The 144179-nt window shown below is 39.8% G+C and overlaps 4 protein-coding genes and 2 long non-coding RNA genes across 10 annotated transcripts in view; 3 read left to right on the forward strand and 3 right to left on the reverse strand.

Annotated features, from left to right (window-relative positions):
- The first annotated feature begins 40927 nt into the window (after window positions 1-40927).
- LOC143880318 (uncharacterized) lies at window positions 40928-46744 on the forward strand. Of its 4 annotated transcripts, none has more exons than XM_077383200.1 (3): window positions 40928-41233; window positions 42151-42321; window positions 42405-46744. In XM_077383200.1, the coding sequence occupies exons 2-3, from the start codon at window positions 42204-42206 to the stop codon at window positions 46043-46045; spliced, it is 3759 nt and encodes a 1252-aa protein (XP_077239315.1). In that variant the 5' UTR covers window positions 40928-41233; window positions 42151-42203; the 3' UTR covers window positions 46046-46744. The 4 variants fall into 4 exon arrangements, with proteins under 4 accessions (XP_077239315.1, XP_077239314.1, XP_077239312.1 ...); XM_077383199.1 differs by having other exon boundaries at window positions 42181-42321; XM_077383197.1 differs by having other exon boundaries at window positions 40928-41141.
- Window positions 46745-49290: 2546 nt separating this feature from the next.
- On the reverse strand, window positions 49291-92753 carry LOC143880319 (Protein kinase superfamily protein). Its single transcript, XM_077383201.1, has 11 exons — window positions 92647-92753; window positions 90204-90315; window positions 87928-88070; window positions 83743-83856; window positions 82367-82555; window positions 82132-82287; window positions 64640-64905; window positions 64338-64435; window positions 51616-51794; window positions 50889-50999; window positions 49291-49742 (listed from the first exon to the last, which is right to left on the reverse strand). Exons 1-11 carry the CDS (start codon window positions 92713-92715, stop codon window positions 49566-49568), a joined length of 1614 nt encoding a protein of 537 aa, XP_077239316.1. The 5' UTR covers window positions 92716-92753; the 3' UTR covers window positions 49291-49565.
- LOC143878091 (uncharacterized) lies at window positions 67634-68578 on the forward strand. Its single transcript, XM_077380419.1, has 2 exons — window positions 67634-68270; window positions 68361-68578. The coding sequence occupies exons 1-2, from the start codon at window positions 67634-67636 to the stop codon at window positions 68576-68578; spliced, it is 855 nt and encodes a 284-aa protein (XP_077236534.1).
- A 17159-nt stretch (window positions 92754-109912) lies between the features above and the next one.
- LOC143880320 (uncharacterized) lies at window positions 109913-112091 on the reverse strand. The gene is made up of 3 exons (XR_013251633.1): window positions 111629-112091; window positions 110863-110917; window positions 109913-110138 (listed from the first exon to the last, which is right to left on the reverse strand). It is a non-coding gene; the product is annotated as an uncharacterized LOC143880320 (long non-coding RNA).
- A 6685-nt stretch (window positions 112092-118776) lies between these two features.
- Window positions 118777-120168, forward strand: LOC143878617 (uncharacterized). The gene is made up of 3 exons (XR_013251042.1): window positions 118777-118844; window positions 118979-119028; window positions 120087-120168. It is a non-coding gene; the product is annotated as an uncharacterized LOC143878617 (long non-coding RNA).
- Window positions 120169-129511: 9343 nt separating this feature from the next.
- Window positions 129512-144179, reverse strand: part of LOC143880321 (dnaJ protein homolog) — a 14721-nt gene continuing 53 nt past the window's right edge. Inside the window, exons 2-9 of one of the 2 annotated variants that reach the window (XM_077383203.1) lie at window positions 142714-142945; window positions 142203-142359; window positions 141953-142091; window positions 134029-134162; window positions 133806-133948; window positions 133132-133330; window positions 132358-132653; window positions 129512-130584 (exon numbers count right to left, since the gene is read on the reverse strand). In XM_077383203.1, the coding sequence (XP_077239318.1) occupies window positions 132403-132653; window positions 133132-133330; window positions 133806-133948; window positions 134029-134162; window positions 141953-142091; window positions 142203-142359; window positions 142714-142860 (1170 nt within the window). In that variant the 5' untranslated portion in view covers window positions 142861-142945 and the 3' untranslated portion in view covers window positions 129512-130584; window positions 132358-132402. Of the gene's footprint in view, window positions 130585-131914; window positions 132654-133131; window positions 133331-133805; window positions 133949-134028; window positions 134163-141952; window positions 142092-142202; window positions 142360-142713; window positions 142946-144179 lie in introns of those variants that run through there. The other variant, XM_077383202.1, reaches the window with a different exon arrangement.

A 144179-nucleotide genomic window follows, 5' to 3' on the forward strand; every position in this document is an offset into this window, starting at 1 on the left:
CAACAATTCTTCCATGGCTTCCTCCTCCTCCTCAGTAGGTACATATCCAAGATCGAAAATTCCATGGTTTGCTTTGATTGGGCGCTGTAGGCACCCCATTTTGACCGAACCCAAGTTCGCTATGCTTGGGCGAAACCCCATCCAATCATTTCCGCCATGTTTCGCATTTTTCCGTTAAGTGTTGAGAGAGATTATTCATAAGAATCCGAGCAAGGGAGAATTTGGACCCGTTTGGTGGGCCCGCATTAAACATTTGTCTAAATTCGAATCAACCGGGGGGCCCACATTATTTTGATAAAAAAAAATGAGTTTCGAGCCTATGTCGATCCAGTGCATAAAAATGCCCATCAAGGGAACAATCAGGATTTCAGGGAGGTTACCTTAACAACCTGTAGACACCCTCATTGTGCTACACTTTAACCAACAATAACCTAATATATTGATCCGTAGAATTTCATTGGTAAAGTATGCATCCTCAAATTTTCTGAAAAACCAAAATGATAAAGAGATGTACCTGGTGAGATGATTAGATCCGAAAAATTGAAAAATACCCTGATTGGTGAATTTAGTGTGTTAAATCCATGTGAGAACCCCCTCTATCATGGATTTATATGTTTTAGGTCATTAATGTCTTGATCTGACTTTACGGATCATCAATCGGGACAAAATAAGCTAGGGTCACTTCATAGCCCGGACCCTGATTCCATTCCGAGACCCGATTTCCGTAAATCGTTAGATCAAGGGTAGATCTTGACCTGGGTGTCTTTCCTTACCAAGAATTTGTGATCATAGGATCGATCAAGGTTAATCTCAAATTCAGATTAAACACTGTGCCACTTAATTGTGCAAAAACCCAGTGAAAAATCACGGATCAAGACATGATGAAGGAGAACCGTCGAAATTATTCCATTAAATCATCAATAACAAAAAATAAAAAAAAATCTTAATTGGTGTAGATGTCATGGTTTAATAATTTTGGTCGTTGATCCGAAATTGATCGAATCGGTTGGTTCATTTGGATCACCGATTTGCTAAATCTTTGGAAAAACGATTTGCCGAGGAGGATCGACGGCTCTCATTCATCGAAATTTTGAAATCAATATTTCTATGGCAATATTGGGCTTCAACGAAAGAGTAAAAATCAAGGATTCCAAAGATGAAAAAATTATCGAAATTGGATGCCGAAATTTCCGGAAAACGATATTTTCCGCGAGTGTTCTCTCTCCTCACATTCTCTCTCCTCTCATCCTAACCATCCAAAACCACCTAACCTCTCCTCTCATCCTAACCATCCAAAACCACCTAACCTCACCTAACCTCACCTAACCACCTAACCTCACCTAACCTTACCTAACCTCACCTAACCTCACCTAACCTCACCAAACTTTTTTGTAAATAAACGTTTTAAACCTTCTTCAAAAACCTTTAAAATCTTGTTTTCAAAAGATCTTCCTCTAGAGTTAGGAGTTTCTCCTAGATAGAGAGTTTTAGAGTTAGGTTTTTCTTTTGATAGGTTGTTTGATTGTTTGTTTGCTGTGTGCTTGTTTTAGAGTTAGGGGTCTGTCCTAGAGTTATAGGAGCGCCTCCGTCCGGTCAGTCGGCAATCCACATCGCCGAGTGATGACTAGAGTAAGATACGCTAGTCCACCTTTGGTTTTCTTTAGGAAATACAGCCTAGTTACACATAGGTTATAGGAATCACCTGCATTAGCTTAGGGCTAATCTGCATTTAGTTAGGGCATATAGGGTGTCATAAAATCCACAATTCACTGAAATTTAAATAATCGTACAAGAAACTTTAATAACCGGTTCGATCTTTTAGATCGAGTCTAGGATTGAAGTCTAGGTGTCTTAGGCATCCTAGCTTAGAATAGGCGCGAAGAACTACGTTGCCTTGATTCTCGTGGAGGCGGGGATACGTAGGCTTCTTTGGATGAATACCAGACCATCTGAGGACTCGGGCTAATCACTTTTAAAACCGTTGAAACAATCAAATCACTTAGGATTTTCCATGAAATTAGAATTTTAGGAGAACTTTCACTTAGATTGAATCCAAACCAATTAAGAAATCAAGATACACATTTAGGATTCACATTGAAATTAGATCATAGGATGCATGTCACATAGATAGCACATTAACAAGGAGTTGAATGAGCCATTTAAAATGAATTTATAAGAGTTAACTTTTGGAATTGAAGACCGATTATCGGGCAGGAATGGTGCATGTGGTGGATAAATCCCCATACCTTCCATTCTTGTAACCAGGTAGCGAGTCTAGATTTCTGGTTAATTATGGGTCCTAGATCCCACATCTAGGTGGCGACTCTGTCAGTCTTTTTTGTCTGGAATTCGGATTGCCTTAGTGATCCCAAGTTCACATAAAAGACGAATTAAAATCAATAATAAAAGGCACACGCCAATCGCGTGGGTACGAGAGACCAAGAGATAGTGCGTGGCGGCTCGCGCCACCACCCCTCTCGCGGGATCGGGTCTCATAGACTGGCGACTCTGCTGGGGATTGCCTAACTTCATTACAATTCCAAAGGATAACTCATTTGAATCTATTTCAACTGGCTCATGAAAACTCTATCTCTTTTATGCTTGTTAGATTAGTTTGTATGCTTTATTTTCTCATCACATTTACTCAAACTTAATCTAACAAAACCTGAAGGCATCATAGATTGCGCGAACTTATTGCACACACTTACATCACTTTCATCTAAACCCCTGCATCTCACATGCACACACGTCCTATTTTAGGAACCCGGAGTGTTATCTAGCATGGTTGACTGGGATTTCATCACATGGTGCCTCTGTGCTAGAGAAGCATTCCACCCTTAGCCTAGTACCTTTATGGTACGTAAGCGGATCTCTTGTTTACGTACTGATACGCCGGACACTGGTATAGTATATCGAACATGGATTCGCGCTAAGGGAACTCTTGGCCTTACCCCTAGATTAACCCACACATGCATGTAGTATACGAACACATGTGCATCACGTGTGTGAGCCTAGTTTAGGATATCCTACCCATTTGTGTCTAGATTAGGCCGTAGTTCATCTTCCAATGGCTACGATCGGTCATAGGTACACAAACAAAGTCATGAGTCGAGATCCTCTCTCCACTCCGCTAGATTAGGGTTATGATTGATGCCTTCAGGTAACACTGATAAAATGTGCGAAGATTAAAAAAACTTTGGGGTTAGGATGTAAATCCCATTCATTTCCAAAGATCTCATAGGATTAGTCATTCATGATCCATCCGTTGAAAGCAATCTTATGCTATCTCATCTCATCTTGATCTAATCATATTGATCTACAGTTGTTGATATCCATCATTCAGATTTTAGATCTGGCCCTTGACTCTACTTTTGTCATTCTTATGGCCATGGTCTATTATCTGAGCCATTGATTTTTCACTGATCAATGTTTACCTATCATATATCTTTTACCCTTGGATCATATCGAAATCATTGATGGAAAAGTTTGATCTTACCTGTATTCTTTGAGTGCATGATCGTTGCTGAGATCGAAACTTATTTTGATTAGGGATGTTTATCGTTCCTGACTCTTTCATTCCCAAAAGAAGAACGGTTATACCCAAAGAACATCTTAAGGAATAGATTGAGGATTCTTTCCAAATTAACATACCCGTTGATGTATTTCAAGATTACTCTTTTCTCTATTTGTTTAGAATTTTTATCCCATGACTATTGAGATAGTGTGATTGCTTCTAAGTCAAAAGTCTGTGTTCAACAAAGAGCCCTTCTTCCAAAAGACTGACCATTTCTGAATTCATTCGATACATCAGTCTATTGCTTTACCCACATTGTCAGCATAAGCCTTTTGTTGCCCCATTTAACCTAGACCTTGTGGAGTTGCCTTTTCTGGGATTCCTACTTCGGGATCGAACTTTGTAATTATCATTATCATGAAGAAAGGTGTATCACCTATAAACTTTCAGTGCCGGTTCACTACATTTGAAGAAGTGTCCTGTGTCTTTAGATTTGTCTTTCATTGAGTGTACATCAACTTTCTTCTCTCTAAGTTGAAAAAGTTCAGTTATGTAGATGTTAAAAAAAAGAAGAAGAGAGAAGTGTCATATCAGTCAGTCTTTCTTATATAGAGTCAGTGTTCTGTTTTCTATCAGAACTGATGAAGAGCCCATTGAGGTGTGTCAAAAATCATCAATGTACTTATAGTCTTCAATTCAATAAAATGGTTGATTTCGTATCTTTGATACTCTATGATTCACTCTTAGATCTAATGTTTAAACAACTAAAGACCCCCTTCTCGGATGAGAATGCAGACGAAATTCACCTCGAGATCTGAAAGATGGTCGAACGAGAGGAAGAGCGTCGAGCATAGCCACTTAAAGAAGAAATCGAAGCCATTGATAGTGGTATCGAAATCCGAAACTCGGGAGAAATGGATTGGAAAAACTTTATCTCCTAAGGAGCGCAAAGAATTGATAAATCTGTTTAGAGGGGTTTGAGGTAGTCTTGCTTGATCCTATAAGGATAAACCAGGGGAATGCCCTGTCGTTGAGCAAAGCAAGACTTCATCTGCTTTAGACATCCAGTTGAAGAGTAAAATTTTAAAGAGTTGAGCATCAGATATCCTGTGGAGCTGATGAAGAAGTGAGAGAAGACTTTCTCGAAATGAAGTCATAAATTTGAGCCCTAAAAGAAAAATTGGGCTGTGTATTTTCATTATGATTTCAAGGCAAGATGGGAGTGGAGCATAGTGGTTGAAGTTTTGCCTGACATGCCATCAGACTCCTCGAAAATTTTCAAAGTCATTGAACCTCAGCATTCAAGAGCTTGTACATCAAATACATCAGGAGGCCATCCTTGGGCGTTTGAACTTTTATAGCCAAAATCCTAACGTTTTAAAATCCTTTTGAGAACCCTTTGGGCCAACAATTTAAAGCCAATGTTTCTTTTCAAACACATTATAAATTCGGGGCATTATGCACCCGAACTACGTCGGACCTGATCCCCATCTCTTCAGGGGTACGTAGGCAACTTGATTAATTCAAGTTCGGTCAAACCTTGGGATAAAATCCCTTTCAAAATTTTGAAGCTAAATGCTAAACCATTCTTTGAAAAATCCCAAAGCGAACTACGCGGATCTGATCCTCCATTTTTGGGATACGTAGGTAGTCTGGCTAGACCAGATTCGGTCAAAATCCTTAGAACCTTAGGTATTCAACCCTTTTGAACCCAACCCCACCTAGAAAGTCTTTCTGGTGAAACAAGCAAAGTTTCGAGACGAATGAAAAGAAAAACAGAAAGAAAAGAATGAGAGTCTGAAGACCCGCTAGGTTGAAAACCCGAAAGGGCGGCCTAGAGATATGCACTTGCTAAGTCAACAAACAAAGGGATTGACTTACCAGATAGTAAGGGTAGTGGTATGCTAGATTGAAAACTTGAAGAAACAATCTAGTCAGAAGCAAATACTTCCCATGAAAAGTTAAGTTGAATATAAGCAGAAGGAGTTCCTCAATTACGTAGAATTCCCAAGTTTGAGTGCAAGCAAAAGTTGAGACAAGTAGTCTTTTAGACTGAAAATTTGGACAGAAAAAGTTGAGATAAGTAGTCTTCTAGACTGAAAGCTTGGAAAGCAAAAGTTGAGATAAGTGGTCTTTTAGACTGAAAACTTGGAAGACATTAATTTTGACTTCTTCCGAAAAGACAAATCAAGGAGACCGAGAAGCAACCTCTACGCAGGGCAGGATCCCGGAATCCGAATAATGTCAGCAAGGCTTACTTTGACACCTTTTTAAACTAGGGGCATTAAGACTGAGCAATCCGAAGGGGGTAATAACCATGACGGAAATCCCGATGAAGGAAACTAGAGCCTCTTAAACAATTTTTTCGAGAGTACTCTAAGAGTGGCTAGCCTTACCATAATAAAATTACACATTTTATCTAAGGGTGAATCAAAAGTGAGTCAAGTCCCTTGAGTAATTTGAGTCTTCTTTGATTGAGTCATTGGAAGTCTTTTTCTTATTTTTATCATTTTTTCTTTCTCAATATCCGAAGTGTTTGGCACTGGAAGAGCGAGAGTACACCTTCTGAAATACGAAAATAATTCAGAGTAGATCCTGGTTTAGAAATCAAGGAAGGGGCAAGAGACATTTTGTTCAAACTTGCCAGATATATCAAAGCCTCAAATAGTGAGCAATGAAAGAAAAAAATTCTCAGACTCATCCATTGTGGATATCCTTTTACTCATATACCAGAGAAAGAACCCATGCAAACTTGAATTTTCTTACCTATCCTGGTTTGGCTCGCCAATGAATCCTGTCATGGAAGTAATCATACTAGGGGCATCTTTTATGACTTGCGTCATAAAAGATATCAAATACAAGATAATTGAGATAAATATTTTCAGCAAATAGAAACAAGAGAAGCTTGAACACTCTCTTGAATCAAATTCCTCAATTGAACTCATTCTCTCAAAGAGTCAATGTTTCAGAAAATCTAGCACCCAACGGAGTCTAGAATTCACTTTTGCAATCTTCAAATCTTAGCAGAATGCTTTTCCTCTCTTTAAAAGAGTCAATACCCAAAAATTCTTTCAAGTTACTTGAGTTTGGTTTTCAGTAATGATCATGCACTCCCATTTATTCTCGGCAGGAGATAGCTATGCTATCAATGAACTCGATATAAGATCGATAAATATTTTTGTGTTGATTTGAGACTCTTTGAGTAGTTAAGGCCCTTTGAGTGTTACAGACTCTTCGGGTAGTTGAGACTCTCTGAGTATAAATGTTTTGATTTGTTTTGAGACTCTTTGAGTAGTTGAGACCCTTTGAGTGTTACAGACTCTTCGGGTAGTTGAGACTCTTTGAGTATAAACGTTTTTGTGTTAATTTGAGACTCTTTGAGTAGTTGAGACCCTTTGAGTGTTAGAGACTCTTCGGGTAGTTGAGACTCTTTGAGTATAAATATTTTGTGTTAATTTGAGACTCTTTGAGTAGTTGAGACCCTTTGAGTGTTACAGACTCTTCGGGTAGTTGAGACTCTTTGAGTATAAATGTTTTTGTGTTGTATTTGAGACTCTTTGAGTAGTTGAGACCCTTTGAGTGTTACAGACTCTTCGGGTAGTTGAGACTCTTTGAGTATAAATGTTTTGTGTTGATTTGAGACTCTTTGAGTAGTTGAGACCCTTTGAATGTTACAGACTCTTCGGGTAGTTGAGACTCTTTGAGTATAAATGTTTGGTGTTAATTTGAGACTCTTTGAGTAGTTGAGACCCTTCGAGTGTTACAGACTCTTCGGGTAGTTGAGACTCTTTGAGTATAAATGTTTTGTGTTGATTTGAGACTCTTTGAGTAGTTGAGACCCTTCGAGTGTTACAGACTCTTCGGGTAGTTGAGACTCTTTGAGTATAAATGTTTTGTGTTGATTTGAGACTCTTTGAGTAGTTGAGACCCTTCGAGTGTTACAAACTCTTCGGGTAGTTGAGACTCTTTGAGTATAAATGTTTTTGTGTTGATTTGAGACTCTTTGAGTAGTTGAGACCCTTTGAGTGTTACAGACTCTTCGGGTAGTTGAGACTCCTTGAGTATAAATGTTTTGTGTTGGTTTGAGACTCTTTGAGTAGTTGAGACATTTTGAGTGTTACAGACTCTTCGGGTAGTTGAGACTCTTTGAGTATAAATAGTTTTGATGTATTTGAGACTCTTTGAGTAGTTGAGACCCCTTGAGTGTTACAGACTCTTCGGGTAGTTGAGGCTCTTTGAGTATAAAAGTTTCTTTGATGTGTTTGAGACTCTTTGAGTAGTTGAGACCCTTTGAGTGTTACAGACTCTTCGGGTAGTTGAGGCTCTTTGAGTATAAAGGTTTCTCTATATAGTTGAGACTCTTTCGAGTATAAAGGTTTTTGCATGTGTTTGAGACTCTTTGAGTAGTTGAGACCCTTTGAGTGTTACAGACTCTTCGGGTGGTTGAGGCTCTTTGAGTATAAAGGTTTTTCGTGTGTGTTTGAGACTCTTTGAGTAGTTGAGACCCTTTGAGTGTTACAGACTCTTCGGGTGGTTGATGCTCTTTGAGTATAAAGGTTTTTCGTGTGCGTTTGAGACTCTTTGAGTAGTTGAGACCCTTTGAGTGTTAGAGACTCTTCGGGTAGTTAGGGCTCTTTGAGTATAAAGATTTTTGTATTGTTTTGAGACTCTCAGAGTGTTACAGACTCTTTGAGTGATTTGTTTTAAACTCTCAGAGTGTTACAGACTCTTTGAGTGATTATTTTGAGACTCTCAGAGTGTTACAAACTCTTTGGGTGATTGTTTTGAAACTCCCAGAGTGTTACCGACTCTTTGAGTGATTGTTTCACATTTGTTCGGGTGATTGATTTATATTTGCATTGATAATGGTCTACATTCTCTAAAAGTAATTTCATTGTGTTAGTTTTCTTAAAGCTTTATTGTTAAAAAAGAGTGTGTTTGTGTTTGCTTTAATAGAGCCCTTGCGTATTTGTTTTAGATAGTTGAGTCATGAGTATTAGGGAGAGACTATCTCTTTGAGATGTCTTAGTTGCCGAGTTAAGAGTTAGTGAGAGGCTATCTCTCTATTATTGGTAGAGTTTTATCTTTGTGAATATCATTTTAAAACTGAAAAAAACCAAAAATTTGTTTTGCTTTTGGGTCAGTCAAAATGTGTCGTCTGTTCAGCTTTGCCATTCGCGTGTTACACACGCTCTGCCAAAGAGGGGCATCTGTAGACACCCCATTTTGACCGAACCCAAGTTCGCTATGCTTGGGCGAAACCCCATCCAATCATTTCCGCCATGTTTCGCATTTTTCCGTTAAGTGTTGAGAGAGATTATTCATAAGAATCCGAGCAAGGGAGAATTTGGACCCGTTTGGTGGGCCCGCATTAAACATTTGTCTAAATTCGAATCAACCGGGGGGCCCACATTGTTTTGATAAAAAAAAAAGAGTTTCGAGCCTATGTCGATCCAGTGCATAAAAATGCCCATCAAGGGAACAATCAGGATTTCAGGGAGGTTACCTTAACAACCTGTAGACACCCTCATTGTGCTACACTTTAACCAACAATAACCTAATATATTGATCCGTAGAATTTCATTGGTAAAGTATGCATCCTCAAATTTTCTGAAAAACCAAAATGATAAAGAGATGTACCTGGTGAGATGATTAGATCCGAAAAATTGAAAATACCCTGATTGGTGAATTTAGTGTGTTAAATCCATGTGAGAACCCCCTCTATCATGGATTTATATGTTTTAGGTCATTAATATCTTGATCTGACTTTACGGATCATCAATCGGGACAAAATAAGCTAGGGTCACTTCATAGCCCGGACCCTGATTCCATTCCGAGACCCGATTTCCGTAAATCGTTAGATCAAGGGTAGATCTTGACCTGGGTGTCTTTCCTTACCAAGAATTTGTGATCATAGGATCGATCAAGGTTAATCTCAAATTCAGATTAAACACTGTGCCACTTAATTGTGCAAAAACCCAGTGAAAAATCACGGATCAAGATATGATGAAGGAGAACTGTCGAAATTATTCCATTAAATCATCAATAACAAAAAAAAAAAAAAAATCTTAATTGGTGTAGATGTCATGGTTTAATAATTTTGGTCGTTGATCCGAAATTGATCGAATCGGTTGGTTCATTTGGATCACCGATTTGCTAAATCTTTGGAAAAACGATTTGCCGAGGAGGATCGACGGCTCTCATTCATCGAAATTTTGAAATCAATATTTCTATGGCAATATTGGGCTTCAACGAAAGAGTAAAAATCAAGGATTCCAAAGATGAAAAAATTATCGAAATTGGATGCCGAAATTTCCGAAAAACGATATTTTCCGCGAGTGTTCTCTCTCCTCACATTCTCTCTCCTCACATTCTCTCTCCTCTCATCCTAACCATCCAAAACCACCTAACCTCTCCTCTCATCCTAACCATCCAAAACCACCTAACCTCACCTAACCTCACCTAACCTTACCTAACCTCACCTAACCTTACCTAACCTCACCTAACCTCACCTAACCTCCTATCCCATTCTCCTATAAATACCCTCTCATCCCACCATCCAAAGGGGGAGAAGAAAGGGAAGAACCCCTCTCTTAGAAAATTCAAGCCCTCTCTCTCTCTCTCTCTCTCTCTCTCTCCATTCATAGTGAGGAGAGCAAAGAAAAAGATCAAGAGGAAGAAAGGCGGAGCGGATCGCACATAGGAGGGATTATTAGGATTTTTCGGCTCTCGGATTCAGCAGAGATCTCCACCACAGGTAGGTACACTGTTCTCGAAATATTTCCGAATTTTTCCGAATTTTTCCGAAAATCGTGAAAACTCTTCAAAAAACATCTTTTTTGACGAAGAAAAATAAATTATATACTAAACAGACTCCAAAATTAATGAAATTTCGTGGAAAACTAATATGGTACTGATACTTTCTACCATGAATTTTTAAAGATTTTTGGATTTTGTTTGGTATATTATTTTATTCTTTCTTTAAAAATTAACAGATGTTGGGAGAATTGTTACTGACACGAGATCACAGCTAAAATTCTCAAACTTTTTACAGTAGTCTTAAATTCTATACTTCTTGATTTTCTAAAATTTTCAAGTGATTTGGATCTGTTTTAATATGGGATGTAGTGTTAATTCATAATCTGGTCTGAAAATTGAAAAATCCGAAATTGGTAGTAATTAATCTTTAAATTTTATGAAATTCTCACAGCATGCTATTTTTATTCATATCTTATTTCTGTAGAAATTTTCATGAATTTAGATTTTTATTTCTAGTAGTTTCTGTGTTATTTTGCAATCTGGTCAATTAGTTGTTAAATCGAAATTAAATATGAGTTTAATGTAAAAATCTGTAAACATCTTCCAGGAAGCTACATTCTATCACATCTTGTTGCTACAGAAATCTCAAATCATTTCGAATTCGTTTGTAACAGTTTCACTTGTAAAATCACTCATATGGTTAAAAATTGGTAAAATCCATTAAAAAATTGAAATTAATTGAAAATCATCTTAAAATCTCTAAAGCACCTTCATCTTTGTGTGTGTTTGGGAGACCCGCCCGGTCTCATTCTCTCGTTAGTCCTCTTTGTGCGCCGTTTGGTTTTGGAAGAACGCCCTACTCGGCTTGGCTCCATACCCCTACCCTTATGGGTATTGGGTTGCACATTTGTTGCACCCTAGGGCTAGGTAGCTGTCCGGCCCGGCTGGGTGTTTTACCTCTGCCAAATGTGCAAATTCGTGTTTCCTTTTCTTTTAGAGAGTCTTTGACTCATCTATCCTTTAGTTTGTGTTATTGGAGTCTTTGACTCATGTTTCCATTTCTTTTAGAGAGTCTTTGACTCATTCGTTCTTTTGTTGTATTACTAGGAAGTCTTTGACTCATTGATTCTTCTGTTGGCGTTATTTGGGAGTCTTTGACTCATTCCTCCTCTAAGTTGTAGTATTAGAGAGTCTCTGACTCATTTGTTCCCCTCTTTAGTGTTGTTAGTTCGGAGTTTCTCCTTTAGAGTTGTTGATTACTTCGCTTTGATTAGAGGCTAACTCAGTCTTATTAAAGCTTTGCTTGTTTGGGATCTTGGATCGTTTTCTCTCTTCTTGGGACGCTATCTTTCTTGTTGTGGTTCGTCTCTTTGAGGCGTTAGTTGCTTGTTTGGGGTTTCCCCTTTTTGCTTTAGGGCTTTGCCCTAGTTTATGGTTATGCTTGTTTGTTCTCTGTAAGAGTGAATTCATCTAAAGATCCTGAGCATTGGAAAAGCTTTAAAATCCAAAAACATTGGAAATTTAAAACTCAAAAACATTTGAAAACTTTAAAAATATAAAAAACATTTGAAAATATAAAAAAACCTTAAAAAATCTAAAGTGTTGAGTGTTTCTTTTAGAAGCGTATTAGGCGAGTTCGATTTTCGAACTACGTTGGCTTGATCCTCTTCCACGAGGTACGTAGTGCAGCTTGGGATTTACATCCCAAGTCCAGCCAAACTTTTTTGTAAATAAACGTTTTAAACCTTCTTCAAAAACCTTTAAAATCTTGTTTTCAAAAGATATTCCTCTAGAGTTAGGAGTTTCTCCTAGATAGAGAGTTTTAGAGTTAGGTTTTTCTTTTGATAGGTTGTTTGATTGTTTGTTTGCTGTGTGCTTGTTTTAGAGTTAGGGGTCTGTCCTAGAGTTATAGGAGCGCCTCCGTCCGGTCAGTCGGCAATCCACATCGCCGAGTGATGACTAGAGTAAGATACGCTAGTCCACCTTTGGTTTTCTTTAGGAAATACAGCCTAGTTACACATAGGTTATAGGAATCACCTGCATTAGCTTAGGGCTAATCTGCATTTAGTTAGGGCATATAGGGTGTCATAAAATTCACAATTCACTGAAATTTAAATAATCGTACAAGAAACTTTAATAACCGGTTCGGTCTTTTAGATCGAGTCTAGGATAGAAGTCTAGGTGTCTTAGGCATCCTAGCTTAGAATAGGCGCGAAGAACTACGTTGCCTTGATTCTCGTGGAGGCGGGGATACGTAGGCTTCTTTGGATGAATACCAGACCATCTGAGGACTCGGGCTAATCACTTTTAAAACCGTTGAAACAATCAAATCACTTAGGATTTTCCATGAAATTAGAATTTTAGGAGAACTTTCACTTAGATTGAATCCAAACCAATTAAGAAATCAAGATACACATTTAGGATTCACATTGAAATTAGATCATAGGATGCATGTCACATAGATAGCACATTAACAAGGAGTTGAATGAGCCATTTAAAATGAATTTATAAGAGTTAACTTTTGGAATTGAAGACCGATTATCGGGCAGGAATGGTGCATGTGGTGGATAAATCCCCATACCTTCCATTCTTGTAACCAGGTAGCGAGTCTAGATTTCTGGTTAATTATGGGTCCTAGATCCCACATCTAGGTGGCGACTCTGTCAGTCTCTTTTGTGTGGAATTCGGATTGCCTTAGTGATCCCAAGTTCACATAAAAGACGAATTAAAATCAATAATAAAAGGCACACGCCAATCGCGTGGGTACGAGAGACCAAGAGATAGTGCGTGGCGGCTCGCGCCACCACCCCTCTCGCGGGATCGGGTCCCACAGGCGCCAGTGAGATGCCTTGCTTGGATCACGGCCCAAATTCATACCAGGGAAGTAGTTCATTTTTCTCATCATCTTGGCCACCACAGGACTGATGGCAAACGGCAAACACAACTCCTCCCGAGAGGCATCCTCATAAGAAGTAGCAGCAACGTCGAATGCGAAACCATTCAAGTTGTAGTCATCTGCTTTTGCAACTTGAAGGATCAAGGTTTCTCCTGTTATCTGCCTTATTTCTGGCTCTTCGTCACCTCTGACAGTAAACAACTTCCCATCTTTGATGAACTTCAGTTTTTGGTGAAGGGTTGAAGCAACAGCACCTTCCTTATGCAACCAGGGACGTCCTAGAAGCATATTGAACGAGGCTTTGATATCAATAACTTGAAACTCAACCTCAAATTCTTGACCGCCTATAACGATCTTGGTGGTGAGGACTCCGACCACATTTCTGCGGGTGTTGTCATATGTGAGGATACCAAGGGTTGATTCGGCAAAATCAGTGAGACCGAAACCCAAGGTAATGGCAGTTCTCAATGGACACACATTCAAGGCGGATCCGTTATCTACCAACACAGATGGTACTTTCTTGCCTCCACAGACAATAATGACATGAAGAGCTCTAGCATGATTCCGACCTTGAGGAGGCAACTCCTGATCTGAGAAACTAATGGCCCTGGTGGCCTGGGTTAGAGCAACAACTTCAGCCAGTTGCTCCGGAGATATCTCTGAGGATACCTGTGTGGTATTCAATTCTTTCAACACAGCCTCTCTGTGTTTCTTTGATGCAATCAATAATCCCCATACAGATATAACAGCCTGAGTTTTCTTCAACTGCTGCACAACTTCATCATCTGGATCTTTCGCATATTGCTACTCCTCTCCTCGAGCCAATGCCCCTGGATTTTCGACTCTCAATTCAACAGGTTTGAAAATTCTTCCACCCCTTGTAACATGTCTGACTTCGTCCAATTCTGGCTCATCATAAGTAATAACTTGAGGGACTTGTGGCTCATAGGTGATCACCAAGGGAGATACAGACTCTCTTAGGTATGATTCATCACAGAAGATTATTTGGGGTTCAGAAATGGGTTCTAAGGCACATATGAGGGTGAGAGGGTCAAACTCAGAATCTCCTGTGGTTATGGCATTAACGGCAGCGGGAGGATTGGCATGACCAGGTATCGGGTTTTGGGTAACATTGGGTCTTGGCTGGAATGCAATGACTTTCTCATCAATGAGTTTCTGGATTCTAAATTTCAAGGCAATGCAATTGTCAGTAAGATGACCAGGACCTCTGTGATACTCACAGTGTAGGTCAGCTCGCCAATTTGCAGGTAGAGGATTGGGGGGAGGCCGGATGGCAGGTAGGGTTATGCGACCTGAAGCAAGACACTGCTTAAGCACCTCTAAAGATTGAATGGGAAGTGGAGTAAATTCTACCCGGGTTTGTTGCCGAGGTGAGGTCGTAGGTTGGGCATAGTCCATCACTAGAGGTTCTTGGGACTTAGAAGATTGAGCATTGGAACGAGAGATACTACTGACTTGGGCTAGAGGGGATTTTTTGAAATCTCTGGGGTTTGGGTTGCTACGGTTGAATACACCTTGAGCCATAGCCTCCTCTATCTGGGTGCCTGCTACAATGAAGTGCTTGAAGTCTGGATAATATTGCAATGACATGTGATACTAGAGTTGGGGAGAAATATTTTTCATGATTATTTGGACCTGCTCTTCCTCAGAAGGGCGCTCCATCATCTGGGCTGCTAGTCTTCTCCATCTCTTCACAAAAATTAGAAAAGATTCTCTCGAATCTTGCTTGGTCCTTTCCAAATCCTTTCTAGTAATTTCTGTCCCATCATCATATTTGAACTGCTTGATGAATTGCTCACCGATGTCTTTCCATGTCCTATAACGAGTCTTGTCTAGGACCATGAACCACCTTCTAGCGACCTTGGTTAGGGAAACCGGGAACAATTGAGCCATTTGCTCAGGAGATAAGCCTTGAGGCTGACACATGATGGTAAACATCTGTAAATGGGTGATTGGACAACCCACACCATCATATTTGTCGAAATCTGGCATTTGAAAATTAGCAGGAAGGCGGATTTCGGGAAACAGTGTAAGGTCACTTGGATTGAAACCACCCTGGTCTTGAAACTGGATGTCTTGTACCTTCCTGGTAAGAGTTTCTAATTTCTCCATAACAATTTTATCAACCATGGACTGAGAAGGCCTACTGCGATCCTCGCTGTACTGCTCTTTTTCCAAATCTTCTTCAGCTTTATCAGGGATAGTGATGAACACTGGTTGGGCAGGCGCTGCTGAAGTAGCTGCTTGGTGCATGGGCCCTTTATCTTTGGACAACGACGGTCCCAACTTCTCAGAAAGCTGAGCCTTGATAATTCGGTTCTCTTCTTTGAGTTCTTGAAGCTGCTGGAGAATCAATGTAAGAGTATCGGTAATAGCAGCGGGTGGAAGGCCATCTTGGTTGTCTGCCATTGGTGAGGATGAGAAAGAAGGAGATGCTGGGGTTCTCAGAGAGGATGGTGGAGAGACAGAATTCCTCTCCAATCGTGAAGAGACCCGAACCCAAGGAGTAGTAGGGTTAGCTATGGTGTTTACTGCCCTGAAATATTTGAAATACATATTTTAAAATCAGAAAGAAGAACAGACGATGATACACACATAGAAAAAGATAATGAAAGAGAAAGATGGACTTTATTGATTAATCGTTAAAGCTTGAGTACATGGTTCACTCTTTCAAAGATAAACGGATAAGATTAAACATGGAACTAAGCATTCTTTCTAGACTTCTTCTTTGGACGACAATTTTCCTCAGCTGACTCTTTTAAAGGTTTGATGATTCTGACATCCCAAGCGGATGAAACGGCTTTGACAATCTTGGACTTGAGATCCTCAGGCGGATAGAAATGACGAAGGGGAGGCACAATGGATTGCTCCCTTCCATACTGACGCAGGATCCTGGCATGAACATAGAAGGAAGTATTTTTGAGACCAAGAAGACGAACGTAGTTAGCTTCTCCGGTGTTGAAGACCGCTTCTTGGATTCCAGGAATTTGCCAATAAATCTGATCTTGTTGGCGAGAATTTAACCATTCAACCCAATCGTTTTTGTGATCAAAGGAAACATCATGACGCCATTCACTGAAGGTGTATAATGTATGATCGAAATGCACAGGAGCTGCGATTTTTAGCTTGTGGCATAACCACACCTGAAGTAAAGCAGGACATCCTGAGAAAGAACCAACGAAGGAGCGAACATAAGAGCCTAGACCTGAGCTGGCACGAAGACGAGCCATATCATCCAATCCATTGAAGGTTTCTGCAAGCATAGTAGGAATTGGATTGGCGCCACGATCCATTTGATCAACGAGGTCCAGAAGAACAGCTGACGCAAAGCGAGAAGGCTGGACAGTGAGGAACCTAGCAAAGGAGCAGAATCTCAAAGCGCGCCGTCGGGCTTTTTGAATATCAACAGCACCAATGTGTCCAATAGGAGGGTAAATGTCAATCAGATGTTGCATGAACACTTCTTGGCCTTTCATGAAAGAGTTCATGGATTCATCTGGATTATTCATTAAGCGAAGGAACAAAGGACGATAATCTGGAACACAGGATGGCTTCACTAGAGGGCCATCCACAGGATATTCCAATAAGGCACACCATTCTTCAAAGGTGGGACACATTTCTTGGTTGCCAAAACGGAAGACATGATGATCGGGATCCCAACACTCTGATGCGGCATAGAGTAATCCCCAATCGAGCTTGATGGTTGCCACGTAGCCGAAGAGATTCTTCTCTTGCTCACTTATGGCATAGATGTGAGATTCTCTTAATGTACCACGGATCCAATCAAGAATTGTACGAGTAGACATGGTGCCTGTAAGCCAAGAGAAAGGATACAAGAATGATCAGGGTTATATGAACACGAGATTGGGATAAGTTCCTGCCAGTAAGAGAAAGTATGAATATATGATCGAATCACATAATAGAGGATTGAAAGACGTACGATCAAGAGATGAGATGAGATAGCATAAGATTGCTTTCAACGGATAGATAATGAATGACTAATCCTATAAGATCTTTGGAAATGATGGGATTTATATCCTAACCCCAAAGGGAAAGTTTTTTAATCTTCGCACATTTTAACAGTGTTACCTGAAGGCATCAACCCTAATCCTAATCTATCGGAGTGGAGAGAGAATCTCGACTCATGACTTTGTTTGTGTACCTAAGGACCGATCGTAGCCATTGGAAGATGGACTACGGCCTAATCTAGACACAAATGGGTAGGATATCCTAAACTAGGCTCACACACGTGATGCACATGTGTTCGTATACTACATGCATGTGTGGGTTAATCTAGGGGTAAGGCCAAGAGTTCCATTAGCGCGAATCCATGTTCGATATACTGTACCGGTAACCGGCATATCAGTACGTGAACAAGAGATCCGTTTACGCACCATAAGGTGCTAGGCTAAGGGTGGAATGCTTCTCTAGCATAGAGGCACCAAGTGATGAAATCCCAGTCAACCATGCTAGATAACACTCCGGGTTCCTAAAATAGGACGTGTGTGCATGTGAGATGCAAGGGTTTAGATGCAAGTGATGTAAGTGTGTGCAATAAGTTCGCGCAATCTATGATGCCTTCAGGTTTTGTTAGATTAAGTTCGAGTAAAATGTGATGAGAAAATAAAGCATACAAACTAATCTAACAAGTATACAAGAGATAGAGTTTTTATGACCCAGTTAAATTAAATTCAAATGAGTTATCCTTTGATGTTTTGGTGAAGTTAGGTGATCCCCAGCAGAGTCGCCAAACTGTGGGACCCGATCCCGCGAGAGGGGTGAGGCGCGAGCCTCCACGCTCTTTCTTGGTCTCTCGTACCTACGCGATTGGCGTGTGTATTCTTATTATTGATTTTAATTCATCTTTTATGTGAACTTGGGATCACTAGGCAATCCGAATTTCACACAAAAGAGACTGACAGAGTCGCCACCTAGATGTGGGATCTAGGACCCATAATTAACGAGAAATCTAGACTCGCTACCTGGTTACGAGAATGGAAGGTATGGGGAGTTATCTACCATATGCACCATTCCTGCCCGGTAATCGGTCTTCAATTCCAAAAGTTAACTCTTTTAAATTTATTTTAAATGGCTCATTCAACTCTTTGTTAGTGTGCTAACTATGTGATATGCATCCTATGATCTAATTTCAATGTAGATCCTAAATGTGTATCTTGATTTCTTAATTTGTTTGAATTCAATCCAAGTGAAAGTTCTCCTAAAATTCTAATTTCATGGAAAATCCTAAGTGATTTAATTAAGAATTTACAAGAAAATTAATGTACAAAACCCCACAATTTGTTGTGGAGCCGACTCGCGCTTGGTATGCCATCAGACATCCAAGCTGCCTACGTACCCAAGCCTCACTGGGATCAGAGTCGACGTAGTTCGGTGCACCTAAGCTAAGCTACTCATGCCTAACTCAACTAAGACACCGACCTAGACGGGATTGACTGTTTCAACAGTTTTAGGAGAAATTATTTAATTCAAGTTGAGGATTTTATTATCTTAGGATTTCATCTAAGATGCTATATGATTCTTATCTAAATGCAAGTTGTTCCTTAGACTAATGCAGGTTAGCCTACATCCTAGTTCACTAGGCTTGTCCTAGGGAAAGATTGGGTGACTAGTGTAACTAGACCTATGGCACGATTGCTATCTGTAGCAAACGTACGTGATGAGGGTGGACTTCTAAATCTAAGACTCCCTAAAACCTAAGACTCCCTAAAACCTAGGACACGACCTGACACCAGTGTTCCTAAATTGGGCTCTAATGGTTCTTACGACGGAAACCATAATCCAATGGTTCCGAAAGACACGAGACACATCGACTCAAGTTCTTGAGGGTAATTAATTTCAGATTTCAAGGATTTTCGGTTTCTGGACATTTAAGGAATACCAATGGTTCTAGGGTTCACCAATTTCGGCCTCGAATGGCATCCAAGGAAGGGAATTGTGCGCTCTTTCCTTGTGCAATTTAATACTCAGGTTATATCATCTTATTGCCTGGCATATCTCAGGATTTTCGTGGACAGTAACCTCGGAGCCAACAACATGCTATAGCTTAAATATTCAAATTGTCAAAGATCGAGGGCAAATAGGGATACGATTATGGATGCACTGGCCATTTTTCCAAGAAAATCTAAAGATCCTAAAATTTCTGTTTCAATGGATTGAGGAGTGAACGTGTGACAGAATTTTAAGGTTCTTTAGAAGCTTTATGATGATTTTTAATTAATTTCAGTTTTTTAATGAATTTTATCAATTTTAAACCACATGAGTGATTTTACAAGTGAAATTGTTACAAACGAATTCGAAATGAATTGAAACTTCAGCAGCAACAAGATATGATGGGATGTAGATTTTTGAAAGAGTTTTGCAGATTTTTACATTAAACTCATATTTAATTTTGATTTAACAATAATAAGACCAGATTGCAAAAATAAGACAGAAACTACTAGAAATAGAAATCTAAATTCATTGAAATTTATACAATAGAAAGATATAAGTAAACATAGCATGCTGTGAGATTGTTATGAATTTTAAAGACTATTTACTACTAGTTTCGGATTTTTCAATTTTAAGACCAGATTATGAACTTACACTACAACCAATAGGAAACAAGATCTAAATCAATTAAGAATTTTACAGAAGCAAGATATATGAAATATAAGACTACTGTAAAAATTTTGTAAATTTTAATGGTGATCGGATGTCAGTAACAATTCTCACAAAATCTGGTAATTTTCAAAGAAAGCATTAAATAATATATCAAACAGAATCTAAAAATCTTTAAAAAGTCATGGTAGAATGTATCAGTACCATATTATTTTCCCACAAAATTTTATTAATTTTGGAATCCATTTAGTATATATTTTATGTTTCTTTATCAAAAAGATATTTTTGAAGAGTTTTTTATTTTAAAACACGATTTTCGAGAAAATTACGACTCCGGAAAACGTCCTTTAATCTTGTTCTGATATTATGAACAAAAGAAAATTTTAAAATTCTAAAAAATAGATCATTCTGAGATGGCTATTTTTTCGAATTTCGTAATTTCTCAGCTATTATTTTAAATAAAATTCCACTCTTCTCAAATTTTCAAAAAAATTTGATCTAATGTCCGATCCGATCCGATGGTTACTTTACTCTATTTAGATAGATCAGTGCATTAAATTTCGGGACGAATCGGAATTGAAACACTCATGCAGATCATGATTTTGAGCACACACATTTAATATTGAATTAAATTCATTTAAATGCTTAAAAATCATGCAAAAATCTAAAAAAATACCAAATAATTCGAAAAAAATTCGAGAACAGTGTACCTACCTATGGTGGAGATTCCCACTGAATCCGAGAGCCGAAAAATCTGAAAATCTCACCGACGTGAAATTCGCTCCGCTTTCTTTCCTTTTTCTTTTTCTTTTTCCTTGTTTTTCTTTTCTTTGCTTTTCCAACTGTGAATGGGGAGAGAGAGGTAGGGAGAGAGAGTGATTGGGAATTGTGAGAGTGGTAGAGTGTTTGTGAGAGAGGGATAAAGAGAAAATGAGGTGGGAGTGATAAAAGAAAAAGAAGAGAGAGTAGAGTTTAAAACCGTGAGAGAAGAGTGTGGTTAAAAAAACACAGAGAGAGTAGAGTTTAAAGACCGTGTGAAAAGAGTGTGGTTAAAAACAGAGAGAGAGAGAGAGAGAGAAAGAGAGAGAGAGAAAGAGAGAGAGACAAATAGAAAGAGAGAGACCGATTGAGGGGGAGTAAAAACAGAGTGGTTTAAGGGAGAGGATGACGGGAAGCAGATGGGGAGAGTGAGATGGCACAGAGGGTTGTGGAGGTTGAGATGAACAGAACGAGAGAGAGTTGGATTGGCAGAGGGGGGGAGAATCAGAGCTTGAAATGGTGAGCGAGGGGAGGAGAGAAAACAGGGGATCGAAAAAGAGAGAAAACGTGAGAAATACACAGAGGTATCGGTGAAAACCGATACTCTGTTTTCCTTGTTTTTTGTTGTGCGGGTTAGGAGAAAGAGATAGGGAGGTGATGAACCATAAACAGAGGGAGAATGACGATTGGTAATGGTTAGAGATGGATGATGGGGAAGATGAAAACAGAGTCACGATTTTTTTTATTTTTTATTTTGTTCAGTTTTTCTTTCCCCTCCACAGAACTCTGCTTTTTTTCTTTTTTTTTGGTTTTTGGAAAACCCGAGCCACCTCTTTCACACAGAGAGATGAGAGCTTGAGGGAACCAATCGATCAGAGTGAGATCCCCATAGAGATTTAGAGAAGGTCCAAGAAAAACAGAGGGTGGGAGCACCAGCCGAGAGAGAAAGATAGATGGGCGGGAAAAAAGAGAGTAAAGTAGGGATGAGTGGAAAAACAGAGTAGAGACAGACGGTTGCCGGGGAGAATGAGAGGCCGAGAGTCGTGAGAAGAGGAGATGAAACACCGAAGTTATCAAGGGGAGAAGGAAAAACAGAAGCTTGCTAAGGGAGAAGAGAACACAGAAGCTCTCAAGGGGAGAAAAAAACACCGAACCTCCTTCTGCCGCTCACGTTTTTTATTTTTTATTTTTATATAGAGTTGCTATTTCTTTTCCACAGAAAAACCGAGCCACCTCCTTCCAAAATGGGTATCTTTCTTTTTTTTCTTCAAAGCTTCCTAACATTAGAGGGTGGATCACTTGCTGTCTTTCTTTCTTTATCAAACACCAAAGCTGCTATCTATAACTTTCTTCTTTTTTTTTAGAACCATACCTTTCTTGCATTGAAACAGATTCCTCTCCTCTCCTTTGTTTCCCTTTTTTTTTATTGCCTCCTCCCTAAAAACAATCTTCGAGAATCACTTAACATAAAATTTCTATTCGCGGTCTTTCTCAAAGAAGAAGATGGACGAAAATACCTAATAAAATGCACCTGCTTTCTTTTTATGCCCTCAAAGCTTAATAGGAATTTATTTCTTTGGATTCAGCATCAATCCCAAGCGGGTCCCCTGTTGTATGGCTGAATTCCATATCTTGCTTCGTTATCATTATTATTTTAAAAAAAGGATGGGGCCCACCCCATAGGATAATATGAACCGCTTAATTGGATGGGCTGGATTATACATAAGATGTGAACCCAAATATTTTCGTTAATCAGCTCCATAGGGCAATCCGATCTCATCCCAAAATCATTTTCATGGGATAATCCGAGCCACTCATTTAATGAACCTTAATATAAATTCGCTGTGCTCCTTGCATAGTTCTCAGGGGTTATCTGGATGGCTTAATTTGATGGTCGCAATAAAATTGGTTGTTAAAATGACTTCTCTGAGATCTTGACCGTTCCCATGATGGTCATCTTTAGGCATTAGAACGAAGTCGGTTCAAAACTCCTTTTTCACTAAAACAATATGCGGACCCCCTTGTTTGATCCAAATCTAAACAAATGCTCAATGCGGGCCTCGCAAACGGGTCCAAACTCTCTCGGCTTTAATTCTTGCGAACAACCCCTCTCAACAATTATCAGGACGACGCAAAATATGACAGAAATAACCGAAAAGATCGAGAAAACATACGAGGCGGACACGGGAATAGAAAACACTGAAAAATTGACAGCGAAACCCTAATTTCTTTGTTGATCAAAGCGGAGCAAAATGTTGATCAAGAAAGCTAGTGGAGGCTGGCGGGCCTGTATAGACTTCACAGACCTAAACCGGGCCTGCCCAAAGGACCTCTACCCCCTCCCGCGCATAGACCAACTCATCGACGCCACATTCGGGCACGAACTCCTCACCTTCTTGGATGATTTCTCGGGCTACAATCAGGTCAAAATGCACAAACCAGACGTCCCGAAAACAGCGTTCATTACTGACCAGGGCGTCTACTATTACACCGTCATGTCCTTCGGATTAAAAAACGGAGGCGCTACCTACCAGCGGCTCGTAAACAAGCTCTTCCGGGCACAAATCGGAAGAAACGTGGAGGTATATGTCGACGACATGCTGGTGAAAAGCTTGGAAGCGTCCAAGCACATTTCCGACCTTCAAGAAACCTTTGACACACTGCGGCGGGCCCGGATGAAACTGAACCCCGCGAAACACGCCTTCGGGGTGACTTCTGGGAAGTTATTAGGATTCATGGTTAGCCAGAGAGGCATCGAGGCCAACCCCGAAAAAATCCAGGCCATCCTGGACATGGAGCCCCCGCAAACAGCGTAGAGGTACAGAGGCTCGCAGGACGAATCACCGCCCTCAGTCGTTTCATGCCCAAATCGGCGGAGAAGTGTCAGCCGTTCTTCAAGTAGCTAAAAAACATACGGGAATTCGAATGGACCCCGGCCTGCCAAGAAGCCTTCGACGCCTTGAAGCAATACCTTCAGACACCACCCGTACTTGCCAAGCCCGAGCCGGGGGAAGAACTATTTTTGTATCTGGCCATCAGCCCCACGGCGGTGAGTGCGGTTTTGGCCAAGCAAAGCGACAAGAAGGAACACCCGGTGTACTACGTGAGCAAGACTCTCCACGGTGCGAAGGTCCGGTACCTAAACATAGATAAATTCGCCCTCGCAGTCGTCAGAGCCGCCCGGAAGCTCCACCCCTACTTCCAGGCCCACCCCATTGTGCTTCTGACTGACCAACCCCCGAGGAAAATTCTCCAAAAACCAGAGACCTCGGGCAGGATGGTAAGTTGGGCCGTCGAGTTGGGAGAGTTCGACATATAGGTCCGACCGAGGCCGGCTATTAAATCCCAAGCCCTCGCTGACTTTATAGTGGAATCTACGGCCCCGGCCGCGGAACCAACAACAATGGAAAATGGCGAGGGCCCCATCGAACAAACAGCTCGCGAAGACATGGCGCCAGACTCAGCGGAACAGAGTGACAAGATTCACTGGACCCTGCACGTTGACTGCTCAACAGGCAAAACAGGGCACGGGGTGGGAGTGGTCCTCCACGGCCCAGAAGGATTCACGCTGGAATACGCCCTCCGGCTAGATTTCAAAGCCTCCAACAACGAGGCTGAATACGAAGCCTTACTAGCAGGGCTAAGTCTAGCCACAGAGCTCGGCGCGGGAAAGTTAAAAGTCTATAGCGACTCCCAGCTCGTCGTCAACCAAGTAAACGGAATATACGAAGCCAAGGGCCCCAGGATGAAGCGATACCTCCAGAAGGTAAAAGAAAAGCTACAAAGAATGAGGGAAGTCGAGATCCTCCAGGTACCGCGAGACATGAACAACCAAGCAGATGCATTGTCAAAAATGGCCTCGGAAGAAACCCATGACTTCGACACCGTGCTCACAGAGATACTGCCCCACCCCAGCATCGACGAGGTGCAAGCTTTGGAGATTCCACCAGGACCGAACTGGATGGACCCCATCATGCGATACCTGAAAGACGGGATACTGCCCGAAGACAAGCTGGAAGCCTGACGCCTAACCGCAAGAGCCGCCCACTACGTGGTCCACGGGCCCAGGCTCTACAAACGGTCATACACATGGCCGTATCTCCGATGCCTGGTACCCTCCGAATCAAAGTACACGTTACGAGAAGTACATGAAGGAATCTGCAGAGACCACGGAGGCGGCAGGACTCTAGCTCAGAAAATCATGAGGCACGGCTACTTCTGGCCTACGATCCTCACGGACTCCAAGGAGTTCGTCAAGAAATGCAGCCCATGCCAAAGGTACGCAACCACCCCCTGTGGACCCCGATCCGAGAGAGAGGCGGGGGACGAGCCCCTAGCGGCCTCTAGGATCATCCACGTGTGAAGGAGGGCTCTACCAAGGAACTCTCGAAATGGATGCCACCCTCATAGCATAGCACGGGTGACGATATAAAAGAGATACCTCTCGATTCGGGAACAAGTCCAGATTCGAAACGTACCTAAACAAACTCAGAGTCGCCATCCATGGTATACGGCCATGGATCCTTAAACAAAATAGGCTCTGTATACCATGGATAATAAGAAATGAAAGGGTTCGTGCCAGATTACGAATGGAGAAGGTCTTAAGAGCACCCCTAATTTATTTGAGTGCAAGCACTTGGTCTCTTATGCCATTTATTATTAACCTCGAAGAGCTTCGGGCTAATATCATATGAAATAGGAACAATTCTCAGGAATCGTCTACCTAAACATGCATTTCCTGAGGATAAAGAAATAAGCATACACAAAATGAAATAAGAAATGTGTCACCTAAGCACAGCTAGGTTATGAGTGACATGTCTAATGGGTGTCTAAGTTCTGGTGGACATACACATGCAAGCTACAGCTAAAGGTATAGGATCTGTACATGAAAGTAAGAAAACACAGCAAAACATACAGCACAAATCGATTCTATACATGACTTGGACAAGACGAATCCTAAAACTCTAATGCAGGACTTGACTCGGACCAAAATGGCCGTCCATCCCAGCTGCTCTACGTATCCATGCCTCGGGAAGAATCGGAGTCACTAGACTTAAGCTAATGCAGGTGGGCCCTACAATGCCTAGGCTGTGCAATTATAAGTTCGATGACCTAATCTAAACTACGATGCCTAACCATCTAGAACCGCTATCCTAGACTCGATCCACTAGACTCGACTGATTTTTAAAGCTTTTTACACAATTGCTTAAGTTCATGTGAATTGTAAGTTTTAGGACTCTCTATATGCCCTAACTAATGCAAGTTGGTTAGCCTTAAGCTAATGCAGGTGGGCCCTACAACCTATGTGTATCTAGGCTGTGCAACCTAATAAAAATCATGGGCTGACTATATGCTTCCTAGTCTAGCCATCGGTTCGACTAAATGTCTAACCGATCGACTCGAGGCCTCCTAACTCTAGGGACACTCACACGACAGGACACACCATATCAATACAAATCAAGACAGCCCCCTAACTCTAAAACACCCCAAATATCTAGGACAGACTCCTAACTCTAGGAGAAGATCTTTTTAAAAGGTTTTGAAGAATTTTTATAATTTTGGAAGATTTGAAATGTTTATTTTTTAAAGGTTTGGCTGGACCTGGGATATGGATCCCAAGCTGCACTACGTACCTCGTGGAAGAGGATCAAGCCAACGTAGTTCGAAACAAACTCTCCTAATTACCACTAAAAAGCTTAACATTCCAAATGATTTAAAAGCTTTTGATATTTTTTAAAGTTTTCATATGTTTTTGAATTTTAAGATATTTTCAAATGTTTTTGTTTTGAATTTTAAAGTATTCAAGTGTTTTTTAGATTTTTAAAATGTTTTCACTCTTTTGGTCAAAGACCTAAAAAGAACACACAAAGCGACAAACTAGGGCAAAACCCTAAAGGTACGGGGAAACCCCGAACAAGCAAACTAGTGTCAAAGACACTTGAACTAAACCACAAACAAGTAACTGAAATCTAAAGTAAAAGAGAAATGATAAGGTTCCTAACAAGTCAAACCCGAACAAGACTAAGCTAGTCTCTAAGGATAAACCTCTAAACCAAATAATACTAAAGAGGGGTTACAAATTGAGGTACAAGTAGGGGAGGCTCTATAAATGAGACAATGTATGCCTCCTATGGGTATCTTTCTATTAAACCAAGGTACACTCCCTAAGGGTAAATTTTAAATGATGATTATCTCTAAAAGAGAACTACCTAATGAAACATAGTGTGTCTCCTAATGAGGGCTCTACTATCTAAGAGGTGTCTAAAAGACTGTGTTAGTCTACTAAATAAAGAGGGGAGCATTACTTGGACTGAGCAAGTCCCCTAAGGATGGGCTTGGGCTAGCGCCTTCATCGCCCTTGCGATGATAAAAATTAATGAATCTTGAAAACATATATATATCTAAAATTGAGGTTTATTTAAAAGAATATACTATCTTTCTTTCTGGGATAAGAATTCAATAGTCAAACCAGCGCGGAACCACAAAAAAGGGGGGGAAAGATAAAATCCAAAGGGCATCCGGGCATCACCGAGCCCCCTCAGAGGTCTCCGTGACTGCATGAACTTCCAAGGCAACTACCTGATCCCTGACCGGCTTCGGTGTTTCCACTGACGCCGACAAAAGATCCTCCAAAGCGCCTCCCTCGGCCTCGTGCATCAGCTTGTCGAGAGGGAAGGAAGGATCGACCTCTTGAACACGCCGCCGGCATTCAGCAAAAGCATCGATCTCAATGTCCACGCTGAACGCGGCCGTAGCCTTGAGAAACTCCTCGGAGTCGCGCCATTCCTCCCGCGCCTTCGCCAGTTCCCTGGCATGCGTTCGTCGAGCCACCGCCAATTTGTCCTCCGCACGGCTTCTCCCTTCTATGGTTGTTCGAAGGTCCGCCCGAAGTTGAGCAACAGTATCATCAAACGCCGCTTTCTCCGCCTGGGCCTTGTCCAAATCCTCACTCAGCTGCCGGACTCGCTCCTCAAAAGCACCTATCTCAGCCTCATCCTCGAGCAGGTACTGCACCATCTTCCTGGCATAGCTTTGAGACTACAAAAGCAAGCCATCAGAAAATTTCCAACCTACGATCTCAAAAACAACAAAAAGGGAAAAGCACAAGCAGAAAAACCGACCACCCAGTACTTACGCAAGATGTCGACTAAAAATAATGAGCCCCCAGGGCCCTACGATCGAAGCCCTCTAACTCAGCTTCGTTGCCAGGAAGGGCGGTTGTCACACCTAGCTCCACCCCAACCCGAGGATTCGCAAGGACGCCATCCTCGATGCCAATCTTCCAGTCAGGTTTAAACAACTCTCCCCTCGCCTGGAAGCACTGCGAAGGAAGCTCCACCCGCTCCAGAAGGAGCTTGGTCATAACCGCCCCCTCCATCCGACTTGGCACATCCTTCGTAAAGGCAGGAGGATGCGTCGCACGGCCGGCATCCCCCTGTCGAACGCCAAAAGGGACAACCCTCTTGGCGGAAGGCTCCGACTCCGGGGGAAAAGACCTAGCTGCCCCCTTTTCTCCGACCGTTCGACCAGAGGAGCTGGACGGTACGGATGCCAGAAGCCTCGTTTGCGACCGGCCCAGCCTGGCCGCGGCCATAAAATCAGAAGGAATCTTCTTGCGGCTCACCAGACCTTTCGTCGCCGTCGCGATCCCCTTCCCCTTACCAACATCACCGGAAGAAGACATACCTCCTGCCAAAAATAGGAGAACAACAACCAGTCAGAGCGAAGGAAGACAACAACTCAAAAAAATATATATATGCCTAAGGCGCATATGGACAAACACAGGAAAAAAGGCCACCGCGATGGCTGGCGGAACTCTCCCCCGTTCCCTCACCCGTACAGCGGGGCCTCCTCTCCGTGGCTCCCAGCAAGCCGAGCCTCTTCAGACCCCTCTCCCACCGGAACTCAGAGACATCGATAGCCTCCCCTGAGACGAGTTTCCCCAAGTCAAACTTACTACAATCAGACTCGTCAGGGAGGGACTTCCTTCGCCACTCAACGGAGTGCGAAAGCCCCAACCAGCGTCCGACGGAGGGACAATGAACACATACTCCTCCTTCCACTTCTTAATGGAAGAATGCAAGTTCGCCGCAATCTTCACTTGCGAACGCTGGGTCAGATACAACCAGCTGTCCTCCCCCTTCACCAGAGGGCTAAGGGCAACACAGGCCCGGAGCAGCGGGAGGGTAGGCTGAACCTTGTGAAGACCCGCCTTGGCCACAAAGGCCAAGAGAATGCGCCAACTATTAGGCGCCAGTTGGGAGGGGGCCACCCGGTAAAACTCAAGGGCCTCTACTATAATACCCAAGAGCGGGAACCTAACCCCCGCCCGAAAAGCCTCTACTTAGAAAGCGACCTCTTCCTCCGTGGTACCTTCACACACACCCTCTGCAAAGGAAGGAACCCTAATCCCATAATCATCTGGAATGTGAAACTCCCTCCTAATCTTCTCCGCCGCCCCTTCTCCCAAAGTGCTCCTAAAGCACTCCACCCTACCAGGACGAATAACGGCACCAGACCAAATGTCCCTGATCTCCGCTTCACGAGCAGAAGAAACTCGAACAACAGATTCCGGAGGAGCGGCCTCCACCGATGATCCAGAAGCCCCGGAGCTATCTTTCAATTCTGTGGGCTGCTGTACATCTCGAGAGTCGCCGCCCCCCCCCCTATGACCAGCCGCCTCCTTTTTCTTGGCGGAGCCCTCTCCACTACTTCTACCGACTCAGAAGAGGGACTCTGAGAAACGGTCGCGACAGACATCGTAAACTATCAAATGTCGGATGAAATAAAAGACACAGAACTCACTAGAAGAAGGTTGGTGAAGAGCAATACGTAGAAAAATCGCCGCGGAAGAAAGCCTGTTTCACCCGAGGAAGATGAAGAAATAAGACAAAGAACGAAATCCCCAAAAAGGCTTTAAAAAGGGCTAGGGTTTCGACACGCGTCGATTGATCTCCCTTCCTTTCTAATCCGATGGGACGTGCACACGTGGTGCCGATTGAGAAATTCAAGGGAACTGCCAAAATCGAAGCGCCATACTGAAAAGACGTTGCTACCCCTACCGCTAAGTAACTTCCCAGCAAGCCATCCCTAAATCCTCCCCACCTAAGGGAAAAAGGATGGTCCGGATGGAAAAGACCACGCACAATGGCAAAAGGCTCGGGACCCATCACCAGGGCCCGGCATACAAATCCAGAAGATGGAAAATACCACGCACGATGACAAAAGGCTCGGGACCCATCACAAGGGCCCGGCATACAAATCCAGAAGATGGAAAAGAACACGCACGATGGCAAAAGGCTCGGGACCCATCACAAGGGCCCGGTATACAAATCCACAAGATGGAAAATACCGCGTACGGTCAGGAAAGGCTCAGGGCACGTCACAAGGGTCCATCGTACAATGCCGCCAGATGAAAAAATGCCAAGCACAGCGAAAAGGGCTCGGGTCGCGCGGGAAAGCAAACATGCGAAGGGAAAGCAAACATAGTCGTAAAAAATCGAAACAGGAGCCATTCATAACCATTTCCTTCTGGCCCACGGGCCTACAAAAACGGGAGAATGAAAACAAAAAGGCACGCAGGCCCGGGCCCCCAACAACAAAAAAAAAGAAGAGAGGGAGAGGGGAAAAAGCCTCCTCCGAAATCCTGCTTATCCCGCCGCCCCCCGCTCAGAGCGACTGGCCGCTGAAGGAGTTTTTCGCATCGGAAAGCTCCTCATCACTCTGCTCCTCCTCCGAAGAGCTCCCCCAACACCGATTCTCAGCAAATCGGGCTTGGTCATTTAACCACCGCACCCGATTCCTCAACAAATCATTCTCCGCACGCAAGGCCGCAATCTCCCGACCCATGTCGATCATCCGGCTACAAACCTCGATTTCCCTACGATGCACATGAGAGAAGAATGAGCGGTGGCGATGAACAAAAGCTTCATGGGACTTCCTCTTGTAAAGGGGAGGAAGATGAGAGCGCGGGGAAAGCCCTTGAGGCGGGTTCCTCTCAGGAATCGTTTGCCGAGGCCCCAACCCGTCACGGTTGATCTCAGGGCTACTAGGAGGATTCCCCTCGTTAGCAACTCTCTCCTCGCCACTTATAGAGTGACCCTGGAAAGACGACGACATCTCCGATGAGCCCAAAGAAAGGCCGAAAGAAAGCAAAGAAGGGGAAAGGAACGGAAGGGTAATCTGCAAACAAAGCAGAAGCACTCGCTCCTTATAAACCCTATGGGAGACCCTTGGGTAGGAAATCGAAGCAACTCGCCTACGCATGCCCGTCGTCCATTGGATGGCCAACCGGCACCGCATAATGACACCGCAGTTCCTCGGGAAGGAGCCGCCGGACGAGACGGCACGTCCTCTCGTACCTCAAGGCTCCCATAAATGCTTTCGTCACGATATTCCTTAAACCAGGTAAACAAGCCTGCTCCCTTGGACCAGTCAAGGGACCAAAGGTAGTATTATGATGAGACATAAAAAACGGCGCCGCTCTTAGATTTTCGCCACGTGTCGCCCATACACCCATACAGCCAAACCTTCGTAAAAAGAGCTGATGGGAAACAGCAACACCGTATGAATTTGACACGTATCACTTCCTCGCCGCCCAAACCTCACCATCACAAAGCACTTCCGACTCCTCCCCACCAAATGAGAGGGAAGGGCCCAGAGGCGGGAACCCAAGCGGAAGGGCCCGACCTCAGCCCCACCAAAGAAAAACACGCGCCCAGGCCCGGGGCCCCGGCGCGAGGCCACGGCGCACAAACACAACAGGTGAAGGAAATTAAAAACACCGGGAAAAGGCTCAGAATCCCTCACAGGTTCGTCACAAGTCCTCACAGTTAAGATAATTTATATCAAACAGACGGAAAAAGCAACACAAAGAGACACGGCACAAATTCATAGAGATTGACCATTCACATCCCTCTGGCCCACAGGTCTACAAAAAAGAAAACGAAATCAAGAAACAGAAGCAAGGGCACGCAGGCCCCAAAATCCTCGATAGGAAAGGGGCAGCAAGAAAAACACGAAGAAAAACAGGAAAGGTCAGGGATTAATCTGAAGAGGACTCCTCTCCCGAAGGGTTCCCCTCCTCTTCCCAGGAGCTCTCCAGCAGGGGGTCCACCTCATATTCAAACAACTGCTCAGTGAGAAAGCGAACCTTCTTCTGGAAAGCTTCGTTCTCCCGTTTCAAGTCCTCGATCTCCTTACCCATCTTCGAAACACGGCCACTTAGTTCCATTCCCTGGTGATAGGCTCGCGAGAAGAAAGACCACTCCCTCGCAACACGGGACCGAGACGACTTGTCTTCCCTAGGCAAGGAGGAAAGGCGAAGGGGGGGAGAAGCCCGAAGAAGGGCCCGAGTTCCTCGTAGGCTTCTTCCGACTAGCCGCGGGGTCCTCCCCTGGATCAGAAGACAAGTCGGGGTCACTCGACTATTCCTGGGGAAGACATGCCTTACCCCTGACTCACGAAGGAGAACCAGACATGTTGTTGAAGAAGGCACGAAAGAACGCCTACTACAAAAAAAGGGGGGACGGAGAGCCACAACAAAGCGCCAGGGTAATTTCCTTTTTTTAAGCTCGAAAAAGGAAACCCGGCGCCTCGAAACAAGGCGACCCACCTAATAATGCCACCGCTTCCCGGGGACGGCTGCCGGATAAAACGGCACGTCTTCTCGTATTCCGGAGCCCCCATAAATGCCCTCATCATGACGTCGCTCGAACAAAACGTTACTCCCTTGGCCCATTCGATGGACCAAAGGAGTAAGGGGGAGTTATGATGGGACACAAATACGGCGTCGCCCCCAGATATCGCCACGTGTCGCCCATGCACAAATAAGGCATAGACCCTCATGAAGAAAGGCGTGGGAAAATGGCAAGACCACACGGTCACGACACGTGTCGCTCTCTCGCCGTCCAGGCCTCATCATCACAAGTTATGGAAGGAAACACCCGCCAAAGCCACGCTCGCCGGCGAAGCAGGAGAACGGCCCAATCTCGCAAAGGAAGGTTTTCTCTCCATAATGATGAAAAGGCCCGTCCGCCTCCCTTTAAAAGGGAGCGAAGGAAAGAAGAGAGGGGACACATTTTTGAAAGGACTTCCCCCATTCTCAGCTCCGCAAAACAACCGGAAAAAGAGGCGAGGCAACAACAGAGGAGACGAGGAACTCAATCCTACTCTCCCTGCTAGTCTCCTCCGACCCACCCATTCACACACCCAGAAAGGAACCCGCGTTTTTGTCCTGGTAATCCTAATCAAACCTCTTCCTCTTCTCGCTGTCCTTTATATTGATTGGTTGAAGGATCTGACTTGGGTGTCGAAGTGGTCGTCCGGGACCCACCCCGGAGCCCCTGACCCCCTTTGTTTGTGATTGCAGACCCCGCGGAGGCCCTCTACCGACCGCGCGATCGCAGACCCGGATTCAGACGCCATCAGGGGGTGAAAAAATCATCTACCTTTTATATTCAATAGAAATGGAGAATATATATATACCCCTGTCTTATTTATGACAAAAATTGCCAATGCACCCACATCTAGATTTCTTCTGCTAATTCAAATACAGTCTTAGGTTTGAAGGATATCCTTAATGGTCAGTTCTGATCAATCAAATCCATTCACCAAAAAACTCAAAATCCAAAAATAAAATAATTAAAGAACAAATGAACAAAAAAACAGAGTTTTAGAAAGGAAAGGGATTTGCTAGGGAATTTCGCAGAAAGTCATTTCCGGATCACTTTTGGTAGAGAGAAAAGCTACCTGAGACAAATTAAATGATTAGGACAAAATCTGTTAAAATGAACCTGTGAGGTTGTTCTCTCAATCTCTCCTACAAAAGTGAGTCAGTAAATGATTTTCTGCGAAATTGCCTAGCATGAAAAATGAGAAAACAACACTCTAGTCAATTGAGGTGTCCCAGACACAGAAAAGCCAATCGATGTAGATCTGACAAAAGGATGATCAAAGGCCCAAATTTAGTGATTGAATGGGCCCACAAGCTAAGAAGTGGCATCAGAACCCTGATGGGACCAACCAATCACAGTCAAGCACTATGGGCTTTCAGATTAGGGTCCATTGCTTTCCGATAGAGTTCTATAATGAGAAGAGAATCCCAGAAACAAAAGTCTAAGAGTGCAACTCGGGTCGATTTTTAGGAATTCGGGTTGAGATTTTACGTTAAATCGGGTGAGTTCGGGTTGATTCCAATTAATTTTTTACCAAAACTTCAACCCGAAAGACACGACACAAGTTGCACCCCTACTATTTTGGAAGAGAAGAGCCACATCAAAATTGAAATTATCTTAATATAAATTTTATGAGGTGGCAATTCACTTTCGGAAAAGAAGGCTTCAAAAGTTCTTGCGAAATTGCTTAGAAACTACCATATCATCTATCTATGATATGTACTGACATAAATGAGATCAGCACAACCATGTTTTGATAATTACACTAACCTCATCTTGTCTTTTATTATTTAAAGAGTAAAGCAAAAAGCTCTCACAAACCAATTAAAAAAAGCAAAGACTAGCTGAGATTGTGGAATTATTAAAACATCGTAGTAGTGCCGATGTCATTAGCCTATACTAATCATGTCTCTTTCCATTGTTATTGGTTTTCTATCCAAGGAAAAAAAATCAGTTGCTCATTACTCGCGCGCAGTAGCCATCCAGATCTAACAGTTCGGTCATGATTTCAACCTCAATTTCTCAGAGGTTTATAAGCATTATAACAGAAAAGAGAAGGTTCACTTAGGGCCCGTTTGGATGTCGAGAAGATTTTGATTTGGATTTCTCACATTTGCATCCTTTTTGTGTTGTGATTTGGATCCGGATCAAATCCTTTGATTTCCAAATCAGCGACTGACAGTGAAAAAAATCAAATTTCCAAACATGCTGTGGAAATAAGTAATTGGAAATCAACAGATCTGGCAGTTTCCTTCACCCTCTTTGCTCCTCAACCTCTCTACTCCAGTAGGAAGTATCCCTTCCCTCTCTGTCTTCCCTCAACATGAGCTGCCGGATCTATTCATTTTGTATTCAAAACTCAATTCTAAATCCAAATACAAAATTTGAGGTATCCAAACAGGCCCTTACAGAATTTAAATTTCAAGAGAAATTACATCGTATGGTATAATATGTGCCAATGAGGTAATTATTAATACAATATGGTATGATACATGCCAATGAATAATAGCAACAACATACTAGGAAAGATAAACCAATAGACATCCCATAGTATATTTACAGCACCATTACCTATATCTGTGCTCCCCATACAAACTCTTAGTAGATTTAAGTATTATTAATTTTAATATTTTCAACGAGAAGACTACAAGATTGTTGGAGGCAATTCAACCGACTTGTATTAGACGGAACAAAATGAGGTGTCTACTTGTAGATAGGTAATTTGGACAGGGAAAGTCTTCTTGTCATCTTCATTAGTAGAAAAATGATGCAAAAAGGGAAATGTTATCAGCACTACTGTATTTTGATGAGGGCACTCCTCACTTTATTAAAAGTACGGTATGGATGATCCAAACCGTCAATTAGATGGGCCACAGCCTACATAGGTTGTGCCCCAAAAATCATTTCCATAGGTTGATACTAACCTTCCAATCTAAATGTTAGAGGGTTGATCCTAACCCCATATAGATCGGAGGGTTAGGATCAACCTATGGAAATAATTTTTGAGGCACAACCTATTTAGGATGTGGTCCATTTAATGGACAGTTTGGATCATCCTATGGTGGGGCCATACCGTACTTTTAATAAAGTGAGGAGTGACCTCATCAAAATACAGCAGTGCTGATAACATTTCCCTCTAAAAGAAAATAATGGATTGCCAATATTAGACCTATTTAGGATGTGGTCCATTTAATGGACAGTTTGGATCATCCTATGGTGGGGCCATACCGTACTTTTAATAAAGTGAGGAGTGACCTCATCAAAATACAGCAGTGCTGATAACATTTCCCTCTAAAAGAAAATAATGGATTGCCAATATTAGACTTCTACGTGTCGCCATTTTTGCTAAACAGATCACTATTTAAGGGAAGTGATATATTCGCCCCTTTCCTTCCCCAGACCACCCCCCTTTAGTGTATTTTACCGTATTTTTACGAATACACTTTTTACACGACAGGGTGCCGTAGGGAGAAAAAAGGGCAAATATATCATTTCTTCTATTCAATAATGCGTGTTGACAAATTTTAGTTGACTAGAATTGCTCTGTCCAAACCCCTTGTGGGTCCCACAATCGTATGGACAAATTTATGCCACGTAGAGATTCATTCATTCTTCTCGAACCAGCAATTAGACCTGGCAAACGGGCGGGCCGGGCCGGATTTGACCCGGCCCGTACGGGTCCGGGTCAAACGGGCCGGGTCAAAGTGACCCGGAAAATTCTACGGGTCATTGACATTGGACCCGCACCCGGCCCGTACGGGCCGGGTCGACCCGCGGGTCACCCGGATTGTTGACGTATTTTTTAAGAGTTTTTTTTTTATTTAGGGATTTGCTAGCCACCTTCTCCTGGGCTATTTTTCGGCTTGTAGCCTCTCCTTTGCTGCAAAGATTGGGTGAAGTACGGTCTGCGGCAAAGGTGGCTAGCAATACAGAGAATAAAGAGAAGTAATCATTACGGATTTTTAAAAGATTCTCATAATTTTGTAAGTTTGAAATGAAAAATTACCGCAAAAAGGTCAGAAGTAAAATAATTACATATAAAATATGACAATTACCGAGAAAACTACGGAAAAATGTAAAACAATATGACAGTTATAAGAAAAAAACAGTCTTTTGCACTTTTTTTACGGGCACCCGCGGGCACCCGCGGGTCCACCCGACCCGGCCCACTTTTGACGGGCCGGGTGGACCCGCGGGTCAATTTCTCACCAATAGGTGACCCGGACCCGGAAATTTACGGGTGGACCCGCGGGTCCGGGTCACTTTTGCCAGGTCTACCAGCAATTCCTCGGCAGTTAAGTTCGGTTTTCCTTTTATTAATTAAGAAATTATGCTAAGAGTAAAAAGGTAGTTTTTCCTACAGGCTCTGTTCACTTGTTTTTCCGGAAAAGGAAAAGAAAATGTTTCCCGGGAATCTTACGTGGCATTAAGTAAAGAAATCAAGGGAATCTGTGCAGGAAAAGGTTTCCCAGGATTGTTCTGAACTGCTCACTTGTGCAGGAAAAGGTTTTCAGGGAAACTGGTTGCCCTTCTTTTTGCACTAGTTTTCTAGGGAAACAAAATCCGTGTGTTTTTTGTCGGAAATGAAATCTCGTCAAATTAAGTTTAGTTAAATTACCTACATTAATGTGGATCCTTGGCTTTTTGTAACCAGGGTAAAAAAACCCTAAAAAGGCAGCTGATGTTAGGCTCATTCCTAAAAGTCATTCTTTGGCCTTGCCTGTGAAATATTTACATGATCGGATCCGTTGGTTGGAATGGCGACCAAACGAACGGCCAAATATCACTAAGAACAAGTCGATCGGATTACTCTAGATTCTTGATCCATTAAGCCATCAGCAAAAGTTAAACAGTTGATTTTTGTATTTGTTTATCTTAAACACGGGGCAGGCCATGCGGGGCCCCTTATGATGCTCTACATTCATGTTCTCATGTGGGATCCTAGAATTGTCTGTTAGCTTTGATTCAGACAGTACTGTTTGCCTCATTTAGGGCTCAGTCAAGAAAAATCTAAATGTTGAATTTTTTATCTTATTCATGGGATGTCTGTTCCGAATTAGGCCAAGATCGTGTAGGTCCTCTCATTTTTTTGTCATATTTTTATATTTTAAACGATTAACTCTCTCGATTGAACATATATCTTTGTGTGGGACCCAAAGTTAGCATTGATCCCAACTATGACAAGAGAAAAAATGGGCCCACACCATGGTTGATCCAAAAGCATCCATTTGGTGGCTCTATATATTGGAGGGTCAGGATTATTCTATGGAAATGATATTTTGGCCCACAACCTATTTACGTTGTGGCCCATCAAATGGACGTTTTAGATCATCCTGCGGTGTGGGCGGACCTTACTTTTTAAAAATACATGTTTGAACGGCCCCACATCATATAATTTCTAGACATGGCAAACGGGTGGGGCAGGGGGTTTGACCCGAGTCAAACGGGCCGGGTCATTTTGACCCGGAAAATTTTATGGGTCTTGGACCCGTACGCGGCCCGTACGGGCCGGGTCGACCGCAGGTCACCCGTGTTTTTAGTAAATTTTGTTTCTCGGTTTTTTTTTGTTTTTGTTTTTATAGGTATTTGCTACCCACCTTCTCCAAAGGCTACTTCTCGCCCATCCTTTGCAATTGTATGTGTTGAGCGATTTGTCTTATTAGTGTGGTGAAAACTGCACGGAAATACTATTTCTGGAAATGTGGAAAGTAGCTATCAATAATCTAACTACTATATAAAGGCAAAATGATGGGCTAAGTTCTTCCACCCTTTTGTGTTAATTCCAATTGAATCTCATTCATTTTCTACCTATCCTTTTTGCAAGTGTATATGAAATTATGTATTTCCATTAGGGTAATTTTGGCATTTCCTGCTCCTTTGAAAAGTCAAAAAACATTCATTGATGGGCTAAGTTCTTCCGCCCTTTTCTGTTAATTCCAATTGAATCCCATTTATTTTCTACCTATCCTTTTTACAAGAGTATATGAAATTATGTATTTCCATTAGGGTAATTTTGGCATTTCGTGCTCCTTTGAAAAGTCAAAAAGCATTCATTGATGGGCTAAGTTCTTCCACCCTTTTCGATTAATTCCAATTGAATCACATTCATTTTCTACAGATCCTTTTTACAAGAGTATATGAAATTATGTATTTCCCTTAGGGTAATTTTGGCATTTCCTGCTCCTTGGAAAAGTCAAAAAGCATTCATTGCTCTCTTTTGCAAGAATTTGCTAGCTACATCCGACAAAGGAATTTCGCCCTATGTATGTCGCATGTGAGACCAGCCACATAAGCTCACTTTTCAGTAGCTTTTGTCACGTTTCGTTGGATAAGTTTCTTCATTTCGGGAAAAGCTATTGCTTCAGATGAAGGGCGAAAACGAGTGGGACAAGCGGAATTCCTGTGAGGGGTGTGACGTGTCGAGACGAGATGCTTTTTCAAAAAGTTGACTAACAAATTTTTTTTTCCACCAAGATGTTGACAATTTTGGTGGGAATTTCGGCAATTTCAATGGAAATCATAATATCTTGTCAATGGAAATCATAATATCTTGGTGGAAATTTTGTAAAAAAAGGTAAAAACTAAATTTGAACGGAAATTTTGCTAAAATGTTGTAAAAATGATTTCATATAAATTTTGTTTCAGACTCAGCGAAAACCAAAATATTTTGGCTGTAATGGGTTACTGCCTATTTGTTCGTTTTCCTACTCAATTGTAGAATTGGTTTTTCTAACATCGCCCAAAATAAAAATTCCAAATAAAAAATACAATAAAAATTTACTCCAACTGTAGTGAAATCACAATCCCACCTTTCGGGGCACCCCCTTCTCCCCTCTAATTCTGCCAGTGTCAATTCCACCTACTTGATTCCATACTTTATTTTGAACCAAATGCTATGATAGTGTGGAATTGGAATCAGATCCCCATTCTGAACCAGGTTTATGAATCATTGCTCATAGACCTGGCAAACGGGTGGGTCGGGCTGGGTCAACCCGCGGGTGATGCGGGTGTGGGTCATACGGGTCGGGTCAGGAGATGACCCGCATTTTTGCGGGTCAGAATTTTGGTGACCCGCGCGGCCAAATTCAAACAGTAGTTTATTTTGGAAAATATTATCACTGGATTTTGATGAGGGGGGTATGGTTGGCACCGTGGGATGATCCAAGCCGTCCATTAGATGGCCCACAGCCTAAATAGGTTGTGCCCCAAAAATCATTTCAATAGGTTGATCCTAACCCTCCGATCTATAGAGGGTTAGGATCAAGTGATCAACCCTCTAACATTCAAATCGGAGGGTTGCGATCAACCTATGGTGCTAGCCACAACCTATTTATATTCTATGGTGCCAGCCATAACCTATTTTGGCATCAAACCCTTAAAAAATAGATTAGCATGATAAAATCTAACTCGATTAGCATAACGAAATCACCACCCTTTAAAAAGCCAAGTGACTTGCGGGTGCCCGCTGGTTGACCCGACCCGACTCGTGTTTTTGCGGGTTGGGTCACCCGCGGGTTAGTTTTGACGGGTCACTAAAACTCAGACCCGTGCCCGCAAATTTGCAGGTGGGTCGGGTTGACCTGCGGGCACGGGTCGCTTTTGCCAGGTCTAATTGCTCATCTCAGGGCTTAATTTACTGAAAACGGTTGCATTTTATTTATATTCCATAATAAATGACTTAGAAAGGGTCGACCCCTTGTGCGTTAAATAGACCCCTTTTAACGTTTTACGTTAGGGCGTTGATAAAGTTGCCCCTGCCATCAAACACCCGTAAAGACCTCCTTGACAACTTTCTCTCACCCTCCTTCGTAGGCCCAAATTGTGAAATGATAGAGGAATAAATTTGTTTCTTTATTGACAGAGGAATAAATCTTAACAATCAAGTATTTCAAAACGACCTGTTTATTTTTTTTCCTAATTTTTGAATTAATGAATGAATGTTCTATACTGTATATAAGATTCCAAAATTTTATCTATATGTAATTCTCAATGCTGTTTGATCATGCCATTGATGAGCCATATGAGGTGATCTCATATAAGCACGGTTTTAAATTTCGACCGAAATCTGAAATTTCGGTGGAGACCAACACCGAAAGGACGAAAACCCGAAACAATATTTTATTTCGGCCGAAATTTCAGAATCTCGGTTGAAATTTCGATATTTCCAAAATTTCACCCAAAAGACCTGTTTTTTTTTTTTTAAATTAATTTAATATTTCACCGAAATTTTGACCAAAATTTAATATTGAATAAAATAGTCTTTTCTTTGTCGTACAGGATTTCGACCGAAATTTCAAAATTTCGGTTGAAATTTCAAATTTTCAGAGGTCCGAAACCGAAATTTTAAACCATGCATATGAGTGACAGTAAATGTGACTAATCGGTCAACTTTTCCACTATCATCATAAGAAACCAAACTCCACTTTAGTTAAAGTTGTCCAAGTAGCACGATAGAAGTGGTTTTATTTTTGCAACCTTTTGGAAAATGAGGAGTGCTAAACTGAGGGGCGCCCTTGCAAAAATAGAGGAGGTCTAATAATTTCTCGTCAAATCGGCGATCTCTTGTTTTATCTCTTCCACGCGTCGTACAAAGGAAACACGTCATCTCTCTCTCTCTCTCTCCTCAAGTGGCGGCAAATTCAACGCTCTTTCGCTTTCTCGTCTTTTAGAAAAGAGAAGCAGGACATAAGCGTCTCGTACACGGAAAACAAGAGAGAAGGAATAAAGGTCTTCTTCCACCGTGGCATTTTCTACAGAAAAAAATTCAGAGAGAGCTTCAGATCCGTGGCAAGGAATTCTCCCATATCCGTTTAGCTTTCCCTCTCTTTCTCTCTCTATACATAACTCAGAACAAGAGAAATTCATATACACATATATTCATCTTTTATAGCTTCTTCAGGTCAAAATCTACATTCCTTCTTTCATTTTCTGCTACATATATTTTTGACCTCTGGATTGCGTATTTTGGTGTTGGGTTTCTCTTACTTCAAGGTATTGAATGCTTTGAACCAAGAAAACTGTATTTGTAGTTTCGTATGAGATGTAGCTATGTTATGGATTTTTTTTAATTTTTTTTTTTGACCTAGTTCTTGAGAATTGTGTTTCTTATTTGATCTGAAATGTAGTATGTGAGTTTAGCTTCATAAATTCTGTTTTCTATTTTTATTTTGAGCCAGAATTTAGGGTTTCTTTATTTCAAGATCTAGTCTTTAATTTGAAATGTATTTTTTTTAATTATAATTTTCAGTTTTGAATGAGAAATTGCATGTTTTCTGTTGCTCTTGACCTAGTTCATGATAATTTAGGGTTTCTGAATTAGTTTTAATCTTTTTCTTTTAATTTTTAATTTCTAGTATTTGTATTGCTCGTATTTTATAGGTTTTCTCTTGATTCATAATGTCTTCATGTAGTTGATGCATTGTTACTAGCTTTCCTTCTGAATCTTTTTCTATGTCTTGAAATTCGTACCAGCTTTGGGTTTTTCCCTTTTCTTTTATATCTGCTTGATTTGTTGAGTTGATTGTTTTATTCCTAGGTTGGCTTGGGTCTTACACTATAGACTTTGATCTTGGACTTAGAAATTTATTAGCTTTGGTTTTCTCCCATTTGCTAGTTGAAATGTTTTGTTCTCTCTTCTTCCCTTTTATTTCCCATTGAGGTTTTTATTGTTGAATCCAACAATGCATTCAATTTTGTATTGCTTGGGGTTTTCCTGTCTGGTTCAAGGGCATGAAAAGTTGGGTGTTTCTTTCCCAAATGAATCCTTTTCACTTCTAGTTCAACTCCCACAATTTTGTTAACATTGTAACCCTTGTTCTGCTGGGGTTTTTCTCCATATTCTGTCTTATTTCAGGATTTTTTTTTTTTTAATTTCTAGCGTCCTTATATTTCTTGGTAGCCCTTTTCAGCTTAAGTTGAAAGTTCTGATGAAATATTAGGGTGAGTTACGCTTTGGAGGAACATGGTGAGCACACCTGGTAAAGACCGCTTCGTCAGATGTCCGAAATGTTGGAATGTTCTTAGAGAATTAGCCAATATTCCTGTGTACCAGTGTGGTGGATGCAATGCAATTCTCCGAGGTAACTTTCTAACCGATAATAGATTTTCATTGTTGTTATTTTGTTATTGTATTAGTTTTTTATTGTCTTGTTTTGCACAACAGCTAAAAATTATGATGCTGGTGGGGTAAGAAGTGCCTCAGAAACATGCGAGAAGAATCCTGTTCAGCGGAATGAAACAAGGTATAACTCTGAAAATAATGAATCTATCACCTCAAGGAAGGGACCAATTCCTTACTCCACAGATGGAGACGTGTCAGATTTGGACCGTGAAAGGGAGCCAGATAAATTGAGGGATTATGATAAGAATTCTTCGGACGGTAGAACAGATTCAAAAGCAGATTCTTGTTCCGGCGAGCTTAATTGTCACGGGAAACAAGTATTGTCAGAAATTGAAGAAAGTAGAGAAGAAGATAAATTGAGGGATTGTGATAAGAATTCTTCAGAGGTCAGAACAAATTCAAATGTGGTTTCTTCTTCAGGCGAGCTTAATTGTCACGGGAAGGGAGTATTGTCAGAAATTGGAGAAACTAGAGAAGAAGATAACTTGAGGGATTGTGATAAGAATTCTTCAGAGGGCAGAACAAATTCAAATGTGGTTTCTTCTTCAGGCCAGCTTGATTGCCACGGGAAGGGAGTATTGTCAGAAATTGGAGAAACTAGAGAAGAAGATAAATTGGGGCATTGTGATAAGAATTCTCCAGACAGTAGAGCAGATTCAAACGCAGTTTCTTCTTTGGGTGAGCTTAATTATCACGGGAAGGAAGTATTGTCAGAAATTGGAGAAACTAAAGAAGATAAATTGAGCGATTGTGATGAGAATTCTTCGGACAGGAGAGCAGATTCAAAAGCAGTTTCTTCTTCAGGCGAGCTTGATTGCCACGGGAAGGGAGTACTGTCAAAAATTGGAGAAACTAGAGAAGAAGATAAATTGAGGCATTGTGATAAGAATTCTTCAGACGGTAGAGCAGATTCAAATGCAGTTTCTTCTTTGGGTGAGCTTAATTATCACAGGAAGGAAGTATTGTCAGAAATTGGAGAAACTAAAGAAGATAAATTGAGTGATTGTGATGAGAATTCTTTGGACAGGAGAGCAGATTCAAAAGCAGTTTCTTCTTCAGGCGAGCTTGATTGCCACGGGAAGGGAGTACTGTCAGAAATTGGAGAAACTAGTGAAGAAGATAAATTGAGGGATTGTGATAAGAATTCTTCAGACGGTAGAGCAGATTCAAAAGCAGTTTCTTCTTTGGGTGAGCTTAATTATCACGGGAAGGAAGTATTGTCAGAAATTGGAGAAACTAAAGAAGATAAATTGAGCGATTGTGATGAGAATTCTTCGGACAGGAGAGCAGATTCAAAAGCAGTTTCTTCTTCAGGCGAGCTTCATTGCCACGGGAAGGGAGTACTGTCAGAAATTGGAGAAACTAGAGAAGAAGATAGATTGAGGGATTGTGATAAGAATTCTTCAGACGGTAGAGCAGATTCAAATGCGGTTTCTTCTTCAGGCGAGCTTGATTGCCACGGAAAGGGAGTATTGTCAGAAATTGGAGAAACTAGGGAAAATTCAGATGAGAATGAAGGGAAAGGCTCTAACTTTGGAAGCCCAGGGCATGTTCGTCGACCATTTACAGCTCAGACGATATCAGACGAGAGCATTAATTTTAAAATAGATAACTCCTCTTTGGATGAACTGGTGAGTCAATCCAATTATCATGGTCAGTATGGCTCTAACCACGTGAGGCCGAGAGATAAAATGGAAGAAACTACTGAATCAGTGGGCGACAGTGCAATTTCAGAGGAGGATATGGCCGACACAATGCTTGGCAATAAACTTGGAATTCTTTCAAAATCTCCTACAACCAGCAGCTCTCGTGCTTATTATGGAAGTGTCCCTTCGTACAATTATGATCGTGCTGACCATTCCCCTGATCGACATCTGCCCCTATCATCAAAAAGAACTCTGTTTATACCCCGAAGGGTTGTTTATTCTACGAATACTAAAGGAAGCCCGGCAAAGGAAACTGTTTTTGTGAATAATGAGATGGGTATCAATTCTGAAGCGCAATCTCAACTAAGGAAGTTTCCTTCCATGTCTTTGAATGAGAAATATGATTCGGCTATTACCGGCAGTGTTAGTTCGAATGAAGATGAACTATCAGAATCCACCAGGTATGGATTTAAAGAACATGAACAAGGAAATTTACTGGATTCAGAGGCCTTCTATTCAGTACGAACATGGACGGAATCAGATATGGATGCAGCTTCTAGCTTTCGATCAAGGGATCTACAATACCAAAGTGATTCTCCCACTGTTAATCAAAATGGCATCGTTTCAAACTATGGGCAAGAAGAGCTTTTATACAGCCCAAATTCGTATGCATCCAGTAAGCTTGAATACCTTCAACATGACCGAATGGAACTCTTGAGGAAGGTGAAGGAATTGAGTGGTCAGCTTAGTAGAGGAAAAGAAAAGGAAAGGTTTCTTATCAGAAGTACCCAACAGGAAACTCAGCGGCCTTCGTGCTATAATCGCAATCCCGGACAGGACCCATCATATGTCCAAAGAGGAAAAGCAAAGGAAAGGTTTCCTATCAGAAGTACGCAGATTGAAACCCAGCAGCATTTATGCTATAATCATGATCTCAGGCTAGAAGTATTGCAATGTTGTGACACAAAATATCCTTGGAATTCACCTAGAGCATACAGGCCAAGGAAAACGGCCCCCCAACAATGTGGATCTTCACAAATGCCTTTCTCAGGACACGCAACAAACTGCAAACTTCATGCTGATTATCCCTGTTTGCATTGCCCTGCACAGTTACCACTTCCCATCTGTTACAATCAAGGGCCATGCATGGCTTGTCCTGGTATGTGCCACCACTCTCATAGTTCTATTCCTGCCAGTCCTCCACGGTGGCATATGGACTCCAATTTCCCTCCACATTTTCATAGTGCCCATGTACATGAGGGGAGACTCATGGACCATGAGATAGAGAAGTTTCATTACAAAGAGAAACGCCAGCCTTTGAAGCGCCATTGTCTGCCCATAGCAGGTGGTGCCCCATTCGTTCTATGCTACCGTTGCCAGAAACTGCTACAGCTTCCTGCAGATTTTCTTCTGTCGAGAAGGACGCACCATAAGCTGCAGTGTGGTGCCTGTTCTACGGTACTTTCATTTTCATTTCAAGACAGAACTCATATTGCTTGTTATACTCCTACCCAAATACCACATCCACCAATTGAGGTTGATAAAGGTACGGGGAACTTAACATCTTCATCTCATGCTAATAGTTATCTTCAAGGGGATCGAATTTCCTATTCTGATGATGGGCTCACCAACGTAGTAAACTATTCAACAGAGGGTGATACTGCGCTGCTGTCCCCTCCATTTCCTGTTCATCAAAGTGGTGCAACTGGTAAAAAACATGCTCCAAGTAGTCTTCCAGATGCAATGGAGCAGAAAAGGGAGGAAATCCCTGAACAATCTGAAAAGAAATCCCAAAATTCAGGAAGAGCACCTGAATCTGTTGTCATCACATCCTTGGATGTCGCCAAATCCGAGAAATCATCCTTGGAAACAAGTGAGTCCATTCCAATGGTGGGCTCAAAACTTCATAGGCTGATGGGGTATTCTTCACCTAGTGAAATGATAAATGGGTCTGGTGATAGAGGTGAAGGCTCCGAAAGTGGAGATCTCCAAATTTTGGAAAATTCTCATTCTCTTTCCGAAGAGAAATATAGATGAGGGAATTGGCAGAAAATGGAAAGAGTTTATCCAGTGCATAAGGATTCGAAATGCAGAACTTCTGTAGATTGTAAGCAAAATACGTGAAGACGATGAGTTACCGAAGGGACGAGGGACATGAGTTATTTATGGCATTAAGAGACTTGAATCATGGGTTGGAGAGTGAAACCAAAAGTCTATGTGAATGGGAGAGTTATCATAGATCAGTTGCTTAAGGAAGCAGGTCCCATCCAAGGTGGTAACGATTGTGCGAGGATCGTGACATCCCTCTACCATCCTTCTCCATGTATTAATATGAATTATATTGGGAAGTGATATTTACGCCGCTTTTGATCACCAGGGACACCCAGCACCAGTGTACGGGGCAATCAAACCCACTGGATATTTCTGACGTCAAGTACATTGCCTCCTCCCCCACCCCCCCACCCCCCCTCCTAGTCATTTATACACTGGCGCTGGGTGTCCCTAGTGATGAAAAGGGGCATAAATATCACTTCCCATTATATTTTATATTCACTGCAACTTATATTTCATTGAATTTCATATAAAAAGTTAGCTTCTTGCCCTGAAATAGACAAAAATGGGCTTCCTTTCATATGAACTGTTTGTTTCATTAGATTGTGTAAATTATACTAATTGTCTGGGATGATGATTTGACCTTCATCAATCAATATATATTTTTCCAAAGCAATAATATAAGATGGAGTTTCGGCATCTATGATAATGTCTGAGAATCTGTGCATAGGGCCTTTTATTATGCTTTTCTTATATGACAATCACATCTGTGGAGTTTTGTGCCAATGCCTTCCCAATTTGGCCCTTCCACCCCTTTAATATGTTTTTTTTTGGGTAGTCCTGAATGAACTGAATCCTTACTTGACTGTTTTAAGCTCAATAGCTTCTCCCCAGCTCCCATGTAGAGGTAGATAGGTTTTGTTTAGATTGTCTCTAACCTCTATTTCACTAGTCAGAGAAATCAATTTAGCTCAATTTCTATTTCATTCTGAGAGTTTATTTCAAGGGCCATCAGTTTCTAATCACCATGTTCAAGCAACTCTTTTCTTTTTGCCAGTGTGCAATAGAAGATGGAAATCTGAACGTAGTAACTGGCCCCCATTTCTCTTACATAAATAGTGAGATAAGGATAAATATCAGATCTACTGGTGTTGTAATCTTGCATATGACTGTTCTTCTTTCCCTGTAAGTATGTGTTCTTCTATGTTCTATTATTGTATTAAGGCTGCTTGTCTTTGCTTGCTAATATCTATTCCTTGCAAACAGAGCCTTAAAATCTTTTTTTTTTTTTTTTGGTGCTGTATTTTGAATCATTAATGCAGATTAGTCATTTAATCAAAGGCAAAAGTTAGGCTCTCATTCAACTTCTAGCTTAGAAACGTTTGATTTCTTTTCTTCTCTTTTGAGCAAACGCTTGGTGACTCTAGGCATATATCATTTCCTAAAAGATGGATTCTTAGACTCTCATAATTCTCTGGCCGGCTTTGAGTCGGATCCTTTTAAACAGATGTCCAAAGCCAATACATGGATGTCTATGATTTTATTCAACAAATGCCATGAAAAATCACTTGTGGAATCATCGCATTGGCAACCTCGAATTTGTTTTTTAGTGGAATATTAATTTCTAATGTGGTGAGAGAGGGGTAAGAAGGGTAGGGAAGGAGACTGGGATTGAGGAGAGGATGAGAAACGGCTACGAAACAGGTAAAAAATAAATCGTATTTTGAGTAGAGTTTGTTTTCCCTGCCTTTGTTTTTTTCAGCCTTTCCTCACCCTCTCCTCACTCATGTCCTCTTACTATCCCCTCACCATTGAATAAACTAATATTCCATGGAAAGAATTCATGGTTTGAAAACATGACCTCAATTTCCTATTTTTGAAAAATTGAGGCGTTTGGGTTTCTTTATGATTTATCTTTTGTAGTTTGTTGATAGGGAATTGCCATCATTTGCATTTCTTTATTACATTACCCTCTTCTCTATTTGTTTGTGGATTGGTATGTAACACTTGAAATGCTTTTTTAATTTGTTTATAACAATTTGAATGCACTATGCAGCCATGCTACTTTTTTTTTCATGGAATATTAGCTTGCGAAATGTTGAGGAAATGGTAGGGAGAGTTGGGGAGGGAGAGAATTGAGAGGACATGAGTGAGAAGATAGTGTGAAGTGATTGGAATATAAGGAAAAACCAGAACTCCAGACTGAGTAGAGTTTTCTTTTCCTTGTTTTTTCAGCAACTTCTTTCCCTCTCCTCATTCATGTCCCCTCAATCTCTCCTTGTCCCTCTTCCACCACTTGATATACTAATATTCCATGGGAGAAACTTACATGGCTACCAAACATGGCCTTAATATGGATGTGTCAACAAAGTTTTGATAAACTAAAAAGCCATGGAAAAAAACCTCACATGGCCTTAATGTAGGCAGGTCAACCTGCCGTGTTTACATTCTATTTTAACTCTTATTTTATTATTAACTTTCTAAATTAATATATATTATTATCCTCTCTCGTCAAACCTAAAACCTAAACAGATTTTTCTTCTAATATTATATTAATGATAACCTATCAGTCTCTTTCATGCTGGATACTGTGTAGACCAGAGAGAACTGTATATTAAATTGGTGAATGCATTACAATTTAATTATCTAATGATTATTTTATATTTGTAGTAGCTTAAGGGAAATGTTATCAGCACTACTGTATTTTGATGAGGGCACTCCTCACTTTATTAATAGTACGGTATGGACCGCACCGTAGGATGATCCAAACCGTCCATTAGATGGGCCACAGCCTAAATAGGTTGTGCCCCAAAAATCATTTCAGAGGACAACCTATTTAGGTTGTGGCCCATCTAATTGACGGTTTGGATCATCGTATGGTGCGGGCCATACCGTACTTTTAATAAAGTGAGTGCCTTCATCAAAATACAGTAGTGCGGATAACATTTCCCTAGCTTAATCTTACAATTTATTAGTTTGTAATATCTTGCTGAACAGTATGATTGCAAATCAATAATTTTATATGTATGCGTGCCTGGTTATGCCCCCATTTCTAGACTTTTAGGTGTTACCATATCTGACACTCTCATATTTATATCAGCACTCAACAAGTCAATAGTATCATAGGATATTGCAGAACTCCATGAGGCGACCCAAGTGCTCTTGCCCTGAACAAGCATTCCACAAGAAGTCAACAGTTTAGTTTTTTCTTCGCAGAACCCTAAACAAAATTATTTAAAAAAAATAATATTTCAATGTCTTGCGAGGATTCGAGTGACTGGTTTTTTGCAGGATTGCTGTTATGTATGCAACAGAAATAGCAGAACAGATGCAGCCATTCCCATCTGGATTTAATATATACAATATCTTATGTAATGCTTTTTGGACCCAAAAGGCTGGAGGGATAAAAATATTAAAACACCTTTGGATATATTCTATTTACAAATGCAGAATTTATTTAGTTGTGATAGTAATCTGGGTAAATTATCTAAATTCTGGGACTTCGTTAGACCCTCTCCCTGCTGCTGATTCTCCGGTTCGAGGCGATGGTGATCCTCTGGTCCTGGAGCATGTTTAGTTCCGGAGCTAATAACCGAGTGTAACGGTCGAAATACAAAAGCTGTTTCATGAGAAGAGCAAACTCCCGAGGAAATCTCAGCCCGTATGATTCGCTAACCCGTACCTGTAAATCAGATTCATTATGTGGGCGATTTTGTAGTCTAGGAAGAGAAGAGAAAAAGAGATTTATATCTACTGAAACTTGGAGTAAATTGATGGAAGTTATAGCAAAGACTACAAACTAAAAATGGCCACTTGATGAGGCCCAAGTTTTGAACTGAAACTTGGTCAGTTGAAATTTTCTGAGTACGAGATAAAAGTTTTCTTTGGGGTCCTGCTTAGGTGTGCAACTCAGGGTCAATATTTTGGGAATTCGGGTTGAACTTTTACCATAAAATCGGGTCGGGTTTGCATGGATTCCAATTCATATTTTAGCAAAAGCTCAACCCAACCCGATCCAAGTTGCACCCCATCCAGTTAACTGTCCTCATTAGAGAGCTCTTTCAATACTAGACCAATTTTTTAAACCTTATTTTTGGAAAAAAAAAAAACGAAATGCAAAGACTACACTGGAAACTACGGAAAGCTATTTCAAGTGGAGCAAAGGTACCCTCCAAAGAAGGGCCTTTAAGAGGTAGGGGAGGAACACTGCATTATCCGTTGGGGAACCGAGTTCCTGTTGTCTAAAAACACTTCTTGAAAATAAGCTTATGAGTGCTTCGGGTAAAGGATAATTCGAAACCATGATAAGCTGCGAGATAGGATCCGCCAATAACTAGACCTAATAAAATAACACCTAGTTATTTTAGTTAGTTTATGTGGAGTCATTAACTAATTAATTCTGGAACCTATTGATTGGTGTCATACTGCGAGATAGGTTCCGCCAATAACTAGACCTAATAAAATAACACCTAGTTATTTTAGTTAGTTTATGTGGAGTCATTAACTAATTCATTCTGTTTACATATTCATATCGAATCAATAGAAACAATGATTCTATACCGGGACCTTAATGCAAAGAATACACCAATGCTAACTGAGTAGATTATACCCAAAACCACTAGATGGAAATCCCCAAGCATCCTACTACAAAAGAGAAAAAATGAATCGGTTTCCATATGCTGAAATTTTAGGAAATGGTGAGTGGTCATGCATTGTTCCCATGCTTTCTCAAGAGAAAGGTGTTGAAGTTCATTTCAGAAATTTTATGGATTTCCTTTTCATTATTTAAATAATGATGGTTGAAGGTTTTCGTTAAAAAAAAACTTACCACATCAAGGAACAAAGCATTCATTTGCCTTTCATCGACAACTAGATTAGCAGAGACAGCAGCTGTATTGGGTCCTCTGGCTGTTGCAACAACGATTTCTGTATCTAAATCCTGCATATTGAAAGAGCATATGGACCATTCAGAATATATTTCAGTTACAAAAGTAAATCACAAACAAATATACTCCTAAGAATGCAAAATTGAATGAATTGCAGAGTATCAAAACCCGAGATCATATAAATGCCAGCATTTTCATTGCTAATCAGAATTGTTTTCTCCCCTGTCAGACTCTTCGTACAAGGGAAAATTGATATTATTCCAACAAGTCAACTCAATCAATAATCTGGTCAGGTCAAAAGGTAATCTGTTTCTACAGAACCAGGAAAACTTGGATATAGTAAGCAAAAGTTGGTCAGGTGCCTGAAGAACTTGATAAAGTACTCCAAAAACTTGAAAACATCAGACTGAAACATAAACCATTTGAAAGTTGAAAAAATTAGATTTTGTACACAAACCAATTGACTCATTTCCTATTCATATTTATATATGATCGTACTCAGTTATCAATAATTAATTACTGCCTGCCTTGCAGGATCTTGACCCTTTTTTTTTTGTTAGTAAAGCTCATCAGTCCCATCATATCGTAGCTATTGTTTCAATTCGGACTAAGGAAAATTTCTTATTCCAGAAACAGAAAGCATCCCATACAGAAACTATGAGCACGTACCTGTATTGATGAAAATATCTTCTCCAAGTCTCTTGCAAATGCCTTGGCGTCTACATCCTTGTCTGTAGCACCCATTTCTGTTAAGGCAGAAGCCATTGCTTCGTATTCTTCAGTGGCAATTGATGTCAAAAATATCTCCATAGCACCCCATGTCTTTGGAGAAATGCGACCAACGATTCCTGCAGAGTTACTTCAAAATTGAGTGACTTAATGATGCTCAATTACAGAGAACATTGAGGTATTAAATGTCATGGTGTGTTGTGCAGATGTCTTGTATTCTGGCATTATACAGGACCCTGACGGACTAATGTGCGGGACGCACACGCGGGTCGAGCTACACAGTTAGCTCACTGACGCACACACGGGTCGAGCTACACGGTTAGCTCGCTGACGCAAATGCGGGTCGAGCGGTTAGCTCGCTGGTGTGCCAGGGGCAGCGCCCCAATAGATTTTTTTTAAAGGTTAACAATTTATTTCAAGAAACCACCATTAGATTTTTTTTAAGGTAACAATTTATTTCAAGAAAGAGAATAATGTACAGGATGAGAGGGACAAGATGTCCCAACAATAAGTGCGACAGACAGCACAAGAGAAAAAAAGGGCGGCCTAGTGCACGAGGCTCTTGCCATTGCGGGGTCTGGGGAGGGCTAGATGTATGCAGCCTTACCCCTGACGGCACAAGAGAAATACAAAAAAAAAACAGAATCACTGGACCCCAATGTGGGACTCGTAAAACACCACTAGGGTATCCTACGGTGTACTCCTCCTTTCACCAACCCATCCGCCACCTCATTGGCAGATCTTCGCATATGCATCAATCGCGGACGCATGAGAGGTATGAGGTCCCTAGACCGAAATAGTGGCAGTGATATAAGCCACATTTTAATTTTCGGATTCTTCACTAAAGGGTATTTCGGTAATTTTCTCCATTTAGTGGAAGTGATATATAAGCCACATGTTAGGGTTGTGGGATTAGGTTTTCTTGGCCAAGCAAAAGAGAGTTTGTAACCCTAGATCGAAATAGAGGAAAATCTTCCCCCATGGATGTAGACATTGCCGAACAACGTAAAATCTTGTGTGATTGTGTGATTGTGATCTTCGCTTCCTTTCTTGTTGTTTATTGCTGCACATCGTGTTTGATCCGTGTTGAGAAGGTACTTCTCGGTTTTTCTACATGGTGATATTATGATATGCCTTCTGAGAAATTAAGAGTGAAGCACGGAGTTATGAAACTACTACAACAATTAGCATGAATTCACAATGTATTCATTTCTTCTATGTTTGGTGATAAGTTGAACCTTCCATAACTTGGTGAGGTTATATCTGCTTCTTTACCAATTTAATCATAAGTCAGCAATATACTGTTGTCACTCTGTCGTACATATCATGTACTGAATGGCAGTGGATGGTATACTTGTGCCAAACATACTATAATTTCATTTTTCAATTTTGCAATTTTTTATTGTTCTATAGGTTGGGGATCTTCCCAGTCATGAGCTGAATGAATCCCACTAATCCAGACCAGCAAAAGAAGACAACACAAAGTCTAGAAGACACTTTCCAAGGAAGTGTGGCACAAGAATTTACTGATGCAAAACGCGAGGTATGTAAGGACAGACTTTATTATAATTCCAAGATGATAGTCAAATGTGATCTAGCCATCTTAGCCATTAGATCTAGTCATTATTTTGATTATTTTGTTGGAAATGTGTTCTTTTCTTTTCAGGTAGTTTTTTATTTTATTTTATTTATTTAATAGCATTTTATTTAGCCTAGACAAGGGGGATGCCAACATCAACCTTCAGCCCACCATATCTCTTTTCTCCATGGAGCCACTTAACAACTTTAATAACCTAACCCTCGTCCATCATTGCCTTCTTTCTTTTTGGCTAAAAACCAGAATCCTTGGCTCTGTTTGGTTGTGCGGCAGACTCAGAGAGTAGCAGAGTAAGTAGTCAAAAGGGAGGAGACAAGCAATGTATTTACTTGGAATTACCTCAGAGAGTAGTGGTAAGTAGTGTTTGGTTGCACGGCATATACTCTCTCTCTCTCTCTCCCCCCCGTTTCTCTCTTTTGATTTCTCCACCCCTCTTTCTTACCATCAACATCCCTCCCCCTCTCTCCACTCGATCACTCTCTCCCCCTCTCTCCACTCGATCACTCTCTCCCCCTCTCCCTCACACGACCTCCCTCTCTTTCGTCTCTCTTTCTCTTCTTGATCTCCCCCTCTCACCCTCAATCTTTCTTTCCTCCCTTAAACTTCTCCATCTTGGTTTCTACCACCCCTCTCCCCATCTTTCTCATTTCTTACATCCTTTATTCCCACTCCCCTCTGTCTTCTCTCTTTCTTTGTAGTCTTTTCTTCTTTTCTCCTCCTTTTCGCTTTTTCCTTCGTCACCCTTCCTGGTTGGGTTCATAAATCTCTCCTCTTTATACCCCTTTCTTGATCTTGATTCCCTTTTCGTGATCTTGACTCTCCATTCCTCTCTCCTCTTTATACCCCTTTCTTGATCTTGATTCCCTTTTCGTGATCTTGACTCTCCATTCCTTTCTCTCTCTATATATATTGGCTAAGATCAAGCCCTTACCTCTCTACTCGACTTATCTCTCCCCTCCCTGCCTTGGAGACGGGCAATAAAGACGTCTGAGGCCCAATATGCCATCCCAAGCATGGATTCATCATTTCTTTTCCTATTAGGCCACCGGTATTTTCTTAGCACTGGTAAGATGCGAGAAGGTTTGCAAATCTGGGGTGGGCTTGGTATTAGAAGGATGAAGGAGGTTAACATCGTTCTATTGGTTAAGTGCTTTTGTGCACAGAAGGCAAAGCCTTGATGGGGTTCTCTTGGCTAGTGAATGTGTCAATTTTTATCATCAAAGTGGGAAAATGGGTGTTTTTTTCAAAATTGACACGGAGAAGGTGTGTGATAGGGTTGCGTGGAAGTGTAAATTACTTGTTGAGTAGAATGGACTTCGGTGATAGGTTGAGAGGATGGATAAGGTGCTGCATTTCTTCCGTGTGGTGCTCGGTAGAGGTGAATGGCTCGCCTAGAGGAAAGTTTCAAGCCTTTAAGGGACTGCATCAAGGAGATCCATTATCCCCGTTCCCCTTCACCATTATGTTGCAGTCTCTTAGTAAGATTTTCGAGAAGGCTTGGGCCTAGGGTCTTATTGAGGGGTTCAAGATTGGGTTTTCTAGGTCAGAGATTACTCACCTTCAATACACTGACTTTACTCTTAAATAACCTCGAGGTTTGGACAATTAAAAATATGAAGGCAGTTTTACACTACTACGCGGTTCTCTTTGGCCAGGGGATTAACTTTGCAAATCTGTGGTGATGGAGGACAGTTGGATGATGAAAAGGTGGAAAGCTGTGTGAGGACTCTTGGTTAGGATGGGACTCATCCATGACTAATTTACATTTTCTGTTGTGCGTGCTACACCTCCTAAGATTGTATAGGATTCGGTCATCGAAAGAGTGGAGAAGAAGCTCTCCCCTTGAAAGAAAATGGGGGTGGGGGGAGGGTGCATAATAACTCTGATTGAAGCAGTGCTTGCCAATCTCCCCATTTACTTCATATTTCTCTTATGCTGCCATGTTGTTGTGATTAAGAAGCTAGAGACATTTCAAAGAAATTTCCTCTGGAATGATGCAGATAGTAAGAAATACTATCTAGTTAGTTGGGAGGAGGTGTGACGACTTAAGGAAAAGGCCTTGCTTGACAAGTAGATTTGGAAGTTTGGAGAGGATAGAGTGTTTTTGAAGAATGTTTTTATGGAGAAGTATGATTCTAGTTGGCTGGACTCTATTAGATGAGTACGAATTCTAGGACACTATGATGTGGTGCAACATCTTTAAGTCCCTTGACCAGTCCCAAGAAGAGATTTACTTAAGTGTAGGTAGTGGGGAGAAAATCCACTTCTAACAGGACATTTGGTGTGGTCTTAGTTCTCTCTAGTTGGATTTCCCTCCACTTTTCAAAGTTGCCTTTGAGAGAGGGATCAATATAAGTGCCTCTTGTCATAAAAAAGGTGGACTGGAAAGTTTATTTCCGCAAGTACTTTGATAGAGAGCTTGATATGTTTGCTTCTTTTATGGCTAGACTGGATCATGTTTTAATCAAAAGGCAGCGTAAAGAGCATCAATTGTGGAGGTTGATTTGTAAGATTTGTTTCTCTGTTCGGTCTGTTTATAATCAGTTGGCGTCACTGACTTTTCCCTCTGAGGCGAGGCGTGGACAGTACACTGCTAGTCATAGGATTTCTTCGTTTTCTTGGACTGCATGCTTAGATAAAATCTTGATTGTCGATCATGTTCGAAACTGTGGGAGATCATCATAAGTGCTCTTTGTGGCTAGCTGATAGTGAGGCAGTGGATCACCTGTTCTTGCATTGTGGAGAGATTTGGCATTTCATCTTTAATCTGATCAGAGTGAGTTTGGTTATTCCTAAGCACATTGCTGATCTATTCGAGTCTTGGGACTTTTTTGCTCTCTAGCCTACTAGAGGGAGAGTTCTTTGGAACATGTTTCTCTTTACTTCGCTTATTTTTATTTGAAAGAAAGGATGATTTTAAGATTTCTATGGAAGCATGGAAGTTGGGAAGTTAGATAGTTATCTAGAGTGGACTAGATGAGATTCATTAAGAAAATCAAATGAAATGTAGGAATGTTCAGATTAGTGGAAGAGTGCTAAATTTAGCAACTGGCTCAGGCAATCGGAAATGATACAACCATCGGACCAAAGATAAGAAGGTTGTCGGGGTAATTCTTAACAGTGCTGCCCTGAACAACTGGAAAACTATTATATGACAGAAGAAATTAAAATTAAAAGCCGTCCCTAGATGTTGCCCTGTGGTTATTTCATGGGCAAGAAGGGCATCAGTGGGTCCGTGGAAGTTGGTGTCCATCTTAGTGGAAATTTCGGACCTGTGCAACAAACCCCAGGTACAACACCATAAAAGTCAGCTAACTCAGAAGCAGGCATTTGGCTAAGCAAGGAGCTGATTGGAGCAGTTTAATCATTAGTGACGTTTTCCTCACAGCGTAGCTTTATTCTGGTTTGTGATTAAAGTGTTCTCTTGGTTATCTAAGGACAACTCGTCCTTCTGTTTTTTGTATTCTCTTTGCTGCAATGCATTTACCTAGTTAAGAAAACACAGTAGGACGCTAATTTCAAAATTTGAAGTTGATGTGATTAATAGAACTTAAATCTGGGTGTATTTATCAATCCAGCAAAAAACATCAAACCCTAGGACTGGATCCGGTCATAACATACAATCTTACTGTGGGATCAGGTTGGATTTTGACTACTATTGGGTGTCTATAACCTAGAGCAAAACCATAAAGTTTGAGCAAGATCCTACTGTTAGAGTAATGTCTAGAAACAATCCACTTGGGTTGGTTTCACAGTTTTAACTGTCCAAGATTGTATGGTATAGAAAATTGAATTCTCGAGACAGAAATAAGATGGAAGGAAAAGAGTTGACATTTATGGAAGATACATCGCACAAAAACAAGATGGATAGAATAGGCCTCCCACCTATAGATTTCCTAGGCCTCCCACCTCTCTCTCATTCCTCTTCTTTCCTCTTTCCTCTTTCCTCTTTCCTCTTCTTCTTCATTTTCTTTTAGTCTTTCTTCTTCTCCTTTTTTTTCCTCTTCTTCCACTTTGTCTTCCTCATCTTTTTTGAAGTATAGTGACTGGAGACTTAACAGAGAGAGTTAAGATGTCTCGTATTACGTCTTCAAAAAGAAAGAAAAATTGTAGGAAAAATCTCTACAAAATATTGTCTAAAAATTGTCAACTTTTTTGAATATTTTACTGCGCTAAAATTTGTTCTAACATGATAATTTTTTTTGCCACCCTAAAATTTGTTCTCTCTCTAAAAAAAATTTTCATGCTAAAAATTTTTCGTCTTTCAATTTTTTTACCGCGTTAATTTTTTTTATTGCTCTAAATTTTTTTACAGCTAAAAGTTTTGTTCATCGAAACTCACATTTATTCATTTTTTCTATTTTTCTATTTTTATTCTTCTTCCTCTTATTTTGTATTTTCTCTTTTTATTACTATTTTCTTCTTTTTATTTCCTTAATAATCTCAATCATTGTTTATCTTTGTGGAGACATCAATCACCCTATTTTCGAAAAAAATAACTAAAAAGACAAAGGCGCGCTGCCCCATGCACGCTCCCAACAAGCTAACCGCTTCAGCTCAGCCAGCATTTGCATCATGCACATTTGTCCGTTCACTATTAGACTACTATCTGCCCTGCACAACAATAATAAAAACTGAGAACATCTAGAAAAGAAAATGGGGGAAATGAAAAGATGAAGAAAAACAGAAAGATTGGTAAGAATCCTTAGAAGAAGCAAAGTAGGAAAAAATGGAGAAAATGAAAACAAAAGAGAAAGAAGAGGAAGAGGAAGAGTAAGACTGAGAAACTACTAATTTTCAGTAAAATGTGAGAAGGATGAAGTTGGTATGGATCCGGGACTCTCCCGGTGAATTCTTAGTTAAATCTTTTCCTTGTAGCATGTCCTGTATCTTCCATGGTAGCTAGAGTTTGGGAAACACATGCCCCTCCAAGGGAGGTACTTTTGTCTGGGTGGTTCTTTAGGGTAGGATCCAGACAGTAGATTTCTTGTGCAAGATGTTTATTGTTGATCATTGTTGTTTGTGCATTGAGGTGGGTGAGACTATCGACCATATTTTTATTTATTGCAAAATGGCCCGAGCAATATGTAGCAACCTTCTCAACAAATTTGGCATGGTATGGGTATTCCCTAATACTCTAGTGGATCTCTTTCTTGGTTGGCTATCAGTCCCATGGAGGAAAAAGGGTAAAATTTTGTGGAATATGTCTTTCTTAGCAACACTGTGGGCTTTGTGGAAAGAAAGGAATGCAAGAATTTTTTATGGAACCGCTAAAAGTCAGTACTTGTATATTAAAGTAGTGGCTTTAACTATATCTTGGGTAAAAACCCTCCCTCCATTCAGATTCATATCATCATACGACCTTTGGTATGGGTGGAGGGAAATTTGCAATAGTGGAGACAGAAGACAAAAAAGTATTGCCGAAGTGGAACTCCCCTCCCATTTTTTGGAAGCTAAATTTTGATGGTTTAAGTCTTGGTAACCTGGTCCATCTGGGATTTGGGGTTGGGGGTTCGGGGGGGCGGGGGGCGCGGTCTTCGTGATGAGCGGTTGTCTAGGCCTTTGCCGGGCCTATTGGCGTGGCGGATGCTATGAAAGCGGAAGTTAGGGCTGCTTATCAAGGCGTTATGTTGGTGAGCTAGGAGATGTTTGACAAATTGGTTGTTGAAGGGGACTCGCTCAATGTTATTCGTTGGTTGGAGGGATCAGCTTCGCATCCTTGGAAATTTGATAAATGTTTTGATGAAATTTCAGACCCCATCGGATCATCCTCGATTGTCTTCTGGCATGTGAGGAGATCAGCAAATGACACCGCTGATAGGCTTGCGCGGGAGGGGGTCTCTAAGGATGCCCTTGCACTCTTTGACGAGCTTCCCCCTTGATTTGTTTCTATTCTCTTTGTACTCCTTTTCTTGTATCTGGCATCATTTGATGTCTCTCTCCTGACCATCTCAGTTGGCTATTATTAATATATTCTGCGACATTTCAAAAAAACAAAAAAAGGCCACCGGTATTCTCCTTCAAATTTCCCCTCAGCTTTAACAATAACCATCCCCATTTTATTTACCTTGAGCCTACCAACCACAGGATAAACACATTTTGAGCCATAGTTAGACATTAGTTAATAGATCTGATTTGATTGATAGACTTATATACAAATCTAATTTTTTTTTTTTAACTTTGATTAAAACCTATAGTTGGAATTTTACTTGTACGAGTTAATTTTCTATTGATGAATCATTTTAAAAGATTTGGATTTTTATGAAAATTCTCGACGCTCTTTGGTTTTATGTGTTGTTTATTTTGATTTGGGAATGTATGTTTCTATTAATTTGAATTATAACCCATCTTAAGCTCCAAATTTCATAGAAAATGAACCGTGAGCATATAGGTTTGCACCAAATTGGTATCAGATCACTTGTAGGGTTCCATCACGTTTAGAGCTCCAAATGTTAGGTTAAAGTCCCAATAGAGTCCTCCTTAGTTGTAGGTTTTAGGTAGCTCATCTAGCGCACATAGAATATCAATCAAATTTCTCTTCGAGTCTAGATTAGTTGATCTTGTCTTTTGGGGCATCTTTAAATAGTCGTGTTCATTAGTGATGTCCTAAGCTTAGTCTATCCCAAATTTTTTAAGACAGAATATATGGAATGCAACTTTAGTAATGTAAGGAGGCGGGATGAGGATGTAGTAATGACTGGACAGGAGGTACCTAAGAGGGATATCTTTCGCTATCTTGGTTCAATTCTACATAAGGAAAGGGAGATTGAAGAGGATGTTAACCATAGAATAAGAGCAGGTTAGTTGAAGTGGAAGCTTGCCTAACCAAGTGGAAGCTTGCCTCAGGAGTTCTGTGTGCCCATAAAATCCCTACCAAGTTGAAGGGAAAGTTTTATAAGACAACTATGAGGCCAGCCATGCGGTACGGCTCAAAATGTTGGGCCACCAAGAAGCAGCATGTGCATAAGATGAGTGTAGCAGAGATGCGAATGCTTAGATGGATGTGCGGCCAGACAAGGTTAGACAGAATTAAAAATGAAGACATTCATAAAAAGGTGGGGGTGGCACCAATTGAGGAGAAAATGAGAAAGCACCACTTAAGATGATTTGGACATATCCAACGTAGGCCTTTGGATGCTCTGGTGAGAAGAGGCGACTTGTGCCAAATTGATGGAGTAAAAAGAGGTATAGGCAGACCGAAAACAACTTGGGTAGAAACAATGAGGAAAGACTTGATAGCTAGGAACATAACAGAGAACATGACCTTGGATAGGATAGAATAAAAGAAAATGATCCACGTAGAAGAACCCAACTAGAGCCAAGATCAGAGCCGGATAGATTCCTTTCACATTCTTCATGAAATTTTTCTAAAGGATTCATTTAGCCGACCCCAACTAGTTTGGGACAAAGGCTTTGTTGAGTTGAGTTGAGTATTACCTTGCGTTGCATCATTCTATTCTTGTTTTCGCATCATAATATCTTTCCAGAGTTTGTAGGGTTCTCTTGCAAGTCGAATTATCCATTTTCAACTATGGCAAATAAGGCCAATGCTCCACATCAGGGGCAAGGACGAATCCAGCCCCGAAGAGCATGGCAACGAAGCACTCAGGCTACATTGGATAAGCACTCAGACACATTAGCTAAGATTAAAGTCACCCTAAATCGCATTGGCAAATATATTGGGCTTAAGGATCCAGAGTATCCTACAACCATTAGATATACATGCCTGACCAATTCACCTATACAAGGCAAGTAGAGGCAAAAGGACATTGATAGAGGCCCTGCTTATTCATCCATTAGAAATCCTATGGCTACTCATTTGAACACTACTCTCCTCTCTAAGAGCACTTTCAATATACCACAGACCGCTGGTAAATGAGACGAGCACGAGTAATGGAATTTTAAGATCCCAATCGCAAAATATTACTTCTAAATATTTCAAATGTAACAAAGCGATTCCAAATCCGATGAACCGAGTCATGGGTGTCCAATTGTCTACGTAGGACATTTGATCTCCAAACTAACTTTGAGAATATAACAGACCTTGAAGGAGGCTTCATGATCAAGGTGCTCCACATGAGGGGACGAATGAGTGAACTTGTAAAGGCAAACATGATGAAACTGTACTGGATGGGGATCATGTGGGAACAGTTTATGTGACTTAGTGCACGGTAAGTCAATTCATTAAAAGTCAAACTCCCAATACTGTCATGTATTCCCCTAGTAAAGACTGCTAAGAGGTTTGAGTCTATCATTGCTATTGTTAATATGTTCATTGATTTGTCTCACTTCATGTTGATTGTTATTTATGTCCTCCGATGTGTCATTTCTAGAACCATTTATGATCACTGAGAATCATCCTGAGGAAACACAGGATCTTATCCACGACCTCCATTTGAGCCCAAACCGCATAAAATCGAGTTAATAGTCTAAATACTCCCATTCTACCCTATCACATGCTTTTTCTATGTCAAGCTTGCACACAACCTCTTCCTTACCCATCTTGGAATAATAGTCAATCGTCTCATTGGCTATAAGGGAACAATCGAGAATCTGCCTGTCACTCACGAAAGCGCAATGGCTAGAAGAAATAATCTTTGGTAACACCTTGATTCTTTCCGCTAAAACCTTGGCCAGCACCTTATATAAGCAACCCACTAAGCTGATGGGTCTGAAATTAGACGCTTTTAATCATCCTTCAACTTTTGGAATCAATGTAATGAAGGTAGCCCCTGTTCCTTTATCTAAGTCCATTCCCTGGTGAAATTCTTCAAAGAACCTCAGTAGGTCCTCTTTTACATAACCCCAGCATTCCTGAAATAGAGCAATACAGAAAACATCTGGGCCGGTGCCTTATCCCTACCTAATGAGAACAGTCCTCTTTCTATTTCCTCCTTTGAAAATGGTCTTTCTAGAAATTGCCTATCAAGATCAGACAAGCAATAAAAAAAATACTCCCTCTGGGACCCGGCCTATTAATCTTTTCAGAAGTATACAAACCTTGATAGTAATCTCAATTATTTCGTTGATGATCTTCTCTTTATCATCAATGATCTCTTCATTAATTTTTTTAGGCTTCGATACGATTTCCCCTTCTTCGGGAGCTAGCCATGGCATGAAAATACGCCGTATTTTTATCCCCTTCTTTTAACCATTTTACTCTCGGCTTTTGACTCCAAGAGATCTCTTCTTGCAATACAAACCGGTTATGCTCTTCCTTCAAACATCCCGCTTCTTCTGATTCTTCTACGGTAGCAACACCTGCTTCCTCCTCAATTAAAGATTTAATTCGATCTAGCAGCCACTCCTTTCTCAAAGATGAATCCTTTTCCATGTACATCTTCCACTCCTTTCTCAAAGATGAATCCTTTTCCATGCACATCTTCCAATTTCTGAGTTTTTTCTTCACATAGCGAAGCTTGGATCCAATGATCATATCAGCGGGCCCAGTAGCTTTGTGTTCCGTCCACCACTTCCCCATCTTTTCATCCATTTTCGGGTGTTCCAACCAAGCTATGTTGAATCTAAAGGGAATAGGACCCCAAGATTCGAGTCTGGGATCCAAAGTATAGGACAATGGTCAGAAACCAAGTGGAGAAGGTCCAATTGACAGACATTCAAATACCCCTCCAACCATCTAGGGCAAATTAGGAATCTGTCAAGCCTACTGTGACTCTAGTTTCTTGACCATGTATACTGCGCACCCAGTAGTGGAATATCAATGAGCTCATTGGCACCTATAAAATCGGCAAATGCCTCCATATTTCTACTATAGTGATTGCAGCCCAATCTTTCATCAACAAACCTAATCTCATTGAAATCTCCGCCAATACACTATGGATAGGGCCATTTATAACTAATTACCTCCAACTCCACCCATAATAAACTTCTTTCCTATCGATGAATTATTCTAAAAGCTTTGGATCTACGTGAAGATTCTAGCCGCTCTTGCTTATTATGTTGGGAATGTATTTTGCTATTAATCTGAATTAGAATCCATTCTTATTCTCCAAAGTTCACAGAAAATGATTTGTGAACCCAAGGTTGCCAAAGCGGGAATCGAAACGGGAATCGAAGGCTCCCGGAATTGTCAGAAGCGGGAATCGTGAAGTCGTCGGAGAGTCGCCGGAGAATCTTCGGGAATTGTTGGGGACGTGGGAATAGCCAAGGAATCTCTAGGGAATCGCCAGAGAGAGTCTCTGAGAATCGTTCGGGAGTTGGGAATCACCAAGGAATCGCCGGGGAATTGCCGGACAATCGTATTCCGCATAACATTAAACCACGGCTCCCAAAAGTGGGAATCACAATTCCGGGGAATCATAAACCGTGATTCCCAAAAGTAGGAGACAGGTTTCCGGCGAATCCGAACCGGGATCCCAGTTTTGGGGAATTTGAGAAGATTCCTGTTTCGGATTCGTGAACCAGGGAATCACGGTTCCCCACTCTTAGGGACGAATCTTGCTTCCTTGTGTAAACCTATAGGTTTGCACCATGGTTTTATTATCTTTCCCATGCTTAATCTTTATGAAAATTCTTAATCCGTGAACCTGTAGATTAAGCATCCATTTTAATCTCAAGCCACAGGAAACAACAAATACAGTATTGTGTGGTGTAAGCACTTGCATTGTAGATGCTTTTCTCTCTTTAACTTCAACATGTGCAAACTACGTGGCTAATATGTAGCCAGATGCAAGCTTATCCCATAGCTGAACAGAAATAGGCTTCCAAAAAGTAAGATTTATGCATGGATGCCAGAATGTGAAAACAGATATTGAGCATGCTCCAGTTAGCCTACGCTACACGGACTCCTCCAAATGGGAGCAAGAAGAAGCACCCATAATAGAAAATTCATTGTTTTATGCGAAAGTGGTCCTTGATATTATTTATAATACCCATGATGTGACCTGAGTAACAAAGCAGATAACATAAAAAATAAAAAAAAACTATAACCAAAATTAGTATGTTTAATATTAACCAAAATAACAATACTACTTAAAGCAACTCCGTATCCTCACGATAAAAGCAAAAGTAGGTAGATATTAGGTTGGGCTCAATTTTTACGAACCAAAATCAAGAAATCCTATACGGCCATCACGAAGCAACCACAAGTTCCCTGCATGTACATCTGCATGAAAGGTCTCACATGCAAGCAAACTTCCAAACCTGCACATAACAACACTAAATTAATGTAGTAGACAAACAAAAGGGTTTTACATCAATGTAACATTTTGGATCTACTGTGGACTAAATCATTAGATACATCAAAATTATACATTTACTTCATCAATGTAAGGTACTCAATGAACATGGAAAAGATTGCACTATTGAATGTATAGATGGAAATGCAAATACAGATTAGGAACCTACCAGACATTAAGTGCAGTTATTAGGCTAGTCTCTGGACTAGGGACAAGGGATCTAATGGAGTCAAGGTCAGTGAGAGGAACTCCATAAAGCCTCTCCATGGTCAGCACTCGACGAGTGCTACAATGACGATATACTGCTGGAGCTTTGGCCTGCCTGGTGAGCCCCATATCTTCTAGATATCTTGAGAAGGATTCAATATTTACAGCTTCCTTTTGGAAGTCAACCTCTTCAAGCATTGATTCCCTTATATCTCGAATTATACCTACCTAATGTAAAGGTATATAAGACTGATGCAAGAAAATTATAACATCTTCAACAATATAATATTCAAAGTTAAAACAGTCGTTAGTTTCATGGGTATTTTAAAATAATAGATTGTTGAAACAAGGATTCAATATTTGCAGCTTCCTGTTGGAAGTCAACCTTTTCAAGCATTGATTCCCTTATATCTCAAATTAAACCTACCTAATGTAAAGATATATAAGACTGATGCCAGAAAATTATAACATCTTCAACAATATAATATTCAAAGTTAAAACAGTCGTTAGTTTCATGGGTATTTTAAAATAAGAAATTGATGAAACAAAACACTTTCTGGATGGTTTGACGACAATTGCTCGGAATTTTCCAAATAGAACAAAATGCACATGAAAAGACCAATATGCACAAACTTCAGGGTGAAATAAATCTAATAAATTGATGGGTTATGGTCATCAACAACCTTATTTTAGCCAGTTAAAGGAAAATTAAAAGCAGTATTCATCATTTTGTCAGAAATATAGGTTCTTGTAACTGGCCACATAAAAGAGGTCAGGTCATACTTTTTATTTCATTGAAAAAAGGGAATAGCATGCCAGTAATTGCACCCTTCAAAAAAGAAAATGGTTCCATTTTTTCATTTATAAATTGATTCATATGATTGATTAATTTCATGGATGTCTCTTACTCTACTGAATTTTATACTAAATAAATATCTCCGTACAAGATTGAGATTATACGGTAATGGGTTGCTCCTCTACTAGATTGAAAATAGGACCTCTTTGGTAGGATCCGAACTGTTGGGTCTGTCCATAGCATAGTTGTAAATACCGTTTCGTTTCGTCCGGAATGGACGAAACGAACCGGTTTCGTTCAAATTCCGGAATGAAATTGACAAAATTTCGTTTCGGACGAAATTTCGTTCCATTTCGTCCATTCCGGACGAAATTTTCCGAAATCCGGAATTTCGTCCGGAATGGACGAAATTCTCCATTCCGGCCGAAATCGTCCATAACGGCTAGTTTGACTTGCAGAATTTACGACAATGCCCCTGCAACGGCTCTTTTTGGTTTTTGACCATTTTAACCTCAAAATGTGACCGTTTATAGCTGTTGGGAAGGGTATTTTAGTCATTTTTAAATGCACAATCAATAAAAAACTCTATAAATAGCATTTTCCCTACCTTCTTTTCCTCCACCTTCACATAAGTGATTCTCCTTCTCTTCTCTACTTTCACTTACACTATCTATTCTACTAAATTTCCTACAAGTCTACCCTCTTCTTCAACTCAATTCAAGTCTATTTTGGAGCAAAGGGAAGGCATACATTCAACTTACCACTACAAGAAGTCAAGAACTATTTCCAAAGGCTTATTTCAAGTGAGTGAAGGCTAATTTTTTCTTCTTCTCTTCAACTCAAGTTCAACCCCAAGGTTCTCTTTATTTCTTTCCATTTCCTTTCTTTTATTTCTTACTTCATTTGTCCCCTTCTACTTCATTTTTTTGTAATTTGTTTCAATTTTCTTTCTTCTAATTCATTTTTCCCCTTCTTCTACTTCATTTCAGAATGAGTGGGTCGGGTTCAGGACCTTCTGCAGGAGCATCCTCTATTGGTTTGGCACCCGCTAGATCGGATGACCCGGCATGGTCTTACGGTACATTGGTTCCGGGTCAAAGAAATAAAATAACTTGCATATTCTGTGGCAAAGTCATATCGGGTGGAGGTATAACCCGCTTGAAAGAACATTTAGCGGCTGTTCCTGGTGAAGTAGCATCATGCAAAAAAGTGACTGAAGATGTAAAATATCGAATGAAGCACCTTTTAGATGCAAAGAGAAAAGAAAGGGCTAGGATGAGCATATCCAGAGTAGAAGTTGGAGGTTTTTATGGCACACCAGACGAAGAAGAAGAGCAGGATGAAGAAGACCTTGGCACACAATTGCCTCAAGTCCCTCAACGAAGAGGTAAGGAAGTTCTTGTAGAACCGAGTGGTACAAAAAGGAAGAAGAAGGGAATCACAGGAGGGATCAGGAATTTCTTTGCAGCACGAACAACCCCTGGAGCCCAGCCAAGCATTAAAAGTGCTTTGGCTACTAAAGAAACAATGGATAGAGCAGACATGGCGGTTGGCATGCTTTGCTACGATGCCAATCTCCCTTTCAACGTTGCCAATTCACCTTTCTGGCAACCTATGTTTGACGCTGTGAATGCCGTGGGTTCGGGTTATAAGGCACCTACTTATCATGCTTTAAGGGGTCCCATTTTGAAGAATACAGTGGATGAGGTAAACAACTACTTGGAGGAAATTAAGATGTCGTGGAGATACACTGGTTGTAGCATTATGGCAGATGGATGGACAGACACCAAACAACGTTCCCTAATCAACTTTTTGGTGTACTGCCCTAAAGGAGTCATATTCCTCAAATCCGTTGATGCATCTGGCATAGTGAAGAATGCCGATGAATTATACAATATCTTTGCAAAGATTGTCGGAGAGGTGAATCCGGAATATGTGGTGCAATTTGTAACTGACAGTGAGCCAAGTTACAAAGCTGCTGGGAAAAGACTAGAAGCCGCGTTTGGTACATTCTTCTGGACTCCGTGCGCAGCTCATTGCTTAGATCTCATCTTGGAGCATCTGTGCAAACCGACTGTATTTCCTCACATAGCAACCACAATTGAGAGGGCTCGAACGATTACAAAGTTCATCTACAACCATGGAAGCCTCTTGAATTTGATGAGGAAAAAGTTCACAGGAGGGAAGGAGTTGTGCCGCCCTGCTGCAACCAGATTTGCTACAAATTTCATTAGCATACAAAGTCTGGTGTTGAATCGGAAAGCACTTCAGCAGATGTTTGTGTCTGATGAGTATAGTACTAGTAGGTTTGTCCAACACCCACTGAGTGAAGGGGTAGTTAGTACTGTGTTGGATAAATCTTTTTGGGACCAATGCAAGTACATTCTAAACATCAGCGAGCCTTTAGTGAGAGTGCTGCGCTTGGTAGATCGGCAGGACAAACCGGCGATGGGTTACCTATATGAGGCTATGGATAAGGCCAAAGAGAACATCAAGGAGAGGTTGAAGAGAAAATCAGATTACAATCCCATCTGGAGGATCATCGACCAAAGATGGGATAGGCAACTCCACAGTCCCCTCCATGCAGCAGGATATTTTCTTAACCCTGCTCTCTTTTTCACTCCTACCTTCTCTAGGCACAGTGAAGTAACCAGAGGCTTGTTGGCATGCATCACTCGACTGGTACCTGATGAAGGTACACAAGACCTCATCACCAATCAGATTGAGGATTATCGAGAGGCTAAGGGTATGTTTGGAATGAAGCTTGCAATCCGCAACCGAACGAAGTTGGGACCAGGTATATTTGAGTTTTTTGTTTAATTAAGTATAATTCATTTTAACTTTCAGTTTCTCAACAAATAATGATTTACTATTTGTTACTTTACAGTTGCATGGTGGAATCAATTCGGAGGTGACGTGGAAGAATTACAGACATTTGCGATCAGAATTCTCAGTCAGACCTGCAGTGCGACTGGGTGTGAAAGGAATTGGAGCACCTTCGAACACATTCACTCTGCAAAGAGAAATAGGTTGGAGCACCAGAGATTAGATGACTTGGTGTTTGTCCATTACAATCTTAAGTCTCGAGAAAGGTATACAACGTAATATAATATTTTCAACTCTCACCTCATCACTTTAAGCTTTTAAGTTTAACCTTTGACATTGATTAAACTTAATGTTTTTCTTTTCAGGGACTTGTTGAGGAAATCATCTACCACTAGTGACCCTTTGAGCATAGACCATCTGGATGTCATGATGGATTGGGTTGCAGAAGAAGAAGATGTCATATTCATGCCGGAAGACATTGGGTGGGAAAATCTTGAAGGACCTACTGTTGTGGTTGGGGCCGGGGACGACAACGACGACTTTCTCATGCCTCTTGAAGAAGATGTCCATACTGGTGGTCCAGGTGGTGATGACGGCGGCGGCGACGACGACGACGACGAAGAAGACATTGAGTATGATCATCCGGGTTATGATGACTGAGAGTTGTTGCTACTAGCTATTGTCTATGTTTCATTTTCATGTATCTTTTTTTTTAATGTTTTTCTATGTATCAGACTATCAGTTGCACTTGTGCAAGACTTTATGTGTTTAAGTAATGAATATGCCTTTTGGGACACATATTTTGGACTATTTATTAGTTTTTCATCTTTTTCTATTGATTTTTTATTTTTTTGGATTTTTCTCATATTTTTTAATATATTTTTTGTGTGAACGAAAAGTTTCGACCGAAATGCACCGAAATGACCGAAATCCCACCGAAATTCCGTTTCGGTGGCCAAAACGAAATGGCGACCGAAACGGAATTTACAACTATGGTCCATAGGATCCGAAACTGTTGAATCTCTCTGTCCGGAATAGAAGGTTGCAAGTGTTCTCCTAATTGGAGATAATGCCGTTGAGAAACACAACAGGGATCAAATTTAATGGATATTCGGAGACTGGTCCTCAGATAATGTGTAGACTAATGAAGTATGACATCCATGACTGATATGGGACAACACACTTACAATTGTCATATGTAGGAAATGGTGATTCCTAATCGTAGGAGTGCGAGTCCTCCTCCAGATGAACCTGCACACCTTGATAGGGACAACGAGAGGAAACACCAATTGCACTACGTATGGTCTAGGATTTGATCTATCATAAAAAATTATATCAATTTGCGGATCTCCTAGAAATTTACGACTAAAGTGTGACCACAAAATCAGGTTATGTCTTAGAGCATAAATTGTCAAAAATTATAATATCCTAATTTGATGAATTAATTTCCCTGGATGATGTGTCCAAAATGATTTAATTAATTTAACCCCAAAAGTTAGCCACCAACTATTTTTCTAACAATACACTTTTCCAAATATATTATTTACTTAGATAGTTTATATTGGAATTTTTTTTTAATAGTACGTTATACTGGAAAATGACCAAAGGATTTTCAAATGGTCAAATATGATTAAATCAACTTCGAACTCCTGGATAGCCAGTAACATTAAAAAAAATACATGGACACCCTCAGTGTGCCCAATGATGATTATTTGGCCCATAGGATGAAAAGGAGGGGGGGCCTTGATATTAAACATCTTTGATTAAAAGGATAACTTAAAGTGGTTAGTCATGAGATGAAAAGACTCATACGGTGTAGCGTTTAGGGCACGACCTTGCACCTAGGGCACTCTTGGGATTTGGGAAAGCCCATGAGTTGCTGAATCAAAGTAGACCCAGCTATAAAATGATAGTATATGAGAGGATATTTTAGCCATTTATGAAATATTGTATATATGTAATTACATACACAATTTTTCAAATTAATGAAAACATTTTCTCCCACAGAATTTGCCTCCTCTCCTCTCGTCACTTCTCTCTCCGTCCCTCCTTCACATTAAATCTCACTATTTTACATGGTATTAGTGTGGGAGATCTATCAAAGGTGAAGCTAAAGACCAGGATTTATCATTTAAAGAGGTATTCCATTCTTCATTTAACCTTTGAAATCCTAATTTCTTGTGTTACTTTCAGCCAAAATCTCTTTTTTTCTATTTTAAGCATCCACCTACAAATCCATAATTGTTTTTTACTTGATTCTCTTTTTTCAAATTTTCCCTCTTGCTAACATGCACCTCAAGTCAAGACTCACTTCAACATTTAACTTAAGCTGGGAGCCTTTAAAACCCAACGATAGATCCAACTTAGGTGCATTTTATCCCACAACCTAAAAAGGTGCATGTTAGCACCCTCATAACGAAAATAGAAACACCCACAACAACTCAGAAAAAATCCTAGTTTTTTCTCCATTTGAATGTCCAAAACCCATTTCTCTTTTAGCTTCCAGAGTCCATACCCTAACTCTACAAAATTCTCCAGGTAGGTATTTACCTACCGCAGGTTTTCTCATTTCCTTTTGTCTTAGTCCATTTCCATATCATGGGTTCTTCTTCCGCCTTTCCTTCTTCACCTCCTGCGGCTGCTTCTTTCACCATCTTCCCTCATCTAGTGGCAATCAAGCTCACTAATGACAATCACTTCAAGGTCAACAATGATAATTATCCCAATTGCCCATGCTCAGGCATTATAGACCATCTTGGAGGTCTCCTGACTAAATATGATGAATGTGATGATAGGAGATGGAGAGTTCTTTAGACAATCATTGGGAGACAAATCCCATTAAGCATGGCATATGAAAAATCAATATGTGATTGCTTGCGTGAAGATACAATATCACCAGAATTTCTAGCTCGGATTCTAGATGTCACATGCGCACGGGATCTGTGGAAGCATATTGAAGATACCATATCCCAAAACAATCTGAATCTCACATGCTGCAACTTCGAGCCAAAGTAAAAACTAGTTGAAAGGATAAACTCACTACACAAGAATTCCTTACGAAGATGAAAAACATCTATGATCAGTTTGTTGCCATTTAACAAACACTAGATGAATGTGTGAAGTTAGATACATTTTGAATGGTTTAGGAGATTACTACAAGGAGTTCACTGCTTCACTTCTTACTTGGAAGGATTTTCCCACTTTCTCTGAGTTAAGGATCATGTTATTATGGATTCATGGGATCTTCCTCCACATCTTGATAAGTGTCTAGGATCTTCATCAGCCTCCTCAAACAGCTTTGAGGTGAATTATACAACAGGATCCTCCCCTTCTCGGGATCGTGGTAGTGGTCATGGTAGAGGCAAGGTTTCAAATTTCGGTTTCGGGATTGATTTCGGACCTCACCGAAACTGAAATTTTCGGGCGAAATCCATGAAATCAAATAAAACAATATTTTATCCTTGAGAAAATTTCGGACGAAATCCCCGAAATTCGAAACGAAATTTCGAAATTTGGGTCGAAATTTTATACCATTTCGGGTAAACCCGATTTCGGTTTCGTTCTCGTCCGAAACCCGAAATTTCGGATTTCGGTCGAAATTTAAAACCATGGCTAGAGGTCCCGATGGACTGCACTATGTCACTACCATTAGCAGGGGTTTCAGAATCCAAATCCTAGGCCTCCTCAACCATGCCTGACACATGGAAGGACCCATCATGGTTTGCTGCCTACACCACCCTCTATTAGATATTTGACCCAATCTCAAGTAATCCTTGTGCTCTAGGATCTGCTCCTCAGTATCAACCTTCTGACTCATTATGTACAAGATGTCAAGTTTGTGGACGACATAATCATAGAATCGTTACACATCACTATCGATTTGAGGTGGAGTACAAATAGTTCCCTCCAATGCATCTGCATTTGAAGCTTTTTGGTTAACCAACTCGGGTGTCACTCACACCATCTTTCTAATGATTCAAGTAACATATCTTCAATAAATTCTTATTCGGGTACTTCTTGTGTTGTCTTTGGAGACATGTCATCTCTACCTATCTCATATGCGGGCAATGCTCCCATTTTCTCTTTTTTAAGGTCATTATCTACTCTTAATGGCTATATTGTTCCTGGTCTTCGACGTATCCTTTTGTCCATTTCAAAGTACACAGTTTTGTTGTTAATTTACTTTTACACCATTTTATGTTCTTGTGAAGGATCTGTACTCATGGAAGCACCTCGATCGTATCCCTGTTTGTGTCTTCCCCATCACTCTATATGGAATCATCATCTTGATCATACGAACAATCGAGTTTTTAATTCATTAGTTTCCCACTCCTTTATTAAGTTGTGTTTAGTAAAGCTTTTGAGCATTTAAAAGCATGACACTCACATCAAGCACCTAAGAAGTGAGAGTGGAGCTGGGTAAACCTACACTTTCGAGACTTTTATTACTTTCATGGCAAACTTTAGCAGTTCTCCTTCTCACATAAACCCTCACAAAACGATGTTGTTGATAAACAATAGTCATACCACAGATGTAAGTTTATGTATAATGTTTCACGTCGAGGCACCAAAACATTTATGGACGGAGGCATTTCACACTGCCTTCCATGTGACTAATCAGATCACATCCGTAACTATGGGAAATCAGACCCCCAACATTTGGGTGTTTCAGATCACATGCGAAACATTTCGTTCCGCTTCCCGGAGGGAATTTTTTTTTAAATAGTTAAAAATATGGAAAAAATCAGAAATTGTTAGAAAATTATAAGAAACAATTAAATGAATCAAATATGTAAAAAGGCATCAATTTTATTCCTTAAAAAAGTTCAAGCACACTCACAAGCACACGAAGACAAGTTCAATACATAAAAAACAAGAAAATACAACACAAAAAAAAGAAAATACATCTCGAAATCACATCTCACATCATGTCTCTAATACATAGCTCACGACATCATGGTGAATAGGGTGGTTGAGGATCATCATACTCAACCGACTGGTAGCCCTCATCATCGTCGCCACCTACACCACCAACTCCATAAGGAGGATCTTCAAGGATTGTGTCGTCGTCGGCCACAGCAGTTGGCACTTCAATGTTTTCCAATCTTTTGGGGTAAAAATAACATATTCATCTTCTGCAACCCAATCTATCATAACATCTAGGTAATCTATACACAGTGGGACGATGTAGTAGAAGATTTTCTCTTTAAGTCCCTTAAAATAAGGTCCAACGCAAATGACTTTAAAATTTAAAGCTTCAAGACAAGTGGTGAGATCTGAGAACATTAACTTCAATTAAGTAGCATACCTTTCTCAAAACTTAAGGTTGTGATGCACAAACACCAGGTCATTCAATCGGCCACGCTCCAACCTGTTTCTCCTTACCGAGTGGATGTGTTCAAAGGTGCTCCAGTTCCTTTCACATCCAGTCGCACTACAGGTTTGGCTAAGAATTCTGACGGCGAAACTTTGTAATTCTGGGACGTCATTTCTCAACTGGTTCCATCATGCAACTGTACAAAACCAATGAATAGGTAATCGTTTACCTATAGAGAGTTTAAATGAAATAAACTTAATTAAATGAATAAAGCAATAAATATACCGGGTCCCAACTTTCCTCGATTGCGGATTGCCAACTTAGTTTCAAACAGACCGTAAGACTCCCGATAGCACTCAATTTGACTGGTGATGGTGTCCTACGTTCCTTCATCAGTTACCAATCGGCTAACACACTCCATCAAGCCTCTGGTGACTTCATTATGCTTGAAGAAGGTTGGACTGAAAAAGAGAGCAAGGTTTAGAAAATATCCCGCTACGTGGAGGGGACCGTGAAGTTGTTTATCCCATCGTTGGTCAATAATCCTCCAGATGGGCATATAATCTGATTTTTTTTCCTTCATCTGGCCTTGATATTTTCTTTGGCCTTATCCATGGCCTCATACAAGTAGCCCATAGCTGGTTTGTCTTGCCGATCTACCAAGCGTGGCACTCTCACTACAGGCTCGCTGATGTTTAAAATGTACTTACACTGGTCCCAAAATTCTTTGTCCAACACGATACCAACTATCTCTTCACTCAATTGGTGTCAGACATACCTACTAGCACTATACTCGTCAGACACAAACATCTGTTGAAGGGCTATCCTATGAAGCGCCAGACTTTGTATGATAATGAAATTTGTAACAAATTTGGTCCACGCAGGACGACACAAGTTCCTCCCACTTGTGAAATTCTTTCTCATCAAGTTCAGTAGGGCTGCGTGGTTGTAGATAAACCTCGTAATCTTTCGAGCCTTCTCAATTGTGCTTCCTATGAGAGGAAACACATCAGCTTTGCCCAAGTGCTCTAAGATTAGATCTAAGCAATGAGCTGCACATGGGGTCTAGAAGAAGGTGCCATATTTGATTTCTAATCTCTTCCCTGCAGCTTTATAACTCGGCTCACTATCGGTATAAATTGGACTACATTGTCCGGACCCACTTCTAAAACAGTATCATCAAAAATCTTAAACAATGCATCAGCATTCTTCACTATGCCAGATGCATTAATAAATCTTAGGAAAACTACCCCTTTAGGACAATAAACCAAAAAGTTAATTAAGGCACGTTGTTTGGGTCTGTCCATCCATCGGCCATAATGCTGCAGCCACTGAATTTCCATGAAAATTTAACTTCCGCTAAGTAGTTGTTTACTTCCTCAACAGTTCTTTTTAATATGCCCCCCCTCTCAAATCATGATAACTGGGTGCCTTGTAACCTGACCCTACGGCATTTACGACATCAAACATCGGTTGCCAATATGGTGAATTGGCAACATTGAAAGGCAGGTTTGCATCATACCCGCATATTCTCCTAAGAAAAACATATATATAGTCCACAGCAATCCTTTTAATGAATGTGGAATCCCTTCTTGCTCTCACTACAGTATTCCCAAGTATGTGTACCACCCCAGCATCTCTGCATCTGTTTATGTGCTCACATTCATCCATCTCTGTTTGGCTACTCGTCTGCCCCAACAACTTCATCGAACTGTTAGAACGCAAAGGAGATCTAACGGCCACAATGGATTCATAAGATAACCCAAAAATGAGTTAGTCGGCCCCAAAATAAGTTAGTCGGCCCCAAAATAAGTTAGTCGGACCCAAAAATGCTTAGTCGCCCCAAATTGAGTTAGTTAGTCCCATAATAAGTTAGTCAGACCAAACATTTGCTTACTCGGCCCCAAAATGAGTTACTCGGACCCAAAAATGCTTATGAGTTACTCGGTCCCAAAATTTGCTTAGTCGGCCCCAAAATGAGTTAAGGGCCGACTAAGCAAAATTTGGGACCGAGTAACCATAAGCATTTTTGGGTCCGAGTAACTCATTTTCGGGCCGAGTAAGCAAATTTTGGGATCAACTAACTTATTCTGGGACTGACTAACTCAATTTGAGTCGACTAAGCAATTTTTGGTCCAACTAAGCATTTTTGGGCCGACAAACTCATTTTGGGTCCAACTAACTCATTTTAGGACCGAATAAGCAAATTTCGAGACCGAAGAACTCATAAGCATTTTTGGGTTTGAGTAACTCATTTTGGGGCCGAGTAAGCAAATTTTGTGACCAACTAACTTATGCTGGGACTAACTAACTCAATTTGGGGAGACTAAGCATTTTTGGGTCCGACTAACTCATTTTGCGGCCGACTAAGCAAATTCTGGGACCGAGTAACTAATAAGCATTTTTTGGTCCGAGTAACTCATTTTGAGGCCAAGTAAGCAAATTTTGGGACCGACTAACTTATTCTGGGATTGACTAAGTCAATATAACTGGGTGCCTTGTAACCTGACCCTACGACATTTACGGCATCAAACATCAGTTGCCAATATGGTGAATTGGCAACATTGAAAGGCAGGTTTGCATCGTAGCAAAGCATGCCAACCGCCATATTTGCACGATCAACGGTTTCTTTCGTTGCCAAAGCACTCTTAATGCTTGGCTGGGATCCAGGGATTGTTCGTGGTGCAAAGAAAATCTTTTAACCCCCCTACAATACCCTTCTTCTTCCTCTTTGCCCCACTCGGTTCTATAACAGTTTCCTTCCCCTTACGCCTAGGCGGAGGTGGTCTCCCACTGTCAATGTCTTCTTCTTCCTCCTCCTCCCCCTCCCCCTCCTCCTCATCCTCGTCTTCTGGTATGCCATAAAAGCCACCTACCTCTGCTCTAGTTACACTTTTCCTAGCCCTTTCTTTTTTCGTTTGCTCTAACAGTTGCCCCATTCTCCATTTTACATCGGCATTGACTTTTTTAAACGCCGCTACAGAAGGTCCCGAACTCATTGTATTTTAATTTTAAATGAAAAAAAAAAGAGAACAAGGAAATAAAAGAAAAGAAAGTTTCACTTCCCTGTAATTGAAGCCTGTTGTTGTATGAGAGAAAATATAGTAGAGAATGAAGAATCCTTCCAAGTTGGAGCCTTTGAAAGAGGAAGAGATCAAAGAGATAAGCCCTTTGTCTTGTATGTTGAAGCCTTGCCTTGTATGTAGTTTTCAAGCTTTGCTCCCCCCCCTTAGAGAAATGATCTTAATCTTGATCTTAGTCTTAGATGGTGGGAAAGAGTGTAAAAGTGAAATTAGAAGAAGATTAGAGAAGCTTGAAGAGCTTAGAAGAAGATTAGAGTAGATCTTAGTTGGTGGGAAAGTGTAAATGAAGTTTGTAAGAGAAGGGTGAAAGAGAGGAGTGTGGAAAAACAATGGTTAAAGGGGTACATATAGGCTTGTGGATGCGAAAAGATGGAAAATACCCTTCTATAAAACGGTCATAAAAGGTCATACAATGAGGGTAGAATCGTCAAAAAAAACCCAACGGCTATAATGGCATACAGTGTAATTTTTTCAAACTTTTCCACATTTTCGGGCATTTTCGGGCCAAACAGGGTGTTTCGCCCGTTTCGGTTCGTTTCGAAATGGACCGAAACGACCGAAACGGTCTGAAATCCGGAACGAAACGAAATCCAACTAGATTTCGTTCCGGGTTCCAGACCGAAACCGAAATTTCGGTGCATTTCGGCCGAAAGGAAACGAGATTTACAACTAAGGGTTACGCTCATTTTTATTAGAGATTGGTTTCTCATCTTCAAGCCCATCACGGTTATACTGTGATAACAAGTCTGCAATCCATATTGCCACCACTCCAGACTTTCATGAAAGAACCAAACACACTGAGGTTGATTGCCATTTCATTCGTTAGAGGATTCAGAGAAGCAAAATATGTACCGTGTTCACTCGATCAGAAGATCAACTTGCAGATGTATTTACTAAACCATTGGGGCCTGCTAGATTGAAGGATGCTTGTAACAAGCTCGGAATGTATGATATATACATTCCCCCTTGAGGGGGAGTGTTAGACGTCACTTAAAGGGTATTTATGTCATTTGTAACCATTCACATATATATATATATATATATATATATATATATATCATTTTCGTGAGGATAGAGGCATAGAGCTCTAACTCTCTCACGCCATTCTCCATCTCCTCTCCTCTCTTTCTCTTTCTCTTTCTCTTTCTCTGTCTCTCTCTCTCTCTTTCATCATGTAATAATCTAACACACTGAAACGGTCATGAAACAACCGAAATGACCAAAATCCCAAGTGTAATAGTGGTATACGATATTAGTATACTCAACTCAACTCAACTAAGCCTTTGTCCCAAACCAGTTGGGGTCGGCTAATGAATCCTTCAGGAAATTTTCATATGAATTGCATCGAGAATGTGGTGCATGTATTATGTATAAATATTTATATGAATTACATGTGAATTCCAGTATGTAATAAATTATCAAACATGCGCAACAGTGCATGACATTAGGTGTTTGATGTTTTTAGACCATTATGTATAGTTGTCTTGCTTATGTAATAGTTTCTAAGAATGTAGTTGTGCTCAAGGATTTAAATTTCGGTTTCGGTACCGGTTTCGGACCACTTGAAATCGAAATTTCGACCGAAATTTCAAAATTTCGGCCGAAATCCGGCGAAACAAAGAACAGACTATTTTACTCAAGATTAAATTTCGGTAAAATATTAAATTAATTAAAAAAAACAAGTTTTTTGGGTGAAATTTCGGAAAAATCGAAATTTCGACCGAAATTCTGAAATTTCGGCCAAAATAAAAGTACCGTTTCCGGTTTTTGTGATTTCGGTGTCGGTCTCCACCGAAATTTTGGATTTCGGTCGATGTGCTTATTCTAGCATTTCCTGAAGTTCCATCTATAAATTCTTTCATTTGCATTTGTTTCCATATGCTTTTTTTAATGGGCATATGTTTCTGTTTCCGTTGTGACCGAAACTGAAACCGAAATTTAAAACCTTGGCCATAAGACATGACAAATGGGTAAACTACATGGTAGATGAAATCAGCACATTATACAGGAATGAAAACTACATGGTAGATGAAATCAGCCCATTGTACAGGAATGAAACATGGGAGATTGTACCAAGACCTCCAAAGAAGAATAAAGGTGTTTGTAAGTGGATTTATAAGCTCAAGCAAGAGTTGATGACACCATCAACCAGTGCAAGGCACATCTAGTAGCTAACGGCTATACTCAACAAAAAGAACTATATTACAATGAAACATTTAGTCCCATTGTTAAAACTTAAAAGTACCATTGTTTGACTGATTATAGCCTAAACCAGTCATTTTGGGTGGTCTATATCTCAAATGGATGTAAAGGACGGTGCGTATATGAAACAACCAGAAGGGTAAGAAAGACTAGACCGAAGATCATTTGTGTGCAAGCTAAAGAATATATGGAATAAAACAAGCTCCCATAACTTGGTTCGACAGACTTCATGAAGCTCTCAAAAGACAACTCACTATTTGTGAGACACTCGATCAGGCATAGTTCTAGTTCTAGTTTGTTTTGATGAGAAAATTATCATGAGAATGATCATATAATAGACTAGAAGAGGGATCATGGGGAATTGCCCTACTTCCTAAGTGTTGCAATTAGATGCAGAGGAGTGACTGTGACAAAGAATATACAAACCAGATCTACTTTCAAAGTTCAACATGATGTAATTGCAAGCCAATTCATATTCCTACAGTTTATAATATAAAGATGGGTGGGAAAGGCGGAGAAAGAATAAAGGATACTCTCATTTATTGTAGTACGGTTGGTGCATTACGATATCTCAGCTTTATCAAAAGTAACATTACATATAAAAAAAGGGTTAAGTTTGCGAACATTTACATCAGGCCATAGAATATTTACAAGCACCTAAATGGATTATGAGACAATCCCTTAAGTTTACTAGAACTGACATTACAGATCCAGTAAATCAAGTTTGTCAACAATTACATAAACTCATAGAAGCAAGGTTTTAAATGTCGGTTTCGGCCACCACCGAAAATGAAATATTTCGGTTTCGGTGGAAATATTGGCCGAGATCATGTAAAATTTTGCCAAAAATATTGGTTTTTTTTAATTTCCACTGAAATTTTATAAATTTCGGTGCAAATTTCAGCCAGTTCAGTGGAAATATTTAAATTTCAGTGGAAGTCTTTAAGATTTTGGTAGAAATTTTGTAAATAAGGGTTAAAAATGAAATTTCGATTGAAATTTTGGTCAAAATTTTGGATTTCGGCGAAATTTCAGGGAAATCATTTAAAAATCCGATTCAATGTACTCACCAAAATATTTCGGCCAAAATTTAAAACTATGCATAGAATAACATTTACAGACAACTAAAAGGACTCTGAGATACAGAAGGGGAACAATGAGTTGTCCTATAAAAGACATCAAGGCCAAAATGTAATAGTAGGGGTTAAAACTGGTGTAGATTGGGCATAGTTAATTGGTGGGTGGTCTCCTGGAGAAGCAAGAACCAACCAACAGTGGCTAGTTACAATACAGAGGTTGAGTGCAGAGCCATGACATATGTATCTGCAGAGCATACACGGATACAACATCTATTACATGAGGTATGTCTCAGCTCAAGTTTCACTCTTTCCTGCGATAATCTATGATTTGTGGACACCAACACAAATGTCGCATGTCGACACGCACACAAAGTGTCTGACACGGCAAACTACCAAAATTTAGAAACAGGAACAGGGCTAAAATAGAAAGTACATGTAATCATGATTTGTGGAGACAGATTCATGTGCCGAGTTTCGACACCGATATGACATGGCAACCCCAAAAATCTAGAAATAGTGGCACACTCATACACGTACATACATATAAAGTTACTTACACTTTTAGCACTACATTTAAAAGTGTCTAAAGACTAAAGGAGTATTGACACGGGTGTCGTGTTGAACACGATATGACATGTGTGTCAGCAATAAATTCAAAGTGTCGGCGAAATCATAGGCAATAATCAGATTGCTATTAAGATGTCACAGAATCCAGTGTTCCATATCACGACAAAGCTTGTGGAAATAGATTCACTTCATTGTAAGAAAGTAAAGTCAGGGGAGATTGTTCCAGTACACATATCTAGTGGAGATTAGATTGCAAACGTGTTTACCAAGAGCTTGCATAGAACGCAACAAACACACTTGATTAACAAGATGAATATGTTTCAGGGAAACATTCAGCTTAAGCGTGTGTTAGAGTAAATGTGAGGACATTTCAGTTATCGATGGTGTAGATAAGTCACTGAATACAAAAATTTTGAAATTAATGAAAATATCTGTTCTCCTCACATTTTGTCTCCTCTCCTCGTAAATCTCTATTTTATAGACCCCACTTCCCAGCCTTAACCTCAGAGTTTTCCTTCTAAATAAGGCAGATGGAACATATAACTCCCACAACTTCCACCCAAGGTTTTAAATTTCGACTGAAATCCGAAATTTCGGATTTCGGTCAACACCGAAACCGAAACGTACCGAAACTGAAATTTCGGCCGAAATTTCGATAAAATGGTTTTTTTTAATTTTCTTACCGAATTTCGGCTGAACTTTCGGCCCAAAAAATCAAATCGTATCACCTTACCGGATTTCCGCTGAAATTTCGGCATTTCACCCGAAATTTCAGTTCGGTTAACACTGAAATATGTACCGAAACCGAAATTTAAAACCATGCTTACACCTACTACTAAAGGTGGAGAAAACCTAGAGAGAGGAATAAGAAGAGGTGAGTCACATGAGGCTTTACAGAAGTGGGAAGCTACAAGGGTCACATCCTCCCAGACATATTAGTGCAAGCTCTCCTCCTCCAACGCCAAAGCATGTGCAAGATGAAAAGGCATCCAGCCAAAGCTCCTCCCTTCTCCATGAAATTAAGACCTTGCCAAGGGAGGAAAAAGAAGGGAAACAACAAAGAAAAAGACGGAAAAGAAGAAGATAATGAACCACAACAGAGGTTAGTACTTTGCTTAGTTTTTCTCTTCTTCCACCATCAAAAGAAAATCCATGCAAGACGAGAAAAGATCCTCAAAGCCCCAACATATCATCCACTTTTCCTTAGGTTATCCAAGCAAATATATACCTGTGTTCAAAAAAGAAATTATAGCAGAGTCATGCTAAACATGAAGATATACCGATACATTATAAGACATCAGATATAGGTGTCTATGATATATAAGAAGAGGAGGGTCAATACAATATCTTCCTATTAGTAAAATAATGGAAGCATAGGGCCTGAATTCAGAGATTAAACTTTTACTTAATAGTCATAGCTGGTATTGTTGTTCTTGGATGCCCAATGCAGATCAGTCTTCAGATGCAAGCATCCATTGACAGAAATAAGACAGAAACAGTACCAGATGTAATATCTTCAGCATACGCTATATCATATGTTTCCAAAAAAGGAGAGATGGTTAACCAAATCAGCCAGCCACATACCAGAGATGTACGGTTGAGTTCAGGGTTCAGGAACTCCAAAATGCGTGCAACAATGTACACAAAGTTTAGATCTGCAACCAATATATCCTCTATTCCAGGCTTTAAGACCTTAATCACCACGTCTTGTTGGGAACCCTTAAGCCTTGCGCCATGAACCTGAATGAATATATTTCCCATTAACTAAATCTTCCTGTGTGGAAATAATACACACAGAAGGGGATATACATATACAAACCTGAGCAATTGAGGCTGATGCAATTGGAACTGGATCCACATATTCATATACACTATCTAATGGCCTCCCTAAATCTTCACGCAAAATAGCTTCAATTTCTTCAAAAGGAACAACTGGAGCTCTATCAAAGCAATTCTGGAATTCCTGGACATATTCTTCTGGAAACAATGTCGGTGCAGATGCTATGAGCTGCCAACATGCAAAATCCTATATAAGTTGTTAAAGTATAAAAGATTAAATAACGCCTTCTCCAACAGCTTAAGCTATTGGAGTAATTGGTTGTTTCACATGGTATCAGAGCAAATGCCTGGGTTCAAACCTCCTTGATAGCAAAATCCACATGCAATGGCCAAACCCAAAAGTGGGGCCACATGTGCCACGTGTAGGCCAACCCTAGAAAGGGGTCGCACGTGAGGGGGAGTGTTAAAGTATAAAAGATTAAATAACGCATTCTCCAACAGCTTAAGCTTGTGGAGGTGCTGGTAGTTTAACATAAGTCAACAGATATACCACCCTCAATATGGAGATCAGTTTACCAGTCACTTGCACAAATTGTAACAAAATGAACGAAGTACAAATCAGGGAAATTTTTGTTAAATAGTAATTACACCAGCAATAATGTGGTAAAGACGGTGACACAAGATTTACGCCGTAGCCCATCCACAGCGAAAAATGGGTTTAGCAGGCCCATAACTTTGAAATTATCCGAACTAAACGACTAAGGTTGTGGTCTAGATAACACGAATCAATCCAGAAATTGACAAATTAATGTGCAATAAATATCTAAACATATATGCTATAAAGGTATCTATGGTGCATAGTTATAAACTGTGCCAGAGACCTGAAGACATGGGGAAAGGCGGATTACAGACAATTCACCACGAAGCAAGTACAACAGAAGATACCAACAAAAGAAAATCCATGGTGATAATTAGAAATTCAGAAAATAACTTATATGGCCACAAGATTAACAAGAATGCCTTTATTAAGGTGAATCGAGAAATAATAAACAGACGGCTAACAATGTCCCTTCCTTTTTTTTGAATGGCAACAATGCCCCTTCCTTTTAACTGATATATTAATTAAAGAATCAGTGAAAAGCATCCTGTCAGGAAATGAGAAACACAGCCCACCAGCATCAAAGAAGTGGCAAAATAACAAGGCGGATTTTCTTTGAGTATCCTATAATTGGAGCTTTCTACGAAAGAAATAATAACTCCCTACTAGATGCTACTGGAACTGAAAACATCACAACTTCGCAACTCAACAACCTCAGGAACGAAGAGAAGAAATAGGATAAATCAGGACAGATTATTTTTAAACCATCCGAATTTCAAATGCATAAGGAAGTCATTAATATACAAGTTAGAAATTACCTGACCTAACTTGATGTAGGTTGCTCCCATCCGTTCAAACAATCTCCGTAGATAAAGGGGGGAGAGTAATCCAAGCTGCATTTGGGTCGGCAACCCTGTAGATGCATTTGCTGTCTGCAAAACACAGAGAGCTGTTCACCTGTGCCTAAATGCTCCAATTTCAAAAAACAATAAACTTGAATGAAAAGAAATCAAATGACAAAAACGAAGAAATCAGCTTGTCATTTAATTAAATGTCAGCAATGCATATCAGGGCATGACATCTCTCTTTTGTAAGCTAAAGTAAAATATTACGAAATTAAACAGTATAATGAATCCAAGCCTTCTAAATTATCAACGTTATAAAATGTACTTTTGGTACCTCTATGTTACCTTTATAAGGACACTTAAGAAATAATAAAGACAAAAAAACTCACAATGGTCTATCATTCAAAAAAAGAAAAGGTCAAGGGAGAGTCAGAGTCAGAAAGAGGACTCCTCAGTTCTCGCTCATTCAAAACCGTGCATGAGGCTTTCATCTCGCATGGCTCCTGAGTGATAAAAGAAAGAACACGTCTTCTTTCTTACTGCATCTCTAGATTCTGTACACACGCTTCAAATGTTCAGTGAGTCTTTGATACCTATTGATTAGATGAACGATGGTCGGGGAATTTAGTCACAACCTTCTGTCCAGCAAAATGCTAGTACCCTTGGTGGGGATGGAATGGATCACAGTCTAGCGATCTTTGCGCCTTCCACTTCATCATTCACAAGATGAAGACACAGAGAGAACTGAAAATTCTCCATTAGCTGTTCGGGTCCATATTCTCCCATCCTTTCTTTGTTGTCTTACAAAGCTATTGCCCAGAGCATCCAGTAGCAGTGCCACTGCATCGATTTCCCACCCCATGTAGTTCCCTCTAACAGGAGTCCAAATCACCTCCTGTCCAATGTGTCTACAGTAAGCACTGATCAAAGCTATATCAGTTGTTATCCTGAATAGATACGAAATTAAGGACTTGGGGGGTGTCTCACTGCACAACGTATCACCCCAGAACCACAATTTATCCTCTGGTCCAACCCAATCTCTTATTCACTTAAAGGAAATTCTCTGCAGTGCTTTAGATACTTCTCCAAATTCTGAACCCTTCACCACTCATTAGCCTCCGCGGAGTCCACCGATCTCTCTCCACCCTATACTTCCTTGCAATGAGTTCTCTCCATAGGAAACTCTTCATAATGCTCTCCATCCGATCAATTACACTGATTTGGGACAGAAACCAGTTTTGATAACTGCACTAAGTATATTTGTCTTTTCTGAAATTTGAGAAAAAATAACTGATTTGGGACAGAAATTAGTTTTGATAACTGCACTAACTATACTTGTCTTTTATGGAATAAAACAATTAATTTAAGACACTGAAATCAGCCTTAGAATGCTCATGATCGGCAATTTACTCAATCTCGTCTTCCACACAATGTATTGCATCAGAAACTATGCAAGGACTAATGCGTTGTCTAATACGCCCTTTCTCCAAAAGCTCTTCAACTTGTCTCCTTAACCCCTCATGCTCTTAAGGATATATTCTACAATGTGATTTGTTCGATAGAACGGCATCCAACATAAGATTGATGTGGTGCTGGAAACTTCACATAAATGGCAATGCAGAAAACAAGTTATCATGAAAAACAGCATGAAACTCCTTCAAGATAGGTTGTGTGTGTTCCGAAAAATATAGACTAGCTTGTTATCTGGTAATGTCCCTTGCAGACAAGGGGAAAAAGCTAAAATATTCTCTTTCAATGCATGACTGGAGAGGCACACTATAACTTTTCCCTTTTCACAATTTAATTCACTTTCAGAAGGCATCAAAGTGAACTTTTTACTCTCATATGTAAAAATTTCTTCTACCATCATGTATAGCACCAATATCAAACTGCCAAGGTCTACGAAGCAAACGATGACAGGCATATCCTTATACTAATTAGTAATTACCAATAGACAAAGTAACTAGACATTGTTTTGAAACTAACCTCCAATAGAAGACATGGTAGAAAATATCTTGTACCATACCAATGATCATCATCATTCTTAGGAGTATCTACAGTCTTTGACTCACCAAACAAGGACCGTAAGAATCTTCATAATGAACATTATCCACTTCTTTCGGTGATTCTTCATAGCTATCATCAAAATTTTCATTAGGATAATTCCCCAATATCTTAACCCATTTTCATTTGTGCTAGTTATTGTCGAACTTGAGGACATACGGAGATGTATCCCATCTTTTCACCCAGAAGCACATCACACTGGCTCAGCTTGAGGACATTTGTGCTAATAGTTATTGTCGAACTTGGTTTGGAACTTTGGATGGCGTATTTTTTTAAGCCACGGGAGTGTTGGTGTAGTATTTCCTTGAAATCTGCCTTGATTTTGACTTGTTCGGCACATGTTAGGACCCAAGGAGAAGGGTGATCTATTGCTAATCGCATATGGAGACTTGTAATGACCCCTCTTGCATTTCTTCTACATCTTGAGATTTAAGTTCAACCTGGGTGACGTAAACAATACCAACAAAGCATTGTCAATTGAATCCCTTAATCCACTAAGGTATCACCCAATTAGTTGTTCTTGAGTGTCTCCCAAGTAATTTGTAGAATTCATCAGTAAATTGAGAAACAGTTTTCATACCTTGGGAAAGTTTTTGGAGCCACCCATACAAAGCTGATATTTGAAAGGCATAAATTCCTGTCCCATCATTCTTTTCATCTCTTCCAAAGTTGAGATTGTGGGCTGGAATAATTGGGCTATTTGAATCTTAACAATCTGTCACCAAGTTGCCGCACGACCTCAAAGTCTGAAGGCAACAAAAGAATCTCAATTTTGAGTCCATATCTCCTCGTATTCAAGTACTTCTGCCACCATAATCACCCAATTCAAGTATTCTTGAGCTTCTAACCCACAAAAGAATTCTAGAATCTCAATTTAAATTTGAGCTTCCTTTCTATTATTTTCCAACCAATTTTTGTCTTGTGGTGTTCGATTATGGGTTGGATATGATGTCTAGTAGGATGTCTGTGGGGCTGGACATGATTCCTTGCCTATTCCTCATCCACAATTTCACCCAAGTTTGTTTCTATTTGTCCCTGAAGCACCCGCAACCCTTGGTGTGAAGAACTTGAGCTAGAAGAAGGTTGAGTTATGTGAACTGCTCAATCACCTTCAGCTCCTGGTTATGCTTTTCTGCTTGTTGTTTTAAGATCGCCTTAAACTCTTCTACTCTGGTTTTCCCTTAATCTCACTAGTTTCAGGACGGGGCTTTTTTAGGAGGCACCATGCTCTAATACCAAAATATATGACGCAATATAGTATGGATCTGGTCAAAAGTTGATAGGAAGCCTTTGCCGACAGATGAACAGCAACATGTCTCCAAGTTAGTAAGTAAACTAACAGAGAAGTTGCGGAAAATTCATCTAGAACCGGTTGCAAACTAGTCGTCTAGAAGATAATATATTCTTCAAAAAAGAAAACACACGAACAGCATTTCTAATTTTCAATCTAATTCCAATCTGCCTTTTTTTTGTATTTCACGTAAATATAGATCTCCCAAAAGGTTCAACCACCAAAAGTCGGACTTCTCAAAATAAAAGAAAGGTCTTTCTAAATAATCCAAAACAGCAGAACATAGCTCACTAGCAGCCGTATCTGGGCCTGGTTCACGAGCATCAGGATTGGTTACTACATCAGACCCCAGGCAGCATCTACAAATTTCGGGATTTTCCACCCATGGCCTAACTAGGCTCTAGGGTTTGTTGTCATCAGAATACAAGACACCAAAACACGAAAAAAAAAATACTTAAACCATCTTAATTTGTCTCCTTATTATGTTATTTAGATATACATTTTGTATTTCCTAAACGTTCAATTCATCAAGAGAAGGCATCCTTTTAGGTTCTACCACTTTATGTTCAGAACACCAAATGTCCATGTTGGCAGCAATGTAGTGCGGATACTCTAACAGCAGGTTACTTTACTGCAAAAGAAGTGAAATGAAGCTCAATATACATCTACAGCTAATGCATGAGAAGCAACACCTTAGACACATGAAACAAAAACTCCAAACATTAATGAAAAAAAAAATTGTGTTGATCACATGAATTGATGAACATTGCATCACAAAAGAATAACAAACAAAGATAAGCTACCTTTGACAGATCAGCTAACCACTCCCCACCAACCCCAATAACAGCTTGAATGCCTTGTGCTAGCCTCAAGGCTCCACGTGGCCCTGTGTTTAAAGATGTTTGGATGATGTCCTCCACCAATTTGGGCAAGTCTTGCACACGGTCTGAAGAAAAATGAATAATAAAACTACAAAGATAAGCCGAAATGTGTATCATTAGGTGAAAAAGAAAGACAAGATTAGCATCTCTCAGCTTTCATATTGTTTGTCACATGGACCAATTAGGTACTTAATAAAGTGATATGGTAGTAATAGGAAGGAAATAAGAACTAACATTTAAAGGCTATTAATCAAAAAAGGATAGTAGTTTTAAAAGAATTAAAACCCATAATTATGAATAAAGATTTGGGAAAATCTTCAATGTACTACTGTACTTTCTCACACGTTTATCATTATGCTTCAGATGTAGACAATTTTGAAATAGGGTATGAACATAATCAATAAGAAGCAGTGGTCATTAAGTTGTTTCTTCACCTTCTCCCAAGTCCCAAGTAACAATCTTCTCCTTTTCCACACTATCACACATCATTAAAACCTGATCGGACAAGCAGGAGCATATCCTTTCAACTTTAGGGCCACTATTTTAATCTTTTTATTCCACAACATATTGATACAATCAGAAAACCTTTCCACCACACTAAACTAATCAAGAAATGTCTCAATTTACAGTTGACCACAGAAAACTGGAATCACCACATTGAAACATCACATTCCTTTATTCCCTCACTCACGTTTTTGGAAAGATGAAAATTTTCCCTATCAAGAATGTCTTCTTCTCTGCCACGATCTTTTCCTCGATAGTTTTAGGTTACATGCCCCACTACTTGTGGCTCATAACATGAAGCAATGTTGTAGAAGGGGTTCTTGTAGATCCACTCAATATCTTCTAGATCTAGAATTCCCAAACTTCAATTGTTGAGCAATATGCACAGGTTATCGCCTACACTCTTGCACATCCTCATCTCCATGAACATCTCAATCTATGATCTCGTAGTCTCCAGCTAGAAAGTTGAAAATTCACCAAATTATGATATTTGATATGTTTGACAGATCAAAATGGCTCTGATACCAAACTGATCTAGGCTGAAAGATTGCAGCCTTTGATTTCAGCAGAAAAGATAAGTTGAACCAAAAATTAAACAAGAGATTACCTGCTCAAGCAGTGAAACAGCTAGAATTAACTCGAAACCTAAAAATCTCATATTCACCAAACAAAAGTTTACATCTCATATAGGTCTCCTACTTATAACTATACTCATCTATCAAATTTAGGCACATTGTTGTTGGAATCATAAAAAAGAAAAAAAAAATCCCAAAACAAGGAAAACAATCTCACCCTTTCTAAATAACTCCTAAGTTGCAGTAAAAATCACCATAGATGTCCTAAATAAAGGGCGAGAATCTGAATGTTTAATAGCAAAGGGAAAGAATATCATCTAAGACTCTCACTAAAATCAGCATGGCATCAAGATAGTTGCCAATTCACCATTTGGTTGGAGAAAGCCCCAAGCGCCCCCCCCCCCCCCCCCCTCTTCAACATTCTTTCTTCTTTTTTCTTTTGTTTGTCTCAGAAGTCAACTTTGGGACTACATGGTCCCACGATTCTCAGTCTGTATATGTAGATACACGGCATAAGCATTGAGATCCATATAAAGGAAGTTTAAAAAAATATTGCAAAATCACTACTTGTAACAAAATTGGAAGGGCATAATTATATTTACAGATCCTTCTAACATCTTCCATCATAATTCTAAAATGAGATACAGGAAAGGATCTCAATCATAATTATATTAAAAGGAAAGAGGACGCCGACATGAGGTACAAGGAATAAGGCATTAAGGCAAAGGGCTGAGCACAACACTTTTGAGAGTATAGTTCTCCAAGATTATGACTAACCAAGGAGTGTAACCCCAAATTGTCTCCATATCAATCCCACAAGGAGAAGTTTTGGGTTTCTTTCTGTTATTGCCACTGTTAGCATCCATGGCCATCCAAAAATTAAGGATTAGCTGCTCTGGAAGCAGTGTCAACTAGAACAATAAAGCGTGTTCCGATTCCTTCGCTGAGTAAAAGTTCAGTGATCATCTTTGGGAAAATAAACAATGCAGAAATCTCGTTGTATACAAGACTAGCATTCTTGCAAATTGAATTTTGTGCTGTTCACAATGAAGAAGTCTAATGCTCTAATAGCACTGCTGAAAAAAAGGAGCAGGAAAACAAATGTGTAAGATAAAATACCTTGAATACGGGTTGAAAAACCCTGTGGCTGTGAATATCGAGCAAACACAGATGTTCTACTCGGGAGACTATTGAACTTCCTTGAGCAGACTGTCGTACTCATAGCAGGCAACTGCAATGAAAAAGTAAAATGGCTTTGCTTCCAAGCAGAATATAGAAAAAAGAAATGAAGGACCACAGGCAGTAAAAGTAACTAAGTTTCTACATGAAATCCTATCTTGGGTTATTTGCACATAACGAAACCTCAGAAGCAGTGCCAATACATATATTAACAACTCAGCCACAAAAACCCTTAAACAACAACAAATGCTAGAAGAATGGAGGGATCACATAAAACACTTAAATATGTGTAAGAAAATACACCCCAAGGAAAAAATGATGGAGAAGCATAGATATAAAACATTTAAACTACTGAAAATAACTTTATGCCCAAGAAAATCCCAACAAAGAGCAGAAAAATGAATAGCACCTGCCAGGTCTGCTATGCCAAACCATACAAACTATAAAAATGAAAAATCCAAGAGAAAAACCTGATAGTGGTAACTTTCATGAACCCCAAAACAGCAATCATTTTGAAAACTGAAAATCAGGCAAGAAGAAAGAAACTCGGTGACAACTATAAAATAGCTCTTAGAATTAGTGAGTATCTATAAAATTCCTAAAAACTTTGAGCCATGAATACAGGAGCAAAAAACCCTGAGAAACATGAGAAACCAGCTCGTGAGAATCCAAAATTAAGAAAATGCCAATGAATCTGAAAATTAAGCCCCCATCAAAGAAAAATCAAAAGAAATAAAACAAATGATACAAATCGAGAAGCAGTAAAAACCATGCAACATGAGGTCCTCAAAAGCTCCTAGAAACCGAAGATTCGCGAAAAGAAATAGACTAAAGGCCTGTTTCGATTGCAGGACTTTTTGTAAAAGTTTAGAAAGGAAAAATATTTCTAAGCATTCCTACTTTTTTGCACACTCTGGGGCCGTTTGGATACGTGGGTTTTAGAATCCAGGATTTCTTCAAAATTGTAGATGAGAGACAAGAGACGAAGCGGACCAGCCATCGTTTTCTGATTTCTCGGCCTTCTTTCCTTCTGCGAGAGAGAAACAGATCATCCCATGTTTCCAGAAATCTCAGGATGCGGAAGAGATTTCTAAAACCTGGATTTCTTACTTAAAATCCAACAAATGCTGTCAGGACAGCATACAGCACCTTCATCATGAATCGCCGTTTACACTGTTTTCAAACTAAAACCTGGATTCTAAAATCTGCGTATCCAAACGGCCCCTAAGAAAAATAATATGAACAAACTCAATTCAATTTTTACTTAGAGGGACCTTCAATTTAAAATAGTATCCCCCTAAATTAATCATAATCATATAATTCCCATCTAAATCGTGGAAAGGAGAAAAAATCTAAGAAAATATTTTCTGTCAAAATGTTTTTCTTCCAATCCGAACATGGAATTTTCTGGAAAAGTTTGGAAATGAAAATATCTCTAAAATTTCCTACTTGGTTTAGACATGAAAAGAGATAAGTTCAACCAATCCTATTCAGTTTTTACTTAGAAGGACCTTCAATTCATGATAATATCCATCTAAATTAACCATAATCATATCATTTCCCTCTACACAACGGCAAGAAAAACTTTTCACAATAAAAAAAATTCTGTCAGAAACGTTTCTCTTGCAATCCAGACAGGGCCTAAAAAAAACTAATTGGAAGTGAGTATTTTTTTTTTTTCACTGGTTTTTAGGAGTTTCTCATGCCCTCTTCCTCTTTCTCAACTCCTATCTCACAATTGGGCCACAATATTCCATGAAATAATTATTCATTGTTGCTAAACACGCCCTAACTAGTATGGGTAGAAACAGTGAGGAAAGAGTTGATGGCTAGGAAAATGATCCATGTGGACGAACCCAACTAGTGTTAGGATTAGACTTAGTCAATTTGAGCCGGGTAGATTCTTTCACCTTCTTCATGAACATTTTCTAAAGGATTCATTAGCTGACCCCAACTAGTTTGGGACAAAGGCTTAGTTGAGTTGAGTATATTTGCTAAACATGCCCTAAAAGAATCAGAGAAACAACTCATGAGCACCCAAAAACAACAGAAACTCCTAATAATCTTAAAAATTGAAGCTTCCAAGAGATGAAAAAACATAGAACCAGAAGAAAGGACACTCATATAGTAAAAAAAACTCTAAAATCTGAAGATTTGATAAAATAACAACACAAAACCAAAAGAAAAAGCAGCTGTTGAGAATCTCTCAAGTACAAAAAACCTAAAAATCTGCCACGATTAGCGGGAAATGACTACAAAGAGAAGAAAAACACCTCCTACAGATATAGGGAATAAGCAAAAAATATCTGAAAAATGAAAGTTAGAGCACAGAGATAAACAAATTAATTATTTAATTAAAAGAGGGAGTGCGCAGGATAATAACCTGCGCCTTGGTGGGGTGGAAGAGAGGTAGACGGCCATAACCTGCGCCCCTGAAAGCTGAAACCGCCATTTAAGAACTAATGCTCCCTTCTCTTTCTTTCCTTCTCCCTGAAAAACAAAAATCGACTCCTTTTATTGAATTTTTATTTTTATTTTATTTTTTTGTAGACGAGCGAACCACATGTCAGAAGCTAGGACAGCCGTCGTGGAATGACTTATATACCCCTATAGAGTTTTTTTTATGCCAGTAAATTCATCCAAACCTTTCGGACCGTTTGATACTCGGATTTTATAATCCAGGTTTTTAGTTGAGAACTGATATTTACGCCCCCTTTTCGTTACCAGGGACACCCTGCGGGCGGTCAAACGGCGGTCAAACCCACTGGATTCTTCTGACACCAAGTACATTAGCGAGAAAAGCACAGAATGAGGGCTGATGTTTAGAGGAATTAGGGATTGCGGGGACCTTTTAAAACAAGAACAAAACGCTGGCTAATCTTCAAAAAATCGGGTGGTTAAAAGACCCTGATACCCTTCTGACATGGACAGAGTCATCCTTTTTCATTACTGCCTATTAAATTGGTGCGCTTCATGAGGCTTCTTTTGGTTCGTTTGAATGCGTATTTGAACCGAAAGAACCTTGGGTTCGTTTCTATGTTGGCCGTCAGAAATAACTAGAGATGGATGGATGCTTGACACGTGTTGAAAAAAAATTTGGAACGCTGACAACCCAAAGTCAATCATAATCTTTTCTCACTTCTCTTTTGGCTTAGAACGGTAACGTTATTGAATACGTCTCTTTTGGCTTTGGGTTCATTTCTATCTTTTCACTTCTCCTTTGGTCCTCACTTATCTTTTGGCTTATAACGGTAACGTTATTGAATACCCCTTTTTGGCTTAGAACGGCGACATTATTGAATATTTTATTATTTCTCACGTCTCTTTTGGCTAAGAACGCCGCCGGATTCAGAAGTACGCCGTCGGAATACTAAGGGGTACGCCGACGGAAATAGGGTGTAAGCGGAAATAGGGTGTACGCCGGCGGAATTAGGGTGTAAGTGGAAATAGGGTGTACGCCGGCGGAAATAATGGGTACGCCGGCGGAAATAAAGGAGTACACTAGCGGAAAGCGTAAATAATGGGGTAAGCCAGCGTAAATAATGAGGACCAAAAGAGAAGGGAAAAGATTCTAAGCCAAAAGAGAAATAATGAGTACGCCAGCGTAATTAATGGGTAAGCCGGCGTTAAATAAAGGGGTAAGCCGGCGTAAATAATGAGGACCAAAAGATGAGGGAAAAGATTCTAAGCCAAAAGAGACGTATTCAATAACGTTACTGTTCTAAACCAAAAAAGAAGTGAGAAAAGATGACGCTGCTCACTAAAGTATTCAATAATGTTAGCATTCCAAAAAGTTTAAGTTTTCCAACACGTTTCAAGCATCCATCCGTCTCTAGTTATTTCTGACGGCCAAGATAGAAACAAACCCAAGGTTCTTTCGGTTCAAATACTCATTCAAACGAACCAAAAGAATCCTTGTGAAGCGCGCTAATTTAATAGGCAGTAATGAAAAAGGAGGACTCTGTCGATGTCAGAAGGGTATCAGGGTATTTTGACCACCCGATTTTGAAGATTAGTCTTGGTTTCGTTCTTGTTTTAAAAGGTGCCCGTAATCCATAATTTCCCCAAACATCAGCCCCCTTTCCATACTTTTCTCTACATTAGCGCCCCCCCACCCAGTCATTGATACACTGGCGCTGGGTGTCCCTAGTAATGAAAAGGGGCATAAATATCACTTCCCTTTTAGTTTGATAACGTGTAAAAGAAAGTTCACGATCAAGCTGTTGTATGCTGTCTTGGCAGCGTTTCTTTAAAATCCAAGAAATGCTGCCAGGACTTTATACAACAGCTTGATCGTAAAGTTTTAAAATCCAAGAAACGATGCCACGACAGCAGACAACAACTTGATCATGAACCATCTTTTGCACTGTTTTCAAACTAAAAACCTGGATTCTAAAATCCACGTATCCAAACAGCCTCGGTTTGAATCTCGTCTCAAAATCAAGCTAATTATTATACATGGAAGAGCACTACAAGGAAAACGGGATCCTGTTGGGGAAAAAAAGAGGGGGGGGGGGGGGAGGGGGGGCTTCAGACATTTGAGCCGCATTCACTAAAAGACAAATGGAGGGAACTCAAATCCCATAAAGGCAATAAATACAAATTTAAAGGGATCAAATCAAGGGTCATTTCAGTCCGCTATTTTTTCCAAAAAGAAACCCGTTTTTGAAGTGTTTTCCACATGAAAGAGCTAATAAGCGTTTATCAAGAAAGTGATATATTCACACACTTTTTTACTTGGGACAGCCCCCTCTAGCGTATATATATGACTATTCTTTTACACCAGAGGCAGCTTTCCCAAGTAAAAATTAGGGGCAATTATAGACTAATGATATTGGCGCCGCTAGGGGTGCAACTCGGGTTGGGTTTTCCAAATCCATACCCTACTTGAGAATTACCTCAGGTCAGGTCTAATTTTTTAGAAGAAAACCTGAAATTCGTAAGCCCGACCCTACCCAGGATAGTTTCTCAGGTCGGGTTGGGTTTTCATTTTTTAGCGTAGGATAGTGACTAATTTAAATGAATGTAGGGAAAAAGCAAATCTTCACATCAAAAATCTCTAAATTTATGTCATCAAGTGTATAAATTTAAGCACACTGTGTTTTCACATGTTCTGGTCTTTTTATTGGGCAATAAAGATAATAACGAATAGAAAGGAATCAATGACTTGGACCGTGTATCAAGGATTAATGTCTAGGAGAAGGTTCCGTCAGAACAATTATTTATTTCCGGATATGTCACCTCAACGAAAACAATTGTATCAATATATTGGAAAATAATTTGCTTTGTTATTCAATAGATATTTAAGAAAGTCACAGTACACCCATATGAGTGGGACGGGTTTCGGGTTTTTTTTCTCTTTAAACCCGACCCTACCCAAGATTGAGTTGGGTTTTCCAATTTAAAACCCGACCTTGCCCAAGACCCATGATTTCTAAACCCGACCCATGTTATTTTTGGGTCGGGTCGGGTCGAGTTCATTCAGGTCAGGTAAAACCGGACCCAAGTTGCAGCCCTAGGCACTGCCATGTTTTTATAATTGCACCAACCCATCTTATCTTTTATTATTTAAACAGCTCTCAAAAGTAATTACATTCCCTAAAAAGCTGTCAAAAGCAATTTAGAAAACAAAAGACATAATTGAGTTTGAGCAATTAGTAAAACATAGTAGTGCAAATATAGTAGCCGTGGATAGAGATTTTATACCGTGAATGCGCATGTAGATCTAGTGCCGCCTTTGGTGTTGCTCCAGGATCAAATATCAAGGGTGGTACTAATTTTGTTATATCGCCTACATGGATCTCACCATATAATTTCTGACATGGATATATCATCACTATATGAGTATTCTTGCAAGTATTTCTCATATAAATACATATTATTTTAATATTTTCTCATAAGTAATTATTATCGAGATGCTAGCTATTATGCCACACCATTCAGCTATTTAGACATGTTTGTTTTGGATTTTAAGAATTGATTCTGACTCCAAAATTGATTATTGGACCCAAAATTAATGACATGTTTGGATCCAGGTATTTTTTTTCCTAAAAAATATTTTCCCTAAAACTTTAAAAAATTTGTTTGGCTAGCCATTTCATATAGATTTTAAAATTTTGGAATAAAACTTTCTACAAAGAAAGTGAAAAACCTTCTTAAACCTTTATTTTTCTTTTCCAAGAAACTAAAATTCTTATTTCTCGAGCTTACAAACAATCTATTTTCATTATTACAAATACCCTATGTTCATCATCCCCCTCTCTCTCTCTCTCTCTCTCTCTCTCTCTCTCTCTCTCTCTCATTTCACTCTTGTCGTGGGCTCCCGAATCGTCCTCAAATGACCACCACAACAATCAACACTCTCAAGAAGAACATAATCGCCACCATTCACTATCTTCGGTGGCCTATAAAGCAAAGAATTTGTGAGCGGTCAGTTAACACATTCCAGACATCAACAGCAGGCATGAATGCATTATCAATCCCGAACAACTTAATTAGTCTTGTTAAGGAGTGATACATATCTTATTTTTGATGGATCGGATCATTTGCCAACTAGATTAGTTTGGGCTGAGTTAGGAGTCTAGGAGATGAATATTAGTTAGGTTAGCAACTCCGCAAGGAGTTTATGAATAAGTATTACTTAGTTATCTATTAACTAAATTTTAGAAGAATATTATCTTTCTTAGAGTCATAGTTAAAGAGTTTTGTTGGAATGTGATTTCATCTTCCTTAAAAAGCATTGTAACCGAGATCTTTAGAAATGAAGAAAAATATTCTGAGAAAGTGTCTTTGTGCATGGAGGAGGACGACCCTTCCCTCGAAGGTCAAGAGGCCGATCCCCTCTAAGAAGATCAATTCTGCTGCAAACCCAATCGGGTTCGTAACAAATTGGTATAAGAGCTCAGGCATGGATCACCGCGTGGAGCGGTTAGAGCAAGCTATGGAGTCGCTTTTAACTGGCCAGCAAGACAAGATGAATCGAATGGCGGAGATGTTTGAAAAATTGAACACACGTGTGGACCAAATCACTAGTCAATTTGCTAGGGAAATTGGAGAGACTTCTCGCGTTCCTATTCAAATCCATGAAGGTCGAAATAATGGCAATGGCGGCTTTCATCATTCTGGTTCACAAACTTCACCCAAATTCGTGAAGTTGGACCTTTCGTCTTTCAACGGTGGTGAAGATCCTGCAAGTTGGACCGATCAATTTATTTACTTTCATCAGACACCCGATGAGCAAAAGGGTCCAATGGCCTCTTCCCATTTGGAGGGGGAAGTGCACTCGTGGTATCAAGTCCTCATGGAAGGGCAGAGGCAGCTGATTACGTGGGGAACTTTTAAGGTAGGTCTTGACGCACGTGTGAGGAGTGATGTCGACAAAGATGAAAAATCCTATTTCTTTTTGGGTTTGATCACGGCGGAGTGTAAATGTGGAGTTCAAAAGATCGTGCCTGTTACTCTTGAAGACTGAAGTCTAGCTAATGTCAATTGTGTTGCTCAGCAAAATCATGCACATTACAATTTGGGACCCCGGACGATTGAAGAATTTAATCTGATTAATTTGACCTTGAGGGCAAGGTCGTCGATTCTAAGGGGAGGAATGATACGTATCTTATTTTTGGTGTATGTCATTTGCCAACCAGATTAGTTTGGGTTGAGTTAGGAGTCTAGGAGATGAGTATTAGTTGGGTTAGCAACTATGCAAGGAGTCTATGAATAAGTATTACTTAGTTATCTATTAACTAAATTTTAGGAGAAGAATATTATCTTTCTTAGAGTCCTACTTAGAGAGTCCTGCTGGAATGTGATTTCATCTTCTTTAAAAAGCATTGTAACTGAGACCTTTAGAAATGAAGAAAAATATTCTGAGAAAGTGTCTTTGTGCACGGAGGAGGACGACCCTTCCCTCGAAGGTCAAGAGGCCGATCTTCCCTCTAAGAAGATCAATTCTGCTGCAAACCCAATCGGGTTCGTAACAAATTGGTATAAGAGCTCAGGCATGGATCACCGCGTGGAGCAGTTAGAGCAAGCTACGGAGTCGCTTTTAACTGGCCAGCAAGACAAGATGAATCGAATGGCAGAGATGTTTGAAAAATTGAACACACGTGTGGACCAAATCACTACTCAATTTGCTAGGAAAATTGGAGAGACTTCTCACGTTCCTATTCAAATCCATGAAGGTTGAAATAATGGCAATGGCGGCTTTCATCATTCTGGTTCACCAAATTCGTGAAGTTGGACCTTTCGTCTTTCAACGGTGGTGAAGATCCTGCAAGTTGGACCGATCAATTTTTTTACTTTCATCAAACACCCGATGATCAAAAGGTTCCAATGGCCTCTTCCCATTTGGAGGGGGAAGTGCACTCGTGGTATCAAGTCCTCATGGAAGGGGAGAGGCAACTGATTACGTGGGGAACTTTTAAGGTAGGTCTTCACGCACGTCTGAGGAGTGATGTCGACAAAGATGAAAAATCCTATTTCTTTTTGGGTTTGATCACGGCGGAGTGTAAATGTCGAGTTCAAAAGATCGTGCCTGTTACTCTTGAAGATTGAAGTCTAGCTAATGTCAATTGTGTTGCTCAGCAAAATCATGCACATTACAATCTTGGACCCCGGTGGCTTGAAGAATTTAATCTGATTAATTTGACCTTGAGGGCAAGGTCGTCGATTCTAAGGGGAGAGGAATGATACGTATCTTATTTTTGGTGTATGTCATTTGCCAACCAGATTAGTTTGGGTTGAGCTAGGAGTCTAGGAGATGAGTATTAGTTGGGTTAGCAACTATGCAAGGAGTCTATTAATAAGTATTACTTAGTTATCTATTAACTAAATTTTAGGAGAAGAATATTATCTTTCTTAGAGTCCTAGTTAGAGAGTCCTGTTGGAATGTGATTTCATCTTCTTTAAAAAGCATTGTAACTGAGACCTTTAGAAATGAAGAAAAATATTATGAGAAAGTGTCTTTGTGCACGGAGGAGGACGACCCTTCCCTCGAAGGTCAAGAGGCCGATCTTCCCTCTAAGAAGATCAATTCTGCTGCAAACCCAATTGGGTTCGTAACAAATTGGTATAAGAGCTCAGGCATGGATCACCGCGTGGAGCGGTTAGAGCAAGCTATGGAGTCACTTTTAACTGGCCAGCAAGACAAGATGAATCGAATGGCGGAGATGTTTGAAAAATCGAACACACATGTGGACCAAATCACTAGTCAATTTGCTAGGGAAATTGGAGAGGCTTCTCGCGTTCCTATTCAAATCCATGAAGGTCGAAATAATGGCAATGGCGGCTTTCATCATTCTGGTTCACAAACTTCACCCAAATTCGTGAAGTTGGACCTTTCGTCTTTCAACGGTGTTGAAAATCCTGCAAGTTGGACCGATGAATTTTTTTGCTTTCATCAGACACCCGATGAGCAAAAGGTTCCAATGGCCTCTTCCCATTTGGAGGGGGGAGTGCACTCGTGGTATCAAGTCCTCATGGAAGGGGAGAGGGAGCTGATTACGTGGGGAACTTTTAAGGTAGGTCTTCACGCACGTGTGAGGAGTGATGTCGACAAAGATGAAAAATCCTATTTCTTTTTGGGTTTGATCGCGGCGGAGTGTTGTGGACCCCGATCCGAGACAGGCGGGGGGACGGGTCCCCACGAAAGTCTCAGGATCATCCACGTGAAGGAGAGCTCCGCCAAGAAACTCTCGAAAGAGTGCCCCTCACAGCATGAGCGGCGATGTAAAGTGAAATACCTCTCGATTCGGGGACTAGCCCGGATTCGAGACGCACCTTAAACAAAGAAAGAGTCGTCATCCAAAGAAGTAGGCCCTGGATCCCATGCTGTGTTCTGTCGCAACAGATAATCAGAGATACAAAAGGTCCGTGCCTGATGACAAATGGGGAAGGGGTTAGGCGCCCCCAATTCGCCCAAGTGCAAGCACCTGGTCTCTTATGCCATTTATTATTAACTTTGAAGAGTTTTGGGCAAAAATCATGTGAAATGGGAACAATCATCCCAAAGAAAACGTCTATCTAAGCATGCATGACCCGGGGATGGGCAAAGAAAGTGAACATCCAAATCCTAACCCATCGCATCTAATCCTAACTCATCACATCTAAGAAAGCAATAAACAATCGCATGCATAGCTACAGCTAAGCAGATAATGACAGATATAATGAAATAAGGAAAGCAAATATCTAAGTTTAGATAGATAATCAAGCTAAGACGAATGGATAAATGCTATAGCTAAGCAATCAAAGCAGTAAAGTAAACACACTAACATGCGAGCCTATGCAAGAGATAAGACTAAAAAAATGGCAATCGATCGCACGCTAGAAGAACAAACAAACTAGAATGCATGAGAAATCTAAGATAAGCACACAGCAAGCTAAAAGGTGTAAGAAAAGAAAGAAATCGGAAAATCAACGGCATGTGAGAACAAAAAATGCCAGGGAAAGAAGATGGAACACACAATAGGCTCAGAGGGCGATTCAAAAGGAATCAAGCCCAGCGATCCTAATCTGCTGAAGATCGGACAAGTCTCGCGATCGTCATGACCTATCGTTGGGCTCAGCGAGGACAATCCCTGTAAAGGGGCCACGCTGCGTCATCGCCCATCCCAAAACCCGATAAAATGTCAGAAAGCCGATTTAAACCGAAAAATCACGATGAAAACCGGAAATGGAATGAAAAGAGGGCTCCGAGTGACCTGACAATCACCATCCTTGCCCATTTTTGCTTTTGTTTTGAAATGTTTGAAAATATTTATTAAAAAGGTTTGACTGAACTCAAGATGCCAGCTGCACGCCTGAGCTGCCTACGTACCCCTCAGCTAGGGATCAAGCCATCCGTAGTTCGGACGAAATTTTCCTAACTACACTCTTAATGACTCAAGATTTTTGAGATTTTTGGTTTTTCAGATGTTTTTAGTTATTTTTGACACAAGAGGACAGAATCCTATCATCATAAGGGTAGGACAGACTCCTGATATCCCGCAAAGGTTGGACAGCATCCTATGCTTTGCGGGGGAATTGGACAAAATCACGACTCTGCAAGGGTTGGACAACATCTTATACCTTGCAAAAAATCACATGACTTGATGAGAGGATGGACAGAATCCTAACGCCTATGATGATAGGACATACTCCTGAAAGACTGAAGGACTGACTCCTATGCTGAAGACTGACTCTGAAAGATGGAAGGACGGAATCCTAAACTCTCTATGACTGACTCTAAAGAGGAAGAAATCCCTTAACCTGCGAAGACTCTAAGGCAGGAAGGGAAGGGGTTGGCTCAAGAAGCATTCCGTCATAGCCTTGCCCTAAGGAAAGTTCTTGAGAATTGATGGCAAGATCAAATGGTATTGACAATCCCAAAAGACTTATGCTCACTGATGGTTCAAGTTTAAAATGGTCTAAAGAAGGAATAAGAGGAATGTCGTTGAAAGCACAAGATTTATCTTCAATGGAGGAATTCAATCAATGAATGCCTCAAAACATGGTGAATCATATCTATAATTCATTTAAGAATGGCTTGCACCCTCTTACCTTGGACATATAAATCGCTGGAAGACATGAAAAATTAGCTCAAAGTCAAGCAGCTATACATCAACGGATGTCCCAAATGATTTGGGGTATGCTGATCCCTATACTCTTTTCTGGAATTTACGAATCTAGTATCTATACTTGGTTTTGAATCCACAGTACTACTACACTTCAAGGATGACATCACTTACCATATATTTGAAATTACCTTGAAGACCCACTATTGAAAGAATAAATGGGTAGAATAATGCCATCTCCAAAATATAGCAACACCAATATTAGAACATCATGACATGTATGAATGATTCACACCATATACAAGCTAAAGCCCAAAGAAACAATAGTCCTCATGTCAGAACCTTAGCACATTAATGAATCGGATTATTGAAAACTAGGATGACAAGCTGCAGGGGAATGATACCAACATCATTACAATTTAATTCTCGAATCGAACCAGCTTGTCCTTTGGAATTTCAAGAACAACCAAAAGATTCCAATAAATCCCAGGCAAGGCTCTTGTGAACTTCTCAAAGAAGCAAATATTAACTGAAATAATGCATGTAACTAAGACATGGGTGGGCAAATATCATTAGCCAACCAACCTGATGAACAAGGAAGCCTCTCTTAGGCAAATGGGATCAACCCAATCATACCTTGAATTACAGTACCCCAAGAAAACCAAAATGTAAATGGAATAAAAAAAAAATCAAGCATGACCAACTCTTCAAACCTGGTTATACTAGATTTCAATCCCAACAAAGAAAAGTGCTATAGAAAATGAGAGTCTTCAATAACTTAAGACTGAGATTTAAGGGATTGGATCAAAGGCAAGATCAATCCCTTAAATTTACATGATCAAACAAGATGGATTAGTCATGCTAAAGTAGCAAATGCAGATTTTAAGATTCAAATTGTCCCAACTCACATGGCATGATCTATGCTGTCCAAACATTAATGAAAAGAGAGGAAGGTTACCTGAGCTGCTGGGTGGAGATGGGTTGTGGCAACGGCAATAGCGAGCAGCGGCGGAAGTGGCTGCAAATGGAGGCAATTAGAAAGGGGTTTGAGGGAGGAGATGAAAGATGGTCCGATTGAGAGTGAGGGGGCGAGATTGCTATGGGAGGTGGTCGGAGATGGCGGAGGTGATGAAAGATGCGGAGACGGCCGGTGGAAATGGTGGCCATAGGGTGGGTAGCAAACCCTCTTTCTTCCCCTCTCCTCTCTCTTTCTCTCTGATTTGGTTCGGTTTTCTACCCTTCAGCAAAACCCTCTCTGCAATTTTTTCAAAGAAAATGAATGGATCGTGATGGGGGTGAAGATGGAGTGGGTCCTGATGGGGTTTAGGAGAAGCGAGGTGATGGAGAGGAGAGAAGAGGGTTGCTGGAAGAGATGGCTTGTGGTGGGGTGAAGATCGGATTCCGGCCGGTGGGTGGTCGGAGGTAGAAGAAGGGAGGTGGTGATGGGGGTTTGGATGGTGGCTTGCCGACGGCAAGGGAGATGGACAGAGGGGGTGGTGGTGGTTGGATTGGCCGGGAAAATGGTGGAAAAAACCGAAGTGGGTTTTGGCAAAAATAGCAGAGGTGGTGGATGAAAGGGGTTTAATGGGTGGCTGTGGAGTGGTTGGAGGTGGTGATGGCTTGGCCGGAGGTTGGAGACGACGATGAGAGGAGAAGAAGGAGGAGGAGGTGGAGATGGTGGCCGAAATGGAGGTGGTTATGGTGGTTTTGACATGGGTTTTGCAGAAAACAAGGTATTGGTTTGGATTCCGGTGGGGTTTGCCGGTGGATGTGAAAAAAGGGTGGTTGGTGGCGGTGGAATGGGATGAAGGAGAGGGTAGAGAAAAGGTGGCTTGCTGGAGGAGTGGCCGGAGGAGGTGGAAATGGTTTGGATGGGGTGCGGTGGCTGGTTTTTTGGGTTTTTCGAAATGGGTTTTGATGGTGGCTCGGATTTGCAGAGGTGGAGGTTGCGGCCGATGGAGGTGGGCGGCTGTGGAGGAGGCTTGGCCGGAGGAGTGGCCGGAGGTGGAAGAAGGTGGTGGCTGGGTTTTTGGGTTTTTCGAAATGGGTTTTGATGGTTGCTCAGATTTGCAGAGGTGGAGGTTGCGGCCGATGGAGGTGGGCGGCTGTGGAGATGGGTTTGGTAGATGGCGGCTGCTCTTTCCCTTCTCTCCCCTCTGTAAAAAAAATGAAGAGGTTCTTTTCTTCTTCTTTTTTTTTTGGGTGAGAGCCCTAATTCGATGGCATATAAATGGCATTATATATGCCCCCCTATTTTCACTGGGACAACCCCTTCAAGTGTTATTCACTCCCCCTTTTACATTGGCCAAATTACAATAATAGCACAAACCTGGCTCGCCCTATTCGCCATTTTTTATCCGATTCCTGCAAGATTTTGCAGGGGCACTCTTAGGAATATTAACAACTTCTCAGGGAATTTGAACCTATAAATGTACACAATAAGCTGGTAAAATTCGGGTTCTCTCCTCGCTTGGGGTCCGCTTCCTTGGGAATTTATTTAACTTCAAAGCTTCGACTCAACTTTGGGACTTTTGGGGCCTATCAAAATGGGGTGTCTACAAGTGTAAATGTGGAGTTCAAAAGATCGTGCCTGTTACTCTTGAAGACTGAAGTCTAGCAAATGTCAATTGTGTTGCTCAGCAAAATCATGCACATTACAATTTGGGACCCCGATGGATTGAAGAATTTAATCTGATTAATTTGACCTTGAGGGCAAGGTCGTCGATTCTAAGGGGAGAGGAATGATACGTATCTTATTTTTGGTGTATGTCATTTGCCAACCAGATTAGTTTGGGTTGAGTTAGGAGTCTAGGAGATGAGTATTAGTTGGGTTAGCAACTATGCAAGGAGTCTATGAATAAGTATTACTTAGTTATCTATTAACTAAATTTAGGAGAAGAATATTATCTTTCTTAGAGTCCTACTTAGAGAGTCCTGTTGGAATGTGATTTCATCTTCTTTAAAAAGCATTGTAACTGAGACCTTTAGAAATGAAGAAAAATATTCTGAGAAAGTGTCTTTGTGCACGGAGGAGGACGACCCTTCCCTTGAAGGTCAAGAGGCCGATCTTCCCTCTAAGAAGATCAATTCTGCTGCAAACCCAATCAGGTTCGTAACAAATTGGTATAAGAGCTCAGGCATGGATCACCGCGTGGAGCGGTTAGAGCAAGCTATGGAGTCGCTTTTAACTGGCCAGCAAGACAAGATGAATCGAATGGCGGAGATGTCTGAAAAATTGAACACACGTGTGGACCAAATCACTAGTCAATTTGCTAGGGAAATTGGAGAGACTTCTCGCGTTCCTATTGAAATCCATGAAGGTCGAAATAATGGCAATGGCGGCTTTCATCATTCTGGTTCACAAACTTCACCCAAATTTGTGAAGTTGGACCTTTCGTCTTTCAACGGTGGTGAAGATCCTGCAAGTTGGACCGATCAATTTTTTTACTTTCATAAGACACCCGATGAGCAAAAGGTTCCAATGGCCTCTTCCCATTTGGAGGGGGAAGTGCACTCGTGGTATCAAGTCCTCATGGAAGGGGAGAGGTAGCTGATTACGTGGGGAACTTTTAAGGTAGGTCTTCACGCACGTGTGAGGAGTGAAGTCGACAAAGATGAAAAATCCTATTTCTTTTTGGGTTTGATCACGGCGGAGTGTAAATGTGGAGTTCAAAAGATCGTGCCTGTTACTCTTGAAGACTGAAGTCTAGCTAATGTCAATTGTGTTGCTCAGCAAAATCATGCACATTACAATTTGGGACCCCGGTGGATTGAAGAATTTAATCTGATTAATTTGACCTTGAGGGCAAGGTCGTCGATTCTAAGGGGAGAGGAATGATACGTATCTTATTTTTGGTGTATGTCATTTGCCAACTAGATTAGTTTGGGTTGAGTTAGGAGCCTAGGAGATGAGTATTAGTTGGGTTAGCAACTATGCAAGGAGTCTATGAATAAGTATTACTTAGTTATCTATTAACTAAATTTTAGGAGAAGAATATTATCTTTCTTAGAGTCCTACTTAGAGTCTTGTTGGAATGTGATTTCATCTTCTTTAAAAAGCATTGTAACTGAGACCTTTAGAAATGAAGAAAAATATTCTGAGAAAGTGTCTTTGTGCACGGAGGAGGACGACCCTTCCCTCGAAGTGGGTCAAGAGGCTGATCTTCCCTCTAAGAAGATCAATTCCGTTGAGAATCGAATCGGGTTCGTAACAAGGTGCAAGAGAGAGCAAGCCTCTGGCAGTGTCTGTTCATGATTTCGAGGTCATTGGAGCTAGGGTATAGTTGAGGATTGCGTACTTGTCCATTCAGTTGTTGAGTCGCTTCTTCGCAACGGGGAGGACATCGGCAATGGGGGGATTTGTGTTAGAGTAATTAGGTCAAGCAAGAGGTTGCTTGAAGCATTACACCCAAGGTATCTAATTTGGAATACCAAGTTTGTTGCTTCCAACCCCTATATATAGAGATACACTAGGATTTTAATAAGTTAATGGGCTCTAGCCCAAATAGGCCCTCTACACCGGTCCATTATCTTATTGGGCTTATATTAGAACATAATAAGGTTATATTATATACCCAACAATCTCCTCCTATGTTCTACACATAGCACAATCCAATAGATAGTTAATGTGATGTCCAAACAAAATTATTGAATCATCCATATCACCATATCAATAAAGATCTGTAATCCAACTGAAAATAAAAATACTTTAAAGAATAACCAAGAGTTTTAGAAATAATCTAAACTCAAACATAAGCAGTTTCACATGTATGTGAACTATTTAATTAACTGAAAAGAAAATAATAGTTCCCACTGCTCTATAAGGATTCACTCATCAAGTAAGTCATCCTCATCAAGATCTAAATTGAGGCAATCTCCTCCATTTTCACTAATTCCTGTAAATTACCAAATATGAATTTCATTGAAAAATGAATCCAATCATTTGTGTATTCTACTAAAAGTATCTAGTTCTACTAGAAGAACTTAGTACAATTTCATAATGGCTAAAAAACAAATATCAATATCAATAAGCATCAATGTCAAGTTTCAATCAAGAACAAGACCTAAACAGTTTCTTTTACAAAGAACCATTCCATGTTTTCATTTGGAATGTTACATGCGTCATATCCAAATTGAGTTAAGCTGTATCATGAGCTTGGAATGAAACAACCTTTTCCAAGAAGGACATGTCATCAAATGTGGAATGACATAAAGACAACTATAAACATCATTGAAACATATCAAGTGCTTATCTTGGCCAAGATAGGGAGATTCGAAAAATTCAAAATAACATGGATGTAGGTTAAGACATATCTACACAGTCTTTAACCCAATCTCCTCCACAGTTTTGAATATTCGATCTTTGCTCAGTCCCTTCGTAAGAGCATCGGCCATATTATTATTCGATCTCACATCAACCAAAGTGATAATACCTTGTTCTATAAGATAATTCAGCATGGCATGTTTCAGCCTAAGATGTCTCCTCTTACTTAAAGAGTGAGTTTTTTCACAACCGTAATTGTAGCTTGATTATCACAGAACAAACTTAAAGAGTTAATCTTTAAATGAGTCAATGGAATGTCCAGGATCAGATCTCTTATCCACTCTGCTTCATCTCCTACAGAAGCTAAAGCATAAAGTTCTGATTCCATAGATGACAGAGCAATACAAGTCTGTCTTTTTTACTTTCATGCAACAACGGCTCCACCCAGTGTAAATACATAACCACTGGTAGATTTACTGTCTCCTAATTCTGAGCCCCATGATGCATCAGAATATCCTTCCAGGATAGGAGGATGGCTATTATAACATAGAATATATCATTGAGTACCGTTAAGGTATCTCATCAGCCTCATAAGGCATCCTAGTGCTCATGGCCAGGATTACTAGTGAAATGACTCAGCATACCAACTGTAAAAGCTATGTCTGGCCTAGTGTAACTCATAGCATACATGAGACTACCAATCAGTTTAGAATAATCTAACTGATTCACACTGTCTCTTTCATTAGAGATCAGCTTCTTGGTCTCACGATAGAGAGATCGGAACCAAGAATCAAACATATCGTCTACATACAAGCAAATATCGCAACCTTATTCGACACAGAACGAAAGTAAAGGCATTTATCTGAGTAACTGGTCTGAAAACGAAAGCTCTTTACTACCTTGTCAATTTTTTTATGGCACAATTTAGGTGCTTGTTTAATGCTTCAAGATTGTTAGAGTAATTAGGTCAAGCAAGAGGTTGCTTGACGCATTACACCCAAGGTATCTAATTTGGAATACCAAGTTTGTTGCCTCCAGCCCCTATATATAGAGATACACTAGGATTTTAATAGGTTAATGGGCTCTAGCCTAAATAGGCCCACTTCACCGGTCCATTATCTTATTGGGCTTATATTAGAACATAATAGGGTTATATTATATACCCAACAATTTGGAGCGAATCAAGATCCTGGTCTTGCAACGCGAATTTCTTGCTTCCAACGAGATTGATGGCCATCAGAAGCTTCTCACCAATTCCGAGTAATCTCTCAGCCTCAGCTTAGTCTTTGCTACTTCTCATTTAAAGCTTCCTCTTTTTCTTTAAAACGTAGTGAGAAATGAGGTTTTTGAAACTGATCCCTCTCTATAAGTGTTTTTTTCTCTCTCAAACTGTCTCAGTTTCTGGTTCGAAAGAAACTAAGAAACAAAAAAAGGGGCAGGCACTGTAGGTTAAATCAATCCCCCCCCCTCGGTTATGTGCACAACAAGCAGTGGCGCTTAACACACACTCTCTCTCTCTCTCTCTCTCTCTCTCTCAACCCTTGGTGGCCATAACCGTTCATTTGTTTGGCCTCAGCCCATAAAATCACCTCTATAGGATGATCCAAACCCTCCAATCAGATCTACAGATCGAAGTGTTAGGATCGTCGTAGGGAGATGATTTTGGGAGACGCCTATTTACAGTGGGGCTCATCAAATGACGATTTTGATATTTGGACCAAGTGGGCCCAAGTGATTTAAAAAAAAAATTATACTTTTTATTATCTCCACTTTGAAGATCCAAACCGCTTATTTGTTAAGCCTCACATAAATAGGTTGTGTCCGAAAAAAATCATCTCCATCAGATGATCCTAACCCTCTAATCTAATACGATGACGCCTCATATAAAAATCTCTACAGTTTGAAGAGTTAGGATCATCTTAGGGAGATGAATTTTTGGGTAAGGCCGGTGTACGCTAGGTTGCAACAAATGAACAGTTTGCATCTTTGAATAAAGTGACCTCAAGTTTTTTTTTTTTTTTTTATTATTTAAATACACTCTTTATGGTGTGCACTGTCAGGAAAGGAAATGAATCTAACGTGACAAAATGAAAAAGAAGGGAAAAGAAACTCGGCAGAAAACCAATCAGATGAGTGTTTTGTTGCTAGGAAACCTGACAGAAATCTAACAGAAACTAACCGAAAATATAGAAAGATGTGTTCTGTTGCACAGAAACTCAACAAAAACCTGTTAGACATCATGTAAAACATTGTAGACACCCCATTTTCTCAAGACCGGACTAATTATAGGTTTCTGCGATGATGGATCTTATGATGAGTCTAGAAGCTTCTCTAAGGTTTTCAACAACACAAAGGCACACAAACAACCCAGACACTCAATACCACAAACTATAGGGAGTTTGTGGGCCCCAATTGGGGGTCCAAATAAATAAATATTGTGGGCCCCGCTAAAATAAGTCTATAACTAATGTAATATCTTTTGCTGGGGAGTTGTTGTAGCCAATGATCATTTGAGCTTTTAATCCAAAGTAACAAATTGATGGAAACAGGGCTGAAAATTAAATCACTAATTTTCAATTCATGAACTATGATTGTTGGTTAAAGAAAGTTCTTCTCCACTAGATGACTACCTCTTGAATGGCTCACCGTGGTGATAGAAAACACCACAGTGTGTAGCCTCAAGTCTGCCCAGAAGTTTCCCAATTCAACTCTAAACAGCACTGTCACGCCCCAAGCTGGGGTACCTGTAACAGTGCCGCATGCCCTCCAACAAAATCGACGACTTGGGCATGCAAGGCCAAAACAATCCATTTTCAGAGCAACTAGCTGAAGACAAATTTAATATTCCAAAGAAATCCATAAATATCCATATTAATTAACCCATGAGTCAAGATGCTCGCGATCCACAATGATAAAATAAATCCCTACTCTGCATAAGCAAATGTCTACTACAATAAATAGATCCTTAAGCAACTACTAAACTATGAAATCTAAACTCTCTAATCCGATCTATAGCTTTCTTCACGCTCGCATTCCCACGATCCAAAAGCTATTCTTTGACATCTGTAAAATAAAAGATGACGTGGAATGAGTTTTTTTACACTCAATACGTAATTCAAGGATTCTACGCAAGATTGGATCAAGTTTCTCGCAAATAAATCACAACCACCAAAATAAAAGAATTCAACTTGTTACCTAAGAAACGTGTGATCTACCAAGGCATAATCGTATAGAGATACAAAGAAATAACTAATCAACAACCAACAAATTTTCCAAGGCACAATACAAGAACAATTTGTATCCTTTCAGATATAGCTAGGTATTAAAGGGAACTCTGCCCTAAAATAATGCGCTTCCACTCGGAAGGCTCACATATCAATGGGAACTTTCCCAACATGGACTTCCACTCGGAAGGCTAATGATACCACAACCTAGCTATACTAGTAATACAATCAATGTCAAACGATTCCCTTGAATCGAACAGTAATCACCCAAGGGGTAGCAGTCATCATATCGCAACAATATCTAACTAAGAGTTTTTTGAGCAATAATGAGAACAACAACCATCAGACATAGTTCAACTTCCAGATTTCAATACTACCAAATATATGCAACAAACACTGAGTACTTGATCCAAATTTTATGAGTTTCTCAAACTAAACATGCCTTTTGAATAAATGAGATTTATATCAGTTCTAAAACAAACTTTTCAAAATTTCAACATAGCTCGCAAATAAAAAAATTGCATGTAGTAAAACATCCTACATAGAAGCACGAGATTACGTACCACAGCCTAAACAATTGATCCCTTTTTAAACTTCAAGATCAACCCTCCAAATCACCTATAATCCAAGTAATATTTTAATTTAGAAAGTTGGTACATCTTTAGAATATAATTTAGGTTTATTCCCGCTACAATGGTATTGTCTGATTTTCAGACTAGGTTTTGGGCTATTAAACGAAAGAATTAGGAAAAGTGGAAAACTAGAAAGTCGTAGCCCTTTTTGAGATGTTTCCAACGAGTATCGGCACAAAAAATTTGGAAGAACGGTTAAAAGGTTATGCTTATTTTAGTGGGCTGTGTCGGTAATTTCTAAGTCCACTCTAGTCTTCTGAAAATCAATGATTTCTCCCCTTAAAAACAATTAGAATTTTGTTTAAATAATCCCTTTGATTCTAAGACATAATTTAAGATTTCAAAACACATAGAGGTTATGTAAATTCCAAGAAAACAAATTTACAAATCTCTAAATTTTTTTGTCCAAAACAATTTCAAAATTTTTGTTTTCCCTAAATCTGATTTTCTCTTTTGAAATCAACAAAACACACCAAGGCTGATCTTAAATTCATGAATCTCAGTACCCTTAACATCTATCCGACCCATTAACATCTATCCGACCCACGAATTCGTGAAGAACGCGTGGGTTGGGTTGCATCAATCGACAATTGATTCTCACGACAAAGATCAACACTTCTTCCACAATTAAATATTTATTTCTGATTTAAAGGGTCTAAGGATCTAAGAAGTAAACATTAAAATCTCTTTTACATACCTCTTAGAAGAAAACGTCCTTCTTTCCCAAAGAACTCCAAATCTCTTCAACGTTATCTCTGGGATATTTTCTATTGGGCAAAATAATAGCCTTTGGTGTTATTTGTATTCTTTAAAGAATTTTAATTGATCTAAAATAGGAAGTCTTCCAATATGAGAATCCCACGAAATAATGTGGACGGTTGGAGTAGCACTCGTTGCATTGGATGCACACTCGGCAATCCCACACGTTAAGGAGGCTTAGTTTTTAAGATAACTTCAAATATGTGGAATAGATGAGATACACTTTAACTAGGACTCTTAGAACCAATAGCAAGCTCACCTACCTTGGTTGCCAGTTAACAATTAACTTTAAAAGAGCAAGGATAAGGAAGGGAATTGGTGTGACCGGCCAGCTAGGGAACAAGAACACATCAATTTCATTGGCAGCCAATTAGAATTCCAGGTAATAGAATTTGATCTTATCTGCTTCAAGGCAATACCAACCAAAATTTCTATCTACCCAAACCGAGAAATCCTAACCGAACCAACCTCTAATAGAACTGTGTATCCTACAACCCTTATAATACTATATGGAATGTTGGGCCCACCATCACCACCCAAACCATGCTTAGAGCACGCCCAACATTTACACCTCATTTTAAGTGATGGGGTCACCAATTAACGACTCATATTCGGATGAGAGGGTCTCACAATCTCCACCCAACCCATGCATTAAGGTAGAGCCCACTTTTTCATTATACGCTTGCAGCCCATTTTAGATAAAACACCCTACCTCAAAATTCAAATTTCTAAATTTTGTACGGCTTGGATCGGTCGATACTAAATTCCGTTTCTTTTTCTATTAGTTGATCGATTTTAAATAAAAAGAAAGAAAAAAAAATAATCCAAGTGGGCTAATAAACTTCTAAAGTCATTTGATAATAGTGTTAGGGTTATTAGGGTTTAAGCAGGATGCTTAAAGCATTACAACCAAGGTATCTAGTTTGGAATACCAAGTTTGTTGCCTCCAGCCCCTATATATAGAGATACACTAGGGTTAGAAGAGGTTAATGGGCTCCAGCCCAAATGGGCCCACTACACCTGGTCCATTACCTATTGGGCTTATATTAGAACATACATGGGTTATATGATATACCCAACAATCTCCTCCTATGTTCTACATATAGCACAATCCAATAGATAGATAATGTGATGTCCAAACAAAATTATTGAATCATCCATATCACCATATCAATAAAGATTTGTAATCCAACTGAAAACAAAAATACTTTAAAGAATAACCAAGAGTTTTAGAAATAATCTAAACTCAAACATAAGCAGTTTTATATGTAGGTGAACTATTTAATCAACGGAAAAGAAAATAATAGTTCCACTGCACTATAAGGATTCACTCATCAAGTAAGTCATCCTCATCAAGATCCAAATTGAGGCAATCTCCTCCATTTTCGCCAATTCCTGTAAATTATCAAATATGAATTTCATTAAAAAATGAATCCAATCATTTGTGTATTTTACTAAAAGTATCTAGTTCTACCAGAAGAACTTAGTACAATTTCATAATGGCTGAAAAATAAATATCAATATCAATAAGCATCAATGTCAAGTTTCAATCAAGAACCAGACCTAAACAGTTTCTTTACAAAGAACCATTCCATGTTTCCATTTGGAATGTTACAGGCATCATATCCAAATTGAGTTAAGCTGTATCATCAAGTTTGGAATGAAACAACCTTTCCCAAGAATGACATGTCATCAAATGTGGAATGACATAAAGATAACTGTAAACATCATTGAAACATATCAAGTGCTTATCTTGGCCAAGATAGGGAGATTCGAAAAATTCAAAATAATATGAATGTAGGTTAAGACACGTCTACACAGTCTTTAACCCCATTTCCCCCACAGTTTTGAATATTCGATCTTTGTTCAGTCCCTTCGTAAGAGCATCGGCCATATTATCCTTCGATCTCACATCAACCAAAGTGATAATACCTTGTTCTAGAAGATAATTCAGCGTGGCATGTTTCAGCCTGACATGTCTCCTCTTACCATTAAAGAGTGAGTTTTTCACAATCGTAATTGTAGCTTGATTATCACAGAACAAACTTAAAGAGTTAATCTTTAAATGGGTCAATGGAATGTCCATGATCAGATCTCTTATCCACTCTGCTTCATCTCCTGTAGAAGCTAAAGCATAAAGTTCCGATTCCATAGATGACAGAGCAATACAAGTCTGTCTCTTTGACTTCCATGCAACAGCGGCTCCACCCAGTGTAAAAACATAACCACTGGTAGATTTACTGTCTCCTAATTCTGATCCCCATGATGCATCAGAATACCCTTCCAGGATAGGAGGATGGCCAGTATAACATAGAGCATATCCTTGAGTACCCTTAAGGTATCTCATCAGCCTCATAAGGGCATCCCAGTGCTCATGGCCAGGATTACTAGTGAAACGACTCAGCATGCCAACTGTAAAGGCTATGTCTGGTCTAGTGCAACTCATAGCATACATGAGACTACCAATCAGTTTAGAATAATCTAACTGATTCACACTGTCTCCTCCATTAGAGATCAGCTTCTTGGTATAATCAAATGGTGTCTCAATCGGTTTACACTCACTGTATCCCCATGTAGAAAGTAGTTTTTCAATATAATGGGCTTGGCTAAGAGTAATCCCTTGCCTTTCAAAACTTACTTTCATACCAAGAATGGTGTCAACCACACCAAGATCTTTCATGTCGAATTCTTGAGCCAAAGTGGTTTTCACGTCACTCACTACAGAGAGATCGGAACCAAGAATCAACATATCGTCTACATACAAACAAATAATCGCAACCTTATTCGACACAGAACGATAGTAAAGGCATTTATCTGAATAACTGGTCTGAAAACCAAAGCTCTTTACTACCTTGTCAAATTTTTGATGCCACAATTTAGGTGCTTGTTTAAGACCATACAAAGATTTGTGTAACTTACAAACTCTGTTCTCGAAACCTTCCATGACAAACCCTTCAGGTTGGTTCATGTAGATTTCCTCTGTGAGGTCTCCATTAAGGAAAGCCGTTTTTACATCCATTTGATGCACAACATACTTCTCAATAGAAGCCAAAGCAAGAAGAATTCTTATCGTTGCCAAATGACAGACCGGTGAGTAAACATCAAAGTAGTCTATCCCACTGACTTGAGTATAGCCCTTAGCTACTAAACGTGCTTTATACCGAGCTATGGATCCGTCAGGATTAAGTTTCTTCTTCAAAATCCACTTACAGCCCACAGTCTTAGCCCCTTTTGGCAAATCGACTAGCTGCCAAGTTTGATTTTGTAGCAGAGAGCTCATTTCATCATCAATGGCTTCTGCCCACAACAAAGATTCCCTAGATCTCATCGCTTCCTTATAGGTTGATGGATCATTCTCGACATGGTAGGTCACAAAGTCCTCACCAAAGTTCTTGGGTACTCTATCTCTTGTAGAAACCCTTAAAGGTTCTGATGTAGAAATCAGTGTAGGACAGGTGTCAGAAGTATTCTGTTCAAACTCTACATGCGATTCTGTAACCATCTCAGTATCGCCAGGTAGGTTCAAACCATGATCTCTGAGAAATTTATTCTCAAAGAATACTGCATCTCTAGATTCTATAACCAAATTGGTAGATAGATCCAAAAACCGATCAGCAGCACTATCTTCTGCACCACCTAGATAAACACAAGTGTTTGTTCTAGGTCCTACCTTAGGTCTCCTAGGGTCTTGTATCCTCACATAAGCAATACAACCCCAAGTCTTAAGAGTGTCATATCTACAAGGATGTTTATGCCATAACTCATAAGGAGTAGTGGTCAACTTAGAGTGGTGTACTCTATTCAGGATGTGATTTGCAGTTAAAACTGCTTCTCCCCAATAGCTAGTAGGCATGCCAGCTGTCAATAACATAGAGTTTAACATTTCAGTTAACGTCCGGTTCTTACGTTCAGCTATGCCATTAGATTGAGGTGAGTAAGGAGCAGTAGTTTCAAGTATTATGCCCTGAGAGGCACAGAATTCCTTGAACTCTGTCAAAGTGTATTCTCCTCCTCTATCACTCCTAAATCGCTTAATTTTCAAGTTCAATTGATTTTCAACACGATTCTTGAAAATTTTAAATTTATCAAAAGCTTCATCTTTCGATTTTAGGAGATAAATATGACAATATCTAGAAAAATCGTCTATAAATGTGATTAAATACTTCCGACCACCTCGAGTAGTGAAACTTTTAAAGTCACAGAGGTCAGAATGTATTAACTCAAGAAGTTGTGTGCTCCTAGAAACCGAACGAAAAGGTTTTCTAGTGATCTTGGTTTGTGCACACACTTCACACCTGTCAAATCTAATCGATGTATCTAAAGGTATATTATAAGTTTTAGCAAGTGTGACCATTTTCCTATAGTTCACATGTCCCAATCTAGTGTGTAACAACTTAGGATCAATCAAAGTGGAACTAACCTGACTAACGGTTTCATTTGCTAAACTCAGTCTATACATACCATCGATTAAGAAAGCACAGCCAAAATAATAAGAGTTAACAGTTAAAGTTACTCTACCACCCAAAAAAGATGAACACATGCCAGCATTGTCTAAAAGACTAATAGAAATTAAATTCTTTTGAATAGCAGGAACTACTTTAACATTTTTTAAAGTGAGTATTTTACCTGAAGAAAGGACCAGGTTCGCAGTTCCAGTGTGAGTCACCTGTGCCTCAGCTCCACTAGCCACTGTAACGGTCTCTTTCACGCCAACGGCATCCGTAAGAAGTTTCTTTGAGTTGCAAACATGGCAGGTGGCTCCTGTATCTAACCACCAGTCTGAAGAAGTACTGGCCTTACCATTGCCTAACATGGCAGTAAAACTCTTAGGCGCAGCACTGCCCACCATCATATGAGCTTCCTTTTGTGGTGTGTCAGATTTAGCCTTCTTAGGTTGTTTACATTCTGCAGCAAAGTGACCCCATTTCCCACAGTTGTGGCACTTGCCCTTCTTTTTCTGAAAGATAGTCTTTTTGGCCTCCAACTTGGGATGTTCACTTTTAGGTGACTTGGATTTCCGAGGAAATTTCTTGGGATATGTTACCGCGTTAGCAGCAGACTGTTGCTGTCTAACCATCTCCAAGTTATTCCTAGCTCGATTCTCATCTTCGATTCGAATGAATCGTTTGAGATCATCCAGTCCCACTTGCACCTTTTTCCGATACATCTCGGTTTTGAAAGAATGCCATGCAGATGGTAATTTATATATAATTGCACCCACAAGAAACGAATCACAGACAGCTATTTTTTCATTATTCAACTTAGATCTCAAATTCTCTAGATCAGTAACTTGAGGAGTGATTTCCTTGTCTTCTTGAAACTTGAAATCCATGAATTTGTCCACAAGATGGGTCTTGGACAATTCTTCTTCCTTCTTAAAGTGAGCATCTAAGTTGTCCCATATTGCTTTAGCAGTGTTAAATTTACTATAGGTTTCTGCAAGACGATCTGAAAGACAATTCAACAGGTAGTCTTTGCAGAAATCCTCATCTCTAAGCCATTGAGATTCATCAACTTCTTCATCCGTCTCAGCAAAGGTACTCAAAACAGTGTAAAAACAATTCATATATTTGAGACTGAATTGAGTCTTTCGCTTCCATGAGTTAAACTCAGATCCACCAAAGAAGTGAAGTTTGACCATCTCAAAAGGCATAGAAATTTTTTCCATTGGATATTTCAGATGAAATTAAAAATTAGAAAGAGTGCACCTGATTGGCGAATCGCAGAACCAAATTCCAATAACCGTTCCAAGAACCAGAATCCAAGAACGGCGCCAAGACCCGTTCCACGAACCAAAATCCAAGAACCGAACTACGAAGAATTGCAGCACAATATTTGCACCAACAAGATTCGGCAATAAGAATTTGTACTCCACCAAAGATCCAAACTGCTTCGGTTGTGGGAGGCAACCAAACAAATTGGCCTTGTCCTTTCCCACTATCGTGAATAAAGATAAGCAACAGTGAGATCGTCCCCTCTCGTGAATAAAGACAAGCAACAGTGATGAAATGATTGAGGGCTGCAACTTAATGGCTTCAACAAACCCACTTTGGTTCGGTTGAGAGAGGAGAAGGATTCGGTACCCAACTGCAGGATTCAACCAAATATGGGTTCCAACTGATGGCAAGCACACTAAGCCAACAAATAGTACCCACTAAAAGTTTTCAATCTAAAACTGAAAATCAATATTTTTATTTTTATAATGACACTCCATTAAAAATTAAAAGTATTTCTTATTGATTGTCCGGGGCATTTCAAGCACACTAAGCCAAATAAGCAGGAGGTACTGAAACCAAGTTTCAACTACAACTTGTTGTCCTTCACAAACCAAGTCGTCAACTATAGAGAGAAAACTCAAATTTTCTCAAGGCAATCAATGTAATCAGGAGCCTAACGATCTGTTCAGAACAAAAGTGCCAAATGAATACACTTAAATTGACCAAATAGTTACTGCTTCCTGGAAGCAAGTTACTAAATTCCAAAATGAAAAAATGCCACATAGATTCAAGCTTCAAAGTCTAACAATCCTTACACCAAATATAAATCTAGAAAAAAAAAAAAAAAAACAGTAACCAACTACAAAATATTTCTTCTTCCATCCCATAAACTCCCTCTCTCTCTCTCTCTCTCTCTCTCTCTCTCTCTCTCTCTCTCTCTCTCTCTCTCTCTCTCTCTCTCTCTCTCTCGCATCTTCCCATCAGGTCGTGCAAGGAAAATAACATGAATTAGGAAATGTGTTTTTGAAATTTCAAAAAATACTTAAATTTAAACTAATGAAAGAGAAACATCAGATGCAACGGCTTGAGATGAAAGCTAGTAATATCATTCCCCTTTTGGATGTGTGGGTTTCTTGTGGTGTTTTATTTTCACAATATTACAGCGTTATGCACGTGGGAGAGTGAGAATAACAAAACTGAAAGAGTCATCTCTATTGCATGAATGCCAAGATAATTCGTGTGTAGCTTTCATTGGTAAGAAACAATCATCGCATGAAAATTTGTTAAAAATGTGCACTAAGGCAAAACAGTATTTGTATGAACAATAACACTATAAATACCCAATCACTCTTCTGTTGTAGAGGGCCTAACTCAAACCATTCTATTCTTACTTCATTTCCAATGTCTCAGGGGTGAAAATGTTACATGATTTTTATAGTATATTTTTCTAAACTCGTACTCTTTTGTAGTTGTATAAATAAAACATTTTTTATATATTTCATGATCTTCCATTATTATTTGATTTTTGCCTAATGTTTGGTTTTATTCATTTGATTTCTATCTAAGGACAGATATGGATGGTGATTGCAACTGGAGAACTAAGATATTGGAGGAAACTGAGGTGAAAACATTCTCTCTATTGGGCATTCTCTCTTTCAAAATTTTTCATTATTAATCCTAATTTTCAAAGATTAGTGGAATAGGAAGATGCAGAAAAAAATTAACAAAAAAAACAGAACGACATTCCAAAAAAGAAAAATAAAAAGGAAAAAATCATTAAAAAGGAAGACGAAAAGGAAGAAAAGGAAATGCATGTCATGTGAATAGTTATATTCTTTTATGTTTAGTTTTAAGTGGCTCCCTATAAAGGTCACCTCATGTCTAATGTGTATATATTAGAAAATTCATTGGGACCAACTTGTTCGAAAATCTTTCATTTGTTAGGCCGTAGTGTGAATAGGCTTTTCTCCTATCCTAACTCTATAGATTGGAGGGAGGTTAGGATATCATATGGACATATTTTTGGGGCATATATGACCTATGTTGAGGCCCAAGAAACTATGGTATAGATCTTTTAACAAGACGGCCCAAGTTAGTTTTTTAAACAATACACTGTGATCAGTACGAGTGTATTGTCTTTAAAAATACAGTGAGGCCATCTCGTTCAAAGATATAAACCATTCAATTTTTGTCTCACCAAGAGACTACTGGTTGTGGGCTTCACCACTAATACAAAGTTAAAAAAGGTGGGAATGGGAACTTGATGGGCCAAGTTTATCAGTGAACTAAAAGGTGAGGTGTGTAAACTATCCTTTTAATGGTTTGGGCGTGGAGGGTGGTCCCATCGCATCAAAACTTGAGATCTTGCAATGGGCTCATGAATTGGTTTGGGCGGAGATGTTGGCCCCACCCATGCTATGGGTACAAAATTATCCGTCCCACTTCATTAAAACAAGAGGTGTAAAGAATGGGCGTAGAAACACGCACTCGTCATCCCTTCCTTATATTTGAGAAGATGATGTTGGATCAAACATCAAGGGTGGCACTTCCATCATACCACCTTTACATGTTTATATGCTTATTCATAATATAATTTATCGCAATCTCCAATGACAACAGGGAATTGTTCAATTTTGGAAAATAATATCCAATTAATTTTTTCCCTATTTTGAACCTCAGCTTATAAGGAAAGGAGAGCTGGGAAAGGAGTTGTAGCGGCGGGCCAAGACGGCGTGAATTATTTGTGAGGTTCATTATCTGCATAGAGTGTCCTTCAATCACAAGTTTGGCTGTTCGAATTCTTCAGGCTTACATTTGCTTTCCTCGCATTCTTCATGTCGGAATGCGCAACCATCGCATTGATCTTTTCACATGTCATAAATTCTATCAGGAAAGTAGCCTCTCCACCTCTAACGGCGTACGTCTCGCTGCAAATGGGCATGTAGTGGCAGAAATGATCTTTTTATATGTCATAAAGTTCATCAGGAAAGTAGCCTCTCCACCTCTAACGGCGTACGTCTCGCTACAAATGGGCATGCAGTGGCAGAAATGTGCAGAACACTTTGAAAACGGGTGGAGCGCCACACAATAAATTAAAAATGTGGCCCTGCAAATCCACCATGTCGTTGAGGATGTCACCATTGCTGCGCACCAAATTCAGAATGCCGCCAAAGGCGGTGATTCACTTTTTTCACAAATTCCCTAGGCGGGTAACTTGTAGATTTTGCCCATTTTAGCCACTAATTCATACACATATTAATTTTCTTGGAACTATTATAGAAATTACATACCAAAGCAGTAGAAATTCAGTATTAGTATTGTTTTCTATTTTTTTTCCTTTTCCTTTTTTTTTTTTTTTTGGAATAGTTTACGTTTTGAATGTGCAGCATAAAATGATTGCGAGTCTTAACTCGAACCCGGCCCGAACTCAACCCAGATTGGGAGAACTCAACCCGAACCTAACTCGAACTCAACCCGACTCTTGAACCCGACCCGAGTTGCACCCCTAATTGAGAGTGGTGGAGTTGGGGGTACATGAAAGCCCCATAAAAATCAGGGAAAAAACCCAATTTTCAGTAGCGTATTTTTTTCACTATTTTTTAGGGATTTCTCAATCTCGCTCAATGCTCTGTCTTGAACTCTCAAATTTCTCTTCTTCTTCTTCTCAGCTCTTCTTTCATAATTAGGCCTACAGATATGCCATGGAATATTGTTCATGGTTTCCAAACATGAAACAGAAATTAGGATTATTAGATGATTTGAACATAATAAATTAACGGTTTGGAAAATTAACGGTTTGTATTAATAAAAGTTGGGACCCAATATGCCTTCCTTTTCTATGCATTTGATGTCCTCCACGTGGAGAGTCAAAACAAAAGTTGGAAGGACAGTGAGATCTAGAATTATAAGATCTTGCGAGTAAATTGGTCCTCGTCCTTCTTTTAAGAGCACTTCTAGCAAAACAGGAATCCGTTTTCTTGGAAAAAAAAAAAAAAAAAACGAGGATGCCATCGGAGCCACGTCCAGTAAAAGACAAGGAAGGGAGCACAAATTTTTTTTTTTTTTAAAGTCTTAAGTACTTTCAAAACTTTTAGGGAAATGTCATCTGCACTACTGTATTTTGATGAGGGCACTCCTCACTTTATTAAAAGTATGGTATGACCCGCACCATAGGATGATCCAAACCGTCAATTAGATGGGCCACAGCCTAAATAGGTTGTGCCCCAAAAATTATTTCCATAGGTTGATCCCAACTGTCTTATAGAGGGTTAGGATCAACCCTCTAACATTCAGATCGGAGGGTGAGGATCAGCCTATGGAAATGATTTTTGGGGCACAACCTATTTCAGCCGTGACCCATCTAATGGACGGTTTGGATCATCCTATTGTGCAGGCAATACCATACTTTTAATAAAGTGAGGAGTGCCCTCATCAAAATACAGTAGTGCTGATAGCATTTCCCAACTTTTAATATAAGATTTGTGAACCTCTCTTTTCCATCTCGCAGAACTCTCTCTTTGTTTTTTCACATTCCCATCCTTCGCTTTCTTTTGCTTTTCTTCGTTTGCTTTTTCTCTCATTCTCATTTCTTGAATTTCTTCTCCTTTCTTTCTCCTTTGTTATTTCTTGTTTTTCTCCTCAGTTTCTTAATTTTGTCTTTTTTCATGATAAGAGTTCGAGGGTTTTGAGCTAGTTGGTTGTATTGGGTATTGGACTATTCATTGTTGACTCTCTCTCTTTTTTATTTTATTTTCTTTTCTTTTTTGGAATGGTTTGGATTATGAATGGGCAGCATAAATATGTGGGAAACATTTCCAGAAGCTACTTCGTCAAATAACTCAGCAAGTTTTTCCTTTCACATTAACCTTAAGGAAACCCAAGAAACAAAATCAAAGAAACTCCTTCCATGAACATATTTTTTTTTCGTTAACCACAATCGAAACATAATCTAAAAACTCCAATCTATTAATTCTTTCAAATATACAAATAATAAACGCTCTAGAAATCAAATTCAAATGTTCCCTTCCCTAGATTAAAAAATAGTTCTTTTTGTCCCCATTTCAGATATGAAAGAACGACAGAATCATCCCATTTTTCCACTTCTATAGAGACACCAAAATCACAAATACCTTACTTCTATTTTCTTTGAGGAAACAAAAACTCTAAATCCTAAAACCATAACAACACATCTCTGATCCGAAAGAGAAATCGAGCACCTGCGTCGACACAAGCATCTGCATATTCACCGGAAAATCTCTTAGTCACCTCAAAGTGTCGACGCATTGAGTGTTAGGTACCTTACCAATACGCTAAAAGCTCCAGAGCTGATGGAACACATTAGGCAAGGCCCTTTAAACCTGTTCCCTACCATACTGGGTCCCACCCAGGCCTATACCTAGGTGGGCCCCCACTCAGGATTGTAATATACCACCACGCTTTCGCATCCGCCTCCTTGACGGCCCACTCTATGATGGCTTTCACTCTGACCTTTTTTCTAGCTAGCCCTTTCCACATGTCACTCCTTCTGCAGCGACCCACTCTGTGGCAACTTCACTTTGATGGTTTTCACTCTGGCTTTTTATCAGGCAACCGTTTCTAAGTCCTCTTCACAGGTCGCCCCTTTCGTGACTTGCACATGAGACGTGAGGCTGCTCTGATACCAAATGTTAGGTACCTTATCAATCCGCCGAAAGCTCAAGAACTGATGGAACGTGTTAGGCAAGGCCCTTTAAACCTGTCCCATACCACGGTGGGTCCCACACGGTCTCATGCCTAGGCGGGCCCCACTTAGGACCGTAACATCGAACCTCCTCTGACCCCCGTCCGGCCCGAAGGCCGCGTTTGCTGACTTCTTCGCGGCCTCAAAATCTTCAGCGACTCTTTCTCCATGGAATCCACAACTCCAACCTCCCAAAAGAAAAAAAACCAGGAAAATCAAAACCAAAGAAATAAAAAAGATCAAGACCCGTGAGAGAGACAGTGGGGGGGCTTTGTTTTCCAGTTGTTGGAGGGAGATCAAAGGAAGAGAAATGAAGGTAAGTTGTGAATGTAATTTATATACCAGATTGTAATGATGAATATCTCTCCACCTGTGAATGATAGACGGCTGAGATCTAGAATGTAAGTTGTGCTTCATCTACCGAAAAACAATGTTAACAGATCATATTCGATCCGATCTAGCTTCGTCTTGGTCAGGATCCATCTTGGTCACTATCCGTTCTGATCCCATTGGTTGGATCCTTTTTAGAGTGCTTTTTGGATCTTACTTTGTGAGTGCAGGTCACGATCCATTTAGATTTGGATCGTCCTACTACAATTGTAAACGAAAAGCGGGAAAATAAAATCAAATAGTGAAATGATATCAACACAACCATATTTTGATATTTTCACAAACCAACTTGTCTTTTAGTATTTAAAGAGCTGTCAAAAGGTTAATAAATTTCCCAAAAAAGCTCTCACGAGCCAATTAAAGAAGGAAAGGCAGCTAGGTTTGTGCATATATCAAAACATGGTTGTGCTGATAACATTTCCCATCAAATTTTTTTGTTTTGTTTTAATATGATGTTTGCTACCTATCATTCCATATTGAACTGCAGTGGCACTAACTTGTATGGGGAAGGCGGATACTTTCAGGGAATTTATGTAGCGATGTGGACCCCGATCCCGAGGAATGCCGAGGGACGAGCCCCCAACGGCCTCTTTGGGATCTCCACATGAAAGATAGGCCAAAACCCAAAACTGACCATGCCCAAAACCCCAAAACTGACCATGCCCAAAACCCTTTCTGTTTCACTCGAAAACCAGCCAAATCCGACCAACCTACATCAACACTACTCCCTTTCCCCAACCTCTAGAAACTCTAACCCCAAAAAAGGAAAAAAAAAACCCTAACCCAAAGAACCCCCAACCTCTTCCCAAAACACCCTTACCCAAACCCCTTTTCCCTTTCCTCCCCCAACTGGCCACCATTAGGCCCCCCCCCCTCTCAAAGAGATCTTCCCTACCCATCTCCTCCACCCTCACTTTCTCCAGTCACTACCCTTCCCGCTTGCCACTCAAAGTCACCGGTTGTCGTCGTCCTGGCACATCCCGTCGCGCCTCCCAGCCAAAGTCCGTGCCGGAGGAGAAACCCATTTTCGTATCGTGGAAGGAAAACCTACCCACGAACCGTTTGGAAATATTATTTCAAAAGGTCAGTTATCTTAAATTATATAATATAAGGTAATATTGACCCATTTCCTCCCTTGAGCACCCCTTTTTATTCTAAGTGGGTCAAGTGACCACTTAGAAAGAAAAGAGAAAGTTCCAGTTAAGTGAGGCAACTGCGAAGAGAAAGGAAAAAGAAAAGAAAAGAAAAGAAAAAGAAAAGAAAAAAAAGGAAATAGAAAGAGAAAAAGAAGAAAAGAAGAAAAAATCTAAACTTTTTCCCTCTTGCTCTATCTATACTCTCTCTCCTCTCTCCATATCATTTTCTCTCTTTTCAATCGGGCCATTTCCGATCAGAATTTGGCCTCGTCGTCAACACGAGAGTTGATCAAGACACGACTTGAAGAGTCTATCCAGCGCACTCTTAGCAACCAACAGCGAGTGCAAGCACTACTTTGGTCAACCTTCATCATCCATCAGTTTTGCTCCGACCACCGATCCAGACCATCCGGGGAGTTCGATCTAAGATGCGTGAAAGGTATTTTGTTCCTTTCAACATCATGAACAGATCTATGGACTAATTTCCACAGATTCCATATGTGGCCATGCGTCATTGATTCGGCCCACAATGACAACACCATGGGTTTCATATTTCTATGGTTATGATGCCTACTATTATCCTTGTTGGATATATATGTAATAGAGGGCATAGTTGTAATTGTGCTTATCTCTCTTTTAATAAATATATTAGTGAGGGGAAGTTTCTTCCCTAACTCACTTTCTCTTCTCTAAATCCGCTCTTAACATGGTATCAGAGCCCTAGGGTTTTTGATCCCTAGAGAAACCCCGTAGCGTCCACCTTCTCCGCATCTCCGTAAATCCTAACCCTTACTCTAATCCTCATACCTCCTTCTCCCTCCTCACTCTCTAGCTCCGGGTCCTGGATTTTTGACTCGGCAGCCTCCAATCACATGACTAGCAACTCTTCTTGGCTATGATCTTTTCGTTCTATTCCCACCGGCTCTCAGACCATCACGCTTGCTGATGGGTCCACTCCCCCCATCACTAGTATTGGTACAATATGTCCCTCGCCTAATATTCCCTTCTCATCTGTTCTATGTGTCCCTAAATCTCCATTTAGTTTACTTTCTGTCAGTCAATTAATGAAAAATCTTCAATGCCACATCTCATTTTATCCATCGTATTGTGTGTTTCAGGATCTTTCGACTAGGAAGACGATTGGATCGGTCTTGAGGTGGATGGCCTTTACCGCCTTGACTGCAGTCGTTCTCCTACAGCCTTGCATACCTCTGTTGACGCCTATCAGTGGCATTGCTTGCCGTCTTGGTCATCCGTCTCTTCAGCCCCTTCAGTCGACGTCATTTGTTCCTTCTTCAGTCTCTCCGTTCCAGTGCAAGTCATGTGAACTCGGGAAGCACCACCGGGTGTTCTTTCCTTCACGAGTCATTAGTCGAGTCGATAGTCCTTTTCTCTTAGTTCATTGCATATGACATGGGTATATTTGTTGAAAGACCGCTCTCAGGTCTTCACTGCTTTTCAGAATTTTCATGTTGAAATAATGAATCAGTTTAATTGCAATATTAAATGTCTTAGATAATGCTTGCGAGTTTTTCTCTTCCACACATGGGTTTCAAAATTATCTTTCAGGTCATGGAATTGTTTACCAGTCCTCTTGTGCCTACATGTCCCAGCAAAACAGTATCGCTCAAAGGAAATTGAGATACTTGCTTGAAGTTGTTCGCACAATCATGTTTCAAATGCGAGTCCCTAAGTCTTTTTTGGGGGAGGCCGTGTTGACGTCCTGTTTTTTTGCAAATCGTCTTCCCTCTTCTGTCCTTCATGGCTCTTCTTCCTTTCAGCTACTATACCCTCAGCAGGATCCTTTCCCTCTCACCCCTCTTAAAACATGATCATGAAGATGATTGATGTGTTTTGTATCCAAAACTCAAATCCAAATCAAAATACAAATGCATGAGGTATCCAAATGGGCCCTAAGGGAATACCCCCCATTAGAATCTATTAAAAATAGTTTCAAGATCCAAATCTAAAAGAAAAAAAAGTCGACGCTCCAGTTCTAGTACAAAATTCGAAGAAAAGGGTCGGCTCAAAATCTTAACTTCCAAACGATGGGGTATTTTTCCAATTTTAAAAATTCATAAATTATATCATGTCCAAACATTATTAAATCCTAAAGTCTGGTAAAAAAATCCTATAATTTAGTATCCAAAATTTTTTCATCTTGTCACGCACTGGTCAACACAGTGGTCAACTCACCGGTCAACACAGGCATTTCAGTTGATAGCGATTTTCCTTTAAGTAAATATTGGATCTTTCACATATTTGGTTTATTTAATTGTTTCTTAGATTTTCTAACAATTTATGATTCTTTTCATGTTTTTAACTAGTAAAAAAAATTCCCTCCATTGTAGTGGAACCAAAAGTTTCGAACGAAATCCGAATGAAATGACCACAACGTTCCGTTCCGGTCACCAAAACGAAGCGGGGAACAAAATGAAATTTACAACTTAGCTTTCGATAAATCCCAGCAGAACCTTCCAAGCCCCACGTTCAGGGGCTGAAATTCCATCGGCGTGTCTTATGTTCTTATCACCACTGCTTAGTGTATTTTGTGGACTTGTATCGACCCTAATTAGGTCAATTTATATTTGACACCCGGCTCACTGTGGAAATATAAGTCCTAACCCGCTAAGATTCCATAAATCATATGATATATATTAGAGTACGATAAGAGAAAATTGGATTACTGACAATAAAAAGGTCTTGCATTGCCACATAAAATGCCATAAAATCTCAACAAGTTAACTGCCACCATACCACATTATTAGTAGTAGAAAGCACATGATCTCAAAAAATAACCCACATCCAGCCTTACAGTCATGGATTTTATGCTAAAACTAATCTAAATTCTCTACCCCTATTTTCACTTAATACTTCTTCTTTTAAAGTTATCATGGAAACTAGTTCTTGTTATAACCCTCTTTTTCAAAGATTATCTCAAAAAACAACCCACATCTAGCCTTACAGTCATGGATTTTATGCTAAAGCTAATCTAAATACTAGAGGAGAGAAAATCCCGAAACATTAAATTCTCTACCCCTATTTTCACTTAATACTTCTTCTTTTAAAGTTATCATGGAAACTAGTTCTTGTTATAACCCTCTTTTTCAAAGATTATCTTAAAAAATAACCCACATCTAGCCTTACAGTCATGGATTTTATGCTAAAACTAATCTAAATACTAGAGGAGAGAAAATACCCGAAGCATAAATTCTCTACGCCTATTTTCTCTTAATACTTCTTCTTTTAAAGTTATCATGGAAACTAGTTCCAGTTATAACCCTCTTTTTCAAAGATTGCCCCAAAACTTTTTTTTTATACTTCTTCTGATCAAACGCAAAAAAGCACAGAAAGATAAGCTCACAAGGCCATTTCGAGGGAATTTTTTATGTCCTAAGACCCTAACAGAAACCCAAGAGCTTGAATATCATTTAGGCCCGTTTGGATGCCGAGAAGATTGTGATTTGGAATTCTCACATTTGTAGCCCCTTTTGCATTGACATTTGGATCTCGATCAAATCCTTGAATTTCCAATTTAGTGACTGACAGTGAAAAAAATCAGATTTCCAAATAAGCTGTGGAAATAAGAAATTGGAAATCCACAAATCTGGCAGTTTCCTTCACCCTCTCTGCTCCTCAACCTCTCCCCCTCCAATAGGAAGTACCCCCTTCCCTCTCTCTCTCTCCCTCAACATGAGCTGCCGGATCTATTCATTTTGTATTCAAAACTCAATTCCAATTCCAAATACAATATATGAGGTATCCAAACAGGCCCTTAGGTCCTGTTTAAATTGTAAGAATTTTCTGGAAAATTTTGGAAAAGAAAAACATTTCTAAAATCGACTACACTTTCTGCACACAAAAAAAAAAAACCATAATTAGAACTAGCTGTATACAACTTTCACTTAGAGGGACCTTCAATTTATGATAATATCCCACTAAATTAGCCATAATCATATCATATCCCTCTCTATCTGGGAGAACAAACTTTTCCAAGAAAAAATATTCCATCCGAAAATGTTTTTCTTGCAATCCAAAAAGGGCCTTAAGAAAATCTTAAATTCTCACACAAAACAGCCGAAACAAACATGTAAAAGATCACAATACTTGAAGATCAAAACATATCAAATATTTTATATTATCTACTCGGGAAGAGAAGATCTAGAAAAACAGAGATTTACTAGAATCATCAAATCAGAGCAACGGAGAACAAATCACAAATGTATATAAGAAGCATCAAGATACAAGAGTCAAAAGGAAGCTCACCGAATGAAGGACTTCTTCCCATTCAAGGGTTTGCCATCAGAGGAGGTTGTTTTCATGGGTTTTAGAAACGTAAAGCCCCTCGCTACCGCCACGGAAGAAGAATGAGTTCAGCTTTGGAGCAAATGCTTCGTTAGAATACTCATGGATCGAAGCTCCGACTTGTATAAAGGAAAAATTACAGAAAAGCAGAAACCCTAGAAAAATCAGATCGACTGATAACTCACTACAACCCATCTCTCTCTTTGTCTGAAATTTGTGAGTGGAGGGAACTCAGGGAAGATGAGTCGCGTGTGAAGTAAGCTTTATAAATGGTAGTTCGGCCAAATTATGTAAAAGCTCCGAATCCAAATAAAAGTTCCATTCCGAACGGGCTGAGTCCAAATACCACCTCTCGGGTGGGAAATAGATTCTGGCATTTCCCCCTACAATTCCGCACCAGTGTCAATTCCACCCCCTCCGCTCTTTCTTGTAATACCAAATGCCGTGCCAATTCGAGTATAATGGAAAAGAAGTTTTTACTATGTGTTTATGCCATTGATTTTTACATGCTTTTTTTACATTTATTAAAAAAATGGAGCCTCACAATTTTCTAACCGGGCAATTTGGTGCAAGCCGTACAGTTCATTTATATAGTGAACTTATACTAATAGTTACTTAATAATTTTTTTTTAGAAGTAAGAACTTGACTTTAATACCGATCATTTACCAATTTACCGTATCAATTAATAATCTAAATTAATTTTTTATTTTTATTTTCTTGAGGTTAATTATGATTAGAATAATAAAACTTCTAGATTCTCTATAACTTTAGATTAGAGATTCAAGTAAACAACTAAACAAACAAGGGAACCAAAGCATGCCCCTCTTAAACAAGTAGTTACTCCAAAAGCTTAAGCTGTTGTAGAAGGCGTTATTAAATCTTTTATACTAACACCCCCTCACGTGTGGTCCCTCATGTGGCCCCACTTTTGGGTTGCCCATTGCATGTGAATTTTTACCATCAAGGAGGTTTTGAACTCGAGACCAAGACCTTTCACTATGATACCATGTTAAACTACTAGTTACTCCAAAAGCTTATGCCGTTGGAGAATGCGTCATTAAATTTGTTATACTTTTAACAGTTGTTGTAGGAGAAGATGAGAGAGCACCGCTTAAGACGGTTTGGCCATATCCAACGTAGGCCTTTGAATGCTCCGGTGAGAAGAGGCGACTCGTGTCAAATTGATGGAGTAAAAAGAGGTAGGGGCAGACAAAAAACAACTTGGATAGAAACAGTGAGGAAAGACTTGATAGCCGGGAACATAACAGAGAACATGACCTTGGATGGGATAGAATGGAAGAAAATGGTCCACGTAGAAGAACCCAACTAGAACCAGGATTAGAGACGGGCATATTCCTTTTATCTTCTTAATGAATTTTTTTTTTCTAAAGGATTCATTCAGCCGACCTCAACTAGTGTGGGACAAAGGCTTTGTTGAGTTGAGTTGAGTTTAACCGCCCCTATATCATTTCATCTCACATTAGGATGAAATCAAACTAAACCAAGACACTCTCTCAGAAAATTAATTAATTAATGACACCATTAGCCCAACCGATTTGGAACGACCAGACACCAGATCAAACCAAAACATTTTCCGGTCAGCCTTCTTAAAAACTACCTGCTTACCTGCAATTTAAAATCTCAGTGAGCACTTCCCAGGACAAGTTAGAGAGAAAAGAAGACTCGGATGAATCTTGTTCAAATTAGCAGGAAAATGTATACATTACTCAAATTAGCTGTCTGCAACATGAGGTTCTCGAATCCAAATCCAAATTGCATTAGGGCCCGTTTGGATACCCCTTGGATTTGGATTTGGAGGTGAATTTGGATTTCCAAAATTCATGGATTCAAAATCCAGAATTTTAAAATTCACAAATTTATAAATAATGCCATTTGGATGACCACGCATAGATTTGGATTTCAAATCTAAATTAATTTTTTTTGTTCGGATGCTCTTTGGATTTGAATTTGAAATTTAACAAAACCAAAAAGCCCTAAAATACTTGATAGAGCGGCATTTCAGCCATTTTCCATGATCCAGGGGTATTCTAGTCATTTTACCCTATATGGGGTTGTTTTGATCATTTTTATGTCATAGGGTGTTTTAGTCATTTTTCATTTTCACCCGGTATAGGTGTATTCCGATCATTTTGCATGACCCGGGGGTATCCTAGTCATTTTACCTAATATGGCGTATTTTTATCCTTTTTATCTCATGAGGGTATTTTTAGTCATTTTTCATGAGCCATGGGTCATTTTTACTTGATATAGGGGTATTTCAGTAATTTTTCATGATCTTAGGGATATTTTACCCTATATGAGGTTATTTTGATCATTTTGTCATAAGGGTATTTTAGTCATTTTGCACGACTCGGGGATATTTTTTTTCATTTTTACTTGGTATAGGGGTATTTCAGTAATTTTGCCTCACCCAAGGGTATTCTGGTCATTTTGCCTAATATGACATATTTTTATCACTTTAAAAAAATTAGTGTATTTTTAGTCATTTTAGTCATTTTTTATGATCCATGGGTCATTTTTACTTGATATAAGAGTATTTCAGTAATTTTTCATAATCTTGGGGTATTCTAGTCATTTTACCATATATGAGGTTATTTTGATCATTTTTATGTCATAAGGGGTATTTTAGTCATTTTGCACGACTCGGGGTATTTTTTCATTTTTACTTGGTATAGGGGTATTTCAGTCATTTTGCCTGACCTAGGGGTTTTCTAGTCATTTTACCTAATACGACGTATTTTGATCATTTTTTAATGTCATGTGGGTACTTTAGTCATTTAACACTTCTTTGGTATATTTTGGTCATTTTAACCCCTTACGGGTCACATTTAGATTTATAAATAACCTCTCGCAAAAAGGATTTATAAATCCAAAAAATTACACTAACATGAGGAATTTGTAAATCTTGTGAATTTCACTCAAATCAAAATTCAGATGTCATAAAGGCTTGCCAAACGTCGAATTTGGATTTAAAAATCCAAATTCACCTCCAAATCCAAATCCAAGGGGTATCCAAACGGGCCCTTAATGTGTATTTATGGATGGCACATCTAAACAACGACGCAACACAGTAAAGTTCCTAGCCAAGCCATAGAAACTATGCACGAAAAAAAAAAAAACCTCCGTTGTGAGATTCAACGTGTTTTGTGTGGTGGGTCCATTGCTGGGCACACTGCTCCCCCGGTAGGGTTGCAACTCATGTTGGGTTTTCCAAAACCCTAACCTACTGGAGCAATTATCTCGGGTCAGGTCCACATTTCACAGGAAACACAAGATTCCTATACGCCCCTACCCCAAATAGTTATCGGGGTAGGGGCCAACCCAAGTCGGGTCGATCGAAGTCGGGTCAACTTGGGTCGGGGTGAACAAAGTCAATACCTTAACCTCCCACGGGAAGTTTCTTGTTGCTGCTTCGTATGCTTCCTACTGCTTCCGCCTCATCTCTTCCTTGATATTGACATCATGCAAAATGGTCCCCACACATTGATCCAGTTCCATTACTGATAACTGGCTGCCGGGTCTCCACGGTAGAATTTTCTCAAGAGCCCGACATTGGTGGAGGGGAAGAAATCTCAATTCCGGGAATTCCACATTGAAGTGGATGTAAAGGCAGCCTTTCCTGAAGGGGTGCCTGTGGTGTGGCATCCCCTCGTTGTTAATTGCTTTGTATTGGCCTGATTGAGAAACATATAAAGAAATACCTTAGCAAGATTAAAACAGAGACTATGGACAATACAAGCAGGTAATTTGATAACTAGAAATCTATGTTGCATCAGTATGGATACGAGTGTCGGAATCCGACACGGGAATCGTGTGTCGGATTCGGCAAACCTCAAAAAGAAGGATTTGCCAAAATATTTTAGTAAATTCTCAATTTTTTCATATAATATGGTTATAGTAAGTATTATATTGAATATTTTAATAGGGTAAGTACATATAATAGCTTATTATCATTTTAAAAACTTAATATTAGGATGAGTAAAACTCAAAACATATGGTAATTGTAAAGTTGTGGTAGTAGTATTCAGAAACAACAGATAAAAGAGATCTAGAAGTGTCCCAAAGAAAATTGAAGTATTGGAATTTGAGATGTCTCCGACACGGGTTCTTCACCCATTTAGAAGAATCCACGTAAATGACTAGAATCCATACCCGGCTTGATAACTTCACCCGGGTTTGATTTGATGAGCAGCTGTCGCCCGTCAAGATGAGTTAAGGCAAACTGGAAACCACAAAGAGCCTCTGTCAAGCTGAGTTTGTGTTCTATGAAGAGATCATCAAACTTCCGTTTGAACTTAGGGTGCTCCTTCAGTTGCAAGACCAAAACAATGTTGCCGGTAACCGTATCAAGCTGCAAACAGACATGCGATAGTTACATCATGGAATGAAAAAAACACATTTGAGGTCGAGCGGAGTCTATGAATTTAATCTGATTCCAAGCGAGAAAAATGGTGACCAACTGCAGTCCATAACATATCATCATCGACAATGACAGAGCCAGGAGGTCGGGGGTGGGGGGGCACTACATTAAAATATGAGGTGTAAATTGTGGCTCCACCTGAGGCATGGATTAGGGGGAGATGGTAGGCCCCATCTATCAAAACATGGAGGATAAAATGGTGGGCCCCAACATGCTATGACAACCTCCCCCCTCCCACCGGGAGCTAATTTCTGGCTCCGCCCCTGATCATCGACGTATGAAAATTTTGCATAGAATGAGGATCATTAGTGGAAATAGTCCGAGAAAAGTAATAATAATAATATTGCAATTAAATTTAAGGTCTTAAAAATGACAAGCAAAAGTGAGCTGAACCAATCTTGCTTACAGCCTCATCAGCTTGTCCTTGGAAAACAATTTTCTGACCATTTTGCATGCCTTTCTCAACATGCACCTCAAGCACCTTCTTCTCTTGAGTGACTTTGTGCCCTTTGCATTGTGTGCATATGTCCTTCTCACTAATAACTTCCCCTTCATTTTCAATGTGTTTCATGAAAAGCCGACAAACAATAAAAATGAGAAAAAAAAACAGCCAAAGATCTGTTATGAACCTATTCCTAGGCAGTCGGTACAAATCTGTTCCATCTGTCGGATCATTCCCCGTGCAATATGCTGAGTTTTTAATTTCATTCCTGAACCTTGACATCCATAACATCTGCTCGATGCCCCGCTCTTTAAGCCTTTCCTGAAACCATTAATAATGCAAATATGAAACAATTTGAGAAAATCTCAGTATTGTTGCAAGCAAGAAAATTAGTATAATTTTTTTTTATTTTTTGTTATTTGGATGGCAAGCGCATATGACAATGTTAGCAAATATAAAATATCTAAAAAATGTATGTTGGTAATACTGGAGTTTTTTTTTTTTTTATAAGAATAATTTCATGGCATTGGGCAGCTAAGGCCCGGAGTACATATGCTTTCTGACTCTTTAGAGAGGCCCAATTTAACCAATTTACTGGCTAACTAATTGGCACGCTTCGGCATTATTGAACTATATGCTGGCATAGAACAAGAACAAATGAAGGGGCACAATGAAGTTGCCCCAACTCAATCCTGGCACCTGTGTGAAAGAGCTAGCTGTCTGGACTCGGGAGTCACCCAACAACTCAGTCAGATGGATCCAGGGGAGTGCCAAGGTACACTAGATAAACCCGAAAACTATAACATACCATGGTTTTAAACTTCTACCAACATGTGTCGGTTTTGGCTGGCATGTACTGGTTACAGTGGGGACTGAAGCCTGAAGTTTGATTCCTTGTTATGATACACCCACAAAACTAAAAAAAACCATATATCTAAGAAAAACTAATGCATGGTAAGATGAACAAGCTCAAAAAGTAAAAGAAATAGCATTATCAACTTTCAAAACATGTGAAATATCTATGTTTAGAATACACTATTGTATTCGCGTGCATACCATTAGATGTTTGATCCTGTTAAACAATTATGCATGGTTGTCAAGTCCAAACCGAAACCAAAGTTCGAATTTTTATCGTCATTTCAACATGCCTCTAAACTCTTCTCACCCTACTAGAATAATTGATCGACAAACTCCTGCCTACGCAAAATATATAGGCATCAAATTGATATAGTGCAAGGTTTGACATTGCACAGCTTGCCCACTACTGCAGGAACCCAACAGAACATGAGAAGCTACATTGGTAAGTAGTTGAGTTACGGCAATAAGGTTCGATTCGAGGGATCATGTCACGGTATGCCATTCTAACCTTACTCCTAAGAAAGATGCAACTTGGTGATGGGGCCATTCTTGGTGTTAATGGGGTCTTTGATTTGTTTTTCAGTGCCATTTAAGTCTTTTTAGTCATAAGAGGGTTAGTAGAGTCTTTTCCCACCTAAACCACTAAAATTCTTTTGAGTTATTAGTCGTTTAAATGTGACCCACATATTTATTATGAATATCTAAGTTGTAAGGACAATTCAGTCATTGCATTGTTATTTCATTTAAGTTATTGTCCACAAAGGTCTACATGACATCACATTTAAATGACCAAGAGGGCCCACATTGTACAGTAAGAGTTCTAATACTATTCAGTTTTAAGAGTCCTAGAAGTAGGGTGAGAAGAGTCCATGTCTTAGGTGAAAAGGAGTCGAAGTTTTTGACCAATAAGAGTCCAAGTTTAGCCTAGTCGAAATGGCAACATATGAGAGGGTTTTACTCTTTTTAAGTTGGCATAGAAGTAGATTTCTATTAGCTCCCACCCATAATTTCATGGGAAGTGCTTTTGTCTATAAATTGTAACACCTATGGACATTTATGTAATGATTGTATGACTGAAAATTAGACTTTACAAATTGCTTGCTTGGGTATGATGCTCTCGCTTAAAGTGTGATGCTTCAGACTCCTTGGTGTGATGCCTATGAAGTCATTGGAGTGATTAAGATCTCAAACCAAGTGTTTACCTTTTTTACTCACAACCATTAAATCCTCAAGCCCAAGCTACCTATCCTTCTTTTCATAGCACATCTAACCTAAACAGAAATCTTTACCTTCGAACAGTCCTAGAAACCCCTTTGGCTACCCCTACAGTCTATAGATACCCTATTCCTTGAAAACATGTTAAAGTATAAAAGATAAAGGGAAATGTTATCAGCACTACTGTACTTTGATGATCGCACTCCTCACTTTATTAAAAGTACTGCATGGCTAGCACCATAGGATGATCCAAATAATCCATTAGATGGGCCATAACCTAAATAGGTTGTGCCCCAAAAATCATTTCCATAGGTTGATCCTAACCCTCCGATCTGTAGAGGGATTAATAGTTAGAGGGTTGATCTAGATCGGAGGGCTAGGATCAACCTATGGAAATGATTTTTGGGGCACAACCTATTTAGGTTGTGGCCCATCTAATAGATGGTTTCGATCATCCTATGGAGCGGGCCCTACCGTACTTTTAATAAAGTGAGGAGTGCGATCATCAAAATACAGTAGTGCTGATAACATTTCCCAAGATAAATAATGCCTTTCTCCAACAACTTAAGCTTTTGGAGAAGTTGGTAAGTTAACATGGTATCAGAGCCAAAGGTCTCGAGTTCAAACCTCTCGGATAGCAAAAATCCACATGCGATGGTGGCCCAAAGTGGGACCAGAAGTGCCACGTGTTTGCCAAGTGGGCCACACATGCAGGGGAGTGTTAAAGTATAAAAGATAAATAACGCCTTTCTCCAACAGCTTAAGCTTTTGGAGAAGTTGGTAAGTTAACAGTTGATAAAGTCAGTTACAACCAAGGTTTTAAATTTCGGTTTCGGGGTATCTTTCGGTCCCCACTGAAACCGAAATTTGGGTTGAAATTTGGTAAAAGGCGTCGAAATTTCAAAATTTTGGGCCGAAATTTTGTCCGAAATTTGGTAAAGGTTTAAAAAATAATATTTTTCCTGAAATTTCGACCGAAATATCGTACGTTTTGAGGATTTCGGATTTCGGTCATTTCGATTTCTGTCTCGACTGAAATCCGAAATTTCGGACGAAATTTAAAACCTTGGTTACAACAACCAAGTTCAAGCACTTGTTGGACTTGGCCAATATCAGTAGTTGTTGATGATTGCTGAGACACCCAATGCAGTGGGGTGGGCACCTCGTATGAACGAGGTGCGGAGCTATGTTCCAGAGAGTGCACGGTGGAGTTGATCTTAAGGTGCTTGTAGAATTCAAGCCAAGGTGGCGATTACTGTGCAGATATCCTGTATTCTAGCATCATACAGGACCATGACAGACTAATGTGTGTGATGCACACGCGGGTGATTGTCTGATTGTGTTAACTCTAAACAGGAAGAGTGAAGCTCTTCTCCATGGGAATAGGCACACTACGGAACCACACAAATCTCGTGTGATTGCATTTTTTTTGCATCTCTTCTTGATGTTGTAAGCCCAATGGTTCCCACCTTGGCATTCCTATCTTATTTTGATGATTCCAATAAACAAGTGATTTAAAATTACTAATGTGTTTGAATTACTAAGTTGTAGATCATAATTGTGCTAAGACAAGATTGCTTGGATTGAGGCCAAGAAGCTCTCATTGGATCACATTCGGAAGGCCAAAGATATTGGAGATCCAAGACGCATGAAGACTTGGAGCATCGCAATTGAAGATCGAAGTCATTTTAGAATGTAAAGATCAAATCCTAGTTTAGGTGTTTAGAGGCATAAATTAAGTTAATCTCACACACCCTAAATGTTTAAGAGATTGTCCTTGTGGTGTTCCAACACTTTGGAACCCTCATAACAATCCCAACTTGATGTAGAGTTGGAAGCCCAAAAACAAGAATTGAAAATCTGCTGCATATAGGCTTCTCGGAACTCCGAGAAATCCTCGGAGCTCCGAGATTTGGTCCAGTAGCTTTTTTCCAACTTCTGTTTGTATTCCCGGAACTCCGAGAGAAATTCTCGGAACTCCGAGGAATTTCTCGGAACTCCGAGAATTCTCTCGGAACTCCGAGACCACTATTTCGGGAAGAAAAATATAGCCGTTGGGACTTTGCCAGAATTACGACTATGCACCTCAAACGATCATATTTGGTTTTTCTATATATATGGGTATTCTCTACTTTCCAATTATCAATCCTAACACTCAAAAACTCTATTTGAACATCCTAAGAGTGATTCAAGCTTGTTTATGCCTTTCATCCTCTAAGATTAGGATTTGGATCATTAGGCTCAAATTGTTTATCTTCTACAAAGTTTGTAAACCCTTGTGAGGGATTTTTGTTCTTTCTTTCTTATTCTCAAGATTGTATTCAGGCGAGTGTTCGGAGAAGCGGAGCCCACTCTCCGTGGTGAGGATTGCCACCAAGGTTAAAGCAATTGGAATTGTAATTGGCACCGATCTTCGCCGAAGTTAAGAAGATCAAATAGTGAAGCCATCAACGTGTTTGGTTGGTGGAGTGGAGTAGGCCTCGCGTTTGGAGGACCGAACCACTTTAAATCTCGGGTGCAATCTCTCTTATCTCTTGCCTTTCTTTTATTGCACTTAGGATTTAACTTGTTGTGCTTATATTTTCATCATTGATCTCTTAATCTTCAAAATTGGGTTAGAAGTTTTCAAAAGATTAAAACTTGTTAGCAACCTAATTTTACCTCCTCATTAGTTGCCATTAGAGTAAGTACTCGAGACCACCCTTGGAATTTCAGATGTTTACTACAAATCAAGATTGATACTATTTGAGAAGGTATTTCTTGGTTTTCTACAGAGAGAGGAAAGGAGACGGAGAGGTGAAACCAATGAGATATGGGAGGACGGGGAGAGAGGCGTAGAAGGTGAGGGGAGAAAAGAGAGAGTGAGAGGAAGATCGAATAGAGAGAAGAAAGAAATGTGAGATGGGGATAGAAAACTGACTTGGAGTCACACCGGGGTATTCCTAGGCATGACACCTTCGAATATGAAGCATCACACTTCATAAAAAGCATCACACACAATCAATATAAGAATCAATTTTTATTCATATTGAACCGTTTTCAAGGCCAATAAACCTTTCATATGTATAGGCTATGCGAGCTATACTAAAAATTGAAAAAAAAAAGACTTCTAATTCTTATGTCCAAACAACTCCTACTCTAATTAGGACTCCTATTATACTTTAACTAGTAACTCCTCATTGAAATAAAACTTCTATTACATAGACTCCCTACTGCAAGGAAGCTAATCTACGCCAAGCCCCCAAAAAAGGAATCCCTTATGTTGCAATGTGGGCCTTTGTGATCACTTATGAACTTAAGTGATTAATTATAAACCACTTAATGCTCCTATCGCCTAAGATTATCATAATAAACATGTGGGTACAATTTTAAACGCCTACGACTTAATGAAACCAAGTGATATTAGTGGAAAAAGATTGTGGTACCCCTCCAATAACTTAAGGGGCTTAAAAGACGCCTAAAGGATGCTTAAAAATTAGAATATGGACCCTAGGACGGTCCCCAATAATTCTGCCCAACGAACTCAAATGACAACATACTCAAAAGTTGAAAAAGCCTTGGATAGACCACAACATCACCCATTGCAACTCTAACCAAGGGCAAACTCTAACTCATATTTTCCTGAACATCTTGAAGTGGATGAAAACATGATCATCTATTTCTTCTTCTTCGCAAAGTGCAGATCTCTTTGTTAATTTTTAAAGTGTATTTTTGGGTTGCTTTATTTTATTTTTATTTTGAGAGATGTATTGAGTGCAAATATGTACTTTTGTGTCCATGGGCATGTTGGTCTTTCTGCCTAGGTTGCACATGTGTGAGCCACACATGTTTGGTCCATCTTTTCCCACTACCCACCTATTTCAAATTCAAACCCCTACTTGGAACTCCAAACCCACTACTTTCCTAAGCATTAAAGACTCCACTTTCCCATATCCACTACCACTTACCTAAGCTATTTTCTCTTTACTTTCCATTAACTAGCCTATTCTCATTTACTTCACTTTTGTAGAGATTCTCCACTATCCTAGACCTCCATTGAAGCTCCATTGAAGCTCTTGTGTGCAAGCTAGTGTTTGAAGTTTTCCCATATTTTCTCCATAGTTTTGAAGCTTTCTTCCCTCTTTTTGTTCTTGTGTCTTGTATGTTTTGTTCTTCACTCATATATGGAAGCACATCTCTTTTGGGCATTGATCTTCTTCTACTTTGGTTGTTGTTCTTGGGCTAGTGTAAACTTTGGTTTCACTATTTGAGAAGAGGATTTTCCGGTGTTGTGAAATCCGTCTTTCTCTGTACTCTTGGCAAGACAAAAACCCTCCTATTTGAATATGGTATGTGGTATTGATCTTCCACAACAATAAGTTTCATGTGAATGATTGAATACGAGGAAAAGGAGCATACCGCAATTTCTTCCGAATGAAATCAAGATGATCCTCATTGAACAACTTCTAAAGAAAGATTTGATGAAAACGATGTCTTCTGGATCAGGCACTCACACCCCACAACACTTTGTCATTCTCCACATAAGACGCAAAAGAATATTTAACAAAGCAAATAAGGTTAAGAAGGCTATGAAACTCACAATCTTCGAAGTTGAAATAAAAAAATCCAACCTCAAACTACCCTTCCCCCAAACAAGCAGGCGCCCCCTTGTTCCTCACCAGCTTAACGTGATCCAAGAATGCTTGGTTAAGAGGATGAACATCGTCCCACCTATCTACCCACCCTTTCACACTGTGAATCGACTTCCAAAAACCCAAACCATGACCCCAACTTCGACCTCGAGACAAGTTTCTCACCTTCCATAACATCATCCCACCTATCTACCACCCTTTCACACTGTGAATCGACTTCCAAAAACCCAAACCATGACCCCAATTTCGACCTCGAGACAAGTTTCTCACCTTCCACCCTTCCCTATATTTCTCCAAGATTGTTTTCCTCCATAACACTTCATTTACTCACTAAATCTCCAAAGTAATTTTCAAACAAGGGTAATGTAACGAGCACATATCTGTCCCTAAGCCAAGCCCACCCTCATTCTTCGACTTGCAAGGGTATCACACCTCACTAAGTGTTTGAGCCTCTGCTTATCATCCTTCCCTTCCCATAAGAAATTTATTTGAAGCAACTAAATCTAGTTCTTCACTGATTGATTGAAAGATATGTTGGGTGTGCTAATGATGCAAAGATTAACTCTAAAATTGATCTTCAACACAAGTACCATGATACCATCAAATCCAAATCCGCCTTAAGGTAAGAGAAGATTGGCTTAAAGAGAGGAGATGAAGTGTATGAGCAGTTGGTTGTGTCAAACTATCAAATGCACCAAGTAAATACAACTTATGAAACTTGTTCATTGTCCATGCGTTAAAAGATTTGTCGTTGTTCACAAAGGATCGTCATAAGGACAATTTGAATCCTTGGACAACAAAGCCAACTGTATCATCGTTATACATCAGAACCATCTCAATTCATCTTGATGTACTACAAAAAAACTCTTACCACATATTTTCATGATAAATATAAACTCTAACTCATCTATATTTATATATACAAACTCTACCTCAATCACTAGTGGGGCGCCTAGGCATGGGGAGGAACCAACATTGTTAGACACGAGGGACCATGCTTGTTGGACATAAAAAACAAGCCATGAAAACTATGCAAAGCCTCTGGTTCTACTTTAATTAACTCAATTAATATTTGTTTTTTTAGATACTTCTCTTCTCAAATGATTAGCGTGCATCTGAAGAAGATAACTTAGATTAGACATACGGATTCGTTACTACTACAAGATAGGAAGATTAACATTAATTCCAAGAATAATCTGAGTGGAAACTCAGAATCATTTTAAAAGAAAATAGAAAAGAGTAGCATTTTATAAATGATGAAGGCCTTCAAATCAGCATTCAATCACAATAAAGCTCATAAGTACTTTCAAGATGATATATCATGCTAGGACCATATATTAATATGAATAATGATCCTAACATCTAATAAGAAAAAAAAACAATTGAAAAATCATTTAGAAGACATACCCTTTGCATTTGGGGCACAAAATATTCCTAGATAGAGATAGCTTCTTAGATGTTCCATTACACAAGTCCCCGAGAGAAACTTTCAAAGTGTGAACTACATCTTCACCTTTTTGCTGCCATCGTCCTCTTGAGCTACCACCTAAACCATTAAGATTATCAAAAAATAATCAGTATAACTAGCTAAAATCACAGAGTAGAATCCAAAAATATAATGTGTACATAAAAACAACTGATTATAACAATATCTCACATCCAAAAGCTCCTCCTCCGAACCCAAATATATCAAATGGATTGTGAGAGCCACCACCTCCCATGCCCTCCTTAAGTGCATCTTCACCATATAGGTCATAGATTCCTCTCTTCTCGGGGTCACTAAGAACTTCATATGCTTTGGTCAACTCTTTGAACTGCTCAAAACAAAAAATAAAAGTAAGTTATAACACGTCAATCAGTGTGCATTCACTTGCACACGAACACCAAAACTTGCTTTGGCACATTCATGAGCCCTTATAAGTTTTTTTTAAGGGTTAAAAACTGATTTTCATGAGCCCATACAAGCAAATCAACATATTTAGCAAAAAGAAAACCCTTATCATGATTTGTTTTCTCAATGTCGTTTACAAACCAGAAAACTTTGCAATCACTTTTCACTCAATAGTGATGTTGATAGTGCAAAACATTATATTTCTTTATGAAACACCAGTAATGTTATGGGAGCTAAAGAAACCAGCAAAAAGATAGGAAAGTGGGGAAAGGTTGACCTTCTCAGGATCTCCACCCTTATCTGGGTGGTTCTTTATGGCAGCTTTTTTATATGCTTTCTTCAGCCCATCTTGGCTAGCACCTTTTGAAACACCAAGAATCACATAGTATCTGGTGCTGTCACTCTTCCATGGAGCTCCAAACATGATTGAAAAATTTAAATTCAAGACAGCTTATGCATGCACAACTAAAGATGATTACAAATCTCGCTTCCCGGTTTCTTCGGTATACCTGAATTCAATAATGAATTCAATAATAAACAACGAAATGTATAAATAAAACATCTGCATAACATCAATTGAAGGTCATAAATAAATCAAATTTATAAAATTACAAAATGCTAGCGAAGCGCAGCAAAGAGATCATTTGTTCGTCTTTGGATTCCAAGCATAATTTAAGTACAAAGATTGATAAATAAATAAAATGCAATCGGGTTAACGTCAGTAAAAGGGATTTTAAACAGCTTCAAAAAATGGTCTTTTGAAAACTACAGACATTTAGAATTCTAGATCAGGAAGTCCAATAGAGAAAGTGAAAAACAGAAAAGAAGTCAAAACAATCAATCCATTTCAAAAAAGAAAAAAAACATAACAAATTTATTCCCATAAAATGATGGTGAGGGGCTTCTGAAATGTCCCAATCGAAAATCAAGCGAACCCATATCATGAAATTCAATCGACACTGGAAATTAATAATACCCAGTTTGGATTGCAAGAAAACATTTCTGACAGAAAATTTTATCGCAGGAATTTTTTTCTTTCCACAATTTAGACTTTAGAGTGTAATAATATATGATAATGGTTAATTTAAAGAATTATCATTATAAATTAAAGTTCCTTCTAAACAAAAATTGAACAGGGCGATTCAAGATATAAAGAAAGTAGGAAATATTGGAAATATTTTTTCTTTCCAAACTTTTCCAGAAAATTCCAGCAATCCAAAAAGGGCCAAAAGGAATACAACAGAGAACCCAAATTCAGAGAAACCCAAATAAAATGAATAACAACGGAAAACCTATTCCTCCTCAGAAATACAAATTTGACAATCTTCAAGGGCAAAAAAGAAAAAAAAAAAACACCAAAACAAAAAAAAAGGTAGATAATTAGAAAGAAGAAAACCTAACAGATTCAAACCCTCATGAGCTATTCATCGTTTCAAGATTCTAAGAGATCATAAAAAACAGTCATCCGATCAATTACTTACTTAAGACAAAACACCCAAATCTTCAGCCAAAATTCATCACAAAAATGTAAATAGAATGGGAGATGTATGTTGATTGAATAATTTTCCTCTTACCTATATTGAATGGGAGAGCTTAATATATATAGAAGTATGATATAACACTTTTGTAATTTCCCATTCTTTACAACGTAAATAGGCATGTAGTGATTGGAATCAATCAATTTACTTGGCAAGATTGATGATAATTAGGAGGAGAAGATTCCTTAACACGAAGAATACTCAC

The sequence above is a fragment of the Tasmannia lanceolata genome, unplaced genomic scaffold, assembly GCF_043159265.1.
Source record: "Tasmannia lanceolata isolate RefF3 unplaced genomic scaffold, GAP_Taslan_0.1 ptg000006l, whole genome shotgun sequence".
NCBI lineage: Eukaryota > Viridiplantae > Streptophyta > Magnoliopsida > Canellales > Winteraceae > Tasmannia > Tasmannia lanceolata.

Excerpts from the sequence above, each read along its gene's own strand:
- LOC143880319 (XM_077383201.1), bottom strand. The coding sequence starts at position 92,715 with ATGGCGGTTTCAGCTTTCAGGGGCGCAGGTTATGGCCGTCTACCTCTC. Across the intron at positions 83,857-87,927 it reads GGTTAGCTGATCTGTCAAAG|ACAGCAAATGCATCTACAGG; the intron begins GTAGCTTATCTT and ends TGTGTTTTGCAG. Across the intron at positions 51,000-51,615 it reads AGATATTTTCATCAATACAG|GATTTAGATACAGAAATCGT; the intron begins GTACGTGCTCAT and ends TTCAATATGCAG.
- LOC143878091 (XM_077380419.1), top strand. The coding sequence starts at position 67,634 with ATGAGGAAAAAGTTCACAGGAGGGAAGGAGTTGTGCCGCCCTGCTGCA. Across the intron at positions 68,271-68,360 it reads CCGAACGAAGTTGGGACCAG|TTGCATGGTGGAATCAATTC; the intron begins GTATATTTGAGT and ends GTTACTTTACAG.
- LOC143880318 (XM_077383200.1), top strand. The coding sequence starts at position 42,204 with ATGGTGAGCACACCTGGTAAAGACCGCTTCGTCAGATGTCCGAAATGT. Across the intron at positions 42,322-42,404 it reads ATGCAATGCAATTCTCCGAG|CTAAAAATTATGATGCTGGT; the intron begins GTAACTTTCTAA and ends TTTGCACAACAG.